At 41.9% G+C, this 144,179-nt stretch overlaps 4 protein-coding genes across 8 annotated transcripts in view; 2 read left to right on the forward strand and 2 right to left on the reverse strand.

The window, feature by feature from the left end:
* Positions 1-22,019: 22,019 nt before the first annotated feature.
* CBX5 (chromobox 5) lies at positions 22,020-66,216 on the reverse strand. 2 transcript variants are annotated; one of them, XM_063293853.1, is made up of 5 exons: positions 66,130-66,216; positions 36,624-36,801; positions 32,667-32,850; positions 26,766-26,863; positions 22,020-22,980 (listed from the first exon to the last, which is right to left on the reverse strand). In XM_063293853.1, exons 2-5 carry the CDS (start codon positions 36,758-36,760, stop codon positions 22,830-22,832), a joined length of 570 nt encoding a protein of 189 aa, XP_063149923.1. In that variant the 5' UTR covers positions 36,761-36,801; positions 66,130-66,216; the 3' UTR covers positions 22,020-22,829. The 2 variants fall into 2 exon arrangements, with proteins under 2 accessions (XP_063149923.1, XP_063149922.1); XM_063293852.1 differs by lacking the exon at positions 66,130-66,216 and adding an exon at positions 65,875-65,986.
* Positions 66,217-66,604: 388 nt separating this feature from the next.
* HNRNPA1 (heterogeneous nuclear ribonucleoprotein A1) lies at positions 66,605-75,243 on the forward strand. Of its 4 annotated transcripts, XR_010067235.1 has the most exons (13): positions 66,605-66,749; positions 66,840-66,878; positions 68,470-68,586; positions 68,879-69,025; positions 69,613-69,823; positions 69,919-70,011; positions 70,088-70,180; positions 70,490-70,588; positions 70,988-71,098; positions 71,442-71,570; positions 71,837-71,899; positions 74,788-74,868; positions 75,125-75,243. XR_010067235.1 is itself a non-coding variant. In XM_063293855.1 (12 exons), the coding sequence occupies exons 1-11, from the start codon at positions 66,735-66,737 to the stop codon at positions 71,890-71,892; spliced, it is 1,095 nt and encodes a 364-aa protein (XP_063149925.1). In that variant the 5' UTR covers positions 66,605-66,734; the 3' UTR covers positions 71,893-71,899; positions 72,130-72,452. The 4 variants fall into 4 exon arrangements, 3 of the variants coding, with proteins under 3 accessions (XP_063149925.1, XP_063149924.1, XP_063149926.1); XM_063293855.1 differs by lacking the exons at positions 74,788-74,868; positions 75,125-75,243 and adding an exon at positions 72,130-72,452 and having other exon boundaries at positions 70,088-70,184; positions 70,509-70,588; XM_063293854.1 differs by lacking the exons at positions 74,788-74,868; positions 75,125-75,243 and adding an exon at positions 72,130-72,452.
* Positions 75,244-77,069: 1,826 nt separating this feature from the next.
* Positions 77,070-103,216, reverse strand: NFE2 (nuclear factor, erythroid 2). Its single transcript, XM_063293857.1, has 4 exons — positions 102,994-103,216; positions 92,031-92,112; positions 82,320-82,532; positions 77,070-79,708 (listed from the first exon to the last, which is right to left on the reverse strand). Exons 2-4 carry the CDS (start codon positions 92,079-92,081, stop codon positions 78,704-78,706), a joined length of 1,269 nt encoding a protein of 422 aa, XP_063149927.1. The 5' UTR covers positions 92,082-92,112; positions 102,994-103,216; the 3' UTR covers positions 77,070-78,703.
* A 39,887-nt stretch (positions 103,217-143,103) lies between these two features.
* The window catches only part of COPZ1 (COPI coat complex subunit zeta 1), a 17,927-nt gene continuing 16,851 nt past the window's right edge, over positions 143,104-144,179 (forward strand). Inside the window, exon 1 of the mRNA XM_063293858.1 lies at positions 143,104-143,286. Within this exon, the coding sequence (XP_063149928.1) occupies positions 143,119-143,286 (168 nt within the window). The 5' untranslated portion in view covers positions 143,104-143,118. The remainder of the gene's footprint in view (positions 143,287-144,179) is intronic.

Below are 144,179 nucleotides of genomic sequence, written 5' to 3' on the forward strand. Positions count from 1 at the left end.
ACACTATATGCAGTGTCGACTGACAGCGTCAAATGACAGCATCTAGAAGCACCACCCTTTTTCAGTGGAAAGGTAGCTGTTATCAACTACCCAGCATGGGAATCCCCTGGTTTCTTCCTATCTTATGCGCCACCTGGTGGCCACTGAGAGACCAGTAATTACTGTACAGTCTATTGACAAAGCCACATCAAATTGATTAATACCTGACAATTAATAAACATGCACAATAAATTCATAAAGTTTCCATGTAGGATAAAGTAGCAATAAATCCCAGGCATCTATAGTGTAGATTAACAATGTATAAATACCTAGGGTATAAAATATCACCAGTAGTAAAAGAGTTTGTTAAATTCTAATTATGCTTCCTACTTTCTCTTTTCATCACATGTAAGTATTATTCTGTTGTTGTAGGGTACATAGGAATATGGTATAAAATATGCCCAGTTTCCAAGAAACTGGAGTCATTTTAAGTGACAATTCTTTGTATTTAATTAATGTTAAAGCTCACAGTTCCTTCTTGATAGGCCATAACTTAATGGGAGAGCACATGGTTTGCATGCAAAAGGTCTGAGGTTCAGTCTCCACCATAGAACTGGGGAAATTGCTGCAAATCCTGACTATCCTTGGTGAGTTTGGGTTTGGTTATGCCTCAGAAGGGTTGCCTAGGTCTGGAGCCTTGCTACTTTTCACCATCGATCTCCAAACCCATTTCTCATTTCGTTAAATAATGGCAATAACACATAATCAAAAGAGATGGGAAGCTGAGGTTAATGCAAGGAGAACCCAGAAAGGGGGGAGACAGGAAACTTACCACTTTTTGCAGTTTACAGCCTACTGCTTTTCAAAGCTATACAATAGGCAGAGTTATGACAAATTTGCAACAGGTTAGGAACATAGGGACCAGTACCTTCTTTGGATCTCAAATGGAAATCTGATATTGTCTTTTATGTCTGGGGACATATGACAATGCATGTGAGATGATGTCATCACAAACCCTACAGTTTACGTACCTGTATCAAATGCTTTGATGCAAGGATGTAAGCAGAGCATTTGCATAATGACACCTTCAGACACATTTCTTCATTTTGACATCATCACAATTTGTTACAGACACTACTGGATAGCAGGACGCTTGGTCAATTTAACATTACTGGCAAAGAATCTTGTGGTGCTAGGGATTAAATCTGGTTATAGGCATAAGGCTACCAAATATCTCCTTGCTGCCATCTAGTAGTCATCTGAATTTTTTACAGCCTAGATATTGTAGCCCCACCACCTGTCTGTCAGTTTGTCGTACTGTGGTGGCTTGCGTGTTGCTATGACATCTTAGGCATTAGTGAGCTGATGTGGACTGGCATTGATCACTTTGATTCTGGCAGTCATACAGTATACTATTCTGGGAATGAAAAATTGAAGAGGAACAGCATGGCTTTCATCATTAAGAAGAATATTTCAAGATCAATTTTAAAGTACAATGCTACCAGTGATAGACTAATATCTATATGCCTACAAGGAAGATCAGTTAATACTAATATTATTCAAATGTTTGCACCAAGCACGAATGCTGAAGAAGAAGGAAGTTAAAACTTTTACGAAATGCTGCAATCTGAAATTGATCAAACATGCAATCAAGATGCTCTGTTAATTATTGGTGACGCGAACACAAAAATTGGAAGTGAAGAAGGATCAGTAGAGATAAAAAAGAATGTGGAAAATACGGCCTTGGTGACAGAAACCAAGCTGGAGTTCGCATGATAGAATTCTGTAAGACCAATGATTTATTTATTTGCAACACTTTTTTCCAACAACACAGTTGACAACTATATACATGGACCTCGCCAGACGGATTACACAGAAATCAAATTGATTACGTTTGTGGAAGGAGATGATGGAGCTGACTGCAGGACAGATCCTCAATTGCTCATGTGCAAGTTCAAGCTGAAGCTGAAGAACATTAAAGCAAGTCCAAGAGCACCAAAGTATGATCTAGAAAACATCCCACCTGAATTTAGAGATCACCTCAAAAATAGATTTGACGCATTAAACACTGATAACCGAAGACCAGAAGAGTTGTGGGAAGACATTAAGAACATAATATGCGAAGAAAGTGAAAGATCATTAAAAAGGCAGGAAAGAAAGAAAAGATCCAAATGGATGTCAGATGAGACTCTGGAACTTGCTTTTAAATGCCGAGTAGCTAAAGCTAATGGAAAAAAGAATGAAGTAAGAGAGCTAAATTTCAAAGGGCAGCTCGAAAAGATAAGGAAAAATATTATGATGAAATATGCAAAGACCTAGAGCTAGAAAATCGAAGAGGAAGAACACAATCAGCATTTCTCAAGCTGAAAGAGCTGAAGAGAAAATTCAGGCCCCGAATTGCTATCCTTAAAGATTCTATGGGCAATACATTAAATGACGAGGGTAGTATTAAGGGAAGATGGAAGGAATATACAGAATCACTGGATAAAAAAGAGCTAGTCCATGTTCAGCTATTTCAGGAGATAGAATATGATCAAGAACCATCGGTACTGAAGGAAGAAGTTCAAGCTGCACTGAAGGCATTGGCGAAAAACAAGGCTCAAGGAACTGATGGATTACCAATTGAAATAATTCAACAATCAGATGCAGCAGTGGACACACTTACTCTTCTATGTCAAGAAGTTTGGAAGACAACGACTTGGCCAACTGACTGGAGGAGATCTGTATTCATGCCCATTCCAAAGAAAGGGGATCAAACAGAATGTGGAAATTATAAAATAATTTCGTTAATTTCACATGCTAGCAAAATTTTGCTGAAAATAATTCAGCAATCTTTGCAGCCTTACATCAACAGAGAACTACCAGAAGTCCAAGCTGGATTTAGAAGTGGACGCTGTACTAGAGATATCATCGCTGATGTCAGATGGATCTTGGCTGAATGTAAAAAACACAGAAAATATGTTTATCTCCGTTTCATTGATTACGCAAAAGCATTTGACTGTGTGGACCATAACAAGTTATGGCTAATATTATGAAGAATGGGAATTCCAGAGCACTTAATTGTACTCATGTGGAACCTACACACGGATCAAGAGGCAGTCGTTAGAACAGAAAACGGTGACACCGAGTGGTTCAAAATTGGAAAAGGTGTGTGGCAAGGTTGTATACTTTCACCCTACTTATTTAACGTGTACACTGAACAAATAATTCAAGAAGCAGGAATGTACGAAGAAGAATGGGGTATCAGAATTGGTGGAAGACTCATTAACAACCTGCGATATGCAGATGATACAACTCTGCTTGCTGGAAATGAAGAAGACTTGAAGTACTTGCTGATGAAGATCAAAGACTGTAATCAGCAATACAGACTACACCTGAATGTGAAGAAGACAAGATTCTCACAAATGAACCAATAAACAATGTCACAATAAATGGAGAAGAAATTGAAGTCAACTATGATTTCATTCTACTTGGATCAATGATCAAAGCCGAGGGAAGTAGTAATCAAGAAATCAAACAACGTATCGTGCTGGGAAAATCTGCCATCGAAGACCTATCTAAAGTTTTCAGAAGTAAAAACGTCAGTTTAAAAACAAAGGTGCGTCTGACTCACGCCATGGTCTTCTCAATTGCCACATATTCCTGTGAAACCTGGACATTAAAAAAAGAAGATAGAAGAAGAATTGATGCATTCGAATTGTGATGTTGGCGAAGATTACTGAAAATACCATGGGCTGCCAGAAGAACAAATAAATCAGTTTGAGAAGAAATACAACCAGAATGGAGGCGAAGATAACTAGGCTTAGACTCTCATACTTTGGGCACATTGTCAGGAAAGACTGATCGCTTGAAAAGGACATCATGTTTGGTAAAGTCGAGGGCCAGCAGAAAAGAGGAAGACCTTCAGTGCGATGGATTGATACAATTACTGCAACATTGGATACAAACACTGGAACTGTCAGGCATATGGCACAAGACCGAACAGCATTTCATTCTGTTATACACAGGGTCGCCATGAGTCGTAAACGACTCAACGGCAACTAACAACAACAACAGATATTGTAGCCCTAAACTGATGGTACATCCTCAATCAATCAATCGATCAATCAAAAACATTGATTTCTGAACCTAGAGTTCAGCAGGCAGTGTGACATGGGAAGCCACAGTCATAAAAATGGCCCCAATTAATCAGGTTCTCTGATGAAGCCTCAATCGATTTTCTTGATGATACCTCCTGGTGAAGTAAGAAATAGGGTTGGAAAGGAAGAAGAACTCTGCTCTATTGCTTGTTAGTCATCCATTAACTTGTATTGCCCTGGAAATCATTTTGCGTACAAGAAGGAGCACAACAGGGGACAGAAGTCCTAGGAATTACCGACAGCTGCTTTGTTGCAAGGATGTCTTTCCAAATCTGAACTTCAGGGTTTGGCTTTTCACTCGCAATACTTCCCTGCAATTTTTGAGAAACTTGAGTTATGAGCTAACAATAAGTATGATAATTTATGATGTGTCCCAACTTTTACTCTTGCAAATTTGTCATGGGTAAAGACCTTGTTGCCCACCAGGAATCTTTGGAGCCCAACTGACTTTATTGTTTGAATTCTCTAAGAGGAACAAAATTAAACGCCCAGCAAGCATGGTAGAAAGCAAAACAGGGCCTGGCTGCTAGATGACAGCAGAGATACAGAAACCTTTACTGTAAGTCTTTGCTGCCATCTGGTGACCATCTGAATCTTTGTGGCCCAACTACAGTCCTCAGCTCATTTTCATGTACAAGATGACTCTCTAGGCCAACTCCAAGCATTCTCAAAAATAAAAACAGTGGCTTATCGAAGTTTGGAAATGTGAACATCTGCAGAGAAACATTACAACAGTAAACAGAGATGATCGAGGGCACCCTGGAGGGCTAGAGGGAGCAGCAGAGAATGAGTTCAAATGTTTCTGGTACAAGAGTGTCACTGGTAGTTGATTTGTAAACAGACTACACACACACATATACAGCAGCCATTGTCATGAGTAAGGATGGCGAGCAGGGGGCTCCCATCCAGACTGTCAAGCGCATGCGTAGCACTGAGGAACTGTTCAGCCATTCAAAGAGACACAGATCGGGACCGCCTTAACCTTTGGGGTTTATATGGCTGGGTTTTCCCACGCTTCCTCAGTTTGTTAGGATTCTTGTTAAGTACTACTAATAAATATTAGAGACCAAGTCATTGTCTCAGTGTGTTTCCTGGTAATCAGGACAGCCATTTTGAGAGAACAGACAAAATACATTTCCAGAATTCCAGATTTCACCAGGTGAAAAGACGGTCTGCTTCTACCCCAGGACAGAGCCTTGGCAAATGGGGGTATGTTTTCCAACCTTCTGCTTTCCCCTCAGCTGCCCTGCGACATAAAATCCTCTGCCTGCAGTTTACCCTGCATCTTCCAAAGGTTAAACTGAACATTGCCCTTACCTTAGTAAATGTGGAACAAGGAGACCACTAATCTAATCTTGATCCTAGCGCATCTTAGATGTACCAGGGACCTCCCTAGATGGGAGTATTATATCTACAGCTCAGTTTGTATTAGCAATTGCCCTCAACTTTTCAGGCCTGCTATAAACTGGTAGCCAAAACAGTTTTTTTTTTAAACCAGAATTTAAGTAATGGTTGCTGTACCACTGTAAGCCATCATTGGTGAGGCTGCAAACCCATAATCCTGACTCAACAGTTGAAGGCCAACTAATTAATTAGGGGAACCCTGGAGTTTGGATCCTTTGACCTGATATTAAATGTGAACAAATGTAGTGAGTTCTGTCATGTCTCCACCTATTGTTCTCTCTTAAGGCAATTACCCAAAGCTTTTTTGGGGGCTGCTTTTTAATGTACGAGCTAGATTTTAAATTCTTATTATTGCCTCTGTAAAATGATTGTTTTGCTTGCTTATTACTCTCTTTAAATGCTGATGGTTTAATTCTTTTTTGAATGTTTTTATACTGACGTGTAAGCCTCTTTGGATATTTCTGGAAAAAAGCATGGTATAATATAGCATAATGGTTGGCTAGCATCACCTTCTTATGCTAGAATTCAGGGGTGGGCCTCTGGTATTGCAGAACTACAACTCCCAGCTGCCCCAAATCTGGGCTGCCTCAACCTCCACCTCAACAAGGTGGCAGCCAAGAGTTAGGGTTTCTCAGCATCTCTTTTTGCCATCTAGTGACCAACTGAGTTTTAGCAGCTCTCTGATTTGATAAGAAGAGCTTCCTTTGGGTCAGGCCTAACTCGGTGCATTCATGGGTAAGTTCATGCAGTTCTCCTGACAACAAAAAGCAAGCGTTTTGTGCCTTGCCTTCTTGTGGGAAGCTTTTGGACTTCCCAGGCTTTGGGGACTGCTGGGGGGAATCCCATCCACGCAGTGTACTAATCAGGCCTGAAGCCACTTAGCTTCTAAGCCTAGACAAGATCAGCCAGCCAGTCTCACCTGCAGTATGACCAGAGGTTAGAGGTGCTCAGAGCAGTTGTTCTGCAGTGCATTTTGCTATAATTTGACCATGGGTGGTGCTATCAGAAGCAATGCCTTTCAGGAGGTAATAAAAGCCAGTAGCATTTTGGTTAGCATTTAGTGGGAACCATATAACCTAAGGCAGCACAGGAAATAGCAGGCATAATTTGCCTTTACTTCCCTCTACTGTGTAACGAATTATACCCCACTCTGCAGCTGCTTTTAATGATGGAACAGAAGTGTTATGCGTTAAGTGAGATAGTCCTTTTATCAATAAAGAAAAATAACGGGAAGTGTTCTTGCACCGGAACTACAGCTGAATGCAGGTACTCTTAGAATGATAACGTATTGCACAAATGTTGCACGTGCTGGTGAGTCACATTTTAACTGTAGGTTAAGACTGCAGGAAAATTGTCAAGGTGGTTTTGCAATTACAAATACACAGAGCTTCCAAGCCATCCAACCCTACCATTGGGTAGAGAAGGGGGCTATCCCAAGTTGCTGACGCTGGGTGGGAATGGCAGAGGAGAAGTGATGGGAAAGTGTTGAAGGAGGCAGCCACATGGGCCACTCCTGTATGGTCTGTCCTGTGCTCCCCCAATTTGCATGCTGCCTCAATGGTGGGGAAGGACCATGATCAGACCATGTCCTTTACCACATCTGAGGCAGCAGTCTAGTTTAGAGAACCCAGGACAGACCATACAGGAATAGCACATGTAAAGAAGGGGATTGTCGAACAAAAAGACATCAAGATGCAAAGTGAGAATGAGCAAAATAAATAAAAATAATGAAATGCTCTTCTGTTTCAACAGAAATAGCCATTTGCTACTATTCTGTATTTATAGAAATGGAAATAATTTGGGGAGGGGGGAATGTCGCAGAACTATGTGCTTGTTCAGCCTGCTAGCCAGGGGCTAGCTTTTGGTGAACTATCACCATCTGGAGACAGCTCAGAAATTTCAGAAGAGCTGCAAGACTCCTAAGCAAAGCCAGGGGATATGAGCGTGCCATGGTTTGGCCACCTTTAGTGCTCCACAATCTGTTTCTGGGCCCTTACCAAAGTTGGAGCCAGCAGGCCACAGCATGACAGATCTGCATAGATCTGCCTGGACCTTAAGAGTTTCCTGATATCAAGCTATGGCAGATGGGTTCTGGGGGGAAAGGGCCTTTTCAACTGTTACTGGGAAATACCTTCTTTAGGGGGACTTGGATGGTGCTTATTTTTAGATTTCAAAAAAAGATTCAGAAGAAGGGCTTCCAAATGCATAAGCACGGCCTCTGTTTAAAAACCCTGCAACTTTTTTTTTTTTCAGGTTTGCATGGAGGCATGAAGAGACATGTGGCTGCATTAAAGAGGTGCTGTACTTATGGTCCCATGTTATCTGAAAGAGCTCTGCCAAAACATTTTTCAAGCATGTAGAGTCCTACTTATTTTGGGTAGCCTTTATATATTCCTGAGCATTTTAATTTGTTCCTACTCTAATTTAGCTTTGCAACTACTGTACCTTGGTTTTTGTTGTTATTGTCCTAGCTGTGTTGTGTTATAAAGTATCAAGACCTTGGTGACTGGTGATATAGTTGTTTTAGTCTTGATTCCTATTCCAAATTGTCAGGACAGTTGTAGTAAGTAATGTAGAAATATTTAAAGCAACTATAGTATCTGGTGCACATAAGCTTTACTGTTGTTTAATTGCTTTATGTAGCATCATGTTATAGTTCGTTTTAGACAATTGGGTGTGTATTTCTTCTAATTATTAATCATTATGTAATTTTTGCTCTTAATAAATCTTTGGAAGCTTTGGTGAAAAAAAAGATTCCCAGTGACTTTCTTTTAAGATTAGCATTATTTGGAGGCATTCCTATTTATGAGATTGAAGGGAAAAAAACACAAATGGAAAACAATTTTTAAGGCCAAAGTATAAAAGCAGATTGAGATGCAACAGGTATCTCCACCCCCTGGCCCCCCAGCCCCCCTGCAAACTGCTTTACATAGGGATTTGCTTAGTTGTACTATATTTGCATGAGAATGACTGCATAACAGTAGGACCCTTGATGAGTGACATGCTCACCTGTACCTCTGTGTTATGTTGAGTTATAGAACACTGTGGCCACCAGGTGGCGCTAGAGGAAAAGCTCAGCACACAGCATGCAAAGGCCCTCCGGCTTACAGCTGTCACCTGCTCTTCAAACAAGAGAAGTGAATCTAGAGAGGAACCCCAGACTGTGCACTGGGTCTGTCTGGGGGAGGGTAACCTCATCTAGAAGGAGAGATGGAAAGTCTCCAGACCCAGGAGGCCTTACAATCCACAGCCACTGGGTCTTGCTAGGGTTAAGTCCAAGCCTGCTGTATTTCTCCCCATCCAGACCCCTACAGCCTCCAGACACCGAGTCAGACCCTTGACTTAAATGCAGAGGGAGCCCTGGTAAATCAGTAAACAGGGCTGGGGCCCGCATTTTGCTACTTGAGGAAGACAGTTTTGGTATTCGGGGAAAAATAAATCCTCCAGTGCATCTCTTCTCTGGCAGTAAATGCACAGTGATAAACCACATAATTAACCATTTGTACCTGTTTCTGTAATCATGATCCAAAAGTCTGCTCAGTGCAAAATCCACTACAGTATCCCTGGGAGATGATTATCCAGGCACGGTTTAAGACTTCCAGAAAAGGAGAAGCCACTACTTCATATGATGGCCTGCTCCACTGGCTGACAGCTGGTACAGTAAGGAGGTTCCTCCTGAAGTCTAGCCTGAACCTGCTTCCGTATAGTTTTAACCCACTGTATTAGTTCTGGTCCTACCAATACTGTAGACAATAAACCCACTCCATTTTATGTGTGACAAATCTTCAGATATGCCTTCAGTCATTTCTTCTATAGGCTAAACATAACCAGATCCTTTAACCGTGTCTCATAGAGCTTTGTTTCCAGACCTGTCATCATTTTATTTATTTAGTTTTTTATCCATATTATTTTTATAAATTTTTATAAATAACTCAAGGCGGCGAACATACCTAATACTCCTTCCTCCTCCTATTTTCCCCACAACAACAACCCTGTGAGGTGAGTTGGGCTGAGAGGGTGACTGGCCCAAGGTCACCCAGCCGGCTTTCATGCCTAAGGCATGAAAGCATCATCTTGAAGGCCCTCCGCTGAACTTGCTCCAATAAATCACTGTTCTTTCTGAACTGTGGTACTCAAAACTGGACACTACTCCAAATGTGTCTGACCATGATATAGTAAAGTGGTATAATTACTGTACTTCTTGTGATCTGGATTGTGGGTTCCTGTTATTGCACACCAAGATAGCATTTGCCTTTTTAGCAGCTGCATTACAGGGCTGGCTCATATTTATCTTGGGGTTGACAAGAAACTCAGATCTTTTTCATATGTACTACTGCCAAGCCAGCCTTTCTTATCCTATATTTCTGCCTTCCATTTTTCCTACCTAGATGCAAAACTTCATATTCCTGTCTTGTGCATTTCAGCCTACTGTTCAAGCCAGTTTAGACCTTTCTGAATCTTCTCTCCTGTGAAGCATAAATCATCTCTCCCACTTTTGTGGCACATGCAAACTTGATAAGCATCCCCTCAACTCCCTCATCCAAGTAATTTATAAAAATGTTGAATAGGACAGGGCCCAGGACAGAGCCCTGTGGTACTCACTCAATACTTCTTTCAAGCTGAAGTATTAATGATACTTCATTAATATAAAGTGTTATTAATGAGCACTCATTGGGTATGAACATTAGGTCAGTTATGAGTTTATCTAACAGTAGTATCATCTAGAAGGCAAGGGCAAACCACTTCTGAAAAACCTTGCCAAGAAAACCACAGGGACTTGACCAGGCAGTCTCTAAGAATCGGACACGATTGAATGAATTTAAAAAAAAAGTATCATCTAGCTTATATTTGATCATTTTATTACAGTGAATATCTTGAGAGACTTTGTTAAAGGCTTTGCTTCAGTTTATGGCATTCCCCTGATCTTCTAAGCTAGTAACTCTATCAAAGAAGGAGGTAAGGTTTGTCTGGCATGATTGGTTTATGACAAATCCATGCTGGCTCCTATTAATTGTAGCATGCCTATCCAAGTCACAAATATGCTGTTTCATAATCTGTTTGAAGACCTTGGCCAGCACAGTCTAGACATCAAGCTGAGAGATGTGTAATTTTCCAGGTCCTCCTTCACCCTTTTGATGATGAGGTGATATTTGCTCTCCTTCAGTCTTCAGGGACCTTGCCAGTCCTCCAGGAGTTCTCAGAGATTATCAGGGCAGTTCTTCAATGACCATGCCAGTGCCTTCAGCACCCTAGAATGTAACCCAGTGTTTCTCAACCTTGGCAAGTTTAAGATGTGTGGACTTCAAAAAACTTGGCTGGGGAATTCTGGGAGTTGAAGTCCACACATCTTAAACTTGCCAAGGTTGAGAAACACTGATGTAACCCATCTGGCCATGGAGATTTGAATTTGTTTAAATTAGCCATGTTCTGTCTTACCCTCTTCTTGCTTATCTCAAGCTGCAGTTCACTCCTTCCCCTTGTGACATAACAGTGATCAGCTAGAGCTCCACTTCCCTTCTGAGAGACGACTGGCACAAAATAGGAGTTAAGAAGTTCTGCCTTTTCACCCTTTACCCGTTTACCGCTTCCTCCTTGCAACAGACTTCCACCCTCTTTGGCTCTCCTTTTCTCTCGTGTTCCCTAAGAACTTTGGGAGGATGTCTCTCAGAAATCACAGCTTATCTGAGATTTAGCTTTTCAGAGAGAGTTCCTACAGTTTGTGGAGACTACCTTACATTCTTTGTGGTTTAAGTACCTCTCTTTTCATTCCTGTTACATGTCGCTTTTTCTCTTTAGTATTTTAGACAGCTCTGCTTGTATCCACACTGGCCTCTTTAGATATCTCTCATTTTTCCTTCTTAAAGAAATTGTTTGTGATTGTGCCTTCAGTTATTTCATTTCATAGGATTTCTTATCCTTCCTGGACACTTTTCTCCTTCAGGGTTTTGGGCTCTTGGATCCAACCTTCTTTTCCTTGGAGACCATCAAGATCCCCTCTTCTGAAGTTCAGTATGTGGATCTGGCTCTTCTCACTTCCTCCTCCCCTAGAGATCAGAGATTCAAGAACAACATGATCACTTTTTCCTCAGGTATCAATCACCTTCATTTCCTCAACCAGTTCTTCTCTGTTGGGGGAGATTAGGTCCAGGATAGCGGACCCCTTCCCCCACTTCTTTCTGCCATCTTTGACAAATGAAATTGTCAGGAAGAGAAGACAAGAATTAGTGGGACCTCTGACTCTTCTAGAGATAATGGAATTGAAATGAATGCTATAAACCCAAGTATCCAAGAAAAAAATGATGAAACTATAAATGCTATCAGGATGTTGAAAAATTATAAGGCTGGAGCAGTAGATGGAATAATTAAAGAAACTAAGGATATATATGTGTGTTGCCTATGGAGTGGCCGTGTGCCTTGCTTGACAGAGACTTCATCTCTGTGATGATTGGAAGCATGCCATTATTATTCCTCCGTAGTAAGGGAAAGGTAGGAAGAGTGACTGCAGAAATGGCAGGGGATGGGTTTGTTAAATGTTTGATAGAATTCTGGTCAAAAAGGTGCAAGTTGTACAGTATCAATGAGCAAAATGTGGGAAGAGCAGTGAAGATTATGCCAGGCAAGGTCTGAGTTTTGCTCAGCTCTGAGGTTTGCTGTTCAGCAGGTCATTGTAAAATGTCAGAAGGGGACAAAGCATGTTTATTGTACATTGACTCAGATAAAGTGTATGATAATACCTTTGGATTTTGGAATTTCATGCATGAATAAGGAGCTGAAATTTGCTGAGTGCAGCAAGAGCAGAATATGATGGAAATAAAGCATGTTGTAAAAGAATGTTTAACTAGTGGTTGAATGTTGAGCACAGAATAAGGGAACAATATGTGATATATCCTTGTTTGCTTAATGTATTGATTAATATATAAGGAATGTTCATGATGGGACTCTGTACATACTTTTGTATGCAGATTATATTTTTGTCTGTGACTCTGAATGACTTACAGCGAACATTAGGTAGACTGCCTGATATCCAAGGAATATGAACATTAATGTACAGAATGCTGAAGGAAGTTGTGTTTGAAAGGGGAAATGGAGTGAATGAGTGAAGTTACACACGACAAAAAATTAGAGTAAATAAACAAGTTAGTGAACTTTGATAGAATGTTTATTAAAGATGGAAATTTTAAAATATGCAGATGCTGTTAGAAAGATAATGCATAATATGTGGTCTATTGCAAGGAAGGAATGCTTGTTGAAAGAAGTGGCTCTGTGTAAAAGACCATGCTTCTGCCCACTTCGTTAGATGAATGTGTTAGATAGGTCAGGAGAAACAAAAGAAAAGTGAATGCAATGGGAATGGGATGTGTGTTGTAAGACAAGAAGCTCTAGGATCAAGAATGAATGTTTGATAAATGAATATATGTGGAATACCAAAATGAGTGACCAGTACAAGAGAAGTATTTTTGAGATTGTTTCATCATAGAGGGAGAATGAATGTGGATCCAATCACAAAGCAAATATATGAAGGAAAAGTTAATGGGTTGAGAAGAAGACTGAGAAAGTCAAGAATGTTCTGGCTGGCTGGAACTGATGAGATCTTCAGAAAGAGAGAGGTGACAAACTTAAATAACAAAATGCAGTGCATTAATTGGTGTGTGGATGTAGTGAAAAGAAGGATGGTTTGCAAGGACAGAAAGTTATGGGAACATATAATGAATACTGTAGTGTTGATGTAAACTAAACTTTTGTTCTATTTCCTTTTCTCTTAACACCTGTAATTTCTTTAGCTGGCTCCTTTTTACTCTATTTATGTGCTCTACATAATGTTTCTTACCCTAAAAAGGAACAGTATGATGGGGAAGTAGGTAGGCAAGTATGCTGCAATTCTCACAATGCTCAGATTCTTTACTAAAATTCTTTCCTTTTGCTGTGCTTGCAAAAACCCACAGACTAATGATAAAGAGCCATGCTCTTTGTTTCAGCTTGCATAGCTTTTTATTGCCCTCCTAGAGATTATTTCTGCCATGAATAGGGAGTATTCCACCCTTCAATGAAGGTCAGATCCCCTCCGGGGAAATTTGAGATGTGTGTATATGTAATATCCCAGACTTTTTATACATATATATGCTCAAATGCAATCATCCACCATCTACCTAGTCTTCAAAAAACAAACTGGCACCATGAGAATCCTTTTTTTGAAACCAAATTGTCATGTTGGGAAGATAACTATTTGTGGGAGGGCACACTTCATACAATGAGATTTAATGACCCCTCTGGCTAACTTTCCTAACTTTGGGCACTCCCCCCACAAATCACAAAATTTTCATGAGATTGCCAGGAAGATTTTTGAGATTGAATTTTTCCACAATCTTATAGGAAGCCACTAAAACCTTGAAAGGATTTGGCATTTTTTTAATATGGGGGCCAGGGCAGCTGTCATCTGAGTGTCATATTTCTTACCCATTCTATCCCATTGGGAAGCCCAGCAGTCACTGTATTCCTGGTGGACCAATATAAGGATTTTGGAGCAGAATAATCTTTGAAAATCTGGAATTCCACTGGTGCCAAATGCAATAACTTGGCTGCTGTAATTCTAGATAGCAAGAATATATAGCAATGATTTGGTGTCAGTTCCATTTCCAGGCCCAATTCAAAGGGCTGGTTTTGACTTATATAGTGGAGGAGTTATAAGAAGGGATGCCTATACCAGAAGCCTAATTCCTTAGATCTCCTTTAAAGTAAGTAAAATAGGGACAAATCCTTCACAGTAATGGCCCCTACCAGGCAGAACTCCCTTTTGTGAGAGTCAAGATTATCTTTACGTATCATCAGCATGGAAGTCGTTTGGAATATTCTTTGTGATACAAGTTATGTCCAAAGTTAATCTTTAGTATCCTACCTCACCTTTCTCTTGTTTTTTACACATAAGCAAGCAGCGCTTTCTCTTCCATCCCTCTACAGGGGGAAATACATGCAGTGTCTTCTTCCCAGAAGAGAATCCCTAACGTCCTATCCATCCCATTCCATTCAGAAATAGACCAGACTACACAGAGAAGGAATCTTGATTCTTAATGTCCAAAGTCCACATGTATGATGTTAACTACAAGGGTACCAAAGCTGCTACTTTGGTTTGAGAGTATTCTCTGGTTTTTCATCAGTTTATTTTTTTTTCCTGCAGTATAAAATGTTGCAACCTGTTCCACCACTGGATGCTGTGCTCACAGGGACTGCTGCAGAGGGAAGGAGAGCATTTGAACCTGAGAAGTTGGTGCAAGAAAGGAAAGCAAAGCTCAGAATTTTCCCTGACTCTTGGCCAGACATAAACAGACTGGTGTTTCAAGATCTGTTCGTTGGTAGGTTATATGTTGATGTCGCTGCTACCCAACGATCAAAAAAGGATGAATCTGCACAAAACCTAAAATGGTAGGTGAGCGGTCCACTCAGAAAACTGCTTCCACGGGCCTGCAGCCCTCAGCTATTGTCCTCCAGATGTATTGACCTGCAAATCTATGAATTATTCCCAGCCAGCATGACCAAGACCACAGTGGCGGTAGATGGCCCAGAATATCTGGAGTACCAAATACTTGGTTGAGACAGGCAATCACAAAAGGAAGGGAAGGGAAGGGAGGATTAAAAAATAATGAACAATGGAATTAAAACTAAGGTTTGGTTCCAGAAAAGCTAAAGATCACTGGCACCTATACTATGGTGGTTGCACAGCCACACATCTGGTAGAGAAGAAACTAAATTTTGCTAACTCCACTGCTATGCTTTATCAGCTGGTCAAGTTCTCTAGGTCAAGACTACCTTCCAGATCTAAACAGCAAGAAAGTATTATCATATTCAGACAATATTGAAGGGTTTAAAAAAGGGAAAAGTGAATAAAAGACCATAGCCTGTACTGAAAAGTAACCATTTATTAGAACCGATACAAGAAATATGAAAGAGTGGAGATGAGGAATACAGGGCAGAGGAGAGAGGTTTGTTTGTAACATGTCAAGTCGTACAACAAATAGCTCATTTTAAAAATTATTTTCACACTTTAAAAATCGGCATAACCTACATTAGCTTAGAATCAAAAGGCTTGGCTAAAATGTTACCCCAAAAGAGGTCTACACACATGCACAGACACACTGTTAGCCAAAAGTTCAACAATCTGTTGTGGAGGGCAGCATATTGCTGGGGCTGGGAGGGGAAGAGTTGACACATCATCTTTCTCTTTTTCATCAGGAGTCTAATACTGATCACAGGGAACCTGGATATATTTCACTTCTGCAACCCACACCAGTGGCATTAAACTTCCAAGGCCCTGTCTCACATTCTATGCGCGTGACTGGGCTTGTGTTTTCACCTGGATCCAAATAGGTGTCCATGAATCTTGCAAACTGTTTGTCGCAAGGAAAAGCTGCAACTTCCAGTGAACAATTCATGCAGCCTTATCTGCCAGAGATACGGTTGGAACCAGGCAGGCAGAAAGCTCAGCCAAAAGCAGATCAGTTCCTTCAGCCAGCTTTTTTCATTTCTCAGAAGGAAAGAAATCTGGGTGTTTGCTTTTGAAGCAGTGAAGGGAGGTATTATCTCAGATCTCTCTTGTGCAGTTCAAATTTATGATTAGAGAACTTGCACATAAGAGGTTCCCAGTGAATTATGCCCTTTGTCCCTTGGAAATACTAATCTAAGACCAAAGTTGTACCCAAAATGGTTAAGAGAAGAAAGAAAAGAAACCCAACCAAAACATGGGCCACAACAGAACCAATTTTGTCATATGGCTAAATACCAAATTGCATAAACTATAATTCTGGAAAAAATGACAGGTAGTGTGTCATATGTAACAAAGAAAAGGCAGCAGTGGTATAGAGGATCTGAGATAATTCAAATTGTGCTGGCTGGCTGATTTCTCTCCTCTTCCTCCTCCCACTGGTGGGAGGAGACAGGAGTCATTAGAGCCCATACAGCCAAGAAGATGCCACCTGGGTAAAAATTAAAGTGTTAATCAAAAATTAATGAGTTTAATTAACACAAAATTAATTCTCTTTGTATTTTAATCCATGCTTAGGTGACTGAGGATAACAATTCATTTTTGATAGCCTCTTAAGAAAGGGTTGCATCAGAAAACGGCACCCGCAGGTTTGAAGTCTTACCATAAACTTAATTTCTGATGAATTCAGAGAGTAGTAGTATTCAGTTTAAAATGCGCAAATATTTAAACAGACACACACAATAACAGACCTCTAGTGAAATTCAAACCTCCCAACCCATCACACACATACACCCCATCCCCACAACCTCCAAATATAAGACGACGCAAGAAAGCTGACACCAAAATGCTTTTTCTTTTTGCCATTGAAACATTTAGACCAGGAGCCAAAAAGTGAGGAGGTGGGATCAGTTTAGAAGCCACCTAAATGCAGCATGAATGGCTTAGAAATCCTGGAAATTTAGAATCAGCTGGCTAGTTCTGCTACACTGGGAAAGACAAACCTACAGGATCTTCAGCTAAAGGGCAGAAACTTTATTTCTTTTTAAAAAAAACCCAATCTGGGCATCATTTGTTGGTTTAAAAAAAGAACTCTTGCCTTAAAAAAAGAGCCTTTGAACAGGGTTACACCACATCACACCATAGGTCATATTGTGGAACTTACTAACAGCTGTTACTGTACTTACATTTCTGCAATCCTTCAAGTGTCCAGTTGCCCCATTTTTGGTTCATTTAAGTTTGACAAAGAGCTCTAAGAACCTTCAGACTTTCATTCAATTTGCCAAATTGTGAAGGGTCCTGTGTGCTACTTTATATTAAGGGTGCATCCAAAATAAAATTTTAAATTGTGGGAGTGGGGGTGGAAGAAAGCTAAGCTTGTATTCTAGTTATTCTAATTATTCTCCCCACATGGCAACGTGTCAGTCACATGCATGCATTCACGAGGTTGTACAAGAGTAGATATTTAAAACACACGTGCACAAGTCCATCTCAAAATTGTAGCACAATACTTGCAGAGGAAGAAAACTGCCAATGGTTTTTACTGAGGGCAGTTTTAACCAACATATACCCTTGGGCAACGGCATTATCAGCAGCAGTTAACTTCCTAAAATGTCTTTCTTTTTAGCCTGACACACAAGTGCTTGCAATCAGAGAAGTCTTCCTTATTAACTCTATATAAGAACTATTAGCAGCTGCTCGTGAAGAAAATAGCTTTTAGGCTGGTATATGTACATACAGGAGTAAGAAAGAGAGGGGCACTTCAAGGCTCTTTTAAGCTTCCTCTCCTATCCATCTGAAAATAAACAAGCGAGAAATCAATGGGATAGCAGGACTTTAATACCTAAAGACCATCAGGGTTAGTTCCTCAATGCTATTTGTGAAATGTCTCTTATTTAGCCTGCAATTCAACTTGATTCGGGCTTGCCCAATGCACTTAGCTGTGTGAGGCAATGCCAGCTGCTAGAAAGGTATGGATTGGAAAGCTGATGGTAACGGAGACTTTCTCCATCTTAGAGCTGACTCTGCGGGGATGCAGCGCTGAAAATAATGTTTCCAATGGCAAACTACAGATCATCCAGAGCACTTGCCTTGCTCCAGACTCAACACTCCTATTGCTTTGCCCACTTTCACAAATTCCAGACAATGGAGAGATTAAAAGCTGAGGCATAGGTGAAATCCTCAGGAGTGACTTAGAGCATCTGGAATCATCCTGCCATCATCATGCCAATGTAACAATAATGAGGATTGGCCTTATATCACCTCGGTGAGGGCTGAGTTTTGCTATGTGGTCTGTAAATCACAGGTGTGCACTGGCCGGTGCTTGAGGGGAAGAAAAAGAAACCACAACTAAGGGTGTAGTCTCTGAAGGGGAGTTAAGGCTCCGAGGCAAGTATGTTTCACTCTTGCTGACTCTGAGTTGCCTTTTCAGGTGTCTGATATTTTTTTCTGGCTCTAACACCATGTTTTCCTCATCCCTCCTACTAAGTAGCTGATAGCTGAGGACCCCATTTTTTCCCCCCTCAGAAGCTAAAGGAGCCACTGTTCCCACCTGAGCTAAGAAGCCTAACAGGACATCAAGGGCAAATACTGTATTTAGCCAAAAGTGTGACAGCTGGAGTGTGGTCTGTTGCCTTACATTTGCAGAATAGAGGCAGATGTTATTTAAAGGGAACTTAATTATTGTAACTCACCACTTCTGTCTGAGGGGGCTCTAAAAATAATGCCTCCTTTATCCCTGAACTTCACATGTATTTTTCTAGAGTCCTCTCTCAGCAAGACAGAAGTGGTGGTGGTGTGTCCCTCTCTTCTGACTCCTTGCAGATACTTGTCCATTTATGGAGGCAAATGGTCTTCCTTTCCTCATTCTTCCATCCCCACCCAGTATGGTTTACCACTTTCTTTCCATCTCTTCCCAGTGTAACTCCCCTTCCCTTCACCCCATTGCTGCTCTGCTTTTCTTTTTGTGGTTTTGCTGGAAGGAAATGGGCTCTCCTGAATGTATGTAGCCTTGTGTTTGCATAAGAATGCTGGGTTTGTATTATGCAGAAATCATTTAGTTTTATAAATGGGTGCCTTGTTTTACAGGCAATTAAATTTTGATCATCAGTTATTCAGTTTATATTTGTCTTTTGTCCTGGCCTTGTCCTTGTTGGAGGGTGGGTTCTGGTCAATGTTTGTGTCATATAAACACATTTATGTGGGGTGGAGAAAACCTCTAGGATTGGTTTCCCCTGGAGTTGGCAATTTTAGGTAGGGAGGTGGTTCACAAACTAGGTAGTGAACAGGATATTGTATTTATTTTTCTCTGTTCTTTCTGCTTTTGAAGGGGTCAGCTTAAATTCAGAATAGTCTTCCTAAAAGGAAGACGTGGAGCACCCAGGGGTCTTTATGCGCTGCTTCATTTCAAACAGATGGCTATTAGCAAATTGTTGTCTCTACCATTTTTATCCTTGACAGTAGCCATATGATGCACAATAACTTGACCTCTCCAGCAGTCATAACTAGAGGATTACAAGGGAGTGGGGCAGGAAAACTAGCTTTCTGTGAAGAAGTATAATGGGTGAAAGGGATTTTTTTCTCCTTTGAGATAGTCACATGCAAACAGCAAAACCTGAGGCTCTTCTTGACTCAAAAAACCCTCAAGTAATTATTTATTCAGTGTATAAGTGATACAAATCACATGCAAACAATGTTAAATCCATATAGCTTCCCAAATCCTGTTTTGCAACTATTATCCTCTTCCAACTCATGTGGTTAAGGGAGGTATGAATGAAAACACCCTCACGCTGAAGAACTAATGCAATTGAGAGTTAAAAAAAAAAGTTCACTGGGATTCAAGAGCAATAGCTGGCCATTGACCAAATGCAGGCAGCTATGCTTCTGTCTATATATGATAGCTTTCAAGTGGAATCAGAAGTGGAATCAGAAGTGCAAAGCTAAAGTCCAGTCTATAATAGTATCTGAATGACTGTTTGTGCCAAATAAGGACTCTAGAAGAAAAACATCACATATTTACTAATTTATGTTCTTTTGCATCAGTGCATTTCATTCAACAGAATCCCCTTCAAAGTAAATTCTTAAAGTGTCATCCCCATTAAGGAAGCAAACAGTGAAAATCTATTCGGTCCCAGCAGAATTTGCTGGGCAAAACCATGGAGGCTGCATATCATAAAGGCAAACTTGCCTTAAAACCGCTGAAAGATGGACTGGTTGCAAAGTAGGTTCTTAAACTACATACAAGGAATGATATCATGATCCAATCTAAGATACGCATGTTTCATAAATGGTTTTTTATCTCTATATGGTTGACATAATTATACCTAACAATTGAATCAAAGGTAATCCACCAAAACAAAAATGCCACCAAATTACTCTGGTGCTGGGCGTTTAGCAAGATAAAAGGAGGCCTAACAACATATGAATCACTAGTTGTGCCACAAATGCAATTCACGGTCATGCTACTTCAAACCATGCCCAGTTGCAATACCTGATAGATCAGCAGGGTATAGAATACATAAATGGAGGGATGGCAACCCATTTCATCTGCCTGCTAAAGAAAAGGAAAGAAATTCAACAATGCAGTTATGAAAAAAGTAGTGGCAGGATTTTCTGATCAAGCACTGGTGGGAACATCTCTCCCACTATAAAAAAACAGTATCAGCATTGCTAAGGGATCAGAGGTGAAAGAGGTTAAATCCCAGACTCTGAAATAAATATAAGTAGCCTGCACCATTTCAGTAATGATCCAAGTGCCTATAAAATTTTACTAGCATGGATGATCCTTTTCTTGTGAGGTATGCAGAAATTTGGATAGTTTTAAACTGGCACTTTTCAAAGCTGATGCAGCAAAACGAGTCTTCAGTGGTGGAACAAGATGATGAAATGAAATCCTGACTATGCCACAGTGCAGGCATTCCATGTGAAATAAAACATGCATGGGCTTTCTCATGAGAAAGGGATCTACCAAGGGGAATTCTACTACTTGCTTTCTGTTACCCTGTCCTGCAACTGAAGAACAAGAAGGAAAGCCACCACTGAAATAGCATTTGCAATGGTCACCATTCTAAACTAGGGACAGGCAATGTGTGACCCTCCAGATGTTCTTGAACTCAAATTCCCATCAACCCTAGCCAGCATAGCCAGTGATGAAGGATGACTGAATTTGTCCTTATTTTGTAACATGGTATTATTTTATTGTTACATTGCTAATAGATAAGTGGTATGTATTTTAACTGTCAACCATATAGAATAAAAATGCTTGGGACGTTTGCATTTTCTGAGCTGTTCTAGATATGTAGCCAGAGGCCTATCAGCAAACTATGTTCAGCTGGTAGTTTTTAAATATACCTGAAGTAAATGCTTCTTCTGGAAATAACAGATTGACATACTAGAATGAAAAAGCACAGAGATATGGTGAAGAAGTCTGTAATGAAACAACGATGAGCTCAGAAACAAATCAAATTAGAATTTTGGAACCACAATTTTGGGCCTTTTTAAAAAAGAAAAAAAAACTAACAGGAAGATTCCAAGTATGACACTATGTTTGGCTGAGCTACTTACCTACATAACACGCAGGCCTATTTGTGCAACATGAATGACCCAGTTCTCTTTAAGCCAGTTAATTCACATTGGCACACTCGGGGCACAGGATCCCAGATGACACAGACAGTCATTCAGCGACAATGTGCTCAGTCCTCCCAGGAGGCACTACCTCCTTACTTCCTACTGTCCCCTCTGCCCCCTGGGAAGGTAAATTTAAAATAGAGTTGCCACAATACAACTGAGGTTGGTGTCACTGCAGATTCATGGAGTTACACACCCCAACTGTATCTGCTCCTTTTTCACACAAGTATGCACACACCCCTCAAGTGCAATGAAGGAAAAATCAAAAGGATTATAAAAATGGAATGCCCACAGAAGCCCCATTTTTAATGGGGCTTCTCTAGGATTACATTTTGATCACAGTTGTTCAAAGAGGGAGTTAATTCTCTAGTAAGCAGTCTGCACAAAGAGGAGGAGGGGAGTTGTTGCCAGGGGCATTTATAGGCCAATTAACTCAGTTTTGGAGTACATACAACATGATTAAGTAGATACCCCCATGACCTAGTTAAACATGTCATGCAAACAGCACCACTGATAATGAAAGGTAAGAGACATGGGAAGGAATGAAAGGAATAGGACTACATCTCTTTGTATAAAAGGACAGGTTGAAAAGAGGGATGCTATCCTTGCCAACTAATTAACTTCTATTTGTTCTCCAAAAGGTACCTGTTCTGACCTGCAGTTAGAAAATTAGGGTAAAAACGGCTACCTAGCATCTTTGAATGCAATTCAAGCAACGTGTTAGCAATTCTGAAATAAACTAGAAAAAGCCCTCTCCCCACCCCCCACGATCTGGCCTGACTGTTATTTGGGTGATCTACGAATCCAAAGACTGTGTTAGGTCAGTTGGGTCTGTCCTGAATTCAGGGAGCTCCTGCCACTTTTAAATCAGTAACAATGATAGTTAACAATTCTCTACATACAACATGATGAAGTAGGAGATACAGAACCAAACAGCCAGGCAGGAAAAATGGCCTGGAGACTCTGAGGGAATTTTAAAAACAAGGACCGTTATTAATTATGAGATGAGGTGACAGAAGAACACACACTGCATGTCAATCTCTTGGAGGGAAACCGAATGTGACTCACACCATTTGTCATGACTAAACCAACCAATATCAACGTTTCTCCTGTCGAGCACAGTAATAAGCACATTTCCATGGATGCATTTGGGCAGAGGGGAAGGGAGGATGGATATGTACAATTATGGACGGACAGAGAACCCAGCCACTTTAGCTTTTCACTGCTTCCCGCTCTTTGTTTTCAGCATCTTCTGGGTATGCATGCCAGGTCAGTCTCTCTTCATAAAATGCTATCACAATTTGAGGGCACTTCACATTGGCTTCTTTTGCTAGAACCAGATCAGCCTCATCCGTGTCTTTCCTGAAGAGAGAAACAGAAGCAACAAGAGAAGGACAGATCACTAGCTGATTAAGCAAAAATATTCCATCCAACAGGTTGTACTATAAAAATAAAAATAAAGATTTTAGGCACGTATTTTATAATGGAAAACGACAAAACAGCACAATCAGAGGAAACAGGAGTGTATATCTGAATGGCCAATTAACTTGGGATTATGAACGGGAGGCAGGTATTGCAAAGTTTTTGACATCCACTGATTTTATGTATTTTTAGTGTACATTTATTGCATATCATATGCAATACTGTTTGTATGTTTCAGTGTGAATATGCTACTGCTTGAATCAGCAGCTGCTATTCCTGAACGATTGGTTTAAGGAGCGATACTGCCAGCAGTTTCTTTTGTCCCAGCTACTTCTGACTGCTAGCTGGTAAGTGGAGGACCCTGCTGGCATCTCCCGTGGGATCCAATCTTCTGAAACTGCTGAGCCTAATACTACAGAAAGTTTACAGGTGTTGTAATTGCTATTAACATTCAAAAAGAAATCTCATTGCTCCCTCTGCTGCTGTAATTGATAAACTGGATAGATGCATTTTTTCTGCAATTCTCCCCATCTACGAAATAACTGAATTGCAAAAGGAAGCAAATCTTTCAAAGGGGAACAGAAACATAGGGAGGCGTCTCCTCTGTAATTTTTTCCAGGAGCTTTGCATTTTCAAATAAGATGCCAACATTAAATCAATCTATCAAAAATCATTTTTTAAAAATCTGTTCACTAACATTATGCCCCTGATTAACTAAGCTGATGGTTTTAATGACACACTATTTTTAGTGCAAGTGCTTATAAGAGTTGAAGACAGCAAGCCTCTTCTTGAGAGGCATGCCCATTTTCCAGAGGTATTATCTTAAAGAGGCACACATCTTCAGAACCTTTTATTCAATTTTGCTTCAGAATTATTGTTATCTATTTATGATCAATCAGTTGAAAGACGTATGGTTAATTAAGCACCCTCATTTGGATGGCTGCCCAGTTTCAGAAAAGATCTCACAAAGGCATTCAGGGACAGAAAAGTAAACCAAATGTTTACAATGCAGCACCCCCACAAGCTGTTCCTCGGATTCCTAAATTTCATTCTCTTTATATATACATTTGGCATAGCTTGGACTTTGTCTTTCTGCAAATGTGTATTTTCCTACTCTTCACAGAACATATTTTAAAGACTTATTTTCTGTTTTAAAATCTTAATGCAAAACCATGTGACAGATGAAAAAGTCCTATAGGCTAATGAACTGCATAGATCAGTAAAATATAAGCTTGCCTTAAGTGTAAGGAACAGGGATAGGCAATAGCAAGAATAAATATAAGGTGCTGCATGGGCATAGCTGAGTGTATAATAAAAAGAAAACTACAAAAAGTGTCTCTTGAATGACCATCCAAATGCATTTTCTATTATTTGTTCCAAGTTTAAAAACTTCGGGGGAACTTATACCAATTTTTATGCTTCAGAAAAAGTCACTGCAGAAGTTGAAGACATGAAATAAATTCATAATGCAGACCAGATCCCCTCCATCTGCCCTGGACTACAGCTTCCACCATCCCCTGCCAATATGGCCACCGGAGGGCATATCGGAGTGGCACCTGGATACAAAAAAGCATCAATTGGTTTATCAGCTTTGTTGTTCAGTTCCCACAACTGACCTACCTGCTTACCTAACTACCAGACAAGGAATAGTCGTACTGCTTAAGGCAGTAGACTTTAAGTCACTAATGGATACACCCAACTAAAAATTTCATCAGAATTAATCTCCACCCACTTAATTAATGAGACACAAATGACAAACATTCTGAGACAAGAACTCTATTGTCTGTCAGCATGCCCCATAACTATGCCAGCCCCACCAATTCTGAGGATAGCTTTTCTTTTAAATGTGTTCTCCAACATTAGTAGTTATAGTCTGCAATGCAAAAGCATTCACAGTCATCATCAATAACTAAAACTGACAATGCTCAGTGATAATCAGTACAAATAAATATGTTTAAGCCAAGATTTTACAATCATGGTTGCCTTGAGTTGGTTTGCTTTCTTTTTTAAAAAAAGCACTAAGTACAATATTTCATATTCCAACACAACTGAAAAACAAATACAGCTTTTTTCTTACAGCTATAAGAGAAGTTACTGCTTATTAAATTTGCAAATAATTGTTATCTCATAAAATTCTCAGAAGAAAATATTTGATTTTCACTGGGCTTTCTCCAGAGTAAATGTAACAGGACTGCAACCTTAATTCAATATATGAATTAAAGAACCAAAATAGCTATTAAATGTTACTAATGAGCATAGAGCACTATCAATTTCAAAGGTAAGATAAAAAATAATCTAATGCACAGCACAGAGTAATTACAATTAGTGTAGTTGAACTTTGCAATCTGTTCTAACAATGTCCTGTATTACAGATTAATTCCACTGTTTAGGAGATTAGGCTCTTTTGAACTAGCTAATTTATTGGACTGAGTGCAAATGCACTCCAAGGGATAATTTGGTCCTGGCCTACAAGCCCTAGGTTTAAATCAAAACCTTGGCCAAGGCACTTTTTAAAAAATTCAGTTCCTTTATAAATCAGTAAGAGCAATCTAGCTCACTGGAATGTACAAAATTCTTTATAGTATTTGCTGTAATTTTTATATACAGCAAAGAGCTTTATATATTCAAGACATTGTCTAAAATATTACTCTGCTATTAGCTTTACTGAATACATTTCTTGTCCTTCAGAATTCAGACAAGCTGATACTGACAAACTTAGATATTCACATACAATAAAAAAACAGTAAGCATTTTAAGTTTTACTTTGATCCATAATCTGGGATTTGAAAATTAGGGCCTCAAAGTATACAACCACTATTAAACTGCAATTGTAATACAGGCTATGCTACTGAAGTTCCCAAATCAGGGATTGTAACCATTACAGGATAATTCAGAGACCTGGTTCCATTTACTCACCCACCCACCCCAGTGCGTGGTCACATAACAAAGAAAACAGGAGGGTGGAAAACTACCAAGCCCTTTAGTCCTTGCTCTTCTCCCTCCCCCCACTCCTTTCCCAAAGAGTGGCCTGCAGCTGGGTCCCCGCCCCCACTCTATCTTGTGAGCAGCAGCAGCCCCATCCCTCTCAGCCCAGCCAGCTTTAGAGACAGGAAAGGAGGACAAGGGCTTATTTTCTCCACTGCCTTGTTGTGGGGGAAGACCTGCTCTCCTAAGATTGAACCTTGATGGAGCTGGGGAGGAGGAAGGCTGGGGAGCAAAAGGCTATTTTCTTAAAGGCAGCTGTGCTATAACCTCTGTCTGGCTGATAAGCCAGGCTCTGTTCTTTGTCTCTGCTTCTGCTGGGGGGAGGGGCAGCTGCTGCATCTGCAGCCTAGCCCCCCCCCCCTCTCTGCCTGCCTGCCTGCCTGCCTGCAGAGAGGCTTCCAGCTGAGATAAGCTCAGGAACAAAAACAAGAGGCAAGTCAAAACCTTTCCAGAAGGATTTCCTGTGCTCTCTCTACATTCTGAGGACAAGGAGGGAGACAGTAAGGTTGCCTTCCTGTAAGCAAAATCCATAAGCTCAGGGGGGGACTGCATCTGTGAAGCAGAAGCTTAGCATCCACTCCAGGGAGAACAAAGCCCAGCCAACAAACTGCCACTGAGCCATTCAGCCATGGCACCTCACCCAAGGGTATTAATTTACCGGTTATTCCACAAAGGAGAAAAATGCAGCATCAGACAACAGGACTGATTAAAAAAATTTAAAAATAAAGACGCACACTCACCATTTCATTAGGAACATTAAATCTCCGCAGGAGTCTGTGGCTCCGATGATTTTTTCTGGCTCCAATCCTCTTTCAAAGCCCCTGGCAATATCGGTGCTCTGGTGGAGAGAAAGCAAGAGAAAAAGAAGAGTTAAAAATATTCCTATTCCTATTCCTTGGCCATTTGTTAGTCTCCCTCAACCATGAAGCAGAGAGGCTTCCAGGGGCACTCAGAAGCAGGTGATAAACAGATGCCCTACGTGGCGTGATTGCAATTAGCCGCCGAGGAGGCCTTACTATCTTTTCTGTCTGTATTATTAATCTTTACACTCTCTCTCACTAGACGTCGGGAAAGGGAGGGATTGTTGAGGTGGAGGAGAGAAGCCTAAAAGGCGGGAAGGGGGGAGGGGGGAAGGACCCGAAGTCGCCATGAAAATGGGCTAAGAAAGCAATGGGCAGATTGAGGGAATTAAGTCATCTTGCCTTTGCAGCTGCTGCAGCAGCAGCCATTCGCGATTTCCAAAGCTCCCCATCCCTGCTACGCCTCCCCCGCTCCAGAGCGCACCACCTCTGTGGGCTCTCACGGTCCTTGAGGTCTTTGTGCCGGTGGTGCCGTCAATGGGTGTGTCCCATTCATGCAGAAGGGGGGATTTTTTGGTTGGTTGTTGTTGCAACCGAGAGCTTAAACCTCCGGGGCCCCAGACAAGGGTCAATCAGCTCCCTCTACACATACCATCTGAAGGCTGGTAACAGCTTTCAGTCACTGCAAGCCTGGAGCGAGAGAGTGTTCTCCCTGCTTTGCAGCAGCAGCACCACCACCACCACCACACGCTATTCTGCTAGAGATCCACACATTTGTTGCTCACACATACTGCCTAGCAGATTCAGCTCTGCAGACCAAGCATGTCAGAGGCAGACAGCTTGGCTTTTTCTGAAGTACTAAAGCCGGTTGCAAAGTGAGAAAGAAGGAAAAGAAAAGAAATACATTAACCTGTGGTGGCAAGTGAAAGAATAGAGATTGCAACAAAATCGAACCACCCCAGAGGAAGGAATTTACAAACCATAGATTGTAATATATTGCAAAAGAAAGCCATCACAGTACTTCAGCTCTCTTGCCTTTTAATTTTTCAAAAGTGCCTAATACTATGGACAGGAAATATTTTTAAATGAACTTACAAAAAAAATAACACAAAATCAGTTTAGCGTGGGAAATTTTAAGATATGAATTGGCCGTAACCTCCCAAGACATGCACAGTGATGGTAGGAGAAATGGCGAACTCAATGCAGGATCAAAACTTAAAAACAATTATGTATAGTATCTAGATTCAGTAGAGATGGGTACCTACAACCTTCCAGATATTGCTAGACCACAACTCCCAGCATTCCTTACTACTGGCCAAGACAGCTGGGGCTATTGGGAGTTGTAGTGCAGCATTTTACCTGAAGAGCTATACTGTAGCTTCCCCATGCAATTTAGTTAAATAGGCATGTGAAACAGTGCAGTTTCTGAACATTTTAAAAACATCTAATTCCCTAAAGTACTTACAGCCACTGAAATTAATGTAACCTTAAAGATCTATTGCTATTAATCATCCAGCAACTTGGTGGAAAAATTTCTTAAACCGAAGGACTGTTACATACAAATTATCTTAGCCAGAGCAGTAACTGGATAAGGGGTTGACTAAATTATATTACTTTATAAAATACTGTATTTTCAGCAGGCATAATTTGTAACTATCTTTAAGACTGAGTTCTGTATTGTGACAGTGTAGGACACTATCTGTGATTACAGACAGACTGTTCCGTCTAAGCGAGCCTGTAAGCATTCCCTTATAGCACCTAGGTACACAGACAGACATTTTTTTTCACTCCCTGATTATGTTTGAGGTATTAATGATAGTTTGGGCATTCATTTGGGTTTTATTTTATCTGTATTTATGTACAGTTTATTAATGCCTTCTTTGGGGCCCCAAAAAGCAGATCATACAACTGTCAATTAAAAATAAACACAGGGGCTTGTGCAGAAGGGAATGCTGATATTCCCCTGGGTAAATATTCCTGTAGCCAAGTTCCATTACTGAAAGTAAGTTTGGTGAATTAAAGGTTCCCACCCCTGCCTACATTCTCCTTCTGTGCTTTAAATAGCTTGCCCGAAACCTGCCTTACATATAAATCAATGAAATCCGTGCTATAAGACATAGACAGCCCTTCATTAGGGCTCCCCAAAAGGCTTGCAACCAGCCAGGTAGGGAAAAAAGAAATATAGTGACAATCAACAGTAATAAAAAACCCAAATAAACATTTTCCTTGGAATATAGTGTTAATACCACTGCAGAGTCTTGAGATACCAAAACGCTTTTATAAAAGAGACATGCTTTTTACAAGCTTCCTTGTATTCCTGACCCCTAAAAAATATAGGAGGCTGAGGTAAAATCTATAAAGCCACACATTATACCTGTACACATTTGGTAAATCGCCATGTGTGCAGAATCAGAACTGGTCACTCCTCTATCACTAGAGAATTTCTCAAAGCCCAAAACTGACATCTTGTGATATAGTTTCAATGGCTGGATCAAACTAGCACAGGATAATAATTTAAAAGATTTGTTTTTCAGGGATAGGTCTGGATACTCAATATGTTTTTGCCTCCTATTCATCCAGACAAAGTTGTATACTGTTCGAAAAGCAGCACAAATATTCTCATACTGTAATAACCTTGCAAAGTATATTAGACAAGATAAATAGAATTGAATATAAGCATTCACCTAGCCAAAACTTAAAGACTTTCTTCTAAGCTAATACTGCCTGAACCATTAAGTTTTTCACAATGGGACTGTTCGAGTTCCATGACTGTTGTGATTGTTCTTTTAGGTACCTCAGTGATTGGTGTGTTTCTGAGAATATGGAAATGTGTGGGAAGAATTTTCCAGAAAAGTTAACATCTAATGGATATCCACTATTGTTCCACTGAAATTGAAGTAGCCTCCTATTGCAGGAAGCAGATCTGGAAGGAAACACTGAAGAATGAGAAGAGTCCTGAGCTACAAACAGTATCAGACACTGCTATCTGGGTGCCAAGACAGGAAAACCCGAGAAACAGAGACTGTGGCAAGCAGTTACTGTACCTCTCAACTCTGATGTTACAATCCCAACGCACTAAAACAGCAGCAGGTAAGTCAAACTTGTCTCCTGAACTACTCAAAAATAGCAGATATCTCAAACCTGTCTACTGTTGTACCTCTTACTGCTCCTCTCAACTCTGATGTTACAATCCCAATGCACTAACGTAATAGCAGATAGCTCAAACCTGTCTACTGCTGAGCAGGGAAAACTGTGGAGGAGCAGTGCAGTCTCATTCCATTTGGTTCCTCTGATGGTGGCCTCTCTTCCATCCTCTTAACATACCCATTTAGGATTTGAAAGAAGTAACTGGTCAGGCTACTAAGGGGAGCATCAACAGGGCAATTGGGACACTGTACTTTTTGGGATGCACAGACACTGCAACAAGATATAGCACAGCAAGGAATGTGCTACTGAAAAGCTGCTTTGCTGACTAGCCTGAGGTTCAAGTTCCTTTCTCATACGTATTAAAAGAACCAGAGAAGATGCCTACATGAGAACAACAGTTAATTAGGTTTCTAACTTAGCAGAAAAGGAGAAAAAATTATAATAAATGCCTTGTGTTGTGATAGAAGTTTGCAGAGCTAAACAACCTAATCTATCCATGCACTTTTTTTACAGAAATATCATATACCAAATAGTACATATAGTATATTGGCCGTAGGAAGGTGTACAAAGTTCATGGTGCTCAGAAGCACATCTGATCAGCAATGACTTCCTTGCCAATCTATGATTCCCAGCAGCTCTCTGCTGATGTACAGCCTCCTCAGAAGGCTAATTTATGGACTGAATGTATGTTTAGAATATTAACTGCTGTTAAGATTCCAAAGCTTGGTTATCAGTAACAATGATTAAATACCACGAAGGGGTTGGGAATGTTTAGCCTTGAGAAGACTGAGGGGGAATAATGAAAGCATTCTTTAAATACATGGAAGGATATCATACAGAAGAGTCTTCTTAGGACCAAAGTTTAGGACACTAAATTTAAGTTACAGTTTACTGAATGGAACATTCAGCTAAACATTAGGAAAAACATTCTAACAACAAGAATGTTATGACAATGGAAGCAACTATCCAGAGATGTTGTGGACTCCCGTTCACTGTATGTGTTGAAGCAGAAGCTAGAAAGGCACCTGTCAGAATGTTTTAATTTGGATTCTTGCACTCCTGAACAGCAAGTTAGGTTCAACAACCTGTATAAATCCCTGTCTATGCATAGCTCTAATCAACTAGCTCTGAAAATACAGAGGCACCAGGCTGAAGGGGGAACCATGGCAACCTAAATGTTAGAGAACAAGTAGCTCTGGCAGAAAACCAGCCACTCATTTCACAATGGACAGATTTACTTCCCAAATTTTAAGGAAAATACATAATGGGTTATAAAACCGTAATCCAAATGCACTAATAATAATCTGCTGGATATGAAATACATGACCTTATTACTCCTTATGATTTCATTAAGGGCTGACAGTAGAGTACAGATTTGAATCTCTAGTGACTTAGCCATAATTTTGTACAGGCACAGCTGTAAAGAGCAGGGCATTTTTTCATATAAGGTTATAAAAAAAAAACACATAGTATTGCAGATGATTTTTCTCTTCCAGAAGGGAATGGCAAGACATAAAATGCCACTCAAAGGTCCTCATTTATACAGATTTCACAGGTTCACAGTGCCCCATAAAGACGTGTTTTAATAACCTGGCAAGTGGGTGACCATATAAGTTGAATGAATGAATGAATGAATACATAAACGAACATAGTTTATATTTAGTTATAATTACAATTTGTAAGGCCGCCCCAAATCTAAGCAGATTCCAGGCAGCATACTGTACAATTAAAACCAGTACAATACCTAAAAACAACATGAAAAAACATAATGTAATATGTGGAAAATGTATCACAATCAAAATCAACAATATGTATCACATGGGCATATCATCAGCCTATCCCAGAGCTTGTGAAAATAGCCAAGTATCTAAAAAACATTGCAGGGTCAGGCAATCCAAACCTCCAGAAGATTGCTATTCCAAAGGGCAAGCACCACGACAGAGAAGGCGCACTTTCTAAGACAAAGCAACCGAGAAGTATCCATTGCGCTGCATTCAGTGCAGCACCTGTCTTCAGAACCCCCAGGAAGGTTCTTTCCCATAGCTTCCTGATCCATCACATCTGCTCTGAGCATCCTATAATTGCAGCAGCAAAGATCAGCCATTTGGGTATACATATTCTTATCAAGGGATTCCGAAACTACAGACTTTCGAAGCTCCTTCTTCTAAAGAGACAAGTTACAAGAACTGAAGCAAACTAAACATAACAAAAAGGAAGAGTCTATCTAGACAGAGAAGTCTTTAGTCTTATGCATGTTTTGTTTATTGTCACAATTAGGAATTCTGCTTTAGCCAGCCTTTCAACTGATAAATTGCATTTCTTCTCTACTAATCTAATAATAATTAGATCTAATAATCTACTCTAATAATCAACTCCAGACAGCACCCTGTTTGATTGTTAATCTTTATTATATTTTAAAGGCTGTAATTATTTTAGTGGTTCTTTTCTTTATAATGAGCGGTGGCAGTTAGTTCATCCTGTTTTACACGATAGTCTTCCACAAGAGGCGTGTAAAAATTGACGCAAATGAAGTAGAGGCTTTACTTTGAAAAGGTGTTTTTCAACTCCTGATATATTTGAAAATCTAAATTGAAGTTTTCTGTCCAATTTTAAAGCAAAGAAAGAACTGCCTACACAAGAATGCTGAACAGAATTTGCCATGGGGCGAGGAAAGACCTTCAGCAGGATACTCACCTCTCTCTTCTTTTTGGCTTTGATCTCTTCAGTGTTGTTGGCGAGGCTAGACTTTCGCTTGGTGCCCTCTGACTTCTCCCGAGGCTTGTTTTCACCTTCCTTCATTTTTTTGTATTTTTTCATAAACTCAGCAATCAGTTCAGGGCAGTCAAGGTTCTTTTCAGGTTCCCAGGTATTATGCTCCCTGACACAACAAGAGATGGGCAACAATGGGGGGAAAGGAGAATAACAAACAGAAGAAAAATTGAAGACATTCCCACTCAGTGATCACAAACATCAACTGAGAAGTGAGAGAAGTGGTAATTCATGTACAATAATCACTGTATGAAAGAACAATTCCATTTTCTCCAGGAATTCAGGACATTCACCAAACCAATACGATTATTTCTCACGGTTTACTCTAAGCTAGATTTGGTTTAAAACCCAAGCTTTTACTCACTATCAAACTGAGGGCAATTTCAAACAGCTTAGAAAGAAGTCCAGTTACAGAGTTTGTCTTTGCTTCAAAAACGCGTATTCATTCACTTAAGAAATTTGTTATACTTCCCCACCACTTCATTCTTGCATAGGGCTGTTATTTACAAATCAATTTTGATACCCTGATATATAAAACATTAGATGTACATCTGATTATAGAAATGCATATTCTAATAGTGACGTTCTCAAGTAGAACGTTAGAAATAACAGATTGTATTCAGGCAGAGGGTATTTCCCCAAATATTAGGGGGACTTTCCTGTATACCAGACCTGCATGACTGCTTAAAATGCAAAATGTTTCTGAGAAGACACCCTTATCTTGCACATCAGGTTCCTTAAGATAGTTATTAATTAAGATGTTAAATAAATGCCAATAAATAGCATTATTATAATACATCCTTTATTAAAGCCAACTAAAAACCTCACGGCAGAAGACTAATGTTTGAGGCTCAAAGAAACACTTCTCCAGGCTTGATGTTAAACAAATCCACTCAAGGAAAAAAGGACATGACGAAGTGAAAGAAAAAAAAATCCCACAGGTTAATTAGGCTAATTTGTGTCCAATATATAAGATAACAGCAAACCACCATATATATCAAAGCATCTTGGGAAGAAGAAGATGCCACCTGACTCCCAGCAACTCTGGGCAGATTAATAAGCAGTAGCTATTTTTCCTTGGTAACAGAGTCAGGCCTCAGAATGTTAAAGGACACAGAAACTTTCTGATTAACTGAAACACTGCAAGCCCCCAAATATAGAAAGTTTCTCCTTTTTTGCTGTGGTACCAGATGAATCTACTGTTTCAACTGCTGCACAATAGGTCAGCACCTCAATATCAGCTTGATGAACTTGCCTTCCTAGAATCAAGTAGTGTGCATCCATTTAAATATCTCATCCTCAAATCTAAACCTTGTAGATAATAATTCTACAAATAGACAACCCAGTTAGATCTTTTGGAATTGTAAAGCTGCCCTGCAGAACCCAGGTTAATAAACCAGGATACAAGTGCATATGAATACACACATTCACAAAAATCTTTTGAGAGCAATTATTTTGTAATGGGTCAAGTGTGAACAAATGTGTATCTCTGGTACTTTAAAAAAAACACTATTCTGCATATCTTGCTTTAATATATCTAACTGAGCTCTTTGAGTGAGATGGGCAGTGACAAAATTTGAAATATAAATAAATAGAGCAGGACAAAGTTGTCTATTCACTTGTTCCATTACATAATCCTGGAGATTCTGCTTGGCCCATCGTGGCTTTGCAGATTTTCAGGCATTGTCTTACAGCTTTCAAACTTATTTTAATTGCTGTAGCAACTAGAAAGGTACTTTAAAAAAGTAAAAAACAGAAATATTCAGGATGCTGTTTCACACCCAATACCAAAGTTCTGTGCTTGATTTATTTATGAGAGATTTATCTACCGCAATAAACCAGAAGCATTCAGGCAGCTTACAAAATTTAGATATAAGATGCAACAAGTTGATATAATATTAATTAAAATGGTAATCAATTAAATCTCAATTTAAATTAATGTTAAAATAATATTAAATTTGAATATGGCACCATTGGTAAAAATTAAACCTTGAAGTCCTTCCAAAAGAACCATGTTTCTAGCTGCTTCTGGAAGGTCATGAGGGTGGGAGCATCCTTGCCTTGGGGGCAAGCTATACCAAGAAAGGGAGCTGCTCCAGAGAACACCCATCACCCTCCTGCAGTACTCCCTGGTAGGTGGGAACTCAGCAGGCACTCCTTAGTTGTTTGGGTAGGAGGGGCAGAAATAGTTGGGAAAAGGCACTCCCTAAAATACCCAAGGCTTGAGCCATCATAGGGCTTTGTAGGTAATGACCAGAGTCTTGAACTGCACTTGGAAACCTATTGATAACCAGTGCAGCTCCTGGAACAGAGGCAGTTTCGTGACTGACTGAGCATGCATGTGGTTGTGTTCTGGACCAGCTGAAGCTTCCACATGGTCTTCAAAGGCAGCCCCATGTACAGCAAGTTATTGTAATCTTATCTGGAGATGACACGGGCATGAGCAATCATCTTCAGCGCATCGTGTCCAGGTAATCTGCAATTGGTGAACCAGTTAAAGCTGTGCAAAAGCCCTTCTGGCCACGGTCCCCACCTGTTCTTTGACCAGTAGCAGTGAGTCCATGAACACAAACTGATTGCAAATCTGTGCTTTGCACAAAGATGGTGCAATCCTGGAATCAGACAGCCTCTGAATCAACAGCCACTCTCTCTTGTTTGGGTTCGGTTTGAGCCTGTTTTTCCCCATCCAGACCCTGACTGCCTCCAGACATCCAGTCATGACTTCCATCTTTCTCCTAGTTGGCCTAGGGTACAGAATTGCAATTGCTTATTGATGATACCTCACTCCAAACCGACGGATAACCTCTCCCAGTGGTTTCATGTAGATGTTGAAGAGGATAAGGGAAAGGATTCAACTCTAGTGTACCCCATACAGAACTGCCTATGAGTCTGACCTCTTTCCCTCCACAATCACCATCTGGACACCTTAGGTAGGAGCAGAACCACTGCAACACCATGCCTCCAACTCTCAACCCTTGTAGGCAATCCAGAAGGATACTGTGGTCGATGATATCAGAGGCCGCTGAGAAATTCAGGAGGACAAGGATGGTCACATCCAAGCCTCGCTATAGGACACCCATAACAGTGACCAACATGGTTCCATCCCATGCCCAGGTCTGAACCCAAGCTGCGAGGGTTCAGATAATCCACCCTCCGGAGTCTTCTGCAATTGCAGCTCCAACACTTAATCATAAAGGGAAGGTGAGAGACGGGATGGTAGTCCAATTTTTTTGGATTCAGACCTGGTCTCTTAAGGAAGGGATAGACCAGTGCCTCTTTAATGGCCTCTAGCATTTCCCCTTTTCTCAAAGTTATTGATTACAGCTTGGATCCCACTTCTAGTCCCCTTCTTGGCTGCTTTTATTATCCAAGTGGGGCAGAGGTCCAACCCACAACTGGGGAACTAAGATCACAGAATTAATTACTGCAGAATTAATACAGCCTGGTGTGGAGTGGAGGGAATTAACTTTTTTTCTCCTAAGCAGCTCTTTAAAGCAATCCACAGAAGGGTCACCAGAATATTTAATCAAAATGCCTTCTCCAACTCAGAAAATTCAAAATGCTAAAGCTATTTAGGCAATAGTGCTGGTGAATAACTCAAGTGGAACTACCAACTCTGTGAAGTGAGAGAGGGAACGCAGATGCCAGTATTTCCAAAACACATTTTAAGGTCCCAGGCCTTGCCTCATGACCCACTTGTTTAAATGGATGCACGCCACTCTTATTTGGAGTGAGCAAAGCAAGCTCCCACCTGTGGGGGTTTACCTTCCTCTTTTAAGGGAAAGCTTGAATAATGGCAATGGAGTTTTAATTTGAAGCACTGCCTAGAGCTCTGCTACCAAGAAAGATCAAAGCCCATGTCAGAAGGAAAGTTGGACTTACTCAGAGAATCCTTTCCACTTGAGAAGATACTCCACTTGACCCTTCACAACACGCCTGTCTAGAACCTTCTCCACAACATATTCCTCCTCATCTTCAGAGGACGAACTATCTGCTGTCCTCTTGTTTCTTTTTCCCATAGCGCAGAAGTTGTACCTAATGCACCAAGGCTACCCAATTCCTGCAAATCGGAAGTGAAATGTTAATTGGTGGTAACTGAAAACCAGTTTCTGTTTCCATAAATCTCACACTGCAACATCCACCCATATAGTACACATCTCAAAGGTCTCACTGTCTGGTTACTACCATTCACTGCTTACAGGGAAATCTGGAAGCATATTTTATAGAATAATTTCTATACCTATGAGAAATGAATAATTAGTGCTTTTCTTCCCAGTTCTCCTTTAAGATGGCAGATACTTGCACAATAATCCACAAAGCTATCATGTTAAAGCTACCTAGGTTCAGCTGAAATATCAACTGTTCTGATACTAGTCACCAAGGACTGTGCAGCTGAACTAAGTGATATAATTTATAGCATCCAGAAAAGCTGTATTTATCTCAGAAAAAAATTCTACAATGATAACATTAGTTCACAAATTATTAAATATCAATTTTTAATGTTTATTGCAGATCTGATTGGAACTGAATATCATTTAGCTGTTCATTTTAAATATGGAATTCTTTATAGATGAACAATGAGCATATCCAAATCAAAGCCTAATCTCCTACATTTATTAGTATATTCCTAACCTCTATTTATTTAAATTCTACCTTTCCTCTAAAGAGTGTTTAACATAGGTTGCAATGATTTAACGTGAATGACTGAAACCAATAGAAAGTCTTGTCCTTGCTTCTGTCCACAGATGCTTATTCTAAACATGAACAGTATAGTAATTTCAGCTCCCACACATTTTAAATGAATAATTCATATACTGTACAGCTTCCAGAAAACAAAATTTGTCATTTTCTTCTGCTATGTACAACGGACCGGAAAGACCATTAGCCTTCTTGTATATTTCCGACTAGAATATGAGGTTAAAGGTCAGACCAAGGATAAACAACAAGCATACTGTGTGTAATAACCAAGTTAAGATATGAATCCTGTTGCAGCCCTGGATGCAACAGTGAAATGGCCAAGTGTGAACAACTGCATGCACTAGTTACATCTGCTAAAGGCACTCTTCTGTGTAACTACTGAAGGTGCAGAGCCTTTTTGCCTTGCCCCACTACACAAAAGAATTGTGCCATGGAAACTGCGGCCAGGTATTCAAACTTTTATAAAACAAGTTTATGCCTAATACTAGTATACTTCAGACTGTGGTGAAAATAGAATCATACCCAGAAGAGTGAGTGCGCCAAAGTGGCGATCTGGAAACAGCCTAACATACCTCATGTTACTTTATGATTAGTCTATTCCAACTCACTTTGTGGCTAGAGAAATTGTTAAAACAAGACTTCTCCTACTGATTAGCAGGGAAGAAAACACAAACAGCTGTAGCTTTCTTTTTCAGTGAAATAGGACAAAATCTGAAAGCAAGCTATTCTTCACTGAAATAGGTGCAGGGATTTGGAAGCTACATACCCTGGAGAACTGGTTTTCAATCAGAAGAGACAAAGTACCCTGAGGAGGGGTGCAATTTCACACTGTGAAAAATGAATGAGGAAGGATTAGTCGGCTAATATTACAGGCAGTCCTCGACTTATGACCACAATTGGGACCGGAACTTTGGTCACTAAGCAATGCAATCATCAAGTGAGGCATCACATGACCGCACCCAATTTTACAATCATTTTTGCTGCGGTCATTAAGCAAGTCCAACTTCCCCCATTGATTTTGCACATCAGAAGCTGGCTGGGAAGGTTGCAAATGATGATCGTGTCACTCCTGGACGCTGCGACTGTCGTAAATACATGCTGGTTGCCAAGCACCCAAGTTTTGATCACGTGACTGTGGGGATGCTGTGAAGGCCGTAAGCATGAAGACCAGTCATAAGTCACTTTTTCCAGCGCCGTCATAACTTTGAATGGTCGCTAAATGAATGGTCATAAGTCGAGGACTACCTGTGCTGAAGGAAAATGAGGAAGTATTTTATCAAAGGATATGAAGCAGGAAGAAAAGGTGGAAGTAATTATAAACATTTATCTCCTCATAACGTTAACGTAAGAGATCACGCATGACTCATCTGAGGAAGAAAAATAAGCAAACATCACAAGAAGGGATAGAAAACAGAAGGGCGTAAAGAATCCCAGGCTATTATAAAAAAAATAAAAACCTGGGTACTAGTATTGCTTTTTTTATATAGAAGTTATTCTACAGTGTCTAAAACAGATTTTGTGCTGCTTCTAATATGGGCTTGCCCTACCAGCTTTTTGTTGTTGTTGTTAAACTTGTGCACTACATACTCCTATCCTTTTCTTTCTTTTTCTACCTCTCCAGTCCAGAAAATTTGAATAAAGGATTCTTTTTAAAAAGCAGAGCAGACAGCAGAAGGCCAAATAATCCCTGTGAAAGGAATCTGAAGGAGCACAAATGCTGTCCTCTCTACCCTTTGCCAGGTAGCATAAATTTAAAAATCTTCTCAAGCGTAGAGGGAGCATCCTGATTAGTACAATAAGTATGATTTCTCCCCCCCCCCCATTTTCCCTGCCTTAATGTTTACTTAAGTGCACAAAGAAATGTGCCCCCACCCCCCTTTTAGCACTTTTTACAGGTCCTCTTGGAAACAGATCACAACGAAACTTTGTTAAAGTCACTGGCCATGTTCAGACTTTTCTGCTCCACCTTGGAGCAGAATTAAAATCTGTTCCTTACTTTGCCTCAGGATCCAGGTTCAGCCAAATCCAATATATACCCATAGAAAACTGATGAACTTGGTAAAACTACTAAAGTTATGCTGTTAGAATAATATTGAACATAAAAGGTTTGTGCTTTCTCCTAATGGTTGTGAATCTGTTCAGTATAGAAGTTTGCAGGTATTAAGGCTGTATTACACTTCCTAGAAGTAAGAACCAATGAACGTATTAGTACTTACTTTGGCATACAATTCACAAGGATAGGTTTGCACTCTAAGTAACTTAGTTGAGGAGAGAAAAGACAGGAAGTATGCAAGTGGTCAAGTTGGAATTCACAAGAAATTACCATTATAACAGGAATTGTATTTACTTGATGGATTGGCATCCTATCTTCCAAAAGCTCAAGGGGGCTTCCATGGAGATTGCCCTTCATTTCATCTCCACAACAACCTTGTGAAATAGATTAGCCTGAAAGAGAGCGACTGGCCCAAGGTTACCCATTAAATTTCCGTGGCTAAGGGAATGTACAGAAAATATACATTTGCTTGTATTGCTAGATTCCCCCTATTACACATGTTACAGAAGAACATAAACATTTTAACACTTTGGTGGTACAGTGACTAGGGGAAGGGATACGAGTCATTCTGAGAATATTTGGAATGTGGATGGAGAGTGGATTTCAAAAAGGAAGATCTAGGAAGAAAAAGGAAAAGAAAACAGAAATAGAGATGACACTCTTGACGGCTAGAGTGTTCCTTAACATGAGAAATTTAAATCTTTGCTGTGACAGTAAGTGAATGTTTACTTTGTAAAAAAAAATCTTCAAATGTTGTTCCACTTTTGAACAGTTAAAAGGTAAACACATCATCTTAAATCTGCATCTTCCCACTGTAAAAACAAGACCCTTACACTCTTAAAGGGTTATTTCTATTCATAGCAGTTGGAAAATTTGTTAATTAGGTAATTTAGTGGAAGAATTAATAGACAAAATTAAATTCAAAAGAAATGCCATACCAACAAGTGAAAACTGGATTCAAAAGTGGGGTGGAAAGACTAAATAACTGAAATGACTGATTCTTCCTATGACCTAGAGCCCAACGCTACAGCTACAATAAACTGGAATGCAGTGATGCTGTGTTCATGGATCAGTAGTTAAAGTTCTGTCACAGCTACTTATAAAAAGGCATTATTTTTCCAGCAATTTATAACTTGGCTATAAACATGCACCACAGTTTGATATATTGGCTTATGAGGACTCAGCTCTGAGTGAATGCTAATATTCCGCCCTCCAAAGAAACATGTGGATTTGATTGATTACATGCTATCAAGCCGGTGTCTACTCTTACTGAACACATAGACAGACCTTCTCCAGGATGATCTGTCCCCAATCTGGCTCTTCAGGTCTTCCAACAATAAGAAATCAATTACCTATACCATGAGTTACAAGGTGGCAGGGGGAATAATTATACTTTCTTTGGGCAATTATGAATTACACTCCCAGTTTTAACTAATTTGAATGTAATAGATGATTAGTTCATAAACACTATTCAGCTGTGCGTGGTTTTTTTTTTTTTAACTTTTCCTTATCAGTTATCCCAGTAGCTCCCTGGAAAATGTGTAAATTAAAACGTGTACATTAAAAAACTAACATACAACAAGTAAACATTTAGTGGAAAACAGGAACTTCCATTTGTAAGCAGGTTCCCATTGCTTCACTATAATTTCCTTTTAGGTCAGCTAACATTATAGAATAGTTACTGAATTATAAAATATTCTTTGCCCATACATTCCATGACTGGTAAGCCTATGCCATTGGCAAAGCATCCATCACAGCCTAATTCCCACCCATCTAAAAAGAGAGTACTGTATACTTGTGTCATTTTAGGGAACCTATGGTCCTGGACAAGCATGTTCCTTAGCATGGGTATGATGCTATTGCCTGGACAGATTATATAAAGTCAACAAGAAATCATACGGGGATAACAAATCAAAGTATGCAAAAGGTGTTACTGCATTTTGGAATAACTCTAAGAAAATGGAAAAGTAGTATGTTTCTACTTGTCCTAGTTCTCCATGCAATTAAGCTTTTATATCAAGGAAAGGAAAGGGAAGGGGAAGGGAAAGGGAAGGGAAGTTCTAGTCTATCCAGCAGAGCAACAGAATTGTCAGTACAGGTAGTCCTCATTTAATAACCATTTGTTTAGTGACAGTTTGGACTTACAACAGTGCTGAAAAAACCAATTTACAACCAATCCTCACACTTATGACCATTGCAGCATCCCTGTGGTCACGTGATCACGATTTGGGTGCTTGGCAACTGGTTTGCATTTATGACCATAGCAGCATCCCATGGTCACTTGATCATCATTTTCAACCTTCTCAGCTGGCTTCTGGCAAGCAAAATCAATGGGGAACTGCATGATTTCCTTAACAACCACATGGTTTGCTTAACAACTGCTGCAAAAAAGTCGTAAAGGTTGGATTCGCTTAATGACCGCTTCGCTTAGCAACCAAAATTCCGGTCCCAACTGTGATCTTTAAGTGAAGACTACCTGTAACAGATACAACCATGCTGACATTTTACAGCAATGCTAATATAATTATATCTATACAATGGAAACATTTGCATTTGGCACTGAGAAAAGTACAAGCAACCAAGTTAACAATCAGGTATATAACCTGATAGCTTCTTATACCTTCTTTAAAATTGTTATTTTCTTGCAAAACTCTTAAGAAAATTGACTGGGTTAGTATACATAAAATCTCAATTTATTTGATCATTTGGGTAGAAGGGACATCTGTCAAATTTCAATGCCTTTTACACTCAAACTGACACAAATTAAATAATTTGCATTCACCTACATCATTTTGCATAATTACATAATCAACATTTTATATCATTTTCATCAATATAATTGCACAATATTATAAATTGATACAACTGATATAAAATAACATCAATGTTTTAAACTGCTTTATTAACAATGGAAATTTTACTTTGGACTTCATCGCTAAACAGATTTTCTTCACTGTCTGCCAGTGAAGCCCAAAATGAATTTCTGTCTGTTGCTTCCAAGGTCTTCTGAACTGAACTGAAACCCCTGTTTTACTGTACTCCCAGAAGGCTAAAATCCATTAAATATTTCAGGGAGGGAGCACAGGGAAGGTACATCTACATTTAAACAATTATTTTATTTATTAGTGAGCCTGAGTATGATTTCCAGCTCAAGGTCTTAGTGCTTGTTGCAATTTATCACAGCACAGTGTTATACCTGTATTATTTTGAATAAGAGTTTAACATTTTCATATTTAATAGATTGCATTTAAATCTTCTTAACCAAATCTATCTACTCTGCAAAATGCTATTAACCTAGGGATCAACAAAAGAAACTTATAACAAAAGAAATAACCACCCAGAGTCATTGTTGATATGGGTGGTGGAAAAATGTGATAAATAAGTAAATTTAAAAACCGATCTCCTTGTAGCGATCAAGAGCACTGAATGACTTTCTCTTGGGCAGACATAATTAAAAAAAAGCAATGACAGATAAAGCTTGAATTGCACTTACGTTAATTTGCTCACAAATGGTCTAAAACCTTTCTAGTTCTTTGTAATAGTATAAAAGGCTAAAAGAAACTCGTAGATATTTCTGTGCTTGTTAAAACATCTGTTCAGAACCATCTTAATATCTTAAGTAAGCTTCAATAAGCCAATGAACTACAGTATATTTTTTAACAGGGTCTAGATTTCAGGTCAGTTTGAGCAATGTAAAAACACAAATGTAGGAAAAATGCTGTAACTAGACTGTATTAAGCCAAAAAACTGCATATTATCTACCACTAATATTCTACAGTTACCTAGGACTTCAGATGAATATTCTTGTGATTAATCCCAGCAAATATCTGAAGACAATGAAAAAAAAGTTAAGCACCCAATGTTTAGTTATTGATTGATGTATATGGCTGCTGGCTCAACAACAATGTGATTCTAGGCAGCTTACAACCCGCCCCCAAACAACAATAAACAATACAATCAATAACAGGCAACCTGGTTCATATTCGTACTGTTTCCTGATGGCAACTTACTTACTCAGGCCCCAACTCTCAGGGAACAGTCATATTTTTAAGACCTTTCTAAAGGCCAATAGGGCCAGAGCCACCTGAACATTGGGAAGGAGATTTGTTCCAAAGGGCAGGCACCACTACTGAAAAGGCAGCTATTTGGGTCCCATCAGGTGGCACTGTTTCAGTGAAGAGACCCACTCTATTAAAATGAGAGGGACAGGCAGCTGTCCTTAGGAAGAGATGGTCCCAAAAATAACCCAGTCCTTTGCCATGTAGAACTTTATAGATGATCACCAGCAACTTGAATTGCACCTGGAAGCTGTTAGGGAGCCACTGAAGCTCACAAAGTAGTGCTGTTACATGCGTGTACTAAGGTGTGCCCATAATTACCGACACTGATACATTCTGGACCAATTGTAGCTTCCAGGTGGTCTTCAGAGGCAGCCTGTGTAAAGCACATTGCAGGGGTACAGTCAAGAGGTGGCTAAAGTATGAGTGACAGCAAGCAGAGCCTCCTGATCCAGAAATGGGCACAACTGCTGCCCAAGACCAAGTTCTGCAAAGGCTCGCCTGGCCAGATTTTGACGCTGCACCCCGTGCTGATGGATAACCTCTTAGCATAGACGTTAAAAAGATGGGAGAGGGTAGAGCCCTAAGATGCCCCATAAAGCAGGGACCTAGGACTAAACCTCTCTCCTCCGCCAACACTGACTAGAATTGGCCCCAGAGGAAGGAGAGCTAATGTAACACAATGCCTCCCACCCCCAACTCCCTAAGCTTGTTCAGAAGGATAAAGGTTGAGGGTACTGAAAGTCACTGAGAGATCAAGGAGAACCAGGATGGATGTACTTCCCCCACCTCAAGACCATCAGAGGTCATCAACAGATGTGATCAAAGCTGTTTCAGTACTTTCTCCCAGCCTGAAAAAGGTCCAGATAATCCACTTCCTTCAGGGCCCTTGGGAGCTGCATTCCTACCACCTTCTCAATAAGAGACAGCACAGTAGTTGTCCAAACCTGTAGGATCTAGTGATGGTTTCCTGAGGAGGGGCTGGATTGCTGCCTCTTTCAGAGTCGGCAGAACTAGCCTATTTCTCAGGGAAGTAATAACCATCATGTGGATTCACCTACATGCACTCTTCCTGGAGGCTTTAACCACCAGGAGGGGTGTGGATCTAAAAAAAAATATGGTCACACCTACAATATCAAGGACCCTGTCCATTTCCTTAGGACTAATAGATTCAAACTCAATGTTGAAGGAAGTATAGTTTGGGTTCTGGAAAACTTTATGAAGAATCATACATTGTTGAAGAAGTTATACTATTCAGGCTGGCCTTTACGGCAATTATTAATGCTGGGGGAGCTCAGGTTTTAATCAACCATATTGTCATCTTGTTTTACTTATGGTGTGTAAAGTAAATGTATGTGACTTTTTTGTTAGCTCAAGTATTTTTATGCTTGTCCGGAAAATGAGATCAGCAAACAGAAAAACAACCAGATTATTTAGATATCATTCTTGTCTGTGAACTGCCGAAAGGTACACCACAAAACAGCTTATTCTGCCTCTGAGGATGCCAGCCACAGCTGCTGGCGAAACATCAGGATAACAGAAAACTAGACCACGGCCATTCAGCCTGAAAGCTTATCATAGCTTGATTTAGGTATTTTATTAAACCGAATGCCGCATGTTATTTTTAAGTCTATGGAGCAAACATTTACAATAGTCTTGTAGAAAGAGTATTTACAATTTAAACATTTAGTTACAAAAATATAATTAAGATATATATATACAATATACAGCTGTCCATACAACTTTGTTATAGTTTCAACAATACATTGGTGACATGAGATGTAAGCAAGACCAGTCCTCGGGGAATATCTCTAAGCTTGATGTGTTTAAAATATTAACATAACTTTCACCAAACTATTGAAAGAACAAATCCTATTACCCCTAACCACCTATAAAGTTTACAAAGTCCAGTATTTTTAATTTTTAGTTATTTTACAAAATAAGGCACTCTGAGGACACATTCCTTCTAATTAATAATTAGATCCTAGCTTAAACAGAGATTAAGTGTGAGTACATTAGAGGCAAATCTAGAGTTCAATTGCACTTGTGGCATACTGACCAGAATGTGCCAAAATGCATCACTGCTCTCTTTACCACTGCATGGATTGCTACATGTAAAACAATTATGATCAATGCTGGCAATTTAGGTTGCACATTCTCTATATTACTAAAAAGCATTATGTACATGAACACTTGTGGGGGAGATGGGTGGTGATAAAAATATGATAAACAAACAAACAAACACTTTAATTGACCAAACCCAGAATAGGCAGGAGAGATCAATATTTATTAGCCTGTCTGCTGATGTCCATTGTGTATGGGAGATTGCAACTTGGAATGAAAGAGAAGTAAATTATAAACAGCATGAATTAACAAAACAGAAAAAATAATAATATCCATGATGTGCATCTGTGAAATTAAGAGAAAGGGATCCAAATAAAAGTTGTAGATTAAATTATGGATGGTGATGATGATGATGATGATGAGGATTTATTAAATGTATATGCTGCCTGACACCCAGTGACTCTAGGCTGTCAAATTGTTAAAAAACATTTAACAAATAATAATACAAAAAACACAAAAACAGCAATGGCAAAGAAAACAAACCTAGAGGGGAACAAAAAAGAAGGGGCATCAGTTGTCCTTGTCAAAGGCTTGGATGAAGCACCAGATCTTTAGGGATCTTTGAAATACCAGTAGGATGGGAGACATTCAAATTCTTCATTCCAGAGGGCAGGTGCTGCTACAGAGAAGGCACACTTGGAGGTCCAGATAGATGGCATTAACTGATGGAACCTGGAGTGTGCCAACCCTGCCAGATTGAACTGGCTGGGCAGACACTATGGGAGACAGGTGGTCCTTCAAGTAACCAGGCCCTATGCCATGGAGGGCTTCATAGGTGGCCACCAGCACCTTGAATCGCACCTGGAAGCAAACTGGCAATCAGTGCAGCTCATGAAGCAGAGGTGTTCCATAGGCATACCAAGGCATGCCCATCACTGCATGCACCGCTGCATTCTGGACCAGCTGAAGCTTCTGGGTAGTCTTTAAGGGCAGCCACATGTACAGTGTGTTGCAATAGTTAAGCTGTGAGGTGACCAGGGCATGAGTGAGTGTCTGAAAGGGCCCCTGATCTAGGAAACCATACCGTATGGTTGGGCAAAAGCCTTCCTGGCTATAGCTGCCACCAGCTCATTGAGCAGGAGCTGCAAGTCCAAGACGACCCCCAAACTGCACACCATCCTTAAATGGGGAAGTGCAACCCCATCCAAGGTCAAAGCTGGAATATTCCCAGATCTGGGCAGTCCGAACACCCACAGCCACTTGGTCTTGATAGGACTGAGTCAGAGACAGTTTCTCCCCATCCAAACCTGCACAGGCTCCAAGCACTAGGACAGAGCCTCAACAGCCTTACATGGTTGGCTCAGAGTTGGAAGATATAATTGGGTATCATTATGATGATACCAAACCCAAACCAGTAGATGACCTCACCCAGTGGCTTCACACAGAGGTTGAAAAGGAGGGAAGAGAGAACCCTGCGGTACCACACAGATGAGGGGCCTAGGGGACAATCTCTCCTCACCAACCAGTACTGACTGGAACTGGCCCCTGAGGAAGGAAGAGAACCACCATAAAATGGTGCCCCCAATCCCCAACCCACAAAGCTGGCTCAGGATTTTGAGAATGTTGTATTTGTGCCTGGCAAAGGGAAAAATAGTTATTGATTCCCTATATAAAGGGAAAGGTAATAAGAGTAAATGCAAAAACTACAGAAAATTGCTGTCAGCCATTCAAGGTAGGCCAAATCAGGAAACAGACACTACAGGTACTGCAACTCCACTTTATTACTGAATTGTGTAACAACAGAATCTTGAAGGCCTGACAGAGTTTCTCCCCCTCCCGCATATACCCAACAGAATCAAAGTAGAACAATCTTGAGTTTCTTTCTCAGTCCTTTCTCCCTTCCAGGGCCAAACTGGTGTTTACCTAATTGCTGTGGAATTTCTTCAAGGCCATCTCCATATTCCTCTAAAATTGCTTTGCTAAGTGTGCCTAGGAAGGAGTTAGACAGGGAATAAGTTAAACGATACATGCTTGTCAAAAATGGTTAAGATTGTGCTTCTGCCCACTTAGTTATATATAAGTGAACATTAAGGATGGAAGGATGGAAAGATATGAAGAGGTATAGTGAATGCTTCTGGTGCAAATTAGATTAAGATTTGGATTTGTCCTTATCAAATTAATTAGATTGATCGATACACAGATAGAAGGATAGCTTACTCTTCCTCAGTCCTTTTCTGTGCTTTGCATAATGTTACTTATCTCAAAAGAGAATAATGTGTGTGTTTAAAAAATTAAGATATTCTGCTTGTTGTATAATAACCAATGAATATTTTGGAGAACAATTAATCATACTAAACAGCTGCATATAACATTGAACCATATTAGAATGACATAGGAAAATCTGGTTATGACCGGAAAGCAGAGCAGAAAAAAGGATATTCAGACACTAAAGAATTTAACTGTCTCAGTTGATCTACTGTGGAGAATGATACAGATAATTGCAAGTCTATTATTATTACAGTAACCCAATTCAAGGAAGAGGTATTTTGCAGCTGCTGATAGCACTTTCAAAACATCCCAATTAAGGAAATTGCATTTGGAATGTTTGCTCAGTATTCTGCTCCACAGAAAAATGATTTGTGACTGATCAATGCCTTAACTGTTCTGTTCTTCAATGTTTAGAAGCCATTCAAGAACTGAAGCCTGACCTAAGAAGCTTCTTTAAAAAATTTATATGACACCATTTAACTTTTAAACTCCATATAAAAATTATTGCTTTTAGAATTTATTTAGACTTTCTTATGAGTTAAGTCCTTTTGGGTACACAGAGACATGATATATAGAGTCAAGGACACACATTTTGTTGTAAATGGATTTAACGATGCCACTATATAAGCAAAAACACTTACACAAAGAGATGGGAAGGGATTATTGGTTTTTAGTGTTCTTTCTTTTTATTATAACCTAAGCTAGTTCCAGTATTTTTGAGCATTCCCTACAGTGGGTTTTTAGAGGACTTAATGAGATGAATTGATGCCCTACTTGTATAGTAAAAGATTGTCAAACAAGTCTTTGGTGTGAGCATAACAAATAATATTACATTCCATACATTTATGTGAAGCTTGGTGATGGTTACTAGCAAGTAAAAGCAGTGGGATCAAATTTCTGAAATTTTCTCATAGTTAAACTCATTATCTTAAACTAACTCTAACCTACATTATTTGACTGTTGCAACTATAAAAACAGGAGTATCTGAAACTATCCAAATTATCTTTTTAAAATAGGCTGTTATAATAAATGCAATCTTCTAACATTTATCTGCATTCTACCCAATGTATTTACTTATTTGCAATTCTTAGTTACCTGCAGGTACCACTTAAATATGAAGTTCAGAGAATATTACGCTAATAATCCTTTTATAAAATGAACCTGATGGACACACTGGATTCTGTGCTGGCAGCTAGTCTCCATTTCTAATTATCAAGTTCCAAGAAAAGACTAATCTGTGTAAATTTCCTTTTTGAGTCTGCTCTCCTAGTTAATCCCAAAGCATAGCCACATACCAGACAAGGCCCACAGAAGTCTCAAGCACATATTCAGTAAACATGGAAAGTGGCTGAAGTTTAATTATCTACCAAAAATTAGATTAAGGGCTTGGCAATGCCTCTTTTAATGTGCCATATAGTTTTGTATTCTAGTATCATTCCAATGCATTTGTCAAATTATATTTAAGTTATATAGCCTAGAACTTAGAGACATAAACACAAAACAGTATTGAACTTTCATCCTACCCCTGCAAAAGTACCCTTGGCAGACTGTTAACCATCCATTATAATCCAAAGCAATTTCTCTCTATAGCAATTTAAAAGTTGTAAAAAATATAATGGCTGATGACAGGAGAAACAAACCACACCAGAAGTTATTGAACCGTGTAGGTTTTCTCAAGTGTCTCTATTGACATTTTACTGTGAGTTATTGTGCCACAATATTGTAAAATGTGCTCGGTGTTGCAAATATAGTGTTATTTGAATGGAAAAATTTGGTTCTGAAGAAGAGAATACAAACAGAAAGCTTTCTAATAATCTTGTTGGCTTTAGAAAGCAAGTCAGTTACATAGTTTAGAGAAAAATGTATTTAAATACTGCTCACTAGGTTCATAAATACAAAGTCTAACCAACTTGTACTAAAATTGTAATTTATGAATAGCACAACATGGATTTTAAATTCATATACAAATTTATGTATGAATTGGTTTCACAAAAAGTATTTCTCCTCCATGTTGAAGGAGTGATCTTTCTCCTGCAGCACTAAGTACATAAAACATAGCATTACTACAATCATGAAAACTAATTAGTTTCACCTACTTATTGGACCAACGTACCCCCATCTACCTCCTCCTGTTCCAAATATGGGCAGCTTCTATATCTGCAGTCCTGAGTTTCTGGAAACGATAAGCCAAGCTTTCATGACATGAATATTCATTTTTTCAGCCTATTTGGCCTTCGGTAGGTATCATTTTGACCCAAAACCAAAACAGGTATTTTCCAAAACCTTTTAAATGTGATGTTCTTGGATTGCAAAGGATTTTAATATATATCTATATTGTTCAATCTGAAAAAAGGTAAACAAAGAATTTCAATGTAAGATTGAGAACTCTTAAAGCAGAACTTTAAATATTAGCTTTAACAGCATTCCATGCCAGGATCAGACAGCTTTCATTATACTGAAAATATGGCATACTTCAAGCCCAAACCGTGAAAATCTATACCAGTCTTTATTCTGGAGAACTGCAAGGACATCAGTAAACAGTTATCTTCACATACACTCTTATCTTTTACATCTATCACACTTCTAAAAGTTAGCAAAGTTAATGCTGTATGATTTATGACCGCATTCTAGTGATCCAAACTGTCTTAGGAAGATTAGCATTTAAATTGTGGCAACTAGGCTACTATTAATACTGATATAAAGGAAATTTATACCTCATTTTGATAGTCTTTATGCTATGAGACACAAAAGGCAATCTTTTTGCCCTAAAGCTTTCTATCTTTTCCCATACAGTTCTGTATTTTACACAATTGTTTATCTTGCTACTTTTAGTTACTACAAATAGCAGGTAACTGGAAGATTCTCCACCTGACTTTTTCCACTGTTTGGTGGCTTTTTTGCTGGACTGCGATGTTAACTTTAACATAATGAAAATCTAAGTCACTTTTCTCAAATGTTTTCATCTTGAGGGACCATCATTACAGTAACACACCATATGATTTACTGGAAAAAAACTGCCTGTTTGACAATCTTCAGCAACTAGCAGTTTAAAAATAGGGTGAATGAATATAATTAACTGCTTCAATGATTTGAGGACTGAGTTTTTAAAACTAATTTCATTCATTCCTATCATTCTTATTACAGTTTTCATTATGGAATATGCCAAGTTAAAAGTGGCACTGCAAGGCTGGACAATGTTTTGAAGGGTCAGGGGCCACATTTCACTCTTCCAACTTTCTAGAGAGCAACAGAAAGCCATCAAATTACATAATGGCATCACCAGAAGGGACAGAGCAAACTTTGGAATTTGAGCTGTTTTAATTATTGAAATGGAAAGGGAGTGAGAATCCTTTGCAAGGTCTCTCATTCCATTTCCCCAATTTAAAAAAATTGAAAAATATTCAAAGTATTGAGCTGGGGAGGAAGAGCTAAACATAAGGACATGACCTTTGTCTCCATTTTCCATTCCATTCCCACCATTAAAACCAAATTAACATGGGCGGGGGGTGTCCTGCCACCAACACGAAGCCATTTGCCATTGGATTTCAGTAGCACCACCTTTTGATTTCTGGGGGAGGGTACAAATGGGATGTTGAAAGTCTAGATGGAGCCCGTGGGCTGCACACCCTTGTACTGGGGAAGTCATTTGACCACAAGATAAAGAACAGGAACTTCTCTTACTTGATGAGGAATACAGTGGAAACCTGCTGGTTTCACCACAGAGCAGCATTTTGCTATCTATCCGGTTCATGTTCTTTTATTAATTTGTTCAAGCAGCCTTGGAACATCTCATAGTGCTGATTTCTAACAAGAGATTGGTGGACTTTTGACTATTAGACAGTTCAACTATACAAAAATTCAGCTCGCTCCAGACAATCAGTTTCTAGTCCTGATACTTAACTGTTACTACAGATCACTTCCAGTAATTTTGAAGCAACAGGGAGGGGGGGGGGTATCTGCAAAGCAAAATGGGAATTCTGGAAGGGGGAAGGAAGCAACATCTGCTCCTTATAGGTAAAATCACCATGACTTTATAAAATGAATTATATGCAAGTTTGATTAAAATATGCTTGATCTATAAAATTAAAAATTGTAGTTTATTCAGACAGTAATTAAAACATTGCTTGAATTTAAAATGATTTTAATGTTTGTTGCAAATATAGCTACAAGCCACTGAAATCTGGAGAATTAAAGGATGGCAATATATAGCCACCATTTTGTTAGTTGCTTATCAGTTTCTATGATGTCCAAATGAAATGTCCAAATTGGATGATCTTTGATATTCATTGATGAAATATCCCCATTTCTTCAAATAGTTTGGTGAGTGCTGCCAATCTCATTTTAGCTGTCAGCCCATAGTATTAAGAGAAACTACCATTTTCAACATTTATGGTCATATTAATATACTGAAGTATCAGTACCATCCTTAGCAGCACTGATGTGAATATTCATCCTCCTTCCAAATAATTTCCAATCACAGCTGAGATATCTTCTGAGATGGAAGCCCATGTTTGTTTAATGTTAACTATAACTATCTGGGAGCAGTCTGATCCGGTTGGACTCGAGGAAGTGGACAGGATCCTCCGGATTGTGAATGCCACCACCTTTTATTTAGATCCATGTCCCTCCTGGCTGGTGAAGGCAGCTCGGGAGGTGACTGTCCTAACAGTCAGGAATCACGCTGAGATGAGGAGTAGGTCTCTAGTGTTTATTGCTGCTACATAAGACAGAAAATCCTAACAAACTGAAGAAGCGTGGGAAAACCCAGACAGATAAACCCCAAAGGTTAAGGCGGGTCTGATCTGTCTCTCTTTGAATGGCTGCTTAATTCCTCAGTACTACGCATGCATTTTCCCCCCTGGATAGAGGCCCCCTCCTGCTCGCCATCAGTACTCATGACATCGACATGTGGTTGGGTCCAAGCGATGGTAAATACATCCTTGAGTGAGGGGGTGTTCCCGGTCGCCTTTAAGGAGGCACTGGTGCGCCCCCTCCTCAAGAAGCCATCTCTGGACCCAATTGTGCTGGACAATTTTCGTCCAGTCTCCCACCTCCCCTTTTTAGGGAAGGTGGTTGAGAAGGTGGTGGCGCTACAGCTCCAGAGGGTCCTGGAGGAAACGGATTATCTGGACCCCTTTCAGTCAGGTTTCAGGCCAGGATATGGGACAGAAACTGCATTGGTCACACTTATGGATGATCTCTGGCAGGAGCAGGATGGAGGCAGTGCATCCATCCTTGCTCTCCTTGACCTCTCAGCGGTTTTCGATACCATCGACCATGGTATCCTTTTGGGACGGCTCAGGGAGTTGGGGGTGGGCGGCGTAGTTCTGCGCTGGTACACCTTCTTCCTCCAGGGCCAGTCCCAGTCGGTGGTGCCCCTCCTTTGTGGGGTGCCACAGGGTTCGGTTCTCTCTCCTCTCTTGTTTAACATCTACATGAAACCTCTGGGTGAGATCATCCGTCACCATGGGATGAGGTATCATCAATATGCTGACGATACTCAATTGTATATCTCCATCCCAGGTGAGGTAAGTGATGCTGTGACTGCCCTTTCTCGGTGCCTGGGGGCTGTGGGGGTCTGGATGGGGAACAATAGGCTGCAGCTGAACCCTGGTAAGACAGAGTGGCTGTGGGTTGATGGGGCTTCATCTTCCGGGAAACTGTCATCTTTAGTTCTGGATGGGGTGGCACTGCCCCAGACAGACTCAGTGTGTAATCTGGGGGTTCTCCTGGACTCACAACTCCTGCTTGAAGAGCAGGTGGCAGTCGTGGCCAGGAGGGCCTTTGCGCAACTTCGGGTTGTGCGCCAGTTACGCCCGTTCCTGGATCGTGAAGCCCTCCGAACAGTCACTCACGCCCTGGTTATCTCCCATATAGACTACTGCAATGCGCTCTACATGGGGCTACCCCTGAAGAGTATCTGGAAGCTTCAGCTGGTCCAAAATGCAGCCGCACTGGTTATTTTTGGTGCACCTAGGTGGGCACGTATAACACCGTTGCTGCGCGAGCTGCACTGGGTGCCAGTTTGCTTCTGGGTCCAATTCAAGGTGTTATTACCTTTAAAGCCCTACATTGCATGGGGCCAGGCACATGGCACGGGGCCCCATTACACTGGCCCGCCCCACCCAATCATCCAGAGAGGGCATGTTACGGACCCCATCCATAAGAGAATTTCATCTGGTGGGATCCAGGAAGCGGGCCTTCTCTGTGGTGGTCCCCGCTCTCTGGAATATCTTGCCCCCGGAGGTGAGGCAGGCCCCTTCTCTCCTGACCTTCCGGAAGGCCCTGAAGACCTGGTTTTGCCGTCTCACTTGGGGAGGGAAAGTGAATAGCCATTCTTGGGGATGGCTCGCACCCTAGAGTCCCTCCCACCAGCCTGGATTCTACATTTCTCTTGGATTTTATTTATTTATTGTTTTATTATAATTGTTTTATGTGATTTTAATGTTTATGTTTTATGTGGGATTTTATTGTAAACCGCCCAGAGTCCCTCTTCTGGGGGAGATGGGCGGTGGCTAAATATGAGTAATAAATAAAATAAAATAAGTTATAATTTTATCAGATGAATGAAGCCTATGGTACAAAGTGGGTGAAACTAGGAATCTAACATAAGGAGCACAAAAATTTAAATACTAAAATCACACTATCCAGTTGAAGTCAAATATATGTTCATTTTGAGAATGTAAGGCAGAATCCAATGATACTTCAGTATACATCTGCTTATTGTATAAAACCTCCCCTCATTCTCCTTGCCCAGGACAGTTCTAGAGCCAATTTTGAGGGCATTCAAAGGATTGCTGAGGGGAGGAAGAACAGTTTCTATTTCATATGAAACTTTGCAAAAATATTTAATTAGAACCCATCCGTAATATAATTTATTACCATTAAAACAAGCACAATATTACCCAGTTGTCCAGAACTATTTGTAAAAAGTAAAGCTTCCTTTGAGACAAACTTGACTCCTGGTGATTTCATGGATGTCCATGTAGTTTTCTTGGTCTGCTATTGCCTTCTTCTGGGATTTTTTTTAACAGTCTAGGTATATCCATGATACTCCCTGATGGAGTATCTTTCCATCCAAATATCAACCAAGCTCAACCCTTGCTTAGCTTCTAAGCTCAGACAAGAACAGCCATCTGCTGCCTCCTTTCATGGAATATCTATTTTGAATTAAATACACTTTTCTTGAAGATACATCTTTGAATTGCTTTTCATTACAAAATAATCATCATTGGTGCACCTGACTTATAGTTATCTCTTGATAATGTCTAAATTTAAAACAATTAAAATGTTGACCAGGAAAATAAACTCTTAAAAGTGTCAAAAAATGATCTAATAAATTTCTTAAAGACTGTTATTTGCATCTAAATTTATTTTTATAGCAATAGTAGTAACCTATGCTATCATCAGTTGTCTGACAAAACCTATTTTTGAACCACTCATGAATTGCGGTCCAGTTTAACAATACATCGGATTGCTTCTACAGTAGATTTTTATAAATACTTTACATTTACTCTGGCAGCAAATGATATTGCTGAAACTCACTCCATAATGTGCCTCTTCCTGCTTGATTTTGTTTTATGACTCAGTTGTGCTTCATACTCTATCAATCAATCAAATTTGTCATTGCCCATCTCCTCCCACCGGAGGGACTCAGGGCGGTTTACAACTAAATAATCAAAAAACCAATAAATATATAATAAAATTCCAATATAAAATACACTTTAAAACAATTTCACAAAGCTACTAAATATAAATAAAATCCAGATGGCTGTGATCTCAGTCAATCATTGTGTAGGAGGGGCACTTCAAAGCACTAGCCAACCCCAAGCATGACTATTCTCCTCCATGCCCCAAGCCCAGTGGCAGAGCCAGGTCTTCAAATTCCTCTTGAAGGCTACGAGCGATGGGGGTAGCCTCACCTCCGGGGGCAAGAAGGGCGGGCGCTACTGCAGAGAAGGTCCACCTCCTGGACCCTGCCAGACGGAATCCTCTTACCAATGGGGCCTGCAGCATGCCCTCTCTGCATGATCAGGTGGGACAGGCTGATGTAGCGGGGAAGAGGCAGTCCCTAAGGTAGCCGGGTCCCATGCCATGTAAGGCTTTAAAGGTGATAACCAACACCTTGAATTGGACCCGGAAGCAGACTGGTATCCAGTGCAGCTCGCGTAGCAAAGGTATTATACGAGCCTTTCTAGGGGCACCAAAAATAGCCCACGCGGCTACATTCTGGACCAGCTGAAGCTTCCAGATACTCTTCAAGGGTAGCCCCGTGTAGAGTGCATTGCAGTAGTCTGTATGGATGATAACAAGGGCAGGAGTGACTTTTCGAAGGGCCTCCTGATCCAGGAAAGGGCGTAACCGGTGCACAACATGAAGCTGTGCAAAGGCCCTTCCGGCCATGGCTGCCACCTGCTCTTTGAGCAGGAGCCGTGAGTCCGAGGACCCACAAGTTACGCACCTGGTCTGTTTGGGGCAGTGCAACCCCATCCAGAACCAAAGATGACAAAGTGCAGGATACAGAAGAGCCCTTAACCCACAGCCACTCCGTCTTACCAGGGTTAGGCTGAAGCCTGTTGTTCCCCATCCAGACCCCCACAGCCCCCAGGCACTGAGAGAGGGCAGTCATAGCATCACTTACCTCACCTGGGATGGAGATATACAATTGAGTATCGTCAGCATATTGATACCTCATCCCATGGTGATGATCTCACCCAGCGGTTTCATGTAGATGTTGAATAGGAGAGAAGAGAGAACTGAACCCTGCGGCACCCCACAAAGGAGGGGGTGAGAGTCGGATCTCTCACTCCCTATCACCACCAACTGGGACTGGCCCTGGAGGAAGGAGGTGAACCAGTGCAGAACACGCTGCCCACCCCCAACTCCCCGAGCCAACCCAAAAGGATACCATGGTCAATGGTACTGAAAGCTGCTGAGAGGTCAAGAAGAGCAAGGATGGATGCACTACCCCCATCCTGCTCCCTCCAGAGATCATCCATAAGTGCAACCAATGCTGTTTCCCTCCCATATCTGGGCCTGAAACCTGACTGAAAGGGGTCTAGATAATCCATTTCCTCCAGAACCCTCTGGAGCTATAATGCCACCACTTTCTCAACCACTTTCACCAAAAAGGGAGGTGGGAGACTGGACAAAAATTATCCACTACAGTAGGGTCCAGCGATGGTTTCTTGAGGAGGGGCTGCACCAGCGCCTCCTTAAAGGCAGTTGGAAACACTCCCTCAAGGATGTATTGACCATCGCCTGGACCCAGCCACATGTCACCTCCCGAGCTGCTTTCACTATCCAGGAGGGACATGGGTCTAGATGACAAGTGGTGGCATTTACTGTCCAGAGGATCCTGTCCTCTTCCTCAGGTCCAACAGGATCAAACTTTTCCCCAGATAACAGGGTAAGTACGCTTCCTTGGTATCTCCACAGACCATGCCTCATGCTTGGAATCTAACGTAGAGTGGATCACAGTGATTTTATCCTGCAGATGCTCCGAAAACTCCTCTGCACGGCCCTGTAGGTGGGTCACTGGGCCCACCTTCCCCAGAAGGGATTGAGTGATTTTAAACAGTGCCATTGGGCAGCATTCTACAGATGCAATAAGGGCAGAGAAGTATTGCTTTGTAATTTTATCTTTCTGGTATTTTTATTAATAAGGAACCCCTACAACATAATTAAAGGATCAAATCAGTGAAAGGAATAAAAATATATGTCCATGCTGTAAGTTAAAACACTAACACATATATACCATTTATTTTTGAATTTTATGAATTTCCAGGGTCAATTCCAGTCGGTGGTGATTGGAGAGGAGAGATCCTGCCCTCAGCCCCTACTGTGCTCTCTCCTTTCCTATTCAACATCTACATGAGACCACTGAGTGAGCTCATCCATCACCATGGGTTAAGGTATCATCAGTATACTGATGATACCCAGTTGTACATCTCTGCTCCTGGTGACTTAAGCAATGCTGTGGATGTCTTATCCTGGTGTCTGGAAGCTGTGAGGGTCTGGATGGGGAACAAAAGGCTTCAAATGAATCCTGGCAAGACTGAATTGCTTTGGGTTTTGGGGCCCTCCAGTTCTAGCATTATGCCATCTTTAGTGCTGGATAGGGTTGCACTGCCTCAAACAGACCCCATGCGCAATCTGAGGGGTTTTCCTAGACTCACAACTCCTGCTCAATGAGCAGGTGGCAGTCGTGGCTAGGAGGGCCTTTGCACAACTTCGTATTGTGCACCAGTTCTGCCTGTTCCTAGATCGAGGGGCTCTATTCACGATCATTCATGCCCTAGTCACCTCCCAGTTAGACTATTATAATGCACTCTACCCAGATGTACAAGCTGGGTTTAGAAAAGGCAGAGGAACTAGAGACCAAATTGCCAATATCCGCTGGATAATGGAAAAAGCCAGGGAGTTTCAGAAAAACATCTATTTCTGTTTTATTGACTATTCTAAAGCCTTTGACTGTGTGGACCATAACAAATTGTGGCAAGTTCTTAGTGGTATGGGGATACCAAGTCATCTTGTATGCCTCCTGAAGAATCTGTATAACGACCAAGTAGCAACAGTAAGAACAGACCACGGAACAACGGACTGGTTTAAGATTGGGAAAGGAGTACGGCAGGGCTGTATCCTCTTACCCTACCTATTCAACTTGTACGCAGAACACATCATGCGACAAGCTGGGCTTGAGGAATCCAAGGCTGGAGTTAAAATCTCTGGAAGAAACATTAACAATCTCAGATATGCAGATGATACCACTTGGATGGCTGAAAGCGAAGAGGAACTGAGGAGCCTTATGATGAAGGTGAAAGAAGAAAGCGCAAAAGCTGGCTTGCAGCTAAACCTCAAAAAAAACAAGATTATGGCAACCAGCTTGATTGATAACTGGCAAATAGAGGGAGAAAATGTAGAAGCAGTCAAAGACTTTGTATTCCTAGGTGCAAAGATGACTGCAGATGCTGACTGCAGTCAGGAAATCAGAAGACGCTTAATCCTTGGGAGGAGAGCAATGACAAATCTCGATAAAATAGTTAAGAGCAGGGACATCACACTGACAACAAAGGCCCGCATAGTTAAAGCAATGGTGTTCCCGGTAGTAACATATGGCTGCGAGAGCTGGACCATAAGGAAGGCTGAGCGAAGGAAGATAGATGCTTTTGAACTGTGGTGTTGGAGGAAAATTCTGAGAGTGCCTTGGACTGCAAGAAGATCAAACCAGTCCATCCTCCAGGAAATAAAGCCAGACTGCTCACTTGAGGGAATATTAAAGGCAAAACTGAAATACTTTGGCCACATAATGAGAAGACAGGGCACCCTGGAGAAGATGCTGATGCTAGGGAGAGTGGAAGGCAAAAGGAAGAGGGGCCGACCAAGGGCAAGATGGATGGATGATATTCTAGAGGTGACGGACTTGTCCCTGGGGGAGCTGGGGGTGTTGACGACCGACAGGAAGCTCTGGCGTGGGCTGGTCCATGAAGTCACGAAGAGTCGGAAGCAACTAAATGAATAAACAACAACAAAAATGGGGCTGCCGTTGAAGGGTATCCAGAAACTTCAGCTGCTGCAAAATACAGTGGCGTGGGCAGTTATGTTTGTTTCTAGTAGAACACACCTTACACCTCTGGTCCACAAGCTGTATTGGCTACCAGTCTTGTTTCTGGGTCCAATTCAAGGTGCTGGTTTTGATCTTTAAAGCCCTACATGGCATGGGACTGGGTTATCTGGGGGACAACCTCTCCCCGATTACATCTGCCCATCCCACCAGATCCAGCAGTGGGGGTATGCTACAGGTTCTATCATCTAAGGAGCTACATTTGGCATGCCCTAGGCGGTGGGCTTTTCTGCTGTGGCTCCTGTGTTATGGAATATCCTCCCCCTTGAGGTGAGGCTAGCTCCCTCACTTTTGACTTTCCGAAGATCCCTCAAGACCTGGTTGGGCCATCAGGCCTGGGGACCCCAGGAAACTGGTGAATTAGTGAGGTGGCTCCATAATTAACATCCCTTTGTCTACTATTTATTCTTTTCAGCTTTTTTATAGTTTTTAATGTTTTTAATAATTATTGCTGGTGGTGGTATTTATTAACTTTTTTTTTTAGCTTTGTTGTATGATGCCCAGAGTCACTTGTTTTGTGAGATAGGCGGCTATATAAATTTGGTAAATAAATTTGAACACAACTGGCTTCATCTGACTTTTGACTATTAAGATAGGTGATGGAAAGTACTCACTTCCAGATATGATTTGAACTAAACTGTCTTTATTTACAAAGCATGCACTGTGCTTCAAATATTTCTTTTCTTCTGATATATAAAAATAGAGAACTCCTAATGTTAAATATGATTGTGTCCTTTCAGGAGTCACTCTACACATGCCCAACCTAGCTTATCTGATTATTAATATATGCTTCCGTACTGAATATTACCATAGTTAGTATTTGTTCAGTATTGCCTGATCATCATTTAATCTGATGAGAAGACCTCAAAGTTCCCATACCACAGTTATCTTCTCTGGACTACAGAAGACATTATGTGGTTCAAAAGGTTAAAATTGATAAGCTAGTGTGAAATTTCCCAGCCATGCCAATTTTCTGAAGATGCTGATTTGAGATCTTTGAAAGAAGGATGAGAAATATATGTAATAAATAAAACACATGATCAATTTTGCTCTTACAACAATAAGGGGGATATAATAATTGTCAGGACTTCATGACCATGCTTATAACCAAAAGGGATCAAGTGCATTCTGCTTCTACAAACAAGCAGTCCTTGTGGCAGCAAACTTATGGGCCAGGGGTCTTTCCAGAACTGTAGCAATATTAAATGCTACGACAGAAGGGAAGAGAATCAGTGCATTTCTTGCACAAAATAAAAAGTGTTTTCCACTCAAAATTGTCACTGCAACCAAGGAACTTTATTCTTCTTTTTACTCAGCAGAAGTTATTCATATATTGGTTTAAATATGGGAGGCAGCAGCTTAAAAACTGTGTTCTCCTTAGAACCTATCACATTTTTTAAAATCTAGTTTTAAAACTACCCTGAAATTAGTCTGATGTTTCTTATTACACCAGCTACCTGATAGTTAGACTAGCATGTTTCAATGTCCTCTTAAGATGGAAAAAAAAAAAGATATTTGAACTGAGTAAAATGGACACTTTACACAATGCAAATACAAGTACAGATGCATACTGCTGTATGGAATAGTACTGATTTTTTTAAAAGATGTATTTGTATATACTGATTTTATATTAATTTCTTGTATATAGTTTGCATCCTTCTCAAGATAACTCATATGGCTCTATAAAGTTGTCTTCCACATTTTGCATTATATGATTTATCCACTCTGGAATGTTTTGAACTTTTTGCAAAACTACAATTATACATCTCAAAATAATACATACAGCTTAATTTCAATATTAAGTCTTCTCACAACTTTTATCAAGCATTCACTGTACTTCAAACCATATTTAATAACTATTCCTGATCCTGAAACCAGGATGAAAGTCATCTTACCCAAACAGCAATAGTAGAAGATAGAAGATCTTATCATTGAACTTTAAAGCAAAAAAAAAAAAAAAAGTTTGAAAACAGAAAAGTTCTAAAAAGCTCATTGTTTTGACAGTCACAGCAATTTAAATAAAAATATTGGTAGTTGCTGTAGTTCAGCCATTTAAATTATTGAAATATATTTGCTTTTGTATATGAAAAGGGTTTATTAAAATAGCAATTCAGGAATACAGGTGTTTTATTGCATCGTTTAAGTTAGCTTAATACTGTAAGCAGATGTTATTTGTTCAGAAAGTGTTCAGACAGCATGCTGAAGACAATATACAATAACTAGATCAAAGTTACATTATAAAAGAAAACGTAATTGCCAATTTACCTGCATTAACCTAATTAGTTCTTATTTTAATGGGCTTGAAAAATAGTTGACAGAAATAAAATTTACATAGAAACATTTTTTTTTACAATAGTAATATTGTACACAAAGAAGAAATGCTGAAACACCAGATTTCACCAAGCAATCAGATTACTGAATTCTAGAGACTTTTTTGGATGTCATTTGCTGGTCATTTTTCATTAATATTTACTGATAGATATAAAATTATACAGTACACATACAAATATATATTGCCTTTCTCTCATTAAATGAGTTTCTCTCTGAATTAATTTTAAACATATTACAATTTATTTACTGCCTTCATATATGACATCACAAACATACAGTTTTAAAAAACTGAAACGCCTAAGATGTGAGAAACAAATTTCTCACTCTCTTGAGCTAATGTAAAGATCTATGGGGATTCTACTGTAGATACCTTCCTTCTCAAACACTTACTGTAGTAGGGCTGTGCACAGCATATAAAGCAGGCACCTTGCAAAGCAAAGACACAAGCAAAGCAACCATTCTTACAGTGCTAAAGTAGCCATGTCTTCTGGAAGGCTCAACACAGCTGCTTTGAAGGCTTTCCCTGGTTGTTTCTGCATACCTCTGCAAACACAGCTGCTTCACTGGTAGTCTCAATGGAAGTGTTGTCTACGTACACACACAAACATAAAGACAATTAGAGAAAACCTTTCACAGAGTTGTGCTGAGCCTTCTGGGGGACACCACAACTTTAATATTCAGAGAATGAGTGCTTTGCTTGCATCAGTGCACTTTGAGAAATAACCCTTTTGGATACTGCCTGGTTAAAGATTATATAGCACACCAAAATATTCTGGATAATTTCGAGATTACATTCCTCCCAGAGAGTTAAAAAAAATAAGGTTTAAATGCTTTTCAAAGTGGTTAAGCCATCGAACCTAGAGGCTATTGTTGACTTATTAAATCTAAGTAGTGTGAGGAATTGTGCTTTAAATTCTTGATTGGATGTCACACTGCTGTAATCTCCTCCATGCCTAGTTTACCTACCTTCATAAAGGGACAGGCAAAACAGGAACAAACGGACTGAGTCTGCCACCATTTCATTTTGCAGTTTAGTCAGAATTCTTGATTTGCCAACAAGGCACAGATTGCATTTATTACTATGGGCTCACCTCTGTACCTAAGAACTAGCAAATCATCAGAAATGTTACGTACACATGCACAGTCACACAATCTGATCATCCACTGAGCCTAGATGTGGTTCTGTTCTTATATTTCAAGAATTTCCAACACTTTGGGGGCCAATCAGCACACTTAGAATTTTGGGAGCATATTATGGGCACTCTTACTGCAGCCACATATTCTTATTTTCTAAGCCTTTGTCTGGAGTCATAAGGCATAGTTTAAAATGCAAGTTATGCATGAGACAGGTAGTTTGCTTTGCAGCATGATAGTTTTCCATTGTTTTCCAATTAAAACTATCTACAAACAATATTTAGCAAGCAAGAATTTGATAGGCACCAAGAAATATATTAATAGGTACATTGTCATTTCAGGGCTCCCAGTATCACCTAAGCATCTTAATGTGCTGAGTTTCAAGCTTTGCAAAGAAAGCAATTACTTTTTGTCTCCTTAATAAATACTGTTTTCCATCCTTTGCTCATGTAGGCTACGTTCATGTGTAACTCAATCATACGTGCTCTTTCACAAGTTACTGCTACTTTGTTCAAAGGTCTGGATAGGATTAGCCAAAGAAGTGATGTTACTTATTATGTGTACACAACAGGAAACAGAAAAAAAATATTTAAGTAAAAATAATACTACAGTATAAAAAGCATGTGGGATAAATGGCCAAAAGTTTTGATTCTGCTATTTTTGGTGAAGATTATTTTAATAGCAAACCAATATTATTTATTAGCATTCCTTTTTACTGAGAAAATAAACTGAAATGTATCAGCATAACTCATTTTGAGATTAAGTAATCAACCTTTTACATTTCAAGAGGAATCTTTCTTGAAATCTCTTGAATGCTACCATGTTCCAAGCTGAATCCTTGTGATTACTCTTCAGTTTTCTTCAAGCCATCAGGTTTCTGATAATCAGGATACTATTTATCTGCCCAGATTATTGTAAATAGGCAACAGCTATCTCTTCCATGCTAAATACTGATTTAATCAAAAAGCTAGGATGCAAAAAGTACTTACCTGTAAACTTTAGAGTATAAAGAGCTCCACGTAAGCCAGGCTCACCCTCATATGCACTATTTATAGGCCATCATGGCTATATATGGCCAACATGAAAAACACTACAAGTGTGGGGGACAATAGAAGAGTTAAGAACATTTAGAATCTAATATCCCTGAATTGCACTGAGTTGCCCATTAAGGTTTTTTTCCCAGGCACACTACATGTCAGGTACATGTAGTTCCTAGTTAATTATGACTGAGAACCAACTACAACTTTATCACCATTCCAGCAATCAATTTAAGTTTTACCCTTAGTTCAGAACTGTATATATGCACACACAGTCATGACATCTGGCACTAATTGTCCTTGGGCAGACTTGGTACCAGCACAAAGCTAACTATATAGTCCATTTCATTAGAAATTCCTATTTGTCACTAAAAGAAAGGTGCTTTCTTCAAGCTGATCTTTATGCCATAACAGCATGGGTGTATTGTAAGCAAAGGGACATCATTCCTTTCCTCATTGAGGTGAATGCTTTCTACAAACAATTGGCTTAGAAACTCTGGTAAATAGTTTTCAAACTTCGTCATCAACACCAAACCCAATTACATGCATTCATAGATCTCCAGGTGTTTCAGGTATCAAACTAGGGCTAAATAAAGTGTATCTCAGAAAACTGCATGATCTTTTTCTAGCAGTTATTCCCTTACTTTATTGTCAGTATGCACAATAACTATATACCTCCTGGTTTACTGCAAAAGAATCCAAGCACAAATAGAAAGGGAAAGGAACTTACTTGTATGGAAACAATGCTTTCATATTTTTAAGTCAATGAAGATTTACTAGGAACATCCAAATGGAAAAAAAGGAATACCTGCATTTGACTATGTTAAGATTACAGATAAAATATAAATGTATACTTTGATCTTCTAAAAGAATCATAATACTATCACAACAAAATTCTCTACAGCCTCATTCCTTAAGGGCTTAATGTAAGATCTCACATAAATGCTGCCAGTGGACAAAAATTAACCCACCTTTCAATCCAATCTATTTTAAAGCAATATAAACCAACGAGAACAGGAAAAAATAGGTATTATAAAAGTACAAAAAATATTTACCATAGTAAATGTTCTACAATGTATGCATATTAAGTAGTTCATATCATGTAATTTCTGGGATTCTCGGGTCTAAAATCTTTGGAAATCAGAGACTTGCAACCATCACATTCCTGGTACAGGCTCGCCGACATTAAGAGACCGTCTAAAGAATTATGGATCAGCAGGAAAGGATGGTCAAGGCTAGGGCATCTGCATTAACTAGATACGGATATTCTTGTTGAAAAAAAATGTGTAAAATCCTCCGTAGATAATACAGAAACCATGTAAGTGAAGGTGCAGATACTCAGCCACCACTTTGATAGGGAACGACTCCCACTTTTTGTGGATCGGGGAAAAAGCTTTGTGAGAAATTCTGCACGAGAAACACGAGTAAAACGCAAGCAAGAGGAGCGCCTCTCCGCAGGGGGGTTGTCATGGCGGGAAAGCTTTTCACTCCTAGATCCCTCCGCCTCCATTAGGAAGGCTCCTTGTAGCCGGGCAGCCGTTCATTGGCCAGACTGCACATCAATCAAGCAGCACCAGACCAACCCTCCCGAAGACAAACGGAGCACCCCAGTTGGTTAAAATGCCTGTTACTTCACACTCCGGATCTCAACGTTCTTACGCTCTTAACTGCCTCAAGCTTTCACTCATTCGGCTGTCACTCACTTTCGAGGGCTCCGCCCAAGATGCAAGCCCCGCCCTCCCCCCAACGGTACCTCACGGCTCAGTCAATCAGGCTCCCAATCACGCCGAAACCACGCCCCCTCCCGTAGAATCACTGGCTTTCGGTAACGCGCTACCCGTCAAAACTGTTTCCCGTGGTCGCTCACCTGGGGAAAGTAACGGCTCGGTGCGAAACCAACTTCCCCCTCCCTGGTTTGTACCCCCTCGCAGCCACCGCTTCTGCGCAACGCCCGCCAAAACAGCTTTCTACTGCGCACGCGCTAGCCCCTCCGCCCCCTTCCCAGCTTCACCGCGCTGGCGTGAGGCGCGCGCATCTCCTTAGTATATTCTTCAACCACCATTTCCCCCCCCTTCGGCGGATATATTTCAAAACGCATGCGCATATGTACAGTACGCCTCACCGTGTACGCCTGCCTGGAAGCAAGTTTTATACATAAAACGATCTTTTTTCCCCTTCTACCCTGGCATGTACCTTCACCACCACACGGATGAATATAGTTCTAACCACCAACCCAAACCGTTTAGAGCACCAACTTAATTCCCGCCTCTATAACAATGAATGAAGAGAAGACGGACCAATCACTAAAAAGATGGCCGGTCGTAAAAACCAATCAGAAGAACTTACGCTCCGAATTGCCCAATCAGAGGGAAACAATGTGAAGGAGAAGGGTGTAGCCTTGCAGCTGGAGCTCTAGGAGTACAGGGCGGGAAAATTCATCAAAGCAAAGGAGTGACAGAAATCCAACCAATAGAAAGGCAAAGAAGGTGGGAAAATGAAGAGGAAACAGGCGTAATCTTTACGTATCCATCCACTAAGAGGCAGGCTATTTGCCCATTGCCCAATGGGAATTGGCAAAAGCTACACAGCTATCCAATGAGAGTGGGCGGGGGTGGGTGTTGATAGCGAGACGACGGCGCACGGGTGACTCTGCCCCTTTCGGTATCGGGTACAGCGAGAGGGAGCGTCGTTCGTGAAGAAGATTGGCCTTACCCAATTGCTATCGCCATGTCCAAGTCTGAGGTAAGAGCCTATAACGGGCGCTTTTGTTCTATTCTTTCGACTCTAAACCAGTGGCTTGTTTTTGTGGAATTATGTGTCCTTTGCCTTTAGGGATCGTCTGATTATGGGTGCGATCTGTCGCCTAACGCAGTAAGTGTTACAAATACCGTTTCCCCCCATCTTTCGCGCTCCGGAAATGCATTGTTTTTCTTTTGTACTCCTCTTTTCCGCCGCTTGTCTGCGTTTGGCTTTCTGACTCCCTTTTGTAGTAGGTCTTCCTTTCTTTCCCGGCCAGGCCTACTCCCCCCACCGTGCCTTCAAACTACGCATGCGCGTTGCCTTGCCTAGCTGAGGCGCCATCTTTTCCAGTGCGTGGCGTTCACAGCTGCTATCTCGGCCGCTCGTAATGGCTGCGCTTGCGCTGTGCGGCAGGCGGAGCTATGGACGCACACACCTGAGCCCTTCCACCGACCAGTTCGGGGTTTGCGTGCGGGGGATGGGAAGATGCGAACGCCACGTGCTCGCCCGCTTTGTCTCCGCTGGCCCGTTTTCCGGCCCTTAATTTCACGTTTCTCCGCTCCAACTTGCCTGTGCAAATGGGAAGAGGCGGCCTGGTGGGTCTTTTTTTCCCCTTTTCTTCCTTCAGATGATTTTTGCGCGGGGGTGAGAAGAGGATGCATGCTCGTTCTGAAGCAAGACTTGTTGTGCCGAGGAAGCTCCGGTTAAATACATTAAAAGATTGAAAGCACTTGTATTGACAAGTAGGGGTGCTGAGAAACTGTGTTGCATTAGCCTCTGTACGTGGCTAATGGAAACCTGAGTTTTAAGATTGCTAGAATGTTGTTCTGTAACTGGAATGTAATCTCGCCTTTTTCCCCTGAAATTGTGTGTTCTTAAGTATCAGATAAGAACTACTTTGCTGGAAACACTAAAATACACCTGATTTGGGGGAATGGGAATACGTGTATTAAGACAATGGCGCTCTTCATAGGCCTAATGAGGATATTCCTGAATTGTTTTAAAAGCAAGCTGCAGAAGGACAGCCTGTTGTATTTCTGCTTATTTGGGCACATCCGAACTAGTGGCTTTTCCCCAAAAACATTCTTATAGAGTGTGACGATAAAGAAGCAGCTAATGTATATTTATATTTATTATTCAAATTTAATTATCACCCATCTCCCCCAAAAGAGGAACTCTGGGTGGTATATGCTTTAGGTAACTTAATTGCTCTGGTGCTGCATATTAACATTAGTGTTACACTGTTTTAGAATTCTATTTAGAATATAACAAGCAAAGTAGTTAATTGCTTCAGGGTGAAAGGTTGCATTTTATGACACTAGAATGGACCAAAAAAAAAATGGGGTGTGCTGTTACATTTTCTGGATGATCTCTAAATTACTTAGGTTTTTATCTAGCAACTGCAAAAGCTAAACAACAACAACAAAAACACAGTAGCAAGCCAGGAATGGATTTTTGTGTGAAAAAGGACTTGTGAGTTTGGTTCTGGTACTGACAACAGCTATGTTGCCTGTGCATGTGGCTAAAAGCACTCTGTTTCTTAATTATTAGCTAATTTCTGGAAACTGATCCTGTACTTTTCACCTGACTGGCTGGTGGGACCTAGTATTCTAATAAAATGGTGAATAAATCATGTGAACTTTCAGTATGGCCCCCCATTACATGATGTATCTGAGTGCTGTGATAGTATCCTTCCTACTGTTGCCCTACTTTTCTGTTTCAGTCCCCCAAGGAACCTGAACAGCTGCGTAAACTGTTTATTGGTGGCCTCAGTTTTGAAACAACAGATGAGAGCCTTCGCAATCATTTTGAGCAATGGGGCACACTTACAGATTGTGTGGTAAGTATTTGTGTTGATTTGTGAACTTTGTATTTTGCCTGAATTATCAATTTGAGTAATAAAGGGATACAGGACTAGTAGGTAGGATACTCAGAAAAAGAAGGAAAACTCCCAACCAGAAGTACTAATTTTGCCTTTTTCCCTGGAAATAGGGCAGTGATATACTAAAACAGGACAATTTGGTTTTTCTAAATAACAGATTGGACCACACAGTGAACCTTTGTTTGAAGACATGACATGCATATTGTATATTTTTTAGCAAAGCTATAAGAGGTATATTATTTCTTCTTAGGTAATGAGAGACCCAAATACTAAGCGCTCCAGGGGGTTTGGATTTGTCACTTACTCAACCGTGGAAGAGGTTGATGCTGCCATGAATGCCAGACCACACAAGGTTGATGGTAGAGTGGTTGAGCCAAAGAGGGCAGTATCCAGAGAGGTAAGAACTGCTGTTGGGCACGTAGTCAACAGGTTCAAAGTATTAGCAAGAGCGCTGGAAGCCCAAGACAGTGCGGCCATGTATTCTACTCAGAGCAGTGATGACTTTGTTGGTTCAATAGTTACTGTGGCATAGGACATCTTTAGTTTAAAGTAAATTATTTCTTGCATGCTTTTATGGTTTTGGCTGTGAGTTATGCAAAGTTAGGATATATAAGATAAATGGCCATACAGTTTTTCTTAAGTTTTTTTTTTTTTTTTTTTTAAATCAACCATGCATTGCATTTGGGGAGAAAATACAGAATATACTAAGTGTGCTAACTACACCTCCCTTCTATTCTACCAATACCTATGTTGGCTGAGATTGAAATGAGGTGTGTTTCTGCAGTTCCAGCTTGGGGAAAGCTGCTCTAATCTAGGGCCATAGCCACTTTAAAATTTGCAATTTATAGGTTTAAAATTTCAGACAGTCATGTCTTTAAGATGCATCATGTGTTCTCTGGCAGTATGGATAATTATCAAGTAGCTAAGTGTAACTTGTTAGCTCATGAATGCTGGATTTTCAAACATCTTTGTCCTGCCTTATAGGACTCCCAGAGACCTGGAGCCCACTTGACAGTGAAAAAAATCTTTGTTGGGGGGATTAAGGAAGATACAGAGGAACACCATTTGAGGGACTACTTTGAACAGTATGGCAAAATTGAAGTTATAGAGATAATGACTGATCGTGGCAGTGGCAAAAAGAGGGGGTTTGCCTTTGTTACTTTTGATGACCACGACTCTGTGGACAAGATTGTCAGTAAGTATCTCATTCTTTCAGCTATGTTTTGGCTTGCTCTGTGTTCTTTTTATGTAGCTTCTAAGGAGATTTTGACTCCATCTTTTCCTGTCTAGTTCAGAAATACCATACTGTAAATGGGCATAATTGTGAAGTCAGGAAAGCTTTGTCAAAACAAGAAATGGCCAGTGCCTCTTCCAGTCAGCGAGGTAAGCGTGCAGTACTTGGACGCCGATGCATCTGTAGTTATTGGCCAGGAATGCTACCTGTTGTTGTTGTTCTTAGGTCGTAGTAGCTCTGGAAGCTTTGGAAGTGGCCGTGGAGGTGGATTTGGTGGTGGTGATAATTTCAGCCGTGGCAGCAACTTTGGAGGCCGCGGTGAGTAGGGTTTTTAAAGATTGGTTCGTTTTAAGACCTTATTCCCAGTAAGGGCTTAAAGGAACACATTGTCGCATCTTATCTGGGCTCTACTAGATTTCTTCCTAGGATTGAGCAGCGCTTTGGACTTGTGCATCTCTTTCCTGTACTTCTATTTTTTTTATACAAATGCCGAACTTAAATGTTTGTGATTTTGCTGAGATGGTGTACAGAGACAGAGTTAATGACTTTGCTGAAAATTATCACAAGTTCACCATAAATCTGAAATAACATCAAAACACTAATAAGCGTCTTATTTTTTATCCTTAGGTGGGTTTGGCAGCCGCAGTGGTGGTGGTGGCGGCGGCGGCGGCGGCGGTGGGGGATATGGGGGCAGCGGAGATGGCTATAATGGGTTTGGCAACGATGGTAAGTTCATACAGCTTTTGTAAGCTGCTGTAGCTAAGTTTTCATATAGCTGACATTTAGCTACATATTGTTGATTTATTTTTAGGACGTAGATATCCTTAATATGGCATAAGTAAAATTAAAAACAGTTAAATAGTCTAATTTTTCAGCCTCCTTTCAACAGTGCACTTGTAAGTTGCCCAGTGAGTTGTGGGGGATAATTACCAACTGAACAAGAATGTTTGTCTCTGTTCTGATGTTTTTTCTCCCGATGCGGTAAACAGAAAGATTGGCCTTTCTGTGGGCTTTTAAGTTCCCTTTAAGTAGATACCATTTGTAGAATGTACATCTGTCTGTTTTTACAATTGGCAGTGGTATGCTGCGATTGCTTAATAGGACAGTGTCTGGTCTGTTTTGTAGGTTATGGAGGCAGCGGCCCTGGATACTCTGGAGGAAGCCGGGGCTACGGTAGCAGCGGAAGCTATGATGGGTACAACAACGGAGGTGGTGGCTTTGGAGGTGGCAGTGGGGGTAAATGTCATGATGATCTTGAGTGTTAAAATTACTGATTTATGTATCGAAATTTTAGCTGGACCAATAAGGTGTTACAGTAGGGAGTATCTGCCGGGGCTGATATGACTAGATGATAGCAGAAAGATACATGAAACCAAATCTTTGCTGCCATCTAGCAGTAGCATGAATTTTTGCAGTCTGGTGTAGTGGCCTTAACATGTGTCTCCATTTAAACATGCCCAGTATGTTTGGGAAAAGGTATCTAGACAGAGTTAATTATAACAAAGAATTAGTGTTTCTTGTTTTATAGATGTAAATTTTGGGGCCTTGTAGATCAGTGGATGCTTCTTATTCTGTCCAGGAAGCAACTTTGGAGGTGGCGGAAGCTACAATGACTTTGGCAGTTACAACAACCAGTCTTCAAATTTTGGGCCCATGAAAGGAGGAAACTTTGGAGGCAGGAGCTCTGGCCCCTATGGTGGAAGTGGTGGTAAGTGTGTTGCCTAATTGACTAGGGACAAAATGGGTCATGTTAATTTCTAGTTGAATTCCTGAATGGTAGAAATGAAAAACTGAGGCCAACCACTCTCAGTTTCCTCGTTCTTTCTCTTTAGAAAGACGATAGCGCTCAGTTCTTTCTGAACAACGTCTGTCTCATTCTTCTGAGCTATTCCCATTTAAGATCACAAGCGTTGCTTCTCCTCCCTTCAGTCTCATTGCTTGAGAAAATGAAACTTTTCTTCTTTCTCTCTTAAGGTGGCTATGGTGGCTCTGGTAGTGGCAGTAGCTACGGTGGTGGAAGGAGGTTTTAATTCCTAGGTAAGACTTTCTCCATTTGCTCCTGGATAAATATGCAGTGCTAAATGAATTGTAACCGTAACTCATAATGTGGCTGAGCAAGTTATTGTAGTTTAAGCATATTTGGAATAAAATGCAGATGTTAAAGCTAATATATGGACTGGCAATCGGGGGAACAAACTTGATATTGGATTATAGCCTTGAGTCTCAATATGTTTAGATTAACAACTTTATTCCATATTATTCAACAGGAAACAAAGCTTAGCAGGAGAGGAGAGCCAGAGAAGTGACAGGGAAGCTACAGGTTACCACAGTTGTGAACTCAGCCAAACACAGTTGTGGCAGGGTAGAACTGCCTCATGAAGACATGTGTTAGACAAGCGCTTGTTTGCAAACATCAGGACTGTATTTGTGACTAACTGTATAACAGGATATTTTAGTTTTTGTGTTCTGTGGAAAGTGCAAAGCATTCCAACCAGGGTTTTATGTAGATTATTTTTTTCCACACCCATGCTGTTGACTGCGAACTGTAATAGACTGATCATGACGCTGAATAAATGTGTCTTTTTTTAAATGTGCTGTGTAAAGTTAGTTTACTATAAGTTAATGTACATTGATTTTCACTACATGGAAAAGCTTAGTGAAGAGTCAAATAGCAGAGAACAATTCTCAAAATGCCAAGAATTTCTTATATTCAAAGCCAAATCTATTGATTTTGTGTCTTGTGCAGCTTCATGAAAGACAAATTGCAGAAATTGCCTTGGTGAAGAACCACGTCCATAACGTATTCCTTATTTGAATAAGGACATCTTCTTGGTAGCTTGAAAATTGTTCTTTCCTGTTTGCTTTTTCAGCTCAAGTCTCCCCTTTTTTGTGGTTGAGTTAAAAGGTGCCAGTGACTAAGGCAAGAGGTTTTATATGCTGGATTAAAGGCAAATACTAAGGCTGTCCACATCAGCATATAGGCACAGCAGCTCAAACGAGATTGAAATGGGACATTTGGCAAATAAATCATTACCAGAGCCTGCTACGCTTGTGTTGACAGCTCTAGGCAGTTAACCAGTTGGATCTGGGTTGCTCTAAATACAGTATTAATTTTATCTGTACTAGAGAATTTTTAACTTCTTGGGCTTGACAGTAAGAGAATCAGCTGTCAAAAGTGTGCAATCTCCAATAACTGGGAAGTTGTTGTGGCTTGCTTTTGCAGTCTCGTTTTTATAATAATGGGAAATGGACAGATTGTTCCACTGAAGAGACTAGCAAAATACGTGACTTCTCATCCACTGCTAGCTGAATGAGTAAGATTATCCCTCAAATGTTACCAGTCGCTAAAATGGATAAAAGTATCCCAATTAATGGGGATGGGTGAGGGGTCATGAGGTTGTGCATTGGTTTAAAAAGCTAGTACACATGATGGATGCCTGATAGGCAAAAGTTTATAAAAACCCATTGATCTAAACTAAGATTTGACAGTGTGCTCTCTTTTCTCAAAAATAGACTAGGTATTGTATCAAGATAAATTCCAACATGAGGAAAATAGTATGAATCTTATTACTGCACTCTTAAACTAATCTTGTGGTATTAAAGGTGCTACTAGTTTGCTGCTAGAGGCACTTAAAGTGACCTAATTATCCTCAAATCTGTTCATTCCAGTGAGGGAGCCAGAAAGGTTCTCATCTCAGTTAAAGTTAAGTTGCATTTTGAAACTCAAGAAATTTGTTTCCATTTTATGAAGCCCATCCCATATATTTTCCCCCTTAATGCAACTCTTACCACAGAAATTGTGTACACTGGGTCCTACTTTCTGGTTCCATTAAACATTGCTTGGTAGTATGTTTCTGTTCCATGAGATGGAAATAGAAATGCTCTTAAAATTTGGAGGGGTGTAGATATGGCATGGAATTATATTATACCTTGGTCAATTGATCTGTGAGATCTGAGTACACCTGTAGCATTTCCGTCCTAGTGTCTTATGAAATAGGACAAATGTGTGCTTAAATATGTTTATGGTTACAATGGTGCTTGTATATGGTGTGTGTACAAGTGTATTTATATATAAAACTTCTGATTGGTGACTGGTTTAATTTAGAATGCAAAATTAATAGTCCTGATGGGTTTTTCCATGGCTGAGTTTTGCAATAGCAGGTGGATCCTGACGAGACCTCAGGATTCACGAAATAATACTCGTGTTTGGCATGGTAGCATAACCTCAACAAAGGAGAGCACACCAGGACCCGAAAACTAAGTAGCATTACAAAACCGGGAGGCATGCAGATGTTTGAGCTACTAGGAACGGCTAGCAAGCATAGCTCCGAATGGCTTCCAGCTCAGACGCTACTACAGCTGAGAGTAGACACGTGTTTTGAGTCGAGTGGACAGATAAGCCAGGTGCAGGCTTCTGCTGACTAGAAGGGAGTACTCAGTGACCATCGGAAGGAGTCAGACGAGAGTAAGGATCCTTGCTCTTAGGACTAGCAGTCAGACGCAGAAGGAAGGAAAGGTTATATTACTGTACTGGTAGGTAAGAACAGATTTTACTTATGTCCTATACAGTTTTGTTACCCTACTAAACTTTCTCCAAGACTGAGTTTACCTTGTAAATACCAGTCTAGCTATCTTTTAATTCACCCAGTGCTGTAATATACAAGTAGTAGATGGATAGAACATTACTGATTAATATTTTACTGTCACAGGCCCGGCAACATGGCTAATGAAATGTACTTAATGAAAGCACTGCCTTTTCATCCCTCTGTGTGGCCTTGTTGACTTAATTTAGTGTTGTACCACAGTGCACTGGCTGTGCTGCTATAAAGGCAGAGGAATTTATGGGGGGGTGGGGATGCTTATGTTAAATATAAATAGGGACCGAAGAAAAGTGGGTGGTATTTAATATTTCTTCCTTTTTATAGGAAAAGAGGAGCTGTCCGGTGCTAAAATGCCTTTGTTCCTGACAGATGGACTGTCTTTGGATTTCCTTTTTCTTTTTAAAGGTAAAAACAATGCTAAACAGTGGGAATAAGGTTACCAATACAAATGAAACATACTAATATAAATGAACTTGCACTACAAGTTAACTTGAGAGGTAGATGGCAGGTTGATGAACTTTTAATAACTTTTACCACTATGCTAAATAAGTAAACATACCATTAGGAAATTAGAAGTTTAGTGTCCAGAAGTGCCACCCCATGCTCTGACCAACATTATGTCTGATCTTAAAGTTCATTATTATTTCTCTTTGCCTTGTAGGACTCTTCAGCTTGATGTACCATAAGCCTTTCAAAGAAAGTTAAATTGCTGCTGGGTAGCTGTATGTATAATCTATTCTTATGAATAGCTTTATTTAATAAAACAGTTTTTGATATAAATTTCTTGGCTATCTTTTTTTGACTTGCTAACATCAGTTCCAATAAGGCGTTAGAATGTGCTTCTTAAATAAGAATGGACAATATAGAATTCTGTAATAGCAAATAAGTATTGGTCTGAGGGACAAACCAATGGATATTTTCACAAACGTTTTCTATATAGTGTGAAATCCTCCCAGTCATTTTTATCCATTTGTTCTTGTAAATTAGCTACCCTAAAATGATACAGAAATGCAAGCTTGCTGATCATGAAGCAAGTTTGCCACTTGAACCAGTGTTAAAATTGGGAGTGCTGTATGGCGGCCATTGAACAGTGAGCTGCACATAGCTATCTGATGGTGGCCCAGGCAACGTGAGAGAGATGGTTCTTGCCCTTACCTTTTTGGAGAAAGCGTCACAGTCCAAAAATAGGCGGGGGCAGGATCTGAAAGATGGGGTTGAGGAATTGAAATGAGTGCCTTAATCTTCTGTGAGGCTTGCACCCATTTTAACTCTCTCTTCCCCAAATGACAAGTTTTCTTGGCATATCACAAAAGAAACCCTACCTTCTTGGCAAAGCGCAAAAGGTTTCTGGAGGGCTACACGGGCCACTCTTCTCATATCCATTGAGAATGCTATTTTTCCCCACATCTGATGACTAGCCCTCATTTATGCAGAATGTCAAAAAAAGCAAATGCCCTGAGCTGTCTGAATAGCCAATCTATATCATTCAAAAGCTGCCCTTTAGCTCATTCAGCTGAGTTTTTGGCACTAATATTTCCCTAATCAGTTCGCCTTTCCAAGCAAGCTAGATTTCTAGGTGTTGTAGTAGAACTGGTAAAGCAAATCTGCATTTGTACCTCCTTTACATTTTATGCAAACATGCCCTTTCAGTAGTCAAGATCGACCAGAACCACTGCAAAACAGTGCTTTCTAATTCCTGTTAAAACTTGTTACCAAAGCTTCATGCTGTAGCCTAGCCAAAACGAGTGGAGTAAGCAGTATCATCTATGTACATCTGGAGTTTGAAATCATATTTCGCAGAAGTTGAATATTTGGCCTATAATTACATGGATTGCCTACTGAGAAGAGTTTGTCTGATGGACATCTTAAAATTGCTTCTTTTAAACATGGGAGTTCATCCCATCAACCAGGAGGTACGGTCCTCTCAAAACCTTGAGGGTAATCTCATCCATTTAATAGGGACAAGGATTGATTAAAGCAATAGCTTCATCTTCCTCAGTGACCTCAAATCTTAACTCCACTAAAATCCCAAACAACAGTGAACAGAGATTAAAACCCATCTGCAGATCTCTGCAGCAGAGGAGGTAGCAAAGCTGTCTTATTTCTTGAACTCTCTTGCTTCTGACCCAAGAGACCAGCAAACTCAGTATCAACTTTCCTTTGGCATTTTGAAACCACTTTTTATCTTCATACTGTGTCCCACCACCCTCAGACAAAAGGACAGATCTTTCACCAGATGACAGTATTTCAATCATGGAGTATTACAGGCATTTAACACTCGGGCATTTGGGACTAATTAATTTGGACGTTTTGCATATGATTATCTTTTGTAACAGTATTTACTCTTGAGTAATTATACTACAGTATATATGTTCCCTCTGCAGCTAATAAGAAAGTAACCTGATTCTTTGTCTTTACAATACCAGTTTTTATCAACTTGGTTTTGTCTTTTCTCAGTACTGAATATATTTGCCAAGATATTCTCCCTTGCCTTCTAGCTGTCATCCCATCCTTTCCATAGCAGGCTGAACTCCTTGGTAAATCAAAGGGCTGGTTTGGCTCAGAGAGAAAAGGGCACTTAGGAATGACGGTCAAGTACCTCTGAGGTCTTTTTTGTCCACAGAACAGCCATGATAAACAGTTTCATCAGCAGACAATAAAAAGCTTTGCAAGTACAAATTCGTAGTTACTGGGATCCATCAGATGCCTGGTCACATTTTAACCAGCTATTTGTAAAGCTGACTAGAAAGTGATCTGTTTGTGACAATGGACACACACAACTCTTCAGATCATTAGCTGCATCCGAAGAGAATACTAAATGCAGCAGGGATCCTACTGTGTTTATGAAGCTATAAACTAGACCTAGGGGACTAGCTATATGTATAGGTTTGGTTGAAATCATTCTGAGACATCTTACTGATTATTTTGGCATCCATGTTTATAACACTGAGGAGTCAGAATGTGAATTAAAAACAAGGGTTTTGTGGGATGAACATTAGGACAACTTCCGCAGCAAGTTTCACATTGCACTCTGCTCACAATAAATGCCAATATTATGTACTGAGGCAACTTGAAGGAAACAAACCACATTGATCTATGATAGCCAAAAATGAGACTGATAGCACTTTTTCAGGCTAACATTTAAAAAAGCTTGTAGTTTTGTAAGCTGTAGCTCATGAAAGCTTGTGCCTTTTTATAAAATTTGTTAGTTTGAAAAGATGCTACTAGACTCCTGATATAAGGCAATTTGATAATCTTGGAAGTTGGAGATTACTAATATGTGTTGGAAATTATGTGTGTGTTTGGCTTCATTTCTAAGATTGCATCATTTATTCTAATTGCTGGGATAATGTAGTAATGTCCTAGAACTACGCAGATTCCATCTGCCTTTTCTGTAGCCTTTAAAAATAATAAATCTTTTAAACCCTTAGCCACCAATTCTTTTTTGGCTGGTGTACAATGGAAATGGCCCTCACAAGTGCTGTGAAAAGGAACAGCACAGGCTTGAAAATATATGACAAAAGATTGAAGAAAATGGGAAACTCGCTCAGATCCTATACTTTGGAATACAAGCAGCATTCTTTTCCAGTGCAATATAGCCTTAACTAGCAGAGTTCTATTTTCATTTTTTAAATTATTTTTTAATTCAACATTCTGGAACTGTGTAGAAAGGGACGTATAGCTAATTTATAGTAGGCTTCTTCATGCTTGCTCTGGATAGTGGACATTGTAGTCCAGTGGGTTGGGAAATGTTTTAAAGCCATAATGTGAGCATATTCCATTTCATTAGGAAGTGCCTTATATACTATATACAAGGATGAAGCCAACTGGCTGTAACGATAACTAAGTAAGCAAAGGGTCGAAGATTACAAATAAGCAGTCCTCCAAATAACTGTTGGGATTATCATTCATCACAATTGGCCACACTGGCTAGGTCTGATGGGACTAAGTTTTAGAAGGTGTAAGCTTGGACTAGGAATCCTTTGAGAGTACCTCTAGGTACTGTATTCATCAAACCCTGTTTTCCTCCTAGTAAAATGAAAAATAGTTCTGTGTAATTTGAATGCGGTTAAGTTCAAAGACAGCCCATTTTGAATGAATAGTGATATTCAGGTGGCTATACTGCCTGCTGTTTCAAATGTGAACTCTTTAACAGTCTCAAGCCCCAAAAGTTGCTTTTGTGGGGGTCAACAGGCTCCATTCCACCACCACCCCCAGTTTCCACCACAGCATGTTCAGTTCAGCCATTGGCACTTTCTGGCTGCTTGTTGCGTGGAACAAGGAAGACACCGCCATCAACAGTGAGCTGCAGCACATACTCCTCAGGGGAGTAGGCATTGCCAGCTTCATCCCGCAACATGCAAAAGACTTGGTGGTAGAGGGCTCCCAGCTTCTGCTTGGTCACTGTCAGACTCCTGTTAAACTCTCCACGGTCCTGTAACAAGCGCTGTCGCTCACGGCTCAGTTCATCCAGCTCCTGCTCCAGGTGCACCAGTGTCTCTAGTTTGCGCTTGCGACAATTTTGAGCTGCTACTTTATTCTTGCCACGGCGGCGGATGTCCCGGATTAGTGCCAGCTGAGGCTCACTCAGCGGGAAGCGTGACAGCAGCTCATTGAAGTCATCCACCGGCAGGTTGATGATTTTTTCAACAGGGAAGGGGATTTTCATGGCTAGGGCCCGACGTTCATCCCTGCTACCTGCTAATTCTCCCCGTGGGCTCCGCCCTTTTTCCAACGAATGTTCTGGGTGGTGATCTGGGAAGGGCATCTCTGGGACAGGGGCCAATAGAGGGTATGCTGGAGTATGGTCCAAGGGATACAAGGATGGATATTCTGCCCGCTCCAGTCCCTCAGCTTCCAGTGACTCTGCATCACTGTAGTTAAGAGATAATCCGGAGTCTGATTCCAGATCTTCTTGGAGCTTGCAAGTTCCTTGTGGTCCATAGCCACTAGTTAGCTCTCTCCCCAGCATCATCCCTGGTACCCCTTTATATCCGCCCAGCATAGCAGGTCCTGGAGGCTCAAGGGAGGAAGAGATCAGCATGCCGGTGTAGCTGTAAAGTGTACAAGAAGCAGGCAGAGTTTCTGGGTAGGAATGCTCATATGCTGGCGTAGGGTGATTGTAATGGGAAACAGAACTATCTCCCATCGCTGCACATGGCCCATAGCCAGGAGGTGGTACCATCTGTTGGGAATGACCACATAAAGCTGGATCATAGCAATTCTCAGTTGGCATATCAAGACCCTGCAGGAAGAAAAAAAGTTGAGAAGAAAGAGCAGAGGCTCCCCCCACACCTGCCCCTCAAGTAAAGAATGCTGAAAATGCACAAGTGAGGCTCGGGTAGGTTTCAGTCAAATTCAAGGAATTTCTGATGCCTTGCCCAGACTGTTTTCTGACAGTGAATCCCCTATAGTTCAATCTTAAAATCCTCTCTGGTTTCTTTCTCTCACTAAATTGCAAGTGTTCCCAATACCTTTTTCAAGAGAAATGTTTAAAGAGTTTTAGGTAAAAAATTGCTTTCTCTGTTTAGCTATTGACTTAGTATGTTATTGTAATACAAATGTAGCTTCCCAAACCAAGCATTTCTCTTCTCCCTATGTAATGTTCTTATCACTGAAAGGGGGGGGGGGGGAAGAGAGCAAAGAAAAGGGGCACTCAACAGGACTGTGCAGGTGCCAAGCCCCTTAAGATAGGTTGATAGCATTCCCCCAAGAACAAAAGAATGATTCATTTCATCACACAGATCCCCCATTGTACATGGTTTCCCCCACCTCACTTCTCCCCAGGGTCTGCTGTTGAATGGGGGCAGTGTTGGGAGATTCAAGATTAAAAAGGCAGATGGATGTAATGGATACCTGCCACCCCACAACTTGGATTCAGTGCGCTCCTCTGTGGAGGGACTAACACCCACAAATGCCTATTTTGTAGCTGTGGGTTGTGCTCTACCCATTCTACCAAGTACTTCAACAGTATAATCTTCAGCCAGCCTTGCAGCAACTATCACAAATTGAACAGTTTTCAGTTCTTTGAGTCTCACTAAATAATGACAAACATATCTTGGGACCATAACTGAATAATAAAGCACAGTATTGGAAAAATTCAGAGCCTCCATCATTAGTTCTCTGGTATGAAAAAATTATGGAAGATTGTTATGGAAAAATTGAAGTATAAAAGATGGGAGATGTTGAGATATACTAGAAAAGTTACCTTTCATTCAATTTGGGAAAGAGTTATCCTTTGTGCAAAACATAATATGCCAAATTCTTCTTTTTGTTTAGTATATACAAAAGTTGTTGGAATATTGATTTGTTCTTACATCTTTTTAATGTTTGTAATTCTGCTGTGACCTTTTAAAGTTTTAATGAGTGTTTCTTATTCTAGGTTATTGTTTTACTGTATATTTTATTATCTGTTGCCAAGTCATCTATTCCTCACCCTGTATCTGTGGTTTGATTTGTTTTCTGAGTAAAATAAAGTTTTTAAAACAAAACAAAACAGTACAATCTTCTACATATTCACTTGGAAATGTAGGCCATTGATTTAAACTGAGTTATTTCCAAGATAACGTGGGCAGGACTATAGTTTAAAACCATTGGAGGTTTCCTTAATGCTATCTCCACCCCTACAAAGTGTCTGCCCTGCACCTGCCCTGAGTGCAGTGAAGGGACTCATCTGTAAGTTAAACATATGAACCTTACAGTGTGAAGAGTAGAGTAGCTGCCCAATTTTGCTGAACTTCAAATCCCAGCATCTTTTAGCCAGCATAGCTATTGGTGAGTGGTGCCTGGAGTTCAGTCATGAACAAAAAGAAGAAATTCTAGACTGAGACTGATCTAAATAATTTGAACTATTAGTGATTGCCAGCAAAAAGGCAGCCAGAACATGACTATTGAGAAAGAGAAATATCAGTATGTTAAAGCTGTAAAAGTTTGTGAAAGTACCAAATAGAATATACCACCTCTTCTAAAGGGGGCGGGGGTGGAGTTGGGGGAGACAAAAACAAGCAATGTGCAGCTACAGCATTCAGTTCAGGGTTTAAGACTAGAGAAGGGCTTTTCTAGTAATTGTGGGCTCAGTTAGGAAACCAAGAGCTTTACAGTTTGTAAATAACTTTCTTTTTTTACCTTGTCCATTACAGAATCTGTGTGTGACAGATTTTGCTCTTCATTTTTCTCCCCTTTTCTTAAGCTTCACCCAGCTGACTGCTGGGGAAAAGGGAGATCATTCTTGCCAAAGTTCTGAATGAATCACTTTATACTAGGCCAAGGGTTGTAAATTGACCCCAGATGGAGAAGGCAAGGGAAGGAGAAATTAATATCTACTTCCTGCAAGAGAGGCTGTTTGTTTTGTTTATTATTACGTTTATGGGCTGTCCAACTCCATCACAAATATTATGACCGCGTTTAGACAACATGCTCAGCCATAATGTTGTTTGCCTCTTGACTAAGGACAAATCGTGAACCAAGCCATTGTGTTTGTGAACTATAGTTTATGGCCTTTACGACTGACCATCACAGCATCCCATGGTCACATGATTGCCATTTGTGTGCTTCACAGCCAGCTTCTGACAAGTGGAGTCAATGGAGAAACCGGCAGTAAAATCGCAAGTTACGGTCATGTGATGTCTTGCTTAATGACTGGGTCGCTTGGTGATGGAGTTGCCAGTCCCAATCGTGGTTGTTAAGCAAGGACTACTTGTAATGAACAAATCCTCTTCACCTTACTGCCCCGTTGTCTTGCCCTATGCAGCAACTTCCCATTTTATCTACTATGTTGACTATTGTCAATAAGTCTAACCTATCCTCAAAGCTGCCCAGATAATATCATTTTCTTATTCTGTCAGTCTCATGCTTACCTGCAATTCTGAGATTGAGAGAATCTCTTGCCAGGTTAGCTCCATTTCCCCTTGTGAGCAAGCTTCCTCCCCTGTCAGGGGGTTGTACAAAGGGAGGAAGGTACTCCGAGTCCATCCCTGCTGGGGTGGGCAGGGGGACATTTTATCAGGTCGGCTTCTGCCCAGGGTCTGCTCTAGCAGGATACCTCCAAAATCAGCCGTGGCAGCAAAGTTCTGTAATAGGAAAAGGAGAAACAATTAGATTGGACTGATCTTGAATATTTCGGCTGCCTGTGAGTTAGCAGGATGCTTGGCTAGTTTTTTAGGATAAACATTTGGCACATCTTTGTGAAACATCTGACTTCCATCTGAATTCATGTGTGTTGGGTGGAGGGGAGGTGTGTACTCAATCATCTACCACTGGGATCTCTGCCGTTTGACCTCACAAACCATTGTTCTAGCCTAACCTTCCCCCCAACAAGCTTCTAACTTTCTTTGATGACAACTATCACCATAGTTTACTGTTCTCATCAGACAGAATGCCAGAAATAGGTCCTAGCTTACTGTTTCAACCTACCAAGCTTTCTCTTTTGCTTTACATAAAGCTGTGAGTTTAGCCTCAATCTATTAATCAGCTGTTTTAAAAGCTATAGGCTGGTTGAAGATTATGGCAAGTCATGTAATCAATACATACAAATGTAATATCTATCTACTGTCTGTATCTCTTGTTACTATTTGCTTATGATTTTTGTAATCTTCCTGAGGCTATGTCAAGTTAAGAACACAAGATTTACAATATAAAAACTCAACAATTAAATCAATACATCAACATATTTTTTTAAAAGCAATCGTAGTCATACTGATGTATGAGGAAAAACCAAAACCAATTGTGGATGGGGCTTTGATTAATTCAGTCATACATTCACAGACACACAAAAAGTTTGCATTCTCTTTTGCATCATTTAGTTAGTCCTTATTAAAGTATTGCTGAACGATAGATCCTCTATAATGTTTAAGTTTCTATAGACTAACAGATAACACTTATCTATGTAACACATGCCTATTCAGAGAAAGAGAGAACACGCCCATAGTTCTGTTGAGGTTGACTTGGATCTGTACAGGATGTTTTGTAGTCCTTTATTCAGATCTTTGCTCAGCAGGGACTGTTCAGTACTGGTTTTCTACTTTGTTGCCTGAAGATGGTATATAGAATTAGTCCAATTATGCAGTTCCCTTGTACACACTGTCTATTCTTAGAGGTAATATGTACCTTAATTAAGGTGGGCCCTAGGGAGTCTAAAGTAACGATACTGATTCAAAGGGCAATTTGGAGCATATGTGGATGCATAAGTAGTACCTGTTGGGAATGTTATAAACCAAAGGTACCTTTCCCTGGGATTGTGTGCCAGTTATGGGTGGCAGCCATGCGGGCCTGGGAAAAGGCACAGCTGGGTTAGGGTGTTTCTGCAGGTGCTTTGTACCTACCCACATATGCTCTGAATCACATTTTGCCCTTCAAATCTGGATCTATTGTAATCAGCAGGCTTACGGGGCATTTGAGGGTCAGGCCATTAGAGGTACAGGGGTGCTGCCTCCCCTCTCACCTTGAAGTGCTGTTAGTCACTGCCAGGTCGGTTCAAAACAAGACAGTGCTCATCCAAGATTTTAAAAAAAGGCCGACCTGCATCACTAAGACCCAGCTGGGTAAATTGGCTGAATGACCTGGCCCAGTTGTGCACAGTTACTGAGTAGGTCAGCCGGGGAGCAGTTACAGACATTTACAGTATACTGTAGGAACTCTGTACCTCACCAGGAAATCAGTCTGTCTTGGAACTGGCTCTAAAGTCTGTACCGGTATTGGGCCAGAGAATCAGAGCAGGTATTTTCAACTTCAGGTCAGGACTTTATGGCCCCCATTGATGATATCATAGGCCCAACACATATCGTACAGCCTATTCTCAATCTGGGTTTTGGGAGCAGGCTGGATTGGAAGTAAGCCAGCGGCCGAAGGGCAAGGATCATCCCATTGACATGGATGGATCACCTCCTGATGTGTCTGTCTCCTTTGTAAGGATCGGGGACAAATCCCCATGACCTACCCTTGGAGACTCATGGAATTAGGGTTACTTGCTCTGGGAGATTATCCAGGCTCATGGATAAGCGATTATGGCCTCACTGTATAATAGTGCAATGACAAGGGCCAGTAATACTTTTGCCCCTGAATCTCACTGATTAGGAGGAACCAAGAATGCCCCTGAGGAGTTTTAGCCAATTAAACAAACTAGTACAAAATCAGAGCCTGAACGGTATAAATCCTGCAGCCAATACAATGGAGCAGAGTTCAGAGCGCACAATGCAACTGCGACGTGGCAGTGGGTGCTGTCATGTTCACCATTCCGGTGTTAGTCTACATCGTAACGGTTCGCTTGCCAAGGTGCTGATACGTGTCCAGGCTGGGAGGGTGCTGCTGAGAGCCTTGTACAGGAGACGTGCTGGACTGTGCCGGGAGGAATGTGTTTAGGCTATCTCTGAAATGTCAAGGTCTTTTTGCCCGTTGATCAGCAGAGCTCGTTAGGAGCACCTGGGAATGTGTGGCGAACTGTATGTGAGGGAGGGGGTGGGGTGCTGTTTGCAAAGACGCTATTTAGTTTGAGTTTAGGCGGGCTTTTCTCATTCTCAGCTTTTTACCTGTTTGCACTCTCTTCTAAATAAATCCAGAACCTGAATTGCCATTCTGAGTCTGAGAGTTTTATTCAGAGTAAGGCAATCATCACATAAAGCTGAGAATCATTTTTCAAACCAACCTCGCTACTCTTTACCGGAAAATTTTCTTGTGAAAGAGGAATTAGCGATGTCTGAAGGGGGAAAGGATCCCACGGAGTTCGAGGAGCAGGCGGAACAGCTCCCTGAATCGACGTTCCTGAGCAGGGACCCAAGCCCTGTCCCAGCCCAAGCAACACCTCAGTCAGTGGACTCCTACTCTACCGCGGGGTCGAAGAAACCCCCGCCAGATGACGTGGTGGCACAGGAACAATTTCTATGGGATGCCCTGGTGGACCCCCGACCCGGCACGTCCCGCTCCACATGGAAGCTCCACTGGCCCGACACTCCGAGGGAGATGCACCCAGATGTATCAGGGAGCCCACCGCCGGAAGGTCCAGCGCTGGAGGACTCCGCTACACCTGACAGGATTAGGGTCCTGGAATCCAAGATCGAATCCATGGAACACGTCTTGCATTCTATGTTGGCTGCCTTTGGGGATCTAGTAAGAATCGTCCGAGGTCCTGGGGCAATGAGGCCACCTAGCCTCCCGCCTTCCCCCTCACGGGCTACTGGAGGAGGAACCCCACCACGAGTCTTTCCATCGGGTCTGCGTGGATCCACTCCCATAGGGGTGGCCCCGAGACAGCAATCAGGTGGGGTCCCGCAGGTTGGGGGAACCCCCCGGGACTTCCCAGTGAAGTTTGATGGTGACCCCGCTAACCTGTCCTTCTTTCTCACCAATGCCGCCAGTTTCATGAGATGGCATGGGTACCTCTTTCCTTTGGAAGAAGAGAAGATAGCTGCAGTGGCCACAAAGTTGAAAGGCAGGGCTGCTGACTGGTATGTCCAACTATCGGAGATTGGGGCGCCTGCCCTGGCCACATTCGATGCCTTTTTGGCTGCGCTGAAGTGCTACTTTGAAGATCCCTTGGCTAAAGAGAGGGCTAAGGACGCTCTTAAAGAGCTGGTTCAGGGGCAGAAGCCTGTGGCTGACTATGCACTTGAATTCAAGGTTTTGGCAGATAAAGTTCCTGAATGGTCCGAGGCCACCTTAATTGATCGTTTTAAGGATGGACTCAATCGTGAAGTCTTGCGCTGGGCACTTGGGCGGGATGATCCCAACTCATTAGATGATTGGATTTGCCTTGCTGGTAAAGCAGAACATGCCCAGCGCACTTTTATGATGGCCACCAAAGAAGACAAGCCTGTCACCACTACCCGCGCTCTGGTTCTTCCGTCGACCTCTAGATGGGATGCGGAGAAGCAACACCGCTTTGTCCGCGGGCAATGCATCACCTGCAGAAAACCGGGTCACCGCACTGTTGACTGCCCCAAAGCTAAGACACCGGATCATTCCGCAAAAGTGCCTCAAAAACCAACCAAAAAGCCGACCAACCCTCCTCGTCGGTTGACGGGGGTGCTGGCTACTGCGGATGACGATGATATCTACACCCCAAGAGACGAATTAGAGGCGTTGGAACAGCTGGCGGGAAACGACTTCCACCTGTCTTAACCGGTGCCACGGGGCAGGTGGTTCGATCTGGGCGCAACCCTAACATGGTGAGTGCTGATTGCCCTATCCTTGCTGTCAAAATCGAACTGGGATTTCAATCCAAATCCCTCGAGGTCTGGGCTTTATTGGACTCAGGCTGTTCTCGATGTTTAATCCATCCTGACTTAGTCAAGGCATTGGATTTGCCCTGCTTCCCTCTCCCAAAGCCGCTGCTTTTTCAACAGCTTGATGGCTCCACAGCGGGGGGGGGGGGGGGCGGCTACCCAGTTTACTGGGGAAGTCGTTTTGCATATGGGGTCCCATTTTGAACTCATTCAGTTCATCGTGACCCCGGTGCGGAATCCTTTGGTTGTCTTAGGGATCCCCTGGTTCACCTCGCATAACCCCTACATCAATTGGCACTCCCGCTCCATTGCCTTTGAGGATGGCTTCTATCAAGCTCCCCTTCTGGGGCATGCCATGCCTCCAACGGCAGGGCGAGCAGAGGTTGTTGATTCTCTGCCTTCCCTGTCCCCCTTGGAAGGTCTTCCAGCCACGTACTCAGACTTTGCTGATGTTTTTTGGGGAGGAGGAGGCCGACCAGTTACCCCCCCCCCCATCACAAGACTGACTGTTCCATTGAACTTCTTCCGGACATCCCCTTGCCAAAGCCAAAGATTTACCCTATGACTAAGAAAGAACTTGCCGCTTTGCGGGAATTCATTGACAAGAACCTGGCTCATGGCTTCATTGAGCTGGCAAACTCGCCGGTTGGGGCCCCTGTTTTGTTTAGGGAAAAGAAGGATGGCAGCCTGAGACTTTGCATGGACTACCGCGGGTTAAATTCCGCCTCCCTTTCCAACAAGTACCCTCTGCCTCTCGTCAAAGACATGCTCGCACATCTGTCCACTGGCAGGTTTTCTCAAAGTTGGATCTCCGCGAAGCCTACTACCACATTCGCATTCGGGACGGGGATGAATGGAAAACGGCTTTTAATTGCCCTTTGGGCTCTTTTCAGTATAAGGTTCTCCCTTTTGGTCTGGCAGGGGCGCCGGGGGTATTTATGCAGCTGATCAATGAAGTTTTGCATGACCACTTGTTTAAGGGGGTATTGGTGTATTTGGATGATGTACTCATTTATACTAAGACCTTAAAGGAACACGAACGACTGCTTAAACAGGTTCTTACCAAGCTTAGGGATGCCAAGCTTTATGCTAAGCTTTCTAAATGTGAGTTCCATAAGTCTCGCTTGGATTACCTTGGTTACTGGATTTCCGATAAGGGCATTGAAATGGATCCTGTTAAGATTCAGGCAGTGCTTACTTGGGAACGACCCAGAACCCGGTGCCAACTTCAAAGTTTCCTGGGGTTTGCCAATTTTTACAGATCCTTTGTCAGGGGGTTCGCTGAAATTGCCCTGCCCCTTACTGATTTGTTACGGACTAAGGGGGTGGGGGAGACCCGAAAAGTAAAGAACCCGGGGGCCGTGCTCAATTGGACTCCTGCTTGTCAGGCTGCATTTGATCAGCTGAAGGCTCTTTTTACTGAAGAGCCCATCCTCTCCCACCCTGACCCTGACCTTCCTTTCGTCGTTCAGGTTGATGCCTCTGATTTTTCAATTGGATCTATTTTGTTGCAGAAAGATTCTGCTGGGCTTTTAAAGCCCTGTGAGTATCTGTCTCGCAAATTTTCTGAGACAGAAAGGCGCTGGCATGTTTGGGAGAAGGAGGCTTTTGCTGTTAAAGCTGCCTTGGAGGCTTGGAGGCATCTGTTGGAAGGTGCTTCCTCCCCTTTTGAGGTTTGGACGGATCACTGCAACCTCGAGGTGTTCCGTACGCCCAGGCACCTCAGCCCGAAGCAGATTCGATGGGCTCAATTTTTCAGCCATTTTAATTTCCAACTTAAATTTATACCTGGCAAGAAGAATTTTCTGGCTGATGCCCTTTCCAGATTGCCACAAGATGAGGGCCCGATTTCAGACGTAATTGGCACCGTCCTATCAGGGCCGCAACTGGGTTTGGTGGCTGTCATGCGTAGCAGCCCTCGGGGCCAGCCCCCGCCTGCTTCCCTGCTGGTTCGCAGGCCGCCTCCACTGTCCACTGCATTGCGCTCTACTTTTGTATCTGCGCTACGTTCTGATCCCTGGCTGCTTGCTAATCCTGACAAGGTGTCCATTGAGCACGACCTCGCTTGGGTTAAGGGGCGGTTATATGTACCTGACTCTCAACGTCCTGCTATACTGGCTCGTTCTCATGACAGTAAGCAAGCTGGTCACTTTGGTTTTCTGAAGTCCCTACACTTGATCCGAAGATAATTCTGGTGGCCCACCCTCCGTAAGGATGTCAAAGCCTATGTGGCTTCTTGTCCTGTCTGTGCCATGTCCAAATGTTCTGTTGGTAAACCACAGGGGCTCCTGCAGCCAGTGGCTGACCCTGCACACCCTTGGGATGTGATTTTCATGGATTTCATTGTTGACTTACCCCCCAGTCAGAAGAAAATTGTCAGTTGGGTGGTCAAAGACTATTTTTCTAAGCAAGCTCATTTCATGCCCTGCCCTATTCCCTCAGCACAACAGCTAGCTAAACTTTTTTTGGTACATGTGTACCGTCCTCACGGCTGCCCCTCTCATTTGGTGACCGATAGGGGTACACAATTTACTTCCAGGTTTTGGCGGGCTTTTTAAAAATTAATTGGCACTGAGCAGGCTTTGTCGACCTCTTGGCATCCCCAGACTGACGGATCCACTGAGGTCCTTAATGCCACTTTGGAGCAATTCCTTCGCTCTTACATAAACTATCATCAAGATGATTGGGTTGACTTGTTCCCTTTCACTGAAGTGGCTTACAATAATGCGGTTCACCAAAGCATGGGGCAAACCCCTTTTCGCATTGTTTCTGGTAGGGATTTTGTTCCCATTCTGGAGTTTCCCCAGCCTCCTGCTCTGGCCGTTGCCGCTTGCGATAGGGGCTCTAGGCTTGCTGATTCATGGCCCGTTATTTGGACCGCTCTTCGAGAGGCTCAGGAGGCATATAAACGGCATGCTGATAGGCACCACCGCCGCCAGCTGGCTTTTCGAGTAGGGGACTTGGTCTATCTTTCTACAAAATTTATAAGGTCCCCGCAGCCCTCTAAGAAGCTGGGTCCTAAGTTCATTGGGCCATTTCCAATTACTGCCGTGCTCAATCCTGTCACTGTTCGTTTGGATTTGCCTCATAATTTGAAGCGCTTGCATCCTGTTTTTCACTGCAGTTTACTCAAGCCTGCTCAGGATTCGGCTCGCTGGCATCCCCGCTCGCCTCCCCCTCCACCGATCATGATTGATGGCCAGCAACACTTTGAGATTAAAGAAGTGCTCGACTCTCGCCGACTGCAAGGGTCTCTGCAGTACCTCGTCCACTGGAAACACTTTCCCCATCCTGAATGGGTTGCTGCACGCGATGTTCTTGCCCCTGATTTAACACACGATTTTCATATTGCCTACCCTTCCAAGCCCTCTAATAAGTAAATTTTTTTAAGGGGGGTGGTATGTCATGTTCACCGTTCTGGTGTTAGTCTGCATCGTAACGGTTCGCTTGCCAAGGTGCTGATACGTGTCCTGGCTGGGAGGGTGCTGCTGAGAGCCTTGTACAGGAGACATGCTGGACTGTGCCGGGAGGAATGTGTTTAGGCTATCTCTGAAATGTCAAGGTCTTTTTGCCCGTTGATCAGCAGAGCTCGTTAGGAGCACCTGGGAATGTGGGGCGAACTGTATGTGAGGGAGGGGGTGGGGTGCTGTTTGCAAAGACGCTATTTAGTTTGAGTTTAGGCGGGCTTTTCTCATTCTCAGCTTTTTACCTGTTTGCACTCTCTTCTAAATAAATCCAGAACCTGAATTGCCATTCTGAGTCTGAGAGTTTTATTTAGAGTAAGGCAATCATCACAGGGTGCTGCTGCAAAGGAGGCTGACTTTTCCATATTTGCTGCATTTTCAGTGGACCACCCAGCACAGCTTTCTTGGGTACTGGAGGGGCTGCTCAAGGCCACTCTTGAGGTAGACTAAGCAAATTGCTCAGCAGCCTGCTTTATTTTATGTATTTATTTGTTTATTACATTGATATACTACTTTTCTTCCAGGTGCTCAGGGTAGTATATGAGGTGGCCTCACCTACAATGTTTCCCACAACACCCCTGTGAAGTAGGCCAGGCTGAATGAGAAGAACTGTTCCAGGTGACTTAGTGAGCATCTGTGGATGAGCGTGGATTTGCCTGAGGGCTCAAACCAGCTAGGCCAGAAGTAAACAGACACAAGACCAGACAAAACTATTATAAAACATCATGCATGTGTGCTCAGCAACCAAGGCTGAGAAAGAGATGGCCAAAGTTTTATTCCCAAATAAAAGTGAGAGAAAGAGATGCAGAAAGAAGAAATCTAGACTATCAGTAGATGGCAGCAAAGAGTTAGAGAGTTTGGCATCTCATTGCTGCCAACTGGTGGCTACCTGAGTCAGTATGTGCTGAGGTTTTCTGCTGCAGCCATAGCCCACTCCTGCTTGTTGCTGTGCTCCTTTCCTCTGTGTCACCCTAGGCAAAAGCTGGCCTTGCAGGAGACCTCTACCAGGTTTGGCTGTTTTAAACAGTGCAGGCCCAGTTGGGGCCACTTTGGCCAGCACTGACTGTCACAAAAATGCCTTGCCTGTAATAATGCCACTGATCATCACTAGGCTGGTCTTGCCTCTGTCTTTCCTTTCCACCTGAATCAGAGGCTGAATAGGTACTTTGCAGTTGCCTGGAGACAGTGCAATGGACAGGATGAGGTCCAATATATCCAGGTAACCAATGGTTCACAGACCTGGATATTAGGAAAGTGGCCTGTTCTGGATGAAGTAGCACTCTCTCCTGAAGGTCAAATGTGATGGGAGGAGATGGCTAAAGAAAGATCAAGTTTGAAAATGGGTTGGACCCCATCAGGGCTGTGGAGAAAAAAAATATATATCTCCCAGGATATTCCAGGAGGAGAGGCAACTGGGTAGTGGCTCAGAATGCTGTTGATTGCTCCATTCTAAACCCTCCTCCTTCTTGGTCATATGCCCTACAGTGGGGCACGTGCAGACCGTCTGTGCACCAAAACCCACAGATGCAACACAAGGAGAGAGTAGAAACAGAAACACACACAAGCACATTAATTTATTACACAGATGAAGTACAGACTTTTTATGGCCACTACTGGTAAAAGGGTTGGAAAGAATTCCAGAAGCCCTACTCCGCAGGTTTTCTATACCTTCTTCATTCTTACTTTTCTAGCCTCATCTCCTAGCCCAAAAGATGATAGGGAGATTTCTCTAGGGGGCAGTAGAATGGAACAGTCTGCAACTTTCCCTTTCTGGCTGATTTCCAGAAACTTTTTTCCTTTTTCCCTGCCTCCATTTCTTAGACCCAATTTGGTAAGGGCGGGATTGCCCATCTGGTCCCCGATAAGCTGCTATGTTTCTTCCCCTTACCTCTGCACCAGCCCTGTGAATCTGCAGTGTGCAGCTGCCTGGGTCAGACATTCATGAAGCCAGAAGGGTGCCAAGTTTGTTCCTGCAAGAGAAAGATAACAACCGCCTTATCAGTCCTAGGGCTTGCTCCAGAAGGGTTGGAGAGTTTTTTGTACATGTGTGGGATGTTTTGTCAGCTGCTCATCACTCAAGAGCTCTGGGTCCACAACTTTATTCATTATTGGAAATCACACAAAGAATTAGCTGAGATCATCACTACAGGATAAGAATAGTTAGGGGGAGAATGTGGTGGGATGCAATAGAAGGGCTGGAATAATTGTAGCCCAATCCCGTCCATCATCCTCCCTTTTTGTCAAGTCAGGCTCACTTCCATGAAGCTGAGATTTCCTGTGCTTTGTGCCTGGTCCTAACTGTAAGAGCTTACTGAGTTGATTCCATAGTGCCCCTATTTTCATTTATTGAAGCTTTTTCCAGAGGTTTAGAGGAAAGGCTGTCAACCGAGACCTTTTTCCAAATTGGTAAGACTGGTGGGTGCAAGAGGACAAGCCTTTTCAATAGTGGCATTGTGTTTGTGAAATTACAAGATTTCACGTGGTGCCTACATGACGTTCCATAGCATGTTTTTGGTGTAGTAAGGCTGAAAAATAGGTGGGGCCGCATCAACATGTGAATAGAGTTCCGTTTTGGAAATGTCCTTTGTTTTTTAACTCTGGCATAGGTCACGCCATTGTTTTCCTTAGTTTCCCACCTCAACATGGCATGAAATAAGCCTTATTTTCAGAAATCATGTTCAAATAGGACCTCAAAGCCTCAGAAAGGGACACCAAAGGGCACCAGTTGCATTCCTCCACTCTGAGCCATGATTTGTTTAAGCAAGTTAACCAATTGGCAGGTTTCACATAGCTAACCTCCAAACGAACAAACTACACTACGCTTACTGTGTTATGTGAACCCTGTTTCTACGTTAGGTCAACTTACTGTGCGGGGTTGCCATGAGAATAAAGAACATTCCCCACTCCCTTCCAAGTTACAATCCTGATCAATTGTAAAAAAGGTGGAGATATAAATATAATGAGCGTCAGCTCCAAGTTTTGGGGGACCCTTGGGCAAGGCATCTTCCTTAACTACTGAATTATTAACTTATTAACATTTTAATTCACCCAAGAATAACAATTATCTGTTTTTTTCCCATTCACTGAGCCTCCTCGCCCACGGCCATAGTTGGTAGCTGGCTAGTGCTCCTCTTCTTTTAGATTTCTACGGCCTGCTTGCTTGCATGCACTGGGCAAGCAAATAAGTTTTGTATCGTTCTGGTAGAGAAGATAGATAGGAAAAGACACCATCTATGCCAACTTTTCTTAAGTGGAATGCTAGACTCGGTATGACTAGATAGGCTTCTGCCCTGATCCAAGAATGTTCTTCTTCTAAGCTGGGTGTTGTAGCCAAATGCTTCTCAGCAGCACTACATAATAAGAAGCAATACTACCAATTGGTTATGTTTTAATCCTCCCCCGAATTCTTTTTTCCACCTTCATTCAAGGAATAAAAAATGGGAAGAGGATGATACAAGTAATCCATTCCAGAGGGAAAAGATGCAGTATATTATTTTGTTGCTAATATCTATAAGTGACTTTAAGAGAAGCAACATTTTGTGACCCTACAGTGTCACAAAATAAATGTATTGCCCAACTGTAAATTTCAGAGCCAACACAAAGTTATTGTAGTGCTTTAAAAAACAGCCACAACAGATGTATGGGAAGGCAAACTTACTATGAAAACCAGCTGGACAGGTTTTTTTAAATCAGTTTTTTTTCATTTATTTTAAATGTAGAGAAGGATGTTCCAGGAAGTTTCAGAGCCTAAGAACACCCACCAAGAATGGCTTCAAGAGTATTTTCAGCAGAGGCAGAGAAAATGAACCAAGGTTCCTAAGCTAAACCCTATTCTTGATCATTGTATCTCATCATTCTATGACAGAACAAAAGTCTGAGAATACAGTAATGGTGGCAGGATACAGCTGTTTAAGAATCTTAGTTTACAACTCTTGGAACTGCAAGTTACTACCTCTTAAGGTTTTATTAGATGGGCATAGCCTGGGGAAATTTCAGAAGGCAGAGGAGTCGTTGAATAAGATTTCCTGTGGTTAAGGGTGGAGAATGCATTACTCCCGTTATTACCAAAACCAGAATAAATTACGCAACACGAGAGAAACTGTTCACTTTTGTTTATGTTGGTGTGCGTCTTGGTGTATGAATGTGAATGTAAAATGCATAACCCTGCTCTGATATTAAAACACAAAACCCTATTCTGATACTAAAATCCATAAACCCACAAACACACCTACAGTGCCCATTTGGTTTGCAGAGGGAAAGCTTGGACATTTTGCACACAGCAAACAGGAAATGCAGGCCAAGTCACAAGTAATGAGTGACAAATGAGAGGAAGAAGAGGATTGACAGACCTAGCTTGATCTCCTGTGCCTATCCTCCTTCAGTCACTGTACAGTACTCCACGTGCCCCTTTCTCTGGATAACCTGCTGCTTATCCTAAAAATACAGAGGCTGTGCCTGCCTGGGATAGCTTATAGCCCTTACTTATTTCTCCATTTATAGATCCAGCTTTGCTCTGCGGCAAGGTAAGTGGCTTCGAATGGCAGTATGGAGGGAGGGCAAGCTATGACAATGAATACAGGAATTGGTGTCTGAACTGGAAAAAAAAAAATTAAGTGCCAGCCCAAGCTGTGTGTATTTACATGCACTCCCTTTCAGCTCCACTCCAGGCAACAAAGTATCTTTGGCTGACAGAGAGAAGACAAGACCCATCACAATGCTTCTAGATGCACATGTGTGTTAAGCACCATCCTGTCTTGATAAATTTTTGTTGTATATACAATATGGTACTCCTCCCACTGGCCAGACTTCAGAAATGTCTTCTCTTACTGGGAACAAGCCCACTGATATTCTTAACTCGTGAGCAAACAACCACCCTCATGCACTAAGAAGTGGAGGAGCTCAGCTCAGGGAAAAGATAGGAGTACTCCAGAGTAGGCACATCGAAGCTAGGGACCTGAAACAAGTGAAATCCTTTCATTTTACATAGCCGTGATTCCCTTAAAAAAAAACAAAAACCTTCTGCAACTTGTAAAGGTCAGCAATTCTCTGCAAATTATCATTATGGTCAGGAAAAATATGGTGGACCAGAGGAATGAGGTTCAGGTTTCCACACCACTCAAAACAATATATTATAGAGTTCCATTTATGTCCTGCTTTTCCATCAAATTATGCTCATTATTATTTGTTTCAAGATATACTATTTTTCAAAGAAACCAGGCCACACAATTCCATTAAAACATGATGATATGGGTTAAATTGATCAATGGGGATTAACAGAAAACTTGCATTCAGTGTATGATTAATCAAGGCAGTTATAATCTGTTCCGAACCCCCCTGAAGATGACAACTGGCTGGATTCAAAAGCTGCCCTCTTAAGTGTATGTACCAAGGATGGTTGCACCGCATGAGTCTGATTGTGCCTGGGTGTTCTATGAATTCTGAATTGCCTCTTATTGACACTTGTTTCTTCCTGTCAAAAGATCCACACTGTGATCTTTTACTGTTCTGGCATATCCAGAAGTCTCTAATTCGAGGGATTACAAAGATTATTTCAGTGATCGCTTGCTTCACAATTTCGTTGTGCAGATTATTTTAGCTTATATGGCCTTTTTATTGATCCATACAACTAACTCTAGAAAGCAGCAGAATGATATGTCAAGAGTTTGAGTCATCTGCCTTCTACCTGATGCATTTCCTTGCATGTATTATTGCAATATGTTGCAAGCTGTGAGGATTAAACCAAAAGGCAAGGTATAAAATGTTTATATTCATAAATTTTAATCTATTATGAGGGCCAGAAATTGTACCCATGGATATCAAGGTACCCAATCTGGCCTCAGACAGCATCTAGACATATTTCCAAAATAAAACAAAACAAAACAAAATAAATTCATAAAAAGACTGTAATCTAACCAAATTACCAGATTATCTGTTTTCAGTGTTTTTATGGAGAACTCGCAAGATCAGGGAGCAAGATTTCATGATATCACAAGATTTTGGAAGGGGTTTTTTTTGTTTCGTTTTTTTGAGGGGGCGCTCAGTTGTCCAGCAAGATTATGTGATGACAGTCACGGGCCAAATAAATTTGCCAATCCTGTTCTCTCTTTAGTCAAGTTCTGTGAAAAAGGCTGCATGACCAGACATTTTTCAGTACCTCAGAACTAAGTGCTCAGCTATTTGGAAGAAATCTAGTACTGCACAAGTGTATTATACCCCATGTATTAATTCTTTTAAACTCACAGGCCTGTCTGTCAGTTATTAAGAAAGTCTCACTTTCTGAACAGTGTTTTCACAACAATTTAGCTGAAACGCATAACACATTTTGCCTGAAACACACAATGAAATTAAAATATATCTGATGTGTGATCTAGTCTAGTAGTCTTCAAGGTTTCTGAACCAAATATCTATTGACAAAACCTTCTACAAGAACATGTTAGTTTTTTTCATCCATATACAGTGTATTTAGGATTTTACTGTTTAAATAATTCACTGATTAAATGTGGCTTAAAAAAAGCCCCTCAGTTAATTAAAAATTTTAAAATATTTGTAGTAACAGTATTTATTAAAAATGCTGATGGAAAATGCCATCTAAGAAGAGGCATTTCCCCTTCCCTCATGTGCAGGAAAAACATCTCTTTTAAGACAGTATCTACTATGGCACATATTACATATACCATCATCTTATTCTGGAACTATAGTTTTTAATCATGTGCAAACATAATCCATGAACTATTTGATTAGCCAGTTAAAACTCATGTTGCATCAGCAGATTTCTTTAACTAGGTTATCACTTTAATATCATGGTAATGAGTTTGGTTGTATCATTTATTGCAAAAAGGCACTGTGATTCTGTAGGTTTGCATCAGCTTGTATTTGATGTGGTGGTAGGAAAATATACCAAGCTAAATTAAGCAATGGTCAGACCATGTGAAGTATTTTCTACGTTTGTGTGCTTTACTCACTACTAATAGCTGCTGGATTTCTTTCTCTTAGATTGTTCTTACTGTTTCAAAACATTGTTTATTATCTATTCCAGAGCCATGTAGAACGAAGTGGGTTAAAATCTATTTTTATTTCTGCCAAAGCTGGGAGGGGAAGCATATGCCAAGAAAGATAAAAATATAGTGGGTAATTCCTGCTACCTATGAGTAGTTCCTGCTTTTTTAGGGATTCAAAATTTCCTTGTGACAACTATGGCAGAAGCATACAATGGTAGCATGATGGAATACTTTGGGCAGAAGTCTAAGCCATCATTCAGCAGATGGTTCCAAATGCAACAGAAATGGGTTATTGCAATAAAACATTACCATCTAAAAAAGACACATACACACCCACATTACACAATTAAAAGTCTAAAATTATCTATCTGCAGCACCAATAGCAGAAATGTCCATTAAGCATAACATGCTTTGCTCACTTCTGCTAGTGAGGTGTCTGAATTACGGAAAACGTTGGGCACTGTTTAACTGGCAAACTGGGAAAGACTGCATCAGAGCAATGGAATGAGATGGAGAAACATTAACTTTTGGTAAATTGCATGAAGCAATTGCGCAACTATGCACATAGGAAAACTGGTTAAAATCTCGGAAGATCAAATAACTAGAAGTTCTATTGCAATTACTTAGGAATTTGAAAAACATTATTACTTTGGGTCAGTACAGATCTGGATTCATTTATCGTATGCATTTCCTGCTTTCTCTCACACCCCTTATGTCAGTTTAATCATGACAAATTCCAGACAAGTAACCAGGTTAATCTATTGAAGCAAATCTACCAAAGAGTAGAGAGAGAACATCTTAAACATTTCAAATATAGCACAGCATAAAAAAATATCTCAGCCAAAGTCTGCTTTGTTAGCTGCTATTAAGGATTCTGGACTCCTGGCCCATCTTAGGGCTGACCTTGATGTTGGCAGAGTGAGGAAACTACTGAGGTGGCAGTTTCTGGGGCCTGGAGCAGTCCCCCCAATCCTCCTGTCATTATTTCTGAACTTCCTGATCATTCCTTTCTATGGAAGAAAAACTATGTATTTTATGCTGTTTCTCCACTTGCCTAAAATAGCCAGTTGCTGCATTGTTTCATCAATACAACTGAGATAAAATTCAGCTACAAATCCACTTTGCTTCAGGAGAAGGAATTGCACCCAACTCTTCTTCGGCCCCCCCTTCTTAAAGTACCATAAATCTCTTTCTTGCTCTAAGAAACATGGCTTCCTCAAAGAATTTTGGGAACTGTGGAGTTTCCTGCTGAGAAATTGCTAAGACCTCCTCATATAAATACAATTGCCAAGGTGCTATGGGAAGAGAATAATGATTAAATTTGACTTGTGAGAACTACAGGAAAAAAGAGTTATGGACAGTTATGCTCAATAGTAGCACTCAGGTCATGTTCCTCATACAGCTACCTCGCTTTCAGTCACTGCCATCTCCAGTTGTGAGAACGAGGAACCAGATATCAGTGACAGAAAATCTCTCCGTTGGAGATCTTGCAAAGCCCCCAACTGCCAGAGTAGATAATATTTGGATAGCTGGGTGAATCATATTGATCACTATACCCTTCAGATCTAGCACAACTCTTTTGAAAATCACTGGCCCTGCTGTCTGGTATAACTGTGGGATGTTTCCTGTTTGATACTCAAGGATGGACAAATATGTTTATATGCCATCCAAATATTTTTGAATGCCTTCACCCTTGGCTACCATAGCCTACGGTGAAGGATGAGACCACGTGTTGCTTAGTCCTGAGGGGAAAAATGTTACTGTGGAAAGCACCAAATATGTGAAAGTGAATGTTCCCTGATCTTCTTCCCCCGTTCTCTCTCTGTGGTCTGTTATTGCCACTCACTCTTTGCTTTTCTCATGTATATTTCAACAGAGACTGGTCCTGCAATTTCCTCCACCTCTCTGTTGGGATGTTGCACAAGAAAGAAAAAGCACACCCAGAACTTCTAGGACACCTCCATGGGTAGGGGGAGGATAGTACATGAATATGAGCAAGACTTTAGCAGAGCTCCAAAATGTTATATTCACATGCTCATTTCTCTCAATCCCCAAGCAATAATCAGGTAAATGACACAAGAGTTTTCAGTAGGTGAGAACAAGTCTGTCAACAGCTTTTCATGAAAGTTAAGCTACTTGAGAGGGAATTTGGAAAGTGGACCTAGAGGATTCTAGCTGGGTGTTGGTAAATATAGAATAAAGGATTATTCATCTTTTTCTAATATTGTTGGACTTTGACTCCCATTATTTCTGCTTGCTGGTTATACTCCCTGGAGTGGATGGGAACTGTAGTTGAACAATATCCAGGAATATATCCAAGTTTGGAAAAGGCTGGCTACATTTGTTAAGGTTGCTTTTAGTGACTGACAGAAATTATTACAACTGGAGGTGGCAATGGGCATTGCCTTAGACGGCTTTTTTTTAAAAAGTGGATTAAACAGATTCATGATATGGAAACATGGGTTATGGATGCCCAGTATCTACTAAATATAATCTCCATGTTCAGATAAAGTGTTGTGACAAGCAAGAGGAGAACATTCTATGCATGCGTTGTTTGGGGGTATTTTTTGCTAGGCAACAAATAAGTAGGTAATCAATCTACATTTCTTTCTGGCCAGAATGCCTGGAATGAGGTAAATTCATCACTGCAACACATGTTTTATGCAGAGACCTAAAGAAACCTTCCCATTCCTCTTCTGAATGAATAATTTGCAACTCACCCTAGATCCTTAAAACCACAGCTCAGTGGTAAAGCATATACATGGCAGATATCTCTAGTTGGAAGGACCATTTACCTGGTGATAGGAGAGACCTCTAGTCAAGATTTGGAAAGCAGTTGCTCTTGTCAGTCAAAATCTATAATACTGGACTAGACAGACCTGAAGGAAAGTAACTTCCTATCCTGAGCTTTTGCAATTGGTCTGTTAAGCAGTTGCTTGCTTCTCATCTTCCCAATTCTACTGCAATTGACCTTGAAACCCACTTTGTTGCAAGAATACATATATTCATGGTCAAAGTCCGGCAAGGGAAGAAGAGGTGCTGGCTGCTGCTACAAAAAGCAGAGGCACAGATGGGCCTGTAGGGTGGTCCTACATACAACTGTGAAATCAGTCTTGCTCCCTAGCACATAATCTGCTTACGTCTGCATTGTTAACTCTGATATTCCCATGTATAACATTTATTCACATGGCCCCTAAATGGGATAGAGGAATGGGAATGAATTAATCTAAGGGATGAAAGATGTGAGTATTTAGTTCTGAATACCATATCAATGTTTGGTGGAGCATACCCATTGATGTATATTGGGCCCACAGTAAGTTTGATAGAAGATTGCCACTTCTGCCTCCAGCACATGCAGTTTTTTCCAGACGCCCCTCTGAATTCCAGTTTAGAAAAAAATAAAGCAGTGTCACCTTTACATACCCAGAAGAGGGCAGTAGAGTGAAAACATATGCACATGTATGTACACGTGTGTACACAGAGAAATGTATATCTTACGCATACACAGCTTGACACATAATTCTGCATGTTCACAAAACCTTACAGTGATTTTAAAATGTGAGTTTGCAATTACATCCTTATAAATCATAGACAACTTGGGCTGGATCAGAAACAGTGCTGCTATACTGCATATATCATAGCAGGAAACAGCATTAGTGAAAGAGACTATAGAATATGGAAGGGTGGAGGGACCTGCTCAGGGAAAAGCAAGCCAGGCTTAACCACTGACCTCTAGTCAAAACTTCCATGTTGCCATCTTCTTCATATCATAGCTTACACAGCTTGCTAAGCCAGAACCAAGCAGCCACATAATGGCTAAGCTTTTGTGTAAGCCGGGTCACTAATTCTTACTACATACTAGCCTCTCCATCAAGATTGTACAGTAAATGCAATCTGTATTAATGTGCCACAAAAGGATAAATCAACAAGCTACCACTCTTCTCTAACTCAGAGAGTCTCTTATTGGTAGACATGCTAGCTCACCTACATTTCTTTACTGTACTCCCAATTTTATCTCTGGTCAAATAGTTTTTCAGGTGCCTGAAATAATACCACTAACCTAAAAGACTTCTTTATCAGAGGTAAAAAAATAAATAAATGTAATGACCGTATATGCACCACGAACATTAAAAGCTCTCTGCCATTTTAGTGCTCTGCAAAACAACCAAGAATACCTACAACCAATAATCTTGCTTTGGCCTCTGATGTTTATCAGATTGAGTGGCTGCATGTACAGCTCTCGGCTACCTATTGGTATTATGCAGAGAAACCTGGTCAAAGTCAATGAAGTAGCTTCTTAGCTAAACAAGGATTTGAGCTTATCCCTGTTGTACTACTCTGGTTCACATGCCTCACCTATTTCTACACCAGCCATAACATCCAAACCTGATTCCTGGCTTTAAGTCATGGAACAAATTAAACTGGGTGCCTCACACCAGACAAAATTTCCCAGCTCCATCCACTGCGAACAACTCCCACCCATTATAAAATCTGAAAGATTTTATTTTATTTTTTATATCACATTTGACTTTATGGATTTATAATTATCTCTCTCATTTTATGAAAACAAGTTTCCCAAGCATGCATACGGTAAAAAAAAAACAGTATTAATTCAACTCGGGATTGTTGCAAATACCGAAATATTTGATTTTTCTGGTATCTGCAATCAATGCTTTCTGTCACACTTCATATTTTATTTGTTTACTGCATTTATATCCTGCATTATAACCCATGTAAACTGCTTACATGAGATCTACCCTAGTTAAACCCCACAACAACAGCACTGTGAGATGGATAAGGCAGAAAGTGTTACTCAGTGAGTTCCATGATCTGTGTGGAGTTGAGCCTAGGTCTTCCTGGCCCAAGTATGCCCACCATATACTCTTTGGTGTGAGCTCACAAGAACATTCAGTAGACTTGGTGATACACAGGATTCTCTTTTTGCACCTCTGTATCACACAGTGGAATTTGTGCACTCAGTTGCCTGCATGCTGCACCATTTGTCAGTGAACCTCTGTAGCTATACTTTCTAGTGGCTATAACCATGTTCAACAGACAGAGTCTTGTGGTGCCTTACAAGCTAACAAATTTATTACAGGAAATTTATCAACATACATCTGAGTAAGATGATTGTAGTCCAGGAAAGTTTATGCCATAATAAATTTGTTAGTCATTCAGAGACCACAAATTTCTTTGTCATTTTTACAGTTGTATGTTCCTCCGTGCATGCAGGAGATCATTGCTTGGGGATGGACTTGTATGCTTCATCTTCACTGTTTGCATTGATCTCCCTGCCCCCCTAGAAGTTCAGACCTCACTAGGAAGTTGCATTTTCTCCAGCCAAAGCTATGTTGCCTAAAAAGAGCAACTTAAAGGGTATTATCTCAAAGTTCCTGAGCAAAATACCACATCGCCACACCTGCAACTTCCACATCACAATTGACCGGTGAGCACAGAAACTTCCATTTGCTTCCCATTCTCTGTTCCCACATATTTCCCAGCAAATCCCCAGGGTCATGTTCTATAGTATTTAGAACATCAATTGCCCATGGATGGAGGATTTAAAATCAAGCAAAAGCCTAATGCCTTGAGACAGGAACTACAGTCCAGCAGATTTTGCTCCCTGGGGAGCCTTTTGAAGGTGATGCGTAGCTCCATGAGCCAAGGAATTGACTAGTCCTGGAGTTTCAAACACACATTTGGTTAGAGGTCCCATTTAGTTGGATTCCGCCCCCCCCCAAAAAAATCTTGCCTGGTTAGGCATTCAGGTACAGAAATAGCATCCACCCTCCCTCCTTCCCTAACAGGAGCGGAAACAATGATATCCTTTGAGGCTGTGGCATGGCCCCTTACCTGCTGAAATTCCTAGCTGTCTAGCCAGGTGTGCAGCTTGGGGGTGGGGAAAAAAAGGCTTCCCTCCAGGATGTGCAGGAGAAAGGACCCCCAATTTTCCCCACGTGTGAGCGCCTTCCACCTCTCCGGGCCCAGTTGCTATGGGGCTTCAGGGTGCCTCCATCGCTGCTGCTGTCCCAGACTCCAGGTGGCCAGAGCTGTACAGTGTGAGCCCCGCCTCGCCTCGCTGGGGGCTGCTGATATTACATAACAGGAGCCGCCCCTGTGCAAGGGGCAGGGAAACCACAGTGCCGGTAGTGGTGGAGATGGCCCTAGCAGTCTACTTTCCCCTCCCCAAGAAACCCTGTATTGCACTCTAACTTTCCAAGAAATACAGTCCACGGAATAGTTTCCTATCTAAGTTTTCAGTGCTCAGGGAAAGAAAACAGACAGATCACAACAATAACGCATACATACACCAAAAAGAGGAAAGCTAGAGAAAAGATCTAAGCTACCCTGAGGTTGCCACACAGTCAACCAGACCAGAGAATGGGGTATAGCAAGAACAGGGAAGAAAAATCAAGACCACACTTAATTGCAACACAGGCATGAATGGGATACACCCACACTGAGGGCATCCAGAAAGGCATTCAACGCAGAAACTATGCATTGTTTTACATCATTTGCAGAGGTACATAGCAAAGAGAATCCTGCAATGATAGGAGCCTTGCTGGGCAAAGAGATATTTGGCATGCACAGTTTATCTTTCAAGTGAAACGGATATTCCCTCTCCCAAAAGAAAGAAATAAAACATTGTACCCACTCGTCAAATCCAGTCTATTTTAAAACTGGTTTGACAGCCAGCAAGGCATACCTCAAAGGCTTCTGGGAATTATGACTTTGGAACATTTTCAAAATCCTTAAAAGAGAGTCTGAATTTTCATGGTGAAAGGTGAAAGATCCCCTGTGCAAGCACTGAGTCATGTCTGACCCTTTGGGGGGATGCAAATTTTCATATTAGAGTCCAATTCTCAAGTTGTCTGAGATAAGCCATAGCAGTTATACAAGGTTATGTTAATAAGTGATGTATTTTTGTCAAATGATCAGTGACTTCACATTTGAGTTCTTTAAGACCTGCTGGGTGGCTACTATCATGATACAATGATTTCTTAATTTTTAACTTTTTCACAAAGACCTAGAAGTCCATGTCACCACTATGGTAATTTTGGGTTTTTGTTGATGCTTATATTTTATGGTGCTAAGCATTGAGAGTCATTTTCTCAGTCCAATGGCAAGTGAACACAATCAATATTATCCTTTAGTATAAAGATAAAAACACTTTTCCTGTCTCTTAGCCTGTATGGTTGGGAAAGTATATGTCTGCATATAAAGTCTGTTTGATGCAGATTACTTGGATATCCTATTTGTAAAAAAGTTTACAAAAATGTGGAGGTTTATAAAGATGTACTAGTTTGTGGCAAATAGATGTATTTACTGAGCATTTGAAAAGAATGTCATGGTATTTCTTGCTCTCAAGTTTCATATTTGAAGCCTCATTCAGGTACATACAGTATTTATCTGGTAGCTATACTGTTAATTTTAGATCAATGATCTGGCATGCATAGGCAGGAGAATGAATAAACTGTGGACCTCTAAAGATAAATGTAGTTCCAAATTCTAGAACAGAGTTTATTGTGTTGATGTTTCCTTCCAATAGAGCACAAGAAGGGACAGAGAACCTACCTGTGCCTTTAAGAAAGGTTCTTGTGCTTGCAAACTTCCCAAATGTATAGGGGAATGATAAAGAGGTCTTTGTTTTCTTGCTTGGGTGGGATGGCCCCTTTGGAGGGGTGGCCTTCTGTGGCAGGTGGAGAAAAAGGAGGGAGAGAGATGCTTGGATACCAGAATGCTTGCTTCAAACTTTCATTATTGTCCCTTCAACTACTGCCCATGTTCTATATAAATTGTAACTGCCAAAAGTAATTAAGAAGTGGATAGTTAAATTCTTACTAGGAATCAATTATTAGGAGTAACACCCCTATCAATTATTGAGGTGTGTTACTCTTCTGGCAGGGTAGACTAATCCATGGCAGAGTGGACTAAGATGGCTTAGACATTTGGAGTCCAAGAAAATGAGATTATCATTAGGATCCCACCAGAAATTTTCAAAACAACATGACATCCTTTTAGGCTTGTTTAACATGAAAAAAATGTTTTCCGTAAGCCATGCTATGTATACTAGACGTTGTACATTAGAAGAATTTATCACTCAGCCTCCCCCCCCAGCATTAATACCCTGACACAGTGTAACAATAAGATAGCAGTGGAGATGCATTATTTCAATAAGCTGAGAAAGTTGGTTTAATTTACATTTACAAAGAACCAAAGTTTAGAAACTAAATTTCATTTGAGTATCCCTGCAGCCCCTTCCTCCATGCACAAATTAAACCTGCACTGGAGAATACTCCAGTTTTAAAAATCCAGTTGTTCTGTCCTTTGGTTTCCAACAATCAATATAATTGCATACAACCTAACCTTCAGTTAAAATAAACTATAAAAATAAATAAAAGCCTCCTTGATTGAAGAACAGCAATTTTTAAAAACCAATTTAAAGGGGAAAAAATAAAAAAAAACCTACAGGTCTGTCAGAATATGCCAATGGTGTAAAGTGTGCTTAAAGTTTGCATTGTGAGATATGTAGCGGAATAAGTCCTGCTAATGAAAAATAACCAACATTTCAGCAAATTTTGAATAGCAAGAAACAGTAGACATAAATGACTTAACATAGGTTTGTACTGTTAAATGTTTTTGTAAAAAGAAAAACTATCACAGAATAAGAAAACAAATCACAAGTTAAAACAGGAAGTCCAGGATAAAAATTAAGTATTCTTAAGTAATGGTGTACTTATAAATAAGTAAGCAGTGAGGTTTTCTAATGACCTCATTAGGAACCAGTGTTATTTAACAACTTACTGATTCTGCAAAGTAAAACAGGAATACTGAAGCAGCCATATCTATGGATCACTCAAATTATTCAAAGATCTAAATATTCAAATTGAATTAAACTGGGCTAAAGGATGGTGCAAAATAACATTCAAGGTGCAATGTACATGCTATGGTTACCCATGAAGTCACAGGGAAAAAAATGGAAATTTTAGCTCAGTGTGCTGTGGTTGTGACAAAGCTAAAACTGGTGTTAGAATTGTAAGGAAAAAGACTGAAAACTAAAACCTCATGTAGCATAACTGAAACGCGAAGGCAGGAAAGTTATATCATGCATAACTGTTATGCATGCATAAGCATCTCAGATATCTATTCAGCCTCAGAATCCAATCCTCTGTACTTTCTTTTCCTGAAATATACCACACAAATTACAAAGGACATTTTCATAGAGAAGAATACACCCCACCATGGACTCAGCCTGGCCTTGTATTGACCACCACTTGACTACTTATTAGGTTCATGCAACTGAGCCAAAAAGGAATTGAGGCTCAATTTTCTGATAGTTTAGGATAGAATATGGAGTGTCCCATATAGCCCCTTTTACAAACTGTATAACCAATGGTCATCAGCTGGGTGGTTGGCACACAGCTCTGGATGTGTTTCTCGCATTCTAAGTCCCCATCCTTTTGCCCCACAGTTGCATCTTTCAAGACTGCCCACCACAGGAAGGCAGTTGCTGTGGTTTCTGTGGTGCCTCCTGTCTCCTTCTGCCAGATGGACCCCTCAAAACCCTCAAGGGTTAGACCTATTTCTGGATATTCCCTGAAGGCCTCTGTGCATAAAATAAAGGAATTCTGACCTATGTCATCCAGAAAAAAGGGGGGGGGGAGTGAGGGGAGGGGAGGTGTGTGCCAAAGTCAGGAGGAACTGTAGGACTCTCAAGGTCACTTCTGGAGAAGCTCAAAGGGAAATGCTACAAGTAGAATCATTCTGGCAACAATAACAATAACAATAACTCCTCCCACCACTAACAATAGCTAGTGGTGGGAGGAGGGAGAAGGGGGTCAGCGTTTGGAAGGGCATTGCCACCCAAGTACAGTTGCCCCCTTTTCCCTCAATGGTTCCATCCATTGCTGCTGCCTGCCTCCTGGAATGGGCACCCAGGCTTCCTTCCCTGGCTGGGCGGGCTTGGTGATTCAGAGGGAAGGAGACAGATGGTCAACTGCTCTGAGCCCGTCTTACTCACTAAAGTTACACTATTGCCTCACCCGGAGAACCAAACTTGGCTGGTATCAGCAGCACAAGGAAAGAGCACATGCCAGGCCAAAACGGTGCCTGGAAGAGGCCCCGTTGAACCCTCTCTCCCCCTCGAGGCCACTCCCCTGGGCCTGTGGGGTGTTATGAAACCAGCAGCGGAGGAGGGGAGGCAGCTGGCAAGGCCAGGAAGGAGCGTTGTGTTGAGTTATCAGCTCCTCACAATGCATCCGCCTTCCTAACTTCCTGTACAACAAGCTGACAGGCTTTGGTGGCAGTTATTCCTAACCCAGGCGCTTCCCTCCGCTCCAACAGTTAGGTCCCCCAGAGACTCATCTGAGGAGCCTCACCACACCGTACTGCAGAGTTCAGGGGAGAGACCCCCACCCTCCAGCACCATATGCTATGAGGCAGAAATGTGCACATGGGTGCGTGTATGCGTATATATCTGTGTGCATCCTATTCACTCCTATTCATATTTACCAGGGAGTACGTTCCTAAATCCAGATCACTGTACTTTTGAGCTGATATGAAGAACGGTGGACTGAAAAACTTGTCATTCACTCTCAAGGGGCATTGTCTCTAGACCCTACTACAGAGATTTCCTGGATCTTTCAGAACTGCCGTTTAAGGAAAAAACAAAAAAAAGTGGCCATAGTAGTGACCATGGAGTGGAAAGTCCAGGATAGGATTAACAGATGTGCTGCAAAAAATAAAATAACCAGCAGAAGGCAAAAAAAGTGGGAATTTTTGCTGCCATCTAGTGGTTGCCTGGAGTTTGGCAGCACAGATCTCAAATATACTTATAGTTGGTGCCTTAATTTTTAAAAAACACTTGGCTTCATTGCCTTGCCCTCTACCTGAAGCCCTTGAGAAGGTAAGGTATCACTTGAGGCAGATTCCCCAAGACACACCCACACAAGAGATTTGGTTCCTGTGCTTTAAAAGCAGTTCTAAAAACATAAAGATCTTACCTGCTATTGTACATGACACAAAAATGTCATTTGTTGATTTTTGCAGATTAAGTTATTATTAAAAAAACATAAAAACTAGGCTAGCTCATAGGAAAAGTCTAACCCAGGGTTTCTCAACCAGGGTTCTGTTGAGCCCTAGGGTTCTGCAAGAGGTCACTAGGGGTTCCCTGGGAGATCACGATTTATTTAAAAGTATATTTCAAATTCAGGCAGCTTTACATTAAAGAGGTAAGTTTCATTCTTTATTTTTAGTTTAAGGACACTGTTAATGCATATATACAGGCCTACCCATGAAATGAATATAATAATTTTGTAGCTTCTGGCCTATATTTGAGCCTGAATGTGCAGGGGTTCCCTTCGGCCTGAAAAATATTTCAAGGGTTCCTGCAGGGTGAAAAAGTTGAGAAAGGCTGATCTAAAGTGTAGAGCAGATATAACTTGACCTGCTTCATGGCTGAAATACCTTCCTTTAAATGACTATTAAAGCAGAGTAACCCTGCTGCCTTTTTCATTTGGCCATTCTAATAAGAACAAGTTGGTCTTCTTTCCCCTTCAGATTTGTTGGAAAGAAAAGGAAGCAATCCAAAGAAGGTGAAATGGAGCTAGCTGGTAGTTAGGCATTGAAGTTAAGATTTTGTTGGCCAAGGAAGACCCTAGAAGCCTGTTCTTACTGCCTAATCTAGAACCCAAGTTGTCCTAGTTTGGGTTTCCTTTATTATAATACTTTGCCTTTCCACCAAGATGACTAACAACAAATTACAGCAATATACAATGTAACACTAAACACTACATAAAAATATAAAACAAAGCTGATAAAACCTAATTAAAACAAGCTGAACTTTAATTACAATGTATTTCTAAAATACAAACGTATAAATCAGGGTCTAAACTCCATTGTCTGAATGTTAGCTTCTCTAGTTAATGTCACGTTTAGGAGCAGAAGTATACATCAAAAAGCAGACCAATGCATATAAGGAGGGAAAAAAAGATCCTAGACCATTTAGGACACAGCTGAGGACATAGCTAGAAAGAAGAGACAAATCCAAGGGCTTGCATCCACTAAAGCAAACTGTCTTCCTAACTGCTGATGGAAGAAGAAAGTAAAAAAATATAAAACAGGAGAGAAGAATTTGAAATTCCTCTGTTGCTGTATGGAGATGAATGTGCAAGTCTGATCAATATCCTAGCCCTGAAGCAGTGTGCCCTAGTGGGCTACAGCTCCCTGGGTTCCCAAGCACAGGGCTGCAACTAGGGGGGGGGGCAACCGGGGCATGTGCCCCGGGCGCCGTGCTGGGGGGGCACCAAAATGAGTGCTGGGGGGAGCACCAAAATGGGCGTGGAATCCATGTTTGCCCCGGGTGACACAGATCCTAGTTGCAGCCCTGCCAAAGACCAAGAGGAACAGAAAGGCCTTCTTCATTCAGATATCCACAGATATCCAAGGGTGCTCTCATTATGGCAAATCAGGAAGTACAGATAGCACTGGGAACTCCTGAAGATGACCAAAATGCAAGGGTCACTCATAGAATTTGTGCAGGAGTCACACCAAACAAAAGGCTGTGTAAACATCTACTGAGCTTTAATCCAATATCCTGTTAATACTTTGGTGAGAAACACACACTTCGTTCAATGCTTTTCTATGACATACTATATATGTCTGAGTAGGCTCTGTCTCTGGCAAAATAACTGCCTTTGCCAAAAGCTGCACCGTGTAACCATGCTAGGCAAGGGTCAAAATTCTTCATACAGATACTGTAGATTTGATCTGGGGGGCTCTTGTGCCATGGAAAAGATGCCTCTCTAGGAAACACTGGTAGTCCTCAATTTCTCCTACTTCTTTCCTCGCACTCAAAGTGATCAAAATGCTTTCTTGTTCATTAGGCATAACTTTTTACGCACGCATCAGTTCTGTTGCTTCACAAAATACAGAGTTTTGGTATACAAGGACTGAACACTTAGATATACTCCCATGCAAGGAACCCACAAGTTGGCATAATAAGATTAGAGCCAGACACACCAGAAATAGTTTGCAAAGCAGGTACCAGAACACTAGATTGATCAAAACATGGTATTGCACATGAAGCCTATGTTCACATTGCACTGGGTCAGCTTTTTGATATCCATATTATACGGGCAACGGTTCAGATAGAAGGCATGGTGCCACATCCCTTGTTCAAATGCAGCCACAAGTTCCTGTGCAGTGGGCTACAAAAGAAGACCAAAGATTATTTCATTATGAGCTGTAAAACATTCCTAGAATGTGTTTGCTGACTTACCGATCTTGTTTACATATCACACTAAGCCACAGTTTATAAGCCACAATTGGATGGGCTTACACAAATTAAAGGTTAGCCATGGGTTAAAAGCCACAATGGTGGGTTTACCTGGCATGCCAAGACAAGACCAACCAATTAAAATTAAGATGTAAACAATATGTGAACATAGTTTTCATAACTACATGGGGCACTGAGACAATCCTTAGCACTGGATTCCACTCCCTTTCCCCATCTCCATCATACTGTGCTCTATCTGTGGGGAAACAGAAGAGAGTTCTTTAATCACTTGCCTGGTGCTCACCAGTCCTCATAAGCTGCACCCCCACTGAGCTCTAGCAGTAAGGTAGAACAAAGGAGGCTTTCAAACAGATGGCTTCTAGCCCTGCCAATCAAAAGAATTAGTGTGGCTGTGCTATCTTTCCGAATGGGTTTTCTGCATAAAGAAGAACACAGAAGAGGTCTGAAAGTACAGGTGGTTACAAAGGGAAGGCAATGAAGTCTGGACCCTCATAGGATTTTGCGCTCAAAGCAGGGCAACTTCACACATGAAGCCACATTTGAAACTGCCATAAGCCTGGGCGCTCACGCACATTATCTTTCAGTGCCTGTGACAACCTGCGGAGGGCTGAGTTAAGGAGACCATTGCTCTTGGCTGGGCAGTTCTCTCAGCCTATAGACATAGACCCCCAGCACCACTGACATGTGGCCAGAGGCTCTGATTGCCAGGAATGGGGCTCGGATCAAACCTACTCACAGAGGAAGAAGGGAGAAGGGAGAAGAGCTCTTAAGCAACCAGCTAAAGAGAAATATAATATGGCAGGTAGAACTGAACTGAGAGCTGCAGTAAAGAAAGCAAAGCGAATCAAAGCTATCAATCAGATCAGGGGCATCTGCAAGGGGAGGGGGAATCAAAAAAGTCAAGATGGCGGTTGCCACCACACAATCAAAGCCCTGCTCCTTTTTATGTGAATTGGGTGCGGTGTGAGTAAAAAGGGGCAGGAATTTGGGCAGTTGCAGCTGCCATTCTTGACTTTTTTGATCTCTCTGAATCAGTTTCCTCAGCCAAGGACGAAGTCACAGAAAGATTCCGGCAAAGGACTAGAGGCTGCTTCTGAATAGCAAGAGAGGGAACAATTGTGCTAAAACAGGAGCTAAAGGGGTCAATTAAAAAGGAGAGGGAAGTGCTCCTGAGGCCTTCATGTACTGAGATTTGAACAGTTCCTTAATGCACATCTGAGCAAAGGTTAGCATGTGGCCCTTGGAGGCCTTGTATATGGCCTGCCTTGGGGCCCATGGTCCCTTTCCCTTTTCCATGCTGCTGTGGCTACCCTCATTATCATCACTGCCACAATTCTTCTAGGAATAACCAATGACCTGGTGATGGCTTCTGGTGGACTGTCAAGCATGCAGCTTAAATGTTCTCTGTTTAAATTGTCCACCACCATCCCTCTGCCTAGCAAGGGAAGGCACAAAGACTTCTCAAAACATACCTACATGCTGAACTGGAAAAGCAGTATATGTGTAAGTGTGCGTATGTATGTGCACCCACATATGGCACAAGCTATGACCTATGCTTGCTGCAGAATGCAGACTACAGGATATCGCCCATCCTTTCCTTAAGGGCTGAATGGTGAAATTGACCCCTCCCAACCACAGGATGCCACAGTATTCTGAGAAAGCAGAAAGATACATTTATTTTAGCAAGCAAACAATTTTGTTACACCTTAAAAAGTCTAATATATTTATTATGGCAAAATAAATGGAAGGAGGAGAATCCTTCCTCTCCCCCTTTAAGAAGAAAGCAACCATGTTTTCAGACAGAGGGCTCCTCCTAGTGTTCCCAGTCATGGTTCTTCCACTTTAATTTATAAGTGGAACAACTGACTATCCAAATTTTAGAAGTCCAGAGCTTTAGTTCTTGTCTGTGTGTACATTTTGCTTTGCCTTGACACTGTGACACAAGTGCGCTGCTATTTATAGAGGCTTACCATAGATAGGGTACAAAAATCATGGCTACCACTAGATGGCAGCAAACAGACTTGTTTCTATCTCTGCTGTCACCTGGCGATTTTCCAAACTTTGGCAGGTGAAATATGACTGCAAGGACTGAGATTAAATCAAAACATTAAAAGTAACCTCACCCAAAAAATATCTGTGATTGTACAATACAGGGATTCATTTGGCATACTTGCCCAGGTCTGACCTTGGTCAGACTTTACAGTGAGGGGCCATCATTTATTTCCTGTGCATGGATAAGTAGCTCCTGAAGTAGGACTTCCTGGCTTTAAGAAAACAATGCAAAAAGCAAGAAAATTTATAATCCCTTGGTATCTTCAATGGAAAGGAAATGATATCAAATAAATATCTAGGTAGCTGACTTCTGTGTAAGGCAAATTAAACCTAACCCAAGAACTGGGGAAGGAGAATATATTTTTGTTGTTTCCATTCCTTCTTGGAAAGTAGTTTGAGACAGTACTCGGGAAGACTTCAACAATATGGCAATTGAACTCAAGCATTCTTCAGGATTCTGTTTTATCTCCCATGCCTTTTAATGTGCTGGAAGAGTTTGGCTGGAGCTTTTGATTGGTGATAACAGTGAGCTGATGACATCAGCAGACTTTCTCTCTCTGCTTCTTACTGTTTTCCACTGAAATTCAAGAAGTTAATCAGCTTCTAAAATCAGTGTCGGATGTTGTTAACGCATAAAAGAAGGACAAGGTGACTGAAGCTTAATCCAAACCATGATGACTTCCTGTTCAGTGGAAGAGCAGGTAAAGGAAACTATGATCCAAACTGTGCTGAAGTCTGATTCAAGTGGCCAAGAGTGTATTCTTTCTTAGCAAATATTTAACTTGACCAAGGATGGCTGTCATAAGTGCCGTTGAGCTGAAGACATCAGCACAATGGCACACATGACAATAACGAGGAAGCAGGGGAAGGGGCTCAAGATAAGCATGCACGCACAACAACAGCCACAGACTCTAGCCGGAGGAAGCAGCCATCAGCTCACAAAGAAGAAAGAAGAAGAGACAAAGGCTAAGCGGATCGCGAGGCACACCCAAGCTGTTAGCACCAGCGCAACGGAGATCGCCCAGCTGACAGCAATCACCGGCTGAATGAGGAAACCGATGATGGGCGATCCCGGGGCACCAGATGGGGCCTCGCAACCCTTCACCTACCGGCAAGACAGCATGCAGGACAAAGGGGGGATGACGTAACCCCGGGTGAGGGGGCGCTGACCGGCGTGGGGTATTTAAACCCCGCACCGGCGCGCTCCTCTCACTCTCAGCTTTTTTCGTAACTGTTACTATGTAGGGAATAAACCTGAATCTGCTCTCGCACGAATCAGCGTCAGTGCTTTACTCTGCAGTAGACAGGGCATGACAATGGCCAAGTTACATTGTGGCTGGATTATTATCACACATTGTCCTGTTCAGACTATGAGGCGGCCAGACAGGATTATTATCAAAAACCACTCTTTATTAATACAACTATTTACAAATATGAGTCCAAGTGATTAATGAGGTAGGCTGATTCCAATCAAGACCATCCAGGCAACAACAGAAGAAGGTTGCAGGAGGAGGCTGGCAAGGTTGCAGGAGGAGGCTGTGGCAAAACAGCTAGGCAGGACTTGCTGGGGAACTAGATGAATCTAGGGCATGTGGCAAGACTGGAACTGGAGATAAGTGTCTGCAGTCTGAAACACCATGTAAGGAATGCCTAAGACCAAATAAAAGACTCAGACTCTAAATCAAGTTTAAGCTCTGGCTTTTATTTAGAATAGAATGCACACCAGCAAAAAGCTGAGAGTGAGGGAAGCACGCCAAAAGTTGAATTAAATAGTCTCACGCCAAACAGCGCTCCACCCCCACACTCCCCGGGTGTGCCCCACGAGTTCCACGGAGTGACAGGCCATCAAGACTTGATAGGTGAGAGGTTGTCCAGCCCCATTCGCCCCGGGCATCGCCCTGTTTATCTTCCTGCGAGGTAATGGTCCATTACCGGGCGATTAGACCTCGATATTCCTCGAAAGCCCGGACACGCCTTTCCGAACCTCGCCCTGATCCTTTCTTTATCAGGGGCGTCAATGGCCGATTACTGGGCGATGGGACCTTGTTTGTTCAGTAGATCTCCCAACCCCATTACCTTCTTTGCCCGGTTTATCGCCCGCACCTCTCCAGCCATTGACACTCATCCGCGCTTTGTCATGTGAGCCATTATGATGTCGCAAACATCACAATGGCGATCATGACACACCACTCGAACTAGGCTGACACGAGGAAGCTAGGCAAGACCGAACTGGAACCACCGGGTGTCATGTTCACTGATTCAATGTAGTTTATACATCCTAACGTTTCACATGCCATGGCGCTGATGCGCGTTTCTGTTTGGGAGGGAGCTGCTGTGAGACCTTGTACCAAGCTCTGTATGTGAAATCAGTACAATGGAATGTGTTTGGAATTATGTTATCTGTTCAAGGCCTTTTCCCGCAGACCATCAGAAACCATTAGGAGCACCTGGGATTGTGAACTTGGGAAGATTCTATGCGGGGAGGGATCTCATTTACACCGAGGGTTTTTAGTTTGCATTTGCGTGCTTTTATCATTCTCAGCTTCCTCTGTGATCCTGCATACTATTCTTTAATAAATCAGATATCTTTGAATTCCTGCTCATTAATCTGATGGTGTTTTAGAATAGGCAACCATTACATAAAGCTGAGAATCCCAAAGTTGTACCATTAGCTCCTACCAAGAACAGTCTCTTGTGAGGGAAAAGAGTTAACGATGGCTGAGTCAAAATCCACCACCGGGGGACTCGAGGAGATGGCTAGCTTGATGCCCGAGTTGACGGTCAAGAGCGGAGAACTGAATCTCACCCCAGAACCTTCAGAATTCCAAGACCTGTCAAGGGATGAATCAAATTCCAATTCTGATGCAGAGGAATCTCACAACGGGGAAGAGCCAAAGCAACCGGCACCCAGCGAATTGCTCGCAGAGTTGATCACCTTGGATGAAGTGGGGGAACCCCAATCAGGGACATCGGGGATGTCCTGGAAGTATCTGTTGAGGTTTTCCTACTAACGATTAAGACTGCTATTATACCTAATCATTTTTTGGCCAGGTGAAGAGGTTGTATTTGATTGACTCCTTTCACGTGCTTCATGCAAATCGCCTGGGGGGAGGAGGACCTGCCCGGACTTGTTTCTTACTTCCTCTTTTTTTTTCTCTGCCGGCAATGTAGCCAAGCAAGGCTTGCTCCAAAGGGGAGCTAAGTCCTTTAAATATGTTTTGCTTTTGTTTTGCTTTCTGTAAATAAATTATTTTTATAGAAATGCTTGGTGTGTGATTTTTCTGATCTCTCCTAGGCTAAAGGCTTTCCCAGCATCTGCCAACAGGTTATGTGCCCAGTAAACAGCCCAGTAAAACCCAGAGAGAAAAGAGAGATCAGCTCCACACCTCATGCACAATTTAAAGGCAGGTAGCAAAGACCTGTGAAGATTTTCTTTGGAGCCGCCTGGAGATTTTCCAGCAACTGCCGGTCTACAGGACAAAGAAGCTAGCTGAGGTGACTTGCAAAAGAAGGAAGAAGCCATGGCTACCTCCCAGCCCTCAGTGATGCCTCTGGAGCGCCTATCAGAGACCAACTATTTGAATTGGGCCCTGAAGATGGAGATGAATCTTCGCAGAGAGAATCTTTGGCTGCCAATTGGTGAGCAAACCCCCCAAAATCCCAGTGCTGAATGGCTGAGACAGGATGAGTGAGCTACAGCCACCATTATCTTGGGAGTTGAGGACAATCAGCTAGTCCACGTGCGAGGCATGCAGTCTGCAAAGCAACTTTGGGATGCTTTGAGAGACTTATATGTAAAGGCAACAGCAGGGAGTAAAGTTACCCTGACGAAAAAGCTGTACAGAGCCTACCTTGCAGAAGGAGATAGCCTTCCTGAGCACCTGCATTATATTCAGCAGCTGTTTGTTGAGTTGCAGGAGAGAGGAATGGAATTTACACCTCTCACAAAATCCTATATCCTCCTGTCCTCACTGAATGCAACGTGGGACACGCTGATTTGTACCCTGGAGGCTATGCCTGAAGCAGACCTCACCCCATCGTATGTTACACAGCGCTTGCTCGCTGAATAGGAGAAGAGAGAGGAAAGATCCCCCCCCCATCTCTTCTGGAAAGCTGCAAGACCAGAAAATGAGGGAAAAGAAGGGAAAGGAACCTGAGGCCACAGCGCTAGCAAGCCAGCGATGCTTCACTTGTGGTTCAGCTGGACATTTGCAGAAAGACTGCCTTGAGACCCAAGAGTAGAAAGACAGAGAAGAAGGACACAAGGGCAACACAGAAGAAGGCTCTTCAGACAACCCAAATTGCACAGGTTGCTGAGAAGGGTAATTCTGATGTATGGGTGTTAGATTCTGGGGCCAGTTGTCATTTATGTAATTGTAAAAGCTCTTTTGTGTCACTGTCTAAAACTGAAAGACAAAGTGTATCTTTGGCTGATGGGTCTGTAACCAAAATTATGGGACAAGGAGACTTGTATTTATCCTGCTTGGGAGAAACTGTAAAAGGTGTGTTGTATGTGCCAAATTTACAATCAAACCTTTTATCTGTGGCACAATTGGCTGCAACAGGGTATATCATAACATTTAAGAAAAATGGTTGTGAGATACGAAAAAATGGGAAATTGTGTGCTACTGGTATGTTAAAAGACTCCTTGTACATTGTGCAAAATGCAAGGAAGCCAAGCTGCAAGGCTGCAGTTGGCAACACTCCATATCATGACCAATGTGTACACCTAATGCACAGGAGATTTGGTCATGCTAATTTCAAGTATATAGCACAAATGCCACAGCTGTGTGCTGACCTAAAGATAAAATCCTGTGATAAATACTTAGACTGTGTAGTTTGCAAAGAATGCAAAACACTAAAAGCTCCTGTGAGTAAGCACAGTGACAGAGTTACAACTAGACCTTTGGAAATTGTGCACTCTGATATTATTGGTCCTTTTGCTCCAAGTCTTGGACAAGCAAGGTATGCAATGACCATCATTGATGATTTCTCAAGATACACATTTATCTACATCTTAAAACATAAAGATGAGGCATTTGAGAAATTTAAAAGTTTTGTGACATGGGCAAATGGAAAATTCCCTAGGCCTGTATCTGCACTCCAATGTGATAGAGGAGGAGAATACCTTTCTCACAAATTCAGAAGGTTCCTAGTGGAAAAGGGGATAGAACAAATTCTTTCTAACCCTTACACCCCTCAACAAAATGGTGTTGCTGAAAGAAAGGGCAGAACCTTGCAAAATGCGATGGAATGCATGTTAAAAGATCCATGATTATGTTTTAAGTACTGGGGAGAGGCCATATCTACTGCCACATATGTACAGAACAGGTTGTATAACTCTGTGATTCAGGACACTCCATTCCATTTGTTTTATGGTGTGAAACCAAAGGTAAACCATCTTAGAGTGTTTGGTAGCACTGCATGGGTTCACATTCCAAAACAGCAGAGAAGGAAAGGAGGCCCCACGACAAAGAAAGCCATCTTTGTTGGCTATGAACAAAGCCAAAGGAGCTACAGGTTCATAATGGGAGAGAAATTAATAATTAGCAAAAGCGCTTCTTTTGCTGAACAAAACTGGGGGAGATTAAATTCTAGCTCTCCAGTTGATCTGACCACCACAAGAGAACAGCAAGGACTTGCTGATGGTGATCTTATGCCTGATGAGGATATTAAACCAGAAAAGCAAACTGAAGATCTGTCTGATGAGATAGATGCTTCTCAGGAAAGTGATAGGAGTCAAAATTTAAGCCCTGTATTACCTCGCAGATCTCAGAGGAGTAATAAAGGCGTTCCTCCATCACGTTTTCAGGCTGAAACAGTAAAGGCTTTTCACATATTCACAGAACCTGAGTCTTTAGAACAAGTGAATGCTTTACCACCTGAGATTGCACAAAATTGGCATTCTGCCATGCAACAGGAATTAGCATCCTTGAAAGAAAATAAAACATGGAAACTGGTAAATCTACCTCCCAATGAACGCTATCTGGGTTGTAGGTGGGTTTTCAAACTGAAAAGGGATGCTGATGGCAAAATCCAAAAATATAAAGCAAGGTTGGTTGCAAAAGGGTTCACTCAAAGGAAAGATTTAGACTTTGACAAGACTTTTGCACCAGTTACTAAAGGTGAATCAATTAGATTACTGTTAAAAGTTGCTGCACTAAAAGGAATGTCAGTTAACCACTATGACATTCAAACTGCATTTCTCTATGGTGATTTAGACCACAGATTATACATGCAGCAACCCCCTGGCTATGAAAAAGGGGAGAATCTAGTCTGTGAACTGCAGAAGTCAATCTATGGGTTAAAACAAGCTGCTAGATCCTGGAACCAAAAAGTAGATGAAAAACTGCAGAATTTTGGTTTTGAAAAAGGAAAAGCAGATTCCTGTGTATATATGAAGAAGGACAAACAAGGCTGTATGTATCTGTGCATTTATGTTGATGATTTGCTGCTGTTCACATCAACAGAAAAACAAAGGCTTGATTTTGAAGCCTGCATGAAAAGCCATTTCACATTAAAAAGCCTTGGAATTATAACAACCTAGGTTTGGAAAAACACAGGAAGAAGAATGATAGCTTTCTGTTAAACCAAAGGGGAGATAATGGTAAAGTAATGTGAATGGAAAGACATATAAAGTTGTCAGAGAAGATTGGTTTGCATCTTAATCTATAGTGTAAAAAGGGGAGTGTTGAGGTTTTCCTACTAACGATTAAGACTGCTATTATGTAATGATTGCCTAATCCCAAATACTCAGTCTCACAAGCTCGGGCTTAAAGATAACTGATTTATTAAAAGGAATAGTATGCAAATACAGAGAAAGCTGAGAATGAGCAAAAGCGCGCCAAATACAAACTTAAAAGCCTTGCTTGCGATCAAGTCCCGCCCTATCGCCCGTCAGGACGCTCCCCCTCCCAGGTGCGAGAATCCGTTAGACGCGCCTGGGAAAGTAACCTTGAACAGGAGCGCAAACCCAAACATGCATTCCAAGCCCTGAAAACAATGAAGGGCAAAGGAATGGAAAAACCCCGGGTGAAGGAACACGGAACAGAAAAAGACATGTGAAACGTTACAATGTTAACCAGACATTGAAATGAGAACATGACATATTGCCCCCTCAAAAGAAACTAGGGAGCCGGTTTGTCAGGATAGGCAGAGTGGAATTGGGTTACGAGACGAGGGGAATGAACGTCAGGAGCAGCAACCCATTCAGGATGAGGGAAATGTTTCCAGCGGACGAGGTACTGTAAAGCGGAGCGCTGGCGGCGGGAGTCGAGGATGGATGCCACCTCGAAATGTTGCTGGTTGTCAATCATGAGGGGAGGTGGAGGAATGGGTTGCGGATGCCAACGGTCCGACGACAGGCAGGGTTTGAGTAAACTACAATGGAAAACAGGATGTAAACGTTTAAGGTTGTGAGGCAAATCAAGTTTAAACGTAACAGGGTTGATTTGAGCAACAATTGAAAAAGGTCCGACAAATTTAGGGCCAAGTTTCTTAGAGGGTTGTGGGGACTTGATAAACTTAGTTGATAAGTAGACTTTATCCCCGACCGTAAAGGATGGTTCTGGGGAACGCTTTGCATCGGCATGGCGTTTATAGGTAGCCTGGGCATGGTGGAGAGCGAGTAGAATATTAGACCATGAGTCTTTGAGAGATTCTGCCCAGTCAGCAAGGGTGGCTGGTAGCGGTTGAGGATGAGGAAGTTCAGGAATAGGAACAAAGTCACGTCCAAAAACTGTTTTAAAGGGAACTTGACCAGTGGTTTGATGAACGGAATTGTTGTAAGCAACCTCAGCAAATGGGAGTAAATCGACCCAGTTGTCTTGTTGGTAGTTAACAAAAGCCCGGAGGTATTGTTCCAATGTAGAATTAACCGCCTCTGTAGATCCGTCCGTTTCCGGATGCCAGGCAGTGGAAAGGGACTGTTTTGTACCCAAAAGTTTTAAAAACGCCCGCCAAAATTGTGACGTAAATTGTGTGCCTCTGTCACTCACCAAACGGGCGGGGATACCGTGGAGGCGGTACACGTGGATGAGGAAGAGGCGTGCCAGCTGTTGGGCGGTGGGGATAGAAGCGCATGGGATAAAGTGGGCTTGTTTGGAAAAAAAATCTTTAACGACCCAAATGACAGTTTTGCGTTGACTAGGGGGTAGATCAACGATAAAGTCCATGGAGATGTCCTGCCAAGGGACAGATGGAGTGGCAACAGGTTGAAGGAGCCCTTGGGGTTTGCCTGGTTTGCGCTTTATCGCCGCACATACCGGGCACGCAGTGACATACTCCTTCAAGTCTTTAAGCAAAGTTGGCCACCAGAATTGCCTGCGAACGAGGTGCAGAGTTTTGACGTAGCCAAAGTGTCCAGCTAGCTTGTCATCGTGGCAGCGCTGGAGTATGGTTTTTCGCATTGCCTCGGGGACATAGAGCCGATCGTTGCGCCAGGCAAAATCATCGGTGAAAGTTAAAATGTGTCTATTGGCTTGTAACCAAGTGTCTGTTTTAAGGTGGGAAAGCAACTGTTGTTGCAAATCGGAAGGAATTGACAAGTGCGGCGAGCGGCTGGAAGGCAGAGCGGCTGGAGGCTGAGTTGATTGCGCTCGGGTTTGGCTGCGAGTCACTGCTGCCAAACTTAATTGTTTGTCGGTCCAGACGGTACCTTGGACCGTTGGCCCTGGGCCAGCGTCTTGGGGTCTGCGCGAGAGCGCATCAGCTAAAAAGTTTTTCTTGCCTGGTATAAATTTAAGGGTGAAGTCGAAGCGGCTGAAGAACTCAGCCCAGCGGAGCTGTTTGGGACTGAGTTTTCGACTGGTGCTTAGAGCTTCCAGGTTTTTATGGTCAGTCCAGACTTCAAAAGGTTTTGAAGTGCCTTCCAATAGGTGTCGCCATGCTTCTAACGCCGTTTTTACAGCAAAAGCCTCTTTTTCCCAAACGTGCCATCTTCTCTCTGTTTCAGTGAATTTGCGAGAGAGGTAGGCACAGGGTTTTAAAGCGGCTGATTGGTCGGCTTGTAACAGAATTGCTCCTATGGAAAAATCAGAAGCGTCGACTTGTACAACGAAGGGTTTAGAGGGGTTTGGATGCTGTAAAATTGGTTCTGTGGTAAAGATTTGTTTGAGCGCTTCGAACGCTTGCTGACAAGCAGGAGTCCATTTAAGGAGCGCGCCTGGGTTCTTTGAACGTCGCGTATCCCCCTGTCCTTTAGTTTTTAACAGTTCAGTAAGGGGGAGGGCGATTTCTGCAAAATTTTGGGCGAATGCCCGATAGAAATTAGAGAATCCCAGGAAACTTTGTAATTGTCGCCTGGTACGGGGAGGCTCCCATGCCACAATAGCTTCTACTTTTGCAGGGTCCATTTCAATGCCCTGAGCTGAAATTCGGTAGCCTAGGTAATCAATTTGCGACTGATGAAATGCACATTTTGACAATTTTGCGTACAACTCTGCTTTTTTCAACTTAGCCAGTACTTGACGCACCAAGTGGATATGTTCTGACATGGTTTCAGTATAAATCAATACATCATCCAAATATACTAGTACCCCCTTGAATAGGTGGTCATGCAAAACCTCATTGATTAGTTGCATAAAGACCCCAGGTGCCCCAGACAAACCGAATGGTAAGACTTTATATTGGAAAGCCCCAAGAGGACAGTTAAATGCTGTCTTCCACTCATCCCCTTTCCTTATTCGAATGCGAAAGTAAGCTTCTCTCAAATCCAGTTTTGAGAAAATTTTTCCTCTGGCCAGATGTGATAACATATCTTTGATCAGGGGCAAAGGATATTTATTTAATATTGAGACCGCATTGAGCCCGCGGAAATCGGTACAAAGCCTTAATGACCCATCCTTTTTTGGCCGGAATAGGACAGGAGCGCCTACCGGGGAATTTGCCAGCTCAATGAAACCCCTAGCCAGGTTTTTGTCAATGAACTCCCTTAGCGTGGTAAGCTCTTTGGGAGACATGGGGTATATTTTTGGGTGAGGCAATTTTACATTTGGTAAAAACTCAATGGCACAGTCCGTTTTTCGGTGGGGTGGCAAGCGATCCGCTTCCTTTTCCCCAAATACTTCAGCAAAATCCTGATACTGATTGGGTAGTCCCTCAAGAGGTTGAAGCGTTTGCACAGTAGTATACGCTACCCCTCCACCCTCCATGTCCTCCAGTAGGTCCTTTTCTGGTACTTTGTAAAATCCATCTGCAAACGTCACAGTTCTATGCAGCCAGTTGATAAAAGGGTTTTGTTGCACAAACCAAGGCATCCCCAAGATTATCAGAGGACCCCCCACTGGAGCTACCACAAATGGCAGCTTTTCCTGATGGGAGCCCATCTGCAAGGCGACCAGTTCCGTGGAAAGATTGACTGCTTTCCCTCCCGCCATAGTTCCATCCAATTGGGTGAAAATCATGGGTCTTGGCAACGGGAACGTGGGCAGTTCCAGAGCCGCTACGACATCAGGGTGCATTAGGGAACGGGAGCAACCCGAGTCTAGCATGGCCCACACTTCCACCGTTTTGGTTTTTGAACTCAGTTTAACTTTAACAGTCAGTGTGGGGAAGTTTCCACTCACCGAATCATGGTTACGCCCGGTTTCTTCCACCTGCCCTAGGGCGCCCTTCAGGGCAGGTGGTAGGCTTTTCCCGCCGGCTGCTCGAATTGCAACTCTTCTTCCTCATCTCCGAAGGGTAGGTCTGGGGGGTCCAGTTCCGCGAGGGCTGCCTTCAGTTTTCGCGGTGGAGCAGGAGCAGGCGACTTTACCGTGGGTTTCGTCTGTCGTTCCTCTGGACGGCGTCTCGGGCACGACGTGGCTCGATGCCCCTCTTTCCCACATCTGAGGCACTGACCCTTGGAGAACCGTCGCTCCCTCTCCTCTTCCCAGGTTTTCGGTTTGGGGCGGCTGGCAAGTCCAGATGTGCGCGCTCCTCTAGCAAGACGTGTTTGTCTAAGCTCTTTGGTATGGGCATAGGTTTGTAGGGCATTTTCTGCGCTTCCCGCCAACTGAATCCACCCATATAGCGTTTTGGGATCATCTCTGCCTAGTGCCCATCGAAGGATTTCGGGTTCTAGCCCCTGCTTGAACAATTCGATGATTGTTGGCTCAGACCAGTCTTCCACTTTGCCTGCCAAAGCTTTAAACTCCAACGCATATTTGGCCACTGAGAGGGACCCTTGGTAGAGTTTCCGCAGGTCATTTTTGGCCGTTTCTTGAGCTAGGGGGTCTTCGAAATGCTCCTTAAGTGCCCACAAAAAGTCATCGAAGTCCTCTAACTCATTTGCCTCCGCTTGGCATAGTTGCACATACCAATCCGCTGCCCTTCCTCTCAGCTTGTTGGCAATGAAATTGATCTTGCCATGTTCAGACCGAAAGTTTCGACCCCAATCTTCTATGTAATGTTTGGCATTAGTAATAAAGAAGGAAAGCGTTGTGGGATCCCCATCGAACTTCACTCCAAATGGTGGGAAGGTTCTTGCCGGCTCAGCTGGCTGTGGCGGTGCCGCGAATGTCAGCGTACGCCGAGCCCCCATGGGTGGTCGATCCCTAGGGGGTCTTGCCTCTCGCTCCCCCCCTTGACGTGCTGATCGAGTCTTGCTTCTCCCCCGGGTCGACATGGTACTGTGCCTGGGGTACTGTGACGGCTCTTCTTCCCAATCCTCCGGGGTGGGCTCTGCTTCTCTGGGTAGATCCTCTCTGGGTAGATCCTTGAGGATCGTCACTATTAAATCCATTTTATCTTCCAATGCCCTCATACGGGCCGGAGTGACCGGCTCCTCCTGGGGTTGGTTGGTTACCACCACCCTCGGTGACAAGGGGACTTCGTGCTCCCAGGACAATTGTGGAGACCCCCTCCCCGGTGCTCTTTCCATGACAGTTCTATGTTCACTCCTGAGACTCTCCTGCATGGATATCAGCAGCTCGTCCAATTGGATATCTCGCAACTCCCGACGAGCTGCTCTTTGCGCTCTCGATGTTAGCGCTGGCCGGCTTTTGGCCGCCTCCCGCTCCTCTTCGCTTCCCTCACTTGCGCGAAGTTGAGGTTCTGTCATCGCTAGCGTTCCCTCTTATCCAAGGATTGGATGGGGCTAGCGGCAAATGGATAAAATGATTCTCAGCTTTATGTAATGATTGCCTAATCCCAAATACTCAGTCTCACAAGCTCGGGCTTAAAGATAACTGATTTATTAAAAGGAATAGTATGCAAATACAGAGAAAGCTGAGAATGAGCAAAAGCGCGCCAAATACAAACTTAAAAGCCTTGCTTGCGATCAAGTCCCGCCCTATCGCCCGTCAGGACGCTCCCCCTCCCAGGTGCGAGAATCCGTTAGACGCGCCTGGGAAAGTAACCTTGAACAGGAGCGCAAACCCAAACATGCATTCCAAGCCCTGAAAACAATGAAGGGCAAAGGAATGGAAAAACCCCGGGTGAAGGAACACGGAACAGAAAAAGACATGTGAAACGTTACAATGTTAACCAGACATTGAAATGAGAACATGACATATTATACCTAATCATTTTTTGGCCAGGTGAAGAGGTTGTATTTGATTGACTCCTTTCATGTGCTTCATGCAAATTGCCTGGGGGGAGGAGGACCTGCCTGGACTTGTTTCTTACTTCCTCTTTTTTTTTCTCTGCCGGCAATGTAGCCAAGCAAGGCTTGCTCCAAAGGGGAGCTAAGTCCTTTAAATATGTTTTGCTTTTGTTTTGCTTTCTGTAAATAAATTATTTTTATAGAAATGCTTGGTGTGTGACTTTTCTGATCTCTCCTGGGCTAAAGGCTTTCCCAGCATCTGCCAACAGTATCGGTTCCCGCTAACCCCAGACAAAGAATCTACTATGGTGTCAACTGAGAGGAAACTGGGCACGCGAAGGAGAGGGGACTCTTGAACCCCTGAGAGACTAAGAGTGGTGGAAGCCAAAATAGAATCGATGGAGTACATGTTGAGAAACCTGTCTTTGTCAGTGGAGGGGCAGGGGAGGCACGGAGGAGATCCCAGCTTCACACAACCATCCCCCATCCTCCCATCCAGACCGCCGGTGGAGCAGGGCTGGAGACGGCTCCGAGATGAATCTCCACCCCGCAGAGCCCGGCCATCAGTATCCCCACCCTGAAAAGGGAAAGCTACTGTAACCTGGGGCCCAACCACTCAAGTGACTGCTGGCTCCACTCCAACCGGAGGCGGAGTGAGAGACTTTTCTGTCAAGTTTGATGGGGATCCAACAAAGTTATCTTTCTTTTTAACTAATGCTAAAAGTTATATGAGGCAGTTTGGGGCATGCTTCCCTTCCGAAGAGGCTAAAATAACTGCCATTGCCACCAAGTTGAAGGGTTAAGCGGCTGACTGGTATGTTCAATTAAGTGATGCTGACTCCCCTGCACTTGATTATTTCGATGATTTCATGTGGGCATTAAAGCTGCATTTTGAAGATCCTCTGGCCAAGGCAAGAGCTAAGAAGGCGCTGAAGGATCTCACCCAGGGCCAAATGTCAGTAGCTGATTACACCCTAGAGTTTAAAGCTCTGGCTGGGAAAATCACTGACTGGTCTGAGTCCACTCTAATAGAGTGTTTTAAAGAGGGACTCAACCAGGATGTCCTGCATTGGGCATTGTGTAGAGACGACCCGGAGTCATTGTACGACTGGATCTGTCTGGCAGGCAAGGCTGAGCACGCTCAGCATACATTCATGCAAACTAGAAAATCTGAAAAACCACCTGCCACCATGAGAGGACCCTGAAGTGCTGCGACTGCTGCCCGGCCAAGCTATAGAGCCTGGGATGAGGAGAGAGATTGGCGCTACGCGAGGGGTCAGTGTCTCCGATGCAGAAAGGAGGGCCATCGAGCAGCTGATTGCCCAAAAGCCAAGGCTGGAGATCGAGCGGGGAAGCCGCCGGCCAAATCATCCCCCCCCCTCGCGGCGAATGACAGCAGCCAAAGGGACAGCCGATGCTGAAGAAGTAATCTACTTCTCGGGAGAGGCTGAAGATGACTCTAAGGAGCCAGCGGGAAATGCCAGCCACCTGCCATGAAGGGCACCAGCAGGCAGGTGGAAGAGGATGGGTGCGAAGATGCTATGGTGAGTGTTGACTGTCCCACTTTAGCAGTAAAAGTGAAATTGGGTTCCTGCACAAAAACTACAGAGGTATGGGCTTTAGTTGACTCTGGGTGTTCCAGGTGTTTAATTCACCCTGATCTGGTCGCTGCTTTGGAACTGCCTAGTTTCCCCTTCCAGCGTCCTTTGATCTTCATACAGTTGGATGGTTCAACAGTGGGGGGGGTGGCGGCGGCAACCCATTTCACTGGAACTGTGGCAATGCAAATGGGCAGCCACCGTGAGACTTTGAAATTCATTGTAGCACCTGTTGGCAATCCCTTGGTAATCCTGGGATCCCATGGTTGACCTATTGAAGCCCCTATATAAACTGGGAGCATGGAACTGTGACTTTTACAGATGGATTTTACCAAGCTCCTACAGTGGAGATAGTTGCACGTGCGGGGGTTGGAAGGGCAGTGATCGCCAGGCCGCGCCCTGACTTGCCACATTTAGAAGGCTTGCCTGCTCAATACCAAGACTTTGCAGATGTGTTTGGGGAGATGGAAGCAGATCAGTTACCCCCCACACCAGAAAACTGACTGTGCAATAGAGTTGGTCCCCAATGCTCAATTGCCCAAGCCAAAAATTTATCTGATGACTCAGAAGGAGCTTGAGGCATTACGGGACTTCATTGACAAAAATCTGTCAAGGGGGTTTATTGAACCTGCTAATTCCCCAATTGGAGCCCCTGTGTTATTCCAGGAAAAGAAAGATGGTACGCTTTGACTCTGTACGGACTATCGAGGGTTAAATTCCATCTCAATTCTCAACAAGTACCCTCTTTCGCTCATGAAGGACATGTTAGCTCATTTGTCAAAGGGCAAGATTTTCTCCAAGCTCAATCTTCACGAAGCCTACTTCCGCATTCGCATAAAAGCTGGGGATGAGTGGAAAACTGCTTTTAATTGCCCATTAGGATCGTTTCAGTACGAAGTCCTCCCTTTTGGGTTGGCAGGGGCACCTGGAGTCTTCATGCAATTGATTAATGAAGTATTACATGATCATTTGTTTAAAGCGCTCCTGGTTTATTTAGATGTTCTCATTTACACTGAAACCGAGGAGGAACATGAACGCCTCCTCAGACAGGTGTTACGCAAGCTTAGAGATGCCAGACTCTATGCCAAACTTTCCAAATGTGAGTTTCACAAAACCCAACTTGACTATCTGGGCTATCGAGTGTCTGCCCAGGGTATAGAAATGGACCCTGCAAAAATTCAGGCAATTCTAAGTTGGGAACGTCCCCGCACCCAAAGGCAATTACAAAGTTTCCTAGGGTTCAATAATTTCTATCGGCAATTTATCCAGGGGTTTGCTGAGATTACTCTGCCCCTCACTGATTTACTCCGTACCAAGGGCTTGGGGGAGACACGCAAAGTAAAAAACCCTGGGGCAGTGCTGAATTGGACGCCTGAATGCCAAGCAGCATTTGAGAAATTAAAAACGCTTTTCACTGCTGAGCCTATTCTACAGCACCCTGATCCTGAGCGCCCCTTTGTGGTCCAAGTTGATGCTTCTGACTCCTTTATTGGTGCTATTTTGTTACAAAGGGATTCAGAAAATCGTTTAAAACCCTGTGCTTATCCATCCAGGAAATTTTCTGAAACAGAACGCCGTTGGCATGTTTGGGAAAAAGAGGCATTTGCTGTGAAAGCAGCTTTAGAAACCTGGTGCCATCTCCTTGAAAGTGCTAAATGCCCTTTTGAGGTTTGGACCGATCACAGGAATTTGGAAGCCCTCCACACCCCACGATGTCTCAGCCCTAAACAGATTCACTGGGCTCAATTTTTCAGTTGCTTTAACTTCCAGTTAAAATTTGTTCCGGGAAAGAAAACTTTCTGGCTGATGCTTTGTCACGTTTACCTCAGGACCTTGACCAGGTGGCAGATGTGGTTGGGACTGTTCTCACTGAACCACAACTGGGCTTGGTTGCTGTCACTCGGAGCCAGACCCGTGCGCAGGTGGCCCCGCCCCCAGCACAATCTGGGAAGCGGAAGGTGCAAGTTCCTTGTCAGTTACAGAAGGACTTTCTCCAGGCACTGAAATCTGACACTTGGTTGCTAGCTAATAGAGACAATGTTTCTTTTGAAAATGGTCTGGCGTGGGTGGAACACCGCCTTTATGTGCCTGAAACTTTAAGAGCTGATGTTTTGCAGTGTTCCCATGATGAGAAACTTGCTGGACACTTTGGTTTTGTCAAAACCTTGCATTTGGTTCACCGTCAATGTTGGTGGCCAACCTTAAGACGTGATGTAAAAGACTATGTTGCTTCCTGTCCTGTTTGTGCCATGTCAAAACGAAAAGGAGGGAAACCACAGGGGCTTCTACAGCCAGTGGCCAGCCCATCCCGCCCCTGGGATGAGATTTCTATGGATTTTATTGTGGACCTACCTCCCAGTCAGAAGAAAACTGTCATTTGGGTTGTAAAATATTTTTTCTCTAAACAAGCTCATTTCATTCCATGTGCATCCATCCCGTCAGCCCCACAATTAGTGCACCTATTTCTCCACCATATCTACCGCCTCCACGGTAGCCCCTCCCAATTAATCTCTGACCACGGCACACGGTTTACTTCCCAATTTTGGAAATCATTTTTAAAATTGATTGGCACTAAACAAGCACTGTCCACATTGTCCCATCCACAGACTGACGGTTCTACTGAGATTTTAAATTCCACTCTTGAACAGTTTCTTAGAGCATACATTAACTACCATCAGGACGATTGGGTGGAGTTGTTACCTTTTGCTGAAGTGGCTTACAACAATGCTGTGCATCAAAGTACCGGACAAACCCCTTTTCGTGTGGTTTCTGGTCACGACTTTGTTCCCATCCCTGAACTGCCACAGCCCCCTTCCCAAACATGTTCTGCATCTGACTGGGCTGTTAAACTGTCTGATTCCTGGCCAGTAATTCAACAAGCTTTGGCTGATGCCCAGGCTGCTTACAAGTCTCAAGCTGATAAGCATCGCTCTTTACAACACGACTTCAAAGTTGGGGATCAGGTGTATTTATCTACTAAATTTATCAAATCACCTCAACCCTCTAAAAAACTTGCTCCCAAATTCATTGGTCCTTTTCCTGTTGTTCATCTTGTCAATCCAGTTACTGTTAAATTGGAACTGCCTCACAATTTGAAACGCTTGCACCGTTTTCCGTTGCAGCTTGCTTAAGCCTGTGCACTGCTCACCGCATTGGCACCCTCAACCTCCTCCTCCTGCTCCAATTATGATTGACAGCCAACAACACTTTGAAGTCAAGGACATCGTTGATTCTCACAAGCTTCGAGGCACCCTGCAGTATCTGGTCCGATGGAAACACTTTCCTCATCCTGAATGGGTGTCTGCCCACCATGTTAACGCCCCTGATTTAGTTAACCGTTTCCACCTTGCTTATCCTTTGAAGCCTGCTGCTTAATGTATTCTTTATTTTGGGGGGGGGCAGTATGTCATGTTCACTGATTCAATGTAGTTTATACATTGTAACGTTTCACATGCCATGGCGCTGACACGTGTTTCTGTTTGGGAGGGAGCTGTTGTGAGACCTTGTACCAAGCTCTGTATGTGAAATCAGTACAATGGAATGTGTTTGGGTTATGTTATCTGTTCAAGGCCTTTTCCCGCAGACCATCAGAAACTGTTAGGAGCACCTGGGATTGTGAACTTGAGAAGACTCTACGGGGGGAGGGATTTCATTTGCACTGAGGGTTTTTAGTTTGAATTTGGCCCGCTTTCATCATTCTCAGCTTCCTCTGTGATCCTGCATACTATTCTTTAATAAATCAGATATCTTTGAATTCCTGCTCATGAGTCTGATGGTGTTTTAGAATAGGCAACCATTACACTGGGCAAGGCTTGGCTCTGGAGGTAAGACTGGACTGAACTGGATAATCCAGGCTGGACTGGGTACTGGAAGCTAGAATGCACTGGGCTGGAGACTCAAGACAAGGCTGAGAACTTGAAGCAAGGCTGGACTGGACTGGAGATTCCAGGCTAGACTGGGAGCTTGGTGCACAACTGGAACAGACTGGAGACTCTGGACTAGACTGAGAGCTGGGATCATGACTAGAATGGACTGCAGGTCCTGGGCAAGGCTGAGAACCTGGAGCACAGCAAGACTGGACTGGAGCTCCTGGGGAAGGCTGGGTGCTTAAGACATGACTAGACTGGACTGGAGATCCTGGGCAATTCTGGAAGCTTGGAGCATGACGAAACTGGACTGGAGATTCTGGGCAAGGCTGAGAGCTAGGAACAAGGCTGAAAACGGTCTTGGAACATGCTGAATGGCGACGGCGAGATCCAGAGGCTGGACAAGAGGCTGAGGTTGCTAGAATCAGCAGGGAGAAGATCCTCTATGGCAGCAGGTGCAGGATACAGGTCCTCCACAATAGGAAATACAGGCGCTGATTCCCCTCTGGCTACAGATGTGGTTTCCGACACAGGTAAAGACTCTTCTGCTGGGGCTGCAAACTCAAAGGATCAGTTGTCTCCAGCAGCTTGCTCTTTGTGTGTCTGCCTTTTATGCCGATCCCTTGCACGCATGTTACCCTCTGCAGCCAATCAGGCTGCCTTCTCCTTCACATGCTTTTCTGCATGTCTTTCCTGCGCTCTGATTGGAGGATTCAAATCCTCCTCCGAAGACTGGCCAATCAGCTTCTATAACTTCTCCCATGCTGCTGAGTCACTTCTGGGTTTTGCTTTCCCAGTTTCTGCCTGGTAAGTTTTTGTTTCCCCTTCTGACTCAGAAAGAATTTTGTTTTCTGAGTCAGAAGCTGGGCCTGTGCTTAAAAAGTGTTCAGAAACTCTCCCTGTAGCCAAGCTAACTAGATTGCTTATAGGGAACTTATAACTCCGCTGTTAAAACAACTCTAGTGTTCCTTATGACTTACTACATCTGACACAACTTGGGATCTGCATGCAGTATTCTTTACAAAGACAGGGAGGTCAGGCTAAGCATTTTTACTCAAGTGATCCTTATGTAAATTAGCTTGGCTGCTGTATTGAGTATTTGCTCTTGGTTGTTGTTGTTTATTCGTTTAGTTGCTTCCGACTCTTCGTGACTTCATGGACCAGCCCACGCCAGAGCTTCCTGTCGGTCGTCACCACACCCAGCTCCCCCAGGGATGAGTCCGTCACCTCTAGAATATCATCCATCCACCTTGCCCTTGCTCGGCCCCTCTTCCTTTTGCCCTCCACTCTCCCTAGCATCAGCATCTTCTCCAGGGTGTCCTGTCTTCTCATTATTTGGCCAAAGTATTTCAGTTTTGCCTTTAATATCATTCCCTCAAGTGAGCAGTCTGGCTTTATTTCCTGGAGTTGGTAAGAAAGCATATAAGTAAAACCAAGCTATTTTGCAAAAATAGTGAAGCACATTGCCATGTACAGTATATGTACATGTCCAACATAGTTTGTCAGCTGCATGACAGATGCAGACTCAACATCTACAGCTTTTCTGCTGTTGTAATAATATATTGAGAAAAGCTTCACCTGCCGAAGTTTCGCCTGGCATGTTGTTGTTAAAGATACCCAAACCCTGCAACAAAAAGGGAAGAATTCAATGCTGCCAGCTGTTAATCTGGCATACTATCTGGTTATCCTAATTAATCCAATTAATTTTGGAACAAATGACAGTCAAGGATTAGTTAATCCTCAGTATAATTACTTCATAATCACACTTTTTATAACTTTCCATTTCTTTCTTCCTCATATTTTATCCAGTGATTTGAGTTTCATAGATCTCAGATCTAAGAGACAAGCGTAGCCAACCCTGCAAGGCAAGTAAGATAAACAATTTATCAGAGCAATAAAGGATCTTGCTTACATTCTTTAACTTAATCTGCAGAAAATAAGGATGCTTTTTGCAATATTAGATTTGAATGATTACGTGCCATCAGATCAATGTTGACTCTTACTGACCACGTACTGTAGGTAGATTTTCTCCCAACTTGGTCCTTCAGGGCTTCCAATGGTGCACCCATTGCCACAGTAATTGAGTCTATCCACTTTGCCGCTGGTTGTCTTCTTCTCTTTCCTTCCACCTTTCCTGGCATTAGTGCCTTCTCCAGATTGCTGGGTCTTCACATAATGTGTCCAAAGTGAGATAATTTGAATCTGGTCATTTGTGCCTTGAGTGAGAGCTCTGGTGTAATTTGTTTGATGATCTATTTGTTTCTTTGTTTTCTTGGCTGTCCATGGTATTCTTAGGTGTTTTCTCCACATCAAATTTCAAAAGCATCAATAATCTTTGTAGCCTGCTTCTTCAAAGCCCAACTTTTGCTTCCATACAGGGAATGCCATGGCTTGCACTATTCTGATCTTTCTGGTACAGACACATCATGGCATCTGAATATCCTTTCCAACTTGGTAGTGCTATTCTATGGTATATTTCTTACTGCTTGTTCTTTTACTGTTGATGGTTGATCCTAAAAAGCAGAAGCTATCTACCACTTCGCTATTAGAAAGGTATCATTATTTCATACTATCTTCAGAATAAACTCTTATAATAGTACAGCTATAAACTCTAAAGGAAATGTTGCTAATCTTAAATGTACTTTCTCATTATTTAAAGTGCAATGGTTTTTCCAAGTGCTTCTTTTTTTTGGTATCAACTTGGAGAGAACCATGCCAGATTATTTTGAAGCACAATCAGTTATATGGCCCTTATTTTGGAAGGAGGAATAAAATTGGCCGTTACCTGTTCACAAGCATTACTTTCACTGTTCCTTGAGATTTCAGAAATAGGATTTCTGTATGGTGCTGAGCTGAAAAGTTGAAACTAAGCCATGCTGCTTCTTTTGTGTGCTACTACTGCCAATGATGGGGAAAAGGAGTGTGGTGTTGAGGACGCTGCTCCTGCAATTGACAGTATCCTAGAAAAAAGTTGAGATAGATCTGTATGTCTTCCTTCTGGTGCACAAGATATTGTGGGATGGCATCTATACTGAGTGGCCCTAGGATTGTAATCCCCATCAACCTATGCAATCCCCTGCAAGGAGATGTGGCCTACACCTCCTGCAGAGTTTTCTCTCATTTGAATTCAATCCACAGAAGCCAGTGCATGTAGAGGTAGTCCTTGTTTAGAGACTGCCTCATTTAGCAACCGTTCACAGTTACGACAGTGATGAAAAAGTAACTTTGTGACCAATCCTTGCATTTATGACCTTTGCATGTCTGTAAACCAAAGGAAAGCTGAAGTAAGACCTTAAGCACAGTCACAGTTTTGCTTACTGACCACTTTGCTTAATGACCAAGTTGCCAGTCCTAATTGTAGTCACCTAAGGAGGACTACCTGTACACAAATTGGTTTATACCCTACTAGGCCACCAAAGTGAAATCTGCTTCTCTGTTATCCCAAAGATCCTACAGTTCATTTTACTAATCTTAATGTATTTTTAGATTCAGTAGAATTGTACGTTCACACCCTCTCTATTGCTCTTCTGAAATAGGGTGTGCCAAGGCTCTTTGTTTCCAATAAGCAGTGTTTGACAAGAAACAACTAGTCATTTTTTAACAGATTCCTAACTTACAGATTTGACAAAAGATTGTAAAACTCTGAAAATATTTTTTTCTGCCTCCAGACCAGTACACCCCATATAACTCTGTATAGCTCCTAATAAATTGGCTTGCAAATAGTCCCTTTAGATTAGAAATCTTAATTTACACAGAATAGTGTGCAGATGCTTGGGCTATGGTTGTTCTTATGGCATAATGACCCAAAAATATGCTAAAACTGACACTGTTCTTATCATTAACAGGGAACATTGCATGTGTCATGTACCAGCTAAAACCGGTAACCTAGTCTACACCTTCTCTATCTTACTAAAAAACATTATACAAAAGCCTTGATTAACCAAAGCCATGATAGGCAGTGGAGGTCCATATATATGGACCAATCTGCTGTTAGTCATAGAATATGGAAAAATGTACTTTAGAAAAGAATATGCAGTAAAGAGCATAAATTAATGAACGAAATGAAGAAAAAAAGGTAAATTGTATGTGAAACTAAGAAAAGGAAGGATGTAATACATCTGAATAAAGGTAGTCTGATCTTGTAAAGTAGAATTGATGAGAATGAGTTCATGAAAGAAAGTAAAGATGTAGTTTTAATTATGAATGAAAAGTCTAAAATATATGCCTGAAAATATGAATTGATGTCATATGTGGATGAGTATGAAAGGAGGAATCCATAGGTTGCTGACAGTAACATGTTATGGTCCAATAAATGATGATAATAGAAGAAACAGTATGAGTTTGGGGGGAAATGAGTGATCAGTATCAAAGAAGTACTCTGGGGTGGTTTTGTTATAGAGAATATGAATGAGAATTCAGTTTCAAATATATATACACACACACACACATTATGTACATACACACACACACATACATACAGGAAGAATGAATCAATGGAATTTGAGGAAGGTAAATAAAGTTGTGGATGGATGGAATTAATGAGATTCTGAAAAAGAGAGGTAAGAAGTTTAAAGAACAAAAGGTAATATATGAAGCAGGGTGCAGTCATGGTGGAATAAGACTGGTATGCAAAGGTATGAAGAGGTATAGTGAATGGGGTTGGCATAAAATATTTTTAGCTATGCTTTCTTTTTCTTATCTCATGCCCTTAATTTCTTTGCTATTTCTTACGCCTTCTCTTTGTGCTGCATGAAGTTCCTTACTGCAAAAAACAGTAGCATGATAGGAATGTACATGCAGTGAAAATTAGGTTTTTATGAACTAATTGGGGGTATTTGTTGAAGCCAAACATCTGTTAATGAATTTACATAATGTAAGTTTCATGTAAATTGCATACTTTTATATAAATTACCTATAATTTATGCAACATACAAAACTTATATAAGATTTATGAACATTGCTTGGACTGATTCATCAAACAAAGCAGTCTGAATTCCAATTTTGATGGCTGTCTCTGAATGGGTTTTGTAAAAGAGATTTCACTCTATGTATTATGAATATGTGCATGGGGTACTTAAGAAGGGGGAATCCATAATATTGTATAATACAGAATGCATAATATCATACAAGACTGAATGCAGAATACAGAGTACTATACATATTTTGAATGTGTGCATGTCTTTTCTTTTTGGAAAAACAGCCTCCTTTACCTATTGTGCAGTATAGGAATTCTCAGCTGAAAGAAGGGTGGAAGTCAAAATTCTTTTTCTTTCTTTTTTTCACTTTTCTTTTTCCTTATTTCCTATCTTTCTTCTTTTTCTATTCATTTTTTATACTTTTATTGTATTGTAAAATTCTAATTAAAATATTTAAAAATATTTAAAAAATAAGCAGTGCTTACATTTCAGTGTGATGGATCACTGCAAAAGGTCCCAATACTGATTGTGCAATGGTTATGATTGCAACTTTGTTTGTGGGAGGTGAGAGGGCTGGGAACATGGAAGGGAGGCATTCTGGGTGTATCTTGTCTCAATGCCTTGACATGCAGCTTATGTCTTGTCTCTCTGCATCCAAGTGGAGTGCTCTTAGCACAATTGATCAAAAGGCATGATGTAGCTCTTCCATCTTTCTTCTCCTTCTCCTTCTCCTTCATCAGAAAGATAGGTTGGGGAGAACAACAGGAGAAGCTAATCATCTGGATCACTTATAAAATAATACGTAAGAAGCAATTGCTAGATAGTTGTATGCTTGCAACTGTTTTTTTCAACACTAGTCATTTCCTCACCCTCCCTTTGGCCTTGATGTGAAGTGTACAGTCAAACCAAGTTATTTTGCACCTGTGACAGAAAATCCAACAAACACTCTTCATGGGAGTGAAAAAACAAACAATAGTTGGTATTATTTTTAATATTAAATCTTAAATACTATTTTTGACATGCAAAATAGTTGCCTAGAACAAGAATCTTGCTTTGCTTTATAGTAAAGTGAGATTCTTTACTAGCCCAGTTTTGTTTTTGCATCAACTGTCAATAACAAGACTTCAATGTTCTTCCCTACATAGTACCCTTTTCACATGCATTCTGAAAATATGCTCAAATAGCCCCAGGGCACCCTCTAGTCTTTTAATAGCTGGCTAAAGTTAGATATCTTTGTTAACATTTTGCAGATACCTGGATCTTTCAATTATCTCAATTAGGATTGCATCTTGTAAGCACTGGCTGGATCAACATTTTGGTGTGATGTTATGTCAAACACTTGGTCTTTCCCTTCTGTAGAAAGCAGAAATACCAACAACAAAATCATAGTTGTTTCAAGTAGGGGAAACACTTTTTTTTTTGGTAATATATTGTGTAATTCAACCCACTGAACTTCTCGCATTTTGCAATCTGGTATATATAATACAATACAGTTGGAAAAACACATCCTGATTTACATTTGCCCACTAACTCCTCCCTTTCTCTCAACATCCCTATTCAGTGAAAAAACATCAATTCCTCAAGGACCTCAAGCAGAGAAACACAAATATACAGATCATGTTACGCTGTGGTCTGTTAAGCAAGCCACAATGGATCAAGTTCATACAGCATTCTAAATCATAATCTATGGCTGAGTGTTCATGCTACACTAAGCTACCAATGGGCTGCAAAAGTCTGGACATTCACTAGATGGCAGCAAAGAGTATTGTTTCCTTCTTTTCGCTGCCATTGGAGGTCAGCCCAGATCTTATACCCTTAATTCCATCACACTTTGTTCCAGCAGCTGGCCTGTGAATTCTTTTATCTCCTCGGTTTTAATGATAGTTGTAGCTATTTTGAATTCCCTAGCAAACATTGTTGTTGTTGTTTATTCATTTAGTCGCTTCCGACTCTTCGTGACTTCATGGACCAGCCCACGCCAGAGCTTCCTGTCGGTCGTCAACACCCCCAGCTCCCCCAGGGACGAGTCCGTCACCTCTAGAATATCATCCATCCACCTCGCCCTTGGTCGGCCCCTCTTCCTTTTGCCTTCCACTCTCCCCAGCATCAGCATCTTCTCCAGGGTGTCCTGTCTTCTCATTATGTGGCCAAAGTATTTCAGTTTTGCCTTTAATATCGTTCCCTCAAGTGAGCAGTCTGGCTTTATTTCCTGGAGGATGGACTGGTTTGATCTTCTTGCAGTCCAAGGCACTCTCAGAATTTTCCTCCAACACCACAGTTCCAAGGCATCTATCTTCCTTCTCTCAGCCTTCCTTATGGTCCAGCTCTCGCAGCCATATGTTACTACGGGGAACACCATTGCTTTAACTATGCGCACCTTTGTTGTCAGTGTGATGTCTCTGCTCTTAACTATTTTATCAAGATTTGTCATTGCTCTTCTCCCAAGGATTAAGCGTCTTCTGATTTCCTGACTGCAGTAATCTTCACACCTAGAAATACAAAGTCTTTCACTGCTTCTACATTTTCTCCCTCTATTTGCCAGTTATCAATCAAGCTGGTTGCCATAATCTTGGTTTTTTTGAGGTTTAGTTGCAAGCCAGCTTTTGCACTTTCTTCTTTCACCTTCATCATAAGGCTCCTCAGTTCCTCTTCGCTTTCAGCCATCAAAGTGGTATCATCTGCATATCTGAGATTGTTAATGTTTCCTCCAGCGATTTTAACTCCAGCCTTGGATTCCTCAAGCCCAGCATGTCGCATGATGTGTTCTGCATACAAGTTGAATAGATAGGGTGAGAGTATACAGCCCTGCCGTACTCCTTTCCCAATCTTAAACCAGTCCGTTGTTCCGTGGTCTGTTCTTACTGTTGCTACTTGGTCGTTATACAGATTCTTCAGGAGGCATACAAGAGGACTTGGTATCCCCATACCACTAAGAACTTGCCACGATTTGTTATAGTCCACACAGTCAAAGGCTTTAGAATAGTCAATAAAACAGAAATAGATCTTTTTCTGAAACTCCATGGCTTTTTCCATTATCCATCAGATATTGGCAATTTGGTCCCTAGTTCTAAACCCAGCTTGTACATCTGGTCCCTTTTCTAAACCCAGCTTGTACATCTGGCAATTCTCGCTCCATGAATTGCTGAAGTCTACCTTGCAGGATCTTGAGCATTACCTTACTGGCATGTGAAATGAGTACCAATGTTCAATAGTTTGAACATTCTTTAGTGTTTCCCTTTTTTGGTATGGGGATGTAAGTTGATTTTTTCCAATCTGATGGCCATTCTTGTGTTTTCCAAATTTGCTGGCATATAGCATGCATTACCTTGACAGCATCATCTCGCAAGATTTTGAACAGTTCAGCTGGGATGCCGTCGTTTCCTGCTGCCTTGTTATTAGCAATGCTTCTTAAGGCCCATTCAACCTCACTCTTCAGGATGTCTGGCTCTAGCTCACTGACCACACCGTCAAAGCTATCCCCGATATTGTTTTCCTTCCTATACAGGTCTTCTGTATATTCTTGCCACCTTTTCTTGATCTCTTCTTCTTCTGTTAGGTCCTTGCCATCTTTGTTTTTGATCATGCCCATTTTTGCCTGGACTTTACCTCCAATGTTTCTAATTTTCTGGAAGAGGTCTCTTGTCCTTCCTATTCTATTGTCTTCTTCCACTTCTGCGCATTGCTTGTTTAAAAATAATTCCTTATCTCTTCTGGCTAACCTCTAGAATTTTGCATTTAATTGGGCATATCTCCCCCTATCACTATTGCCTTTTGCTTTCCTTCTTTCTTGGGCTACTTCTAGTGTCTCAGCAGACAGCCACTTTGCCTTCTTGGTTTTCTCTTTCTTTGGGATGTATTTTGTTGCCGCCTCCTGAACAATGTTGCGAACTTCTGTCCATAGTTCTCCTGGGACCCTATCTACTAAGTCCAGTCCCTTAAATCTATTCTTCACCTCCACTGCATATTCCTTAGGAATATTAGTGAGCTGATATCTAGCTGATCTGTGGGTCTTCCCTAATCTCTTTAGTCTGATCCTAAATTGTGCAAGAAGAAGTTCGTGATCTGAACTACAGTCAGCTCCAGGTCTTGTTTTTACCGACTGTATAGATGTCTGCCACCTTTGGCTGCAAAGGATGTAGTCAATCTGATTTCGGTGTTGTCCATCTGGTGAAGTCCATGTATAAAGCTGTCTCTTAGGTTGTTGGAAGAGAGTGTTTGTTATGCAGAGTGAGTTGTCTTGGCAAAATTCTATCAGCCTATGTCCTGCTTCGTTTTGTTCTCCCAGGCCATGCTTACCTGTAATTCCAGGTGTCATTTGACTGCCCACCTTAGCATTCCAGTCTCCTGTGATGAAAATAACATCTCTTTTAGGCGTGTTGTCCAGTAGGTGCTGCAGATCCTCATAGAACTGCTCTACTTCAGCTTCTTCAGCATCTGTGGTTGGGGCATATATTTGGATCACTGTGATGTTAGATGGCTTGCCCTGAATTCGAATTGAGATCATTCTATCGTTTTTTGGATTGTATCCAAGCACTGCTTTAGCCACTTGAGTATTAATTATGAAGGCTATTCCATTTCTTCTGTGGTCCTCTTGTCCACAGTAGTAGATCTGGTGGTCATTTGATGTGAAGTGGCCCATTCCAGTCCATTCCAGTTCACTGACGCCCAAAATGTCTATCTTTAATCTTGACATATCACCAATAACCACATCCAATTTGCCTTGGCTCATAGATCTTACATTCCAGGTTCCAATGGTGTGTTGATCCTTAGAACATCGGATTCGCCGTTCACCACCAGCACCGTCGGCTGCTAGCCATCCTTTCAGCTTTGAGCTAGCTGCATCATCACGACTGGGGCTAGTTGAACTCATCCTCTGTTCCTCCCCAGTAGCATTTTGACCATCTTCTGACCTGGGGGTCTCATCTTCCAATGGTATACCGACATATCTCTGATTGTACTGATCCATTTAGTTTTCACGGCAAGAATACTGGGGTGGGTTGCCATTACCTTCCCCAGGGATCGCATTTAGTCTGACCACTCTGTCATGACCTTCCCGTCTTGGGTGGCCCTTCACGGTTTATCTCATGGCATCATTGAGGTGCTCAAGCTCCAGCACCACGACAAGGTAACGATCCTTTGCTGAAGCTAGCAACCATACCATAATAAAAATGAGAATTAATGCAGTAGGTGTCTTCAAAGGGTCTTGCTTTATTTCATCTGCAATTGCCTATTTTATCTATTCCTCTAGATCTCATTTAGAATGTGCCTAATTGTGCATTTAATGATGTACAACCTCACCTCTCTCACAATCAGTCATTAGCTCTTCGAGAAGAATCTTTTCCTGTGGAGTCCTTGGAAGCAAAAATGTACCAGGCGTTTAATTTTAAGAGGCAAAAAAATAATAAAATGGACAGTTTACCAACTTTGTCCTGGACTTGCAGCAGGATGGCAAAAGGAAAGGAATAAAGTTTCCATTTTCAGCATATAGGCAAAACCTTGCTGTAGGGCTAGTCTACTTTAGCAAGAATAAAATAGAACATTGATATGTATTTCCTCTTTTTATCTCTGTTGTGATTTTTTCAACAGCAACTCCATCACATTAAAGCAGATCAATCTTTTGTCAATGTTTTGTGCTTTCTCATTCTCTTAACATACATAGCCATGAAATGCAAGAACTCTTATGAGAAAAAGAGCAGATAGCTGAAATTCTTCAGACATTGCTGAGGGACAACTACTTTCCCTTCATAGTAATTATAGCAATGATAAATAGGTAATTGTGTAACAGAAGATACATTTCTGAGGGACTTTCCTCTGAAAATAAGATTGGCCCTCTGGTGGTTATTTTGACCACAGAGCTCTCACATGGCTCCTTGAAATCATCTGCCAGCCACCTGCCAAGGCTTCGCTGTTATCGTAAGGCAATAGAGCCAGTGAAGTGTAGAGGTTCAAATGTTGGACAAGAACTGGGAGGATGCAGGTGCAAGTCCAACATCAGCTGTGGAATCTTACTGGGTGACTTTGGGCCAGTCATCTTCTCCCAGCCCAACCTACTATACAGTGGTTTTTTTGGGGGGTGGGAATCGGAATGCTATGGGCACCTGGAAAAATGCAGGGCCTAAATCTAACACAAATAAATAAATAAATCTGACTTGTCTGTCTTAGAATTTGGACAGAAAACATCACAAAAGTGTGAAGATGAAAGACTAGCTGAACTGTTTTGGCCTTTTCATGCATGGTCTGAGAAGGGCCTTCCAGCCCAGCTCACCATTGTGGGCAAAGGGTAAATGTCACAGTGTTGGACAAAAATCAGACTGAAACAAGGAAATTTGCAACATTTGCAGACAGGGCAAAAGACAATAATACTTTATTTTAAATTCTGGAATTGAAAGAAATATAGCATAGGCATCTCTCTCTTTGCCTTGCTACTTTCCTCCCCATAGCATATTGATACTGGTTTTTATACATTTCTTGTATATGGGTAAACTTTAAATCAATAGGACATGTACACAAAGGAGACAAAATCATAGAAACAATGACAGAAGGAACAGCCTGATGAGGTATAGTGGTCAAGAGATCAAGTTATTAACAGCAATGCATTTACAGAGATATAATGAGTTACAGTACTTATTGAGTTACAGGCATACATACAGATAATTTTGGGGACTGTAAACAGGAAGAACTTTAAAAATAGGGCTATGAGATCCAGGCTGCCAAAATCTGGATGACCACTAGAAGCAGCAAAAATTCTGGTTCCTTGCTACCATCTAGTGGCCATCAAGAGTACTGCAGCTCAGATCTGGCAACCCTTGCAAATGAACAGCCAAGGTAGTGTGAATTTTACAAAATGAAGAATTGACAAACTTATTCTTAGAAATCACCTGTATGCAGCATTTTTTTTCTGGACTCAGTATTTTGTTTGGTCGTTTCTTCTGTTCTACACTAGACACTTCCTAACTGAGACACCAATCCTATGCACCCTTGAATTAGGTATTAAGATTGTGTAACTCAGTGAAAACATATGTTGAAGTGAAGTACGTAACGCCGGGCTGCATGTCTGCATTTTTGCTGAGCAAAATCTTTCATTTTCCTTTTGATCGCACTGTTTACAGCCATCGCTCCCCAAATCAGGCGCGTGACCAATCACAGATCGGACTTCATGGATTTTTGGAAGCAAGCTTCAGCTGATGAATGCTGATGACATAGCAAATGTGTTCGCCTTTAAAATGCCACAAGTCTTTTTGCCGCTTTTGTTGCCGCCGCCGAACACTACTTTCTCCATCTCCACTTTGCGTGCTCGTCCATTTGACTTCCTCCAAGAAATCCCAATAGAGCTAAAATCCTGATTACGGGATCATGCCAAAGTCTTCCACTGCATCTCCGCGACAACCCTTCACACAACCTCCGTGTTAAAAAAAAACCAGCAACGAAATCCCTCCCTGAGAGCGCAACAAACTCCCCTTCCCCATTGCCTGGAAGAGAGTCTCTTCCCGGTCATGTGATCGCATCTGGCCCATTATTATCCAGGCCCGAAACGGCCTAACCGCTTTCTCATTCACCATGGAAACAGTCACATTCTTCCGTTCCCCGTCTACCTCGGCATCGATCCGTGGCAAGTGACCGGCAGCCTTATCTTCGAATCACAGGCGGAGAAGGGCCTTCAAGGTGCCTCACTCCTCACGCTAGAAATTCGCAGAAGGTTGCCTGACTGAAGGAGCTAGGCAAAGGGATGCGCAGGTTAGACGAAGGAAGAAGTGACTTAACCAATGAGCAGTCGCTTAGAAAGGTGGAGGCGTGGTCTAAGGAACAGATTGGCGTGGAGCCAGCCAATGTTGTGCAGCCGCGGCTGGTGCTCCACGTCGGCATCGGGGCGACCAAGATGGAGGCGCTGATCCTGGTAGGAGCCGGAGGGGCAAGAGAGGGGAGAGGGAGAATTGCTGGGGTGCGCGCCTGTTACCATGGAGACGGGCAGGTGGGCGGGGCGGAGCTAGTTGGTTGTTGCTGGGGTGGTTCTGGGCCTGGGCTCGAGATCTTCTGGAGGCAGCCCGGGCCCAGCTACCTGGGGAGGCTGGGCCAGTCCGTATGGTGGAGAGGGGACAGCAGGCTGAGGGCGAGAGAAGGTCCAGGTGCTGCTTGGCACATCAGACAGAGTGATACAGAGCGGGGAGAGCTCCTGCCTCGTCTTAGGGCTTCTCTGCCCCCGTCGCAGAAACGTGGGGCAAATCAGCTCGGCTTTTATAGAAAAAAGCCTGTGGCTGTGTTCCCTGTGTGAATTTCACGAAGGAAAGGATTAAAAAGCCGGGATAAGGCCTTCATTCCCATTCCACAGATGGGTAAAATAGGACTTCCACTGAAGAAAAGCATTCATGGACTCTAGTTCTTAACTGCCAGCTGCTGACCCGGCTTAAGGAGCAGGAGATTTTTCACTGAAATATTTTTGGTTACAGAACTGCTTCCTAAACCAGGAGGTTGTGAAACTATGTTCCAAGGAGCTTGGAACTGCTTCAGGATGAACAGTGGTGCAAAACAGCTGGCTCTGAATGTGATCTGCTGTGTGCATCTGGTGAGGAGCCCTGCATTTCAGGGGTGCTCAGAGTTGCTGCAAGACCACAGCGAGGTCCTGTGTAACCCTAGCACAGCCTTTCTCAACCTTCTGACCCTGGAGGAACCCTTGAAATATTTTTCAGGCCCCAAGGAACCCCTGCACATTCAGGCTCAAATATAGGCCAGAAGTTACAAAATTACTGCATTTGTTTCATGTGTAGGCTGTATGTATGCATTAACAGTGTC

Source organism: Candoia aspera, chromosome 2 (genome assembly GCF_035149785.1).
Source record: "Candoia aspera isolate rCanAsp1 chromosome 2, rCanAsp1.hap2, whole genome shotgun sequence".
In the NCBI taxonomy this organism is placed as follows: Eukaryota; Metazoa; Chordata; class Lepidosauria; order Squamata; family Boidae; genus Candoia; species Candoia aspera.

Bases quoted from the DNA above. Each gene is read 5' to 3' on its own strand.
- CBX5 (XM_063293853.1), bottom strand. From the start codon at position 36,760: ATGGGAAAAAGAAACAAGAGGACAGCAGATAGTTCGTCCTCTGAAGAT. The intron at 32,851-36,623 runs GTAAGTCCAACT...TTGTTGTGTCAG, and splicing joins AAGTGGAAAGGATTCTCTGA to GGAGCATAATACCTGGGAAC. The intron at 26,864-32,666 runs GTGAGTATCCTG...TCTCTCCACCAG, and splicing joins AAGCCAAAAAGAAGAGAGAG to AGCACCGATATTGCCAGGGG.
- HNRNPA1 (XM_063293854.1), top strand. The intron at 69,026-69,612 runs GTAAGAACTGCT...CCTGCCTTATAG, and splicing joins AGAGGGCAGTATCCAGAGAG to GACTCCCAGAGACCTGGAGC. The intron at 69,824-69,918 runs GTAAGTATCTCA...TTTCCTGTCTAG, and splicing joins CTCTGTGGACAAGATTGTCA to TTCAGAAATACCATACTGTA.
- NFE2 (XM_063293857.1), bottom strand. From the start codon at position 92,081: ATGTCTGACCCAGGCAGCTGCACACTGCAGATTCACAGGGCTGGTGCA. The intron at 82,533-92,030 runs GTAAGGGGAAGA...TTCCTATTACAG, and splicing joins TTCACAGGGCTGGTGCAGAG to AACTTTGCTGCCACGGCTGA. The intron at 79,709-82,319 runs GTAAGCATGAGA...TTCTTCCTGCAG, and splicing joins TCTCAATCTCAGAATTGCAG to GGTCTTGATATGCCAACTGA.